Source organism: Spermophilus citellus (assembly GCF_964194105.1).
Source record: "Spermophilus citellus genome assembly, chromosome: 16".
In the NCBI taxonomy this organism is placed as follows: domain Eukaryota; kingdom Metazoa; phylum Chordata; class Mammalia; order Rodentia; family Sciuridae; genus Spermophilus; species Spermophilus citellus.
In genome coordinates this window covers 70792669-70936847 of record NC_138196.1, presented here as the reverse complement: position 1 = coordinate 70936847, position 144179 = coordinate 70792669, and the positions used below count along the sequence as shown (strand labels likewise).

The 144179-nt window shown below is 36.5% G+C and overlaps 1 long non-coding RNA gene across 1 annotated transcript; it reads right to left on the bottom strand.

The window, feature by feature from the left end:
* Nucleotides 1-47813: 47813 nt before the first annotated feature.
* LOC308635375 lies at nt 47814-129283 on the bottom strand. The gene is made up of 3 exons (XR_014019179.1): nt 129109-129283; nt 128344-128419; nt 47814-48534 (listed from the first exon to the last, which is right to left on the bottom strand). It is a non-coding gene; the product is annotated as an uncharacterized lncRNA (long non-coding RNA).
* Between the last annotated feature and the right edge of the window lie 14896 nt (nt 129284-144179).

Genomic DNA, 144179 nt, shown 5'->3' with positions numbered 1-144179 from the left:
AATTAACACTGTCTTACAAAGACATGTATGTCAGCACTTTACTATAAAGGATTATAGATTCCCTACACTCATTCGCTGAAATGAAAGTGTTCACAGCATAGAATTGAAGCAGAATTCCTGGGAACATTTTTATACATGTGCATTTAAACACGCTACCACATGCATTTTGTATAATTATTACAACCATTTACTGAAATAACACCATACACAACTTAGCAAATGAGTATGACTTTCAGGAAATTCTTTAATAAATGTGTTTTTCAATAATTTAATACATGCTTTACAGTGTGGTCACTATATTCATTTGTGGAAATAACACTATTTTTGAAATGGTGAAAATGTTGCACTATTAGGAACATCCTTAGTATATGTGTTTCGAACACTTTACTACGTGCTCTGCAGCATGGCCACCAAATCCATTCTCTGAAATAGTCCTGTTCTCTTATACTTCAGTTGAAGTATCTTAAGAAACATCACTAGACACGTGTGTTTATACACTTCATTGTATGCCTTAGAGTATGGTTGCCACGCACACTCACGGAATCAACTTTTTCAATTAGTGTATAAGGAGCATTCTTAAGAATAATACAAAACCCTTATAATTTCATTATGTGCTTTAGTGAAGTCACCACACCAATACACTGAAGTAACATTTGTTTTCAACATAGTGAATAATCAGTGACATAGGAGATGTGGGTCTTAAAAATTCATAACCAGCATTAGAGTTTGTAACCACATCAATTCACCGTAATAACACTCCTCTCAACCTGGTGTGAAAGGAGTGCCCTAAGAGACCCCATGGGAAGTCTCGCCATTAAGCATGTCACTACGTTCATTTCGGTTTGGTCACCGTGTTCTGGCTCTGGAATATCATGTTCTCGGTACAGTCAGGAGGTAGCATTCTGAGAAACGTTTTAAAACATACATCATCAAGCACTTTACTACATGTAGTACACATGCTAACTACGCCAATTATTTGAAATAATGCTTCTCAGTGTGTTGGATTATCAAACCAACTTTTTATATATGTTTTTAGCACTTCACCACATAATTATAGTGGTTACCTAATCCATTACCTGAAATTACGATTTCGTCAGCATAGTGTATAAGTAGCATTATAAAAAAAAAATCTTAAAATTCAGGGTTGTTAGTGCTTGCTTGTAGAGTGTGGCCAGTACATCTATCCACTGAAATAACAACTTTTATCTAAAGAGCATATCACGAGTATTTAAAGAAATATTTAAAAACCCCATTTCTTACAAGCTGAGCACAGGGGTGCATACCTGTAATCCCAGTCAGGAGAATTTCAGGTTTGAAGCTAGTCTCAGCAACTTAACAAGACCCTAAGTAACTTTGTGAGAACCTCTCTTAAAAAAAAAAAGGGGGGCTGGGGATGTGGCTTAGTGTAGTGGTAAAGTGCCTCTGGGTTCAATCACTAGCACCAAAACAAAACCAAAACTAAAAAAGCTTTCTAATTAATATTTCATTATTTTTACTAGAGATTGATCATCACACCTGTTTGCTGAGATAAGTGTTCTCTATGTAGTGTCTAAGGTAAATTCGAAGAAATATCTGTTTTTTTCTAACTGACAAATAATAATTGAATATATTTATGCAATAGAATCTGCTATCTGGTAAGTGTATAAATTATGGGCTATATTTATTTATAGACTTTATAAACCTTTACATTGGTGATTTTTTTTTTGCAGTATCATGCTGTTTTAGTGTAGTTTTATAATACATTTTAAAATTAGGCACTATGATGTCTTCATCTTTATTCCTTGTATGCAAGATCGCCTATTTGGGGTTTTTTAGTACCATGCAGATTTTAGGATTTTTAATAACTACATAAAAAAGTGATATTAAAATTTCAATAGATATTGCATCAACTCTACAGATCACACTGATAGTGTAGACATGTTAACAATATTAAGTTTTCCAATCCATGAGTATGAGATATCTTTCTATTTATACGTATTTTTTTCAGTTTCTCTTAACAATGTTTTCTAGTATTTTGTGTATAGCTCTTTCTCCTCTAAGGTTAAATTTACTTCTAATGATACTAATATTTTGATGTGATTTTAACTGGTATTATTTTCTTTATTTCTGACTTAAATAGTTGATTGTTAGTGTTTGGAAATGATACTGATTTTGCATGTTGATTTTGTATCCTATAACTTTGGCTGAATTTATATATCAGTTTTGATGGGTTTTGGTGGAATATTTAGTGTTCCTATGTATATGATCAGGTTGTCAATAGAAATAATTTTAATTCTTTCTTTTCTCAGTGGATTAATCCACTGATTAGGTTAAGTCTCTTGCAACCTAATCGTTTCATTTCTGAAAATTCTTGCACTGTCTAACCCATGAGCTTTTGGGGGATACCTTATATTTAAACCACAACATTCCATCCTCAGTCCCAAAAAGTTCATGCCCATCTCCCAATGTAAAATACATTTAGTCTATTTCCACGAGTCCACACAGTTTTAACAGTTCCAGCATTACTCACAAGTCCAAAGTCTCCCTTGAGACTTAATGCCAACTTGCAGCATGAGTCCTATAAAAATTAAAAGCAAGTTACATATATCTGATATAGAATGACACTTCCATTCCACAAGGGAGAAAACCATTCAAACCGTTTTGAGCATTGTGCACATGGGCTCTTTAGAAGTGGTATACTGTGCTTCTGACTATGACAGAGTCGCATGTGGCCAAATGATCCTTCCATGAAAGTCAAGGAGAAAAGGTAGACAAAAGTGCTAACTTATGTATCTACTTATTTGTTTGTGTTTGTTGTTTAGAGGCAGCAGAGTCCTGCAGAGATAATGATGTAAAAGGGCTACTGCAGAGAGTGGGCAGAGATGTTCCAACTACCCTCTCTTTAGGATACTTCTATTTCTAGGTGTATAGAATGGAGCCAGAGCTGTGGACAAAGGGTCTGAAGAGAGAGCCACAGTTGAGAATCAGAGAACAGTTTTTTTTATGCAGCTTAAGATATGAAATTTGGAGGTAGGAATAACTGAGGTTCTGATAAAAAGGAGAGACATAGAAATGGACCATAAATACAGAAGATTTTTCTCTCAGGACATTTTCAAAATTATGCAGCTGTGTAGATAAGAGGCTCAGGCGAGCCAGAACTTTTCTGAAAAGCAGAGCAGACAGAGAAAACCATTGTCTCACTATGCAGAACAGACAAAAGTTATAAAGCTTAGAATTCACTGGGGGACCAATCTTAGTGAATACCACAGGCTTCTAGGTTGGAGTCATTGGGGGACATGCCTGAGAAGTGGGTATAGAAAGACAGTTTTAGATGTATTATTTTTGCCATGTTAGCCCATTCCAAACTCACTGTTCTGAACAGATTAGTTTCCTTTGCTGTCCTCCTAGCAAAGGGAGAGAGAAACTCTTTAATGGAAGTCAAATTTCTGTCCTTTTCCAAGAATATGATATTTGATAAAATTAGTAAGTTTGTCACCAGACAGGATCAAATGACCAAAAAAGAAGATAAAATGTAGAAAATAGAAGTATATTCCTAGGCAATCTAAATATTGGAGTTAGCAGATAAGAATGTAAGAATATGTTATGTTAATACTTTTTTGGGGAAGTAGAGGAAAAGATAAAAAATATCAGGGGACAACAGAGAATTGGAATCGCTAAAGTTAGATGTAAAACAGAATGTCTCAGAACAGTTTCATCTAACATTAAAAATTTTTATGATCATAAGCTCAAATCATGCTGATGCTATAATATGGGTAAATGGGAGTTTTACAATATACCTTTTCCCTTTTCAATTGAGAATTTGGAGAAATTTGGGAATGTATTAAATGATGTTAGAATGTTTTTAGAAGAAAAATTTGACTCAACAAATGTATAAAGTAAAACAACGATCCTCATGGGTGATGGATTTTCCCTTAGTCTGATGTTGTGCTGTAAAAATAAAAAAGCATTAAGATAAACTCTTGCTCTCTGTTTTCTGTGTATCCACTGCTCAAAGGAAAGGGTGAATTTTATGGTTGGTATAAAGGATTCTAAGACGACCTCCAAGGAATCTTACCCTTGTTTTAAACACACGTGCCTCCCCTGATTGTGGGCAGAAACTATGAAGGAAATGGCAGTCACTCCCAGGATGACATTACCTGATGTGGCAAAAGTGAAGGTATGTAAGTAAAGTCCCTAATCCGTTTGACTTGCAGTTAATTACATGGGAGGTATCCTGGGTGGGCCCAACCTTGATAGGTGAGCCCTTAAAAGATCCTTTAAGCTTTCATTGAGATCAGGGAGATAGCCCATGTGGTCTTGAAAAAGCAAGTGGCTACGTGTTCTATAGCTGCAAGAAAATCAACTCTGCTAATTGTCACATGGCCTTGGACGAGGACTCTGGGCCTCAGGCCTGGCCAGCGTCCCCATGCTGAGCACAGACTCAGAGAAGTCATGGCTGGACTTGTGACCTATGTGAGAGAGCATAGATGGGTTCAGTTGAGTTCAGCTGCTAAACTAAGTTTGGGAAACTATTGCTCAGTCTTTTGTTAATGGGGGAGACTGCTGTTCCTACTCCTTAGGGAAAGCCTGTGATGTTCTTCTACCTGTATCACTAAGTAAATTAGGAAGTTCAAATCATGGAGTAAATAGTAGCAAGTTCTCATATACTTAAAAATCGCATTCCCCAATCAGATCTATTAATTATAAAGATAAACTTTAGACCTTAATGTAAATCCAGAATCTGTCTGTCATATAGTTCTGAGTTAATTTGGAAAAAAAGAAGTATTTTTATGGGATGTTTACAAACCCAAAAGTCTACAGTAGTTTTCTTGTACAATAACAATGTCTTACCAATAGTTTGCATCATAACTGTTAACCAAGACAATTGAACAAGAAATGAAGCTACCAAAAAACAACAACAACAAAAAATCAAGTACATCATGGGGGAAGTGGCATTTCTTCATCAAAATCTCTAACAACTTCAATGTTATCATCAAAACAATCACCCCCGAGTTTCATTATCTTCTTCCTGGTATTAAATAGGTTGAAAATATAACTTTTCTTTTTTAAATGCACAATTACAAAAATGGTCACAGTAGAAGAAAATCATTACAAACATAGTGTCCTTGAATGAGTTAGGGTTGTTGTTTGGAATGAATTTGCATAACTGGCAGCTTTGAGCTTCCTAAATCTCCCTGGCAGAAATAGTGTCCCAATTGTTTTTCCAGAACCAGGATGACAATGTTCTTAAATAAAATTGTCACTAAATTTCCTTTCAAATTCTGACTGCATGATTGAATAAATATTGTCTATTGAAACTGGCTGCGAAGATAAGTATTTCATGACAGATAATATATTTCATATGCAAATGTTTTGGCCTCTTTTTATATTGGAAGCAAGGAAGGAAAAGTTTGTTATCTCTTTAATTTAGAATGTACTATCAAGTCAGATGCATAAGTCCCTGAAATTAAATAGCTATTTTATAGTATCATATTATTGAAAAGGCACATTTTGTACTGAAGATAATTCAGTGATAATATGCTGATTTCAGTGTGCATGAAGTACTACCAGAAAAATGTGCTTTATTAAATATGAATTATTCAAGTCAAATCTGTAGTCATTTTAAATATGCACAGATACACACACACACACATATATATATGCAACTTGAACTGACACTCCTGCTTCCAAATTTTCATCTGAATTTCTTCCCTTATGAAAAATTAGATCATCATATATTTTGTCTTGAATATCCTTAAATTCCTCAAAACATTAGAAAAATATACATTGCTTTTATCTTACATAAAATACCTCTGCTTGCTTTTTAAAAAATTATTATTTTAATTGCACAAGTTTCTGGAGTATCATGAAATAATTAGATACCTTTATTCAGTGTGCAGTTATCAAATCAAGGTAGTCAACATTTCCATCACCTTAAGCATTTACATTTTAAATTAACATGTATTTGTCCATATTTATTGAATATAGTATATTTCAATACATATATATATATATATATATATATATATATTATGTACTGATCAACTAAGAGTATCATTTTAGATTATTTGAAATAGAATCTCATCTGTTTTCTGTGTATATACTTTGCCTAATATCATTCAAATTGATCTCTTCAATCTAAAAAAATATTAAGAATCTCTACTTCTTAAAAAATTCATAAGATTTATTTTTCCACATATGGTAAATTTAAGGCCTAATAAGCGTTTCAAATTAAAATTACACTATGAAAAATACACTAATTATAGTATTTTAGAATATGCAGATTATTTTTAATTCTATGGGAGTTTCATAGTTGTGAACTTAGAAATCTACTACCATTTGTTAAAATATCAACTTCCTTTCCTTTCTTCATAAACAAGTAGGGTGCTTTAATTGTATAAGTGTTTAAGACTAAACTGGATGAACCTACTCCAGATTATAATCTCCCCATTTGCCCTTTATCCCAAGAGCTAGGTGATTCTAACTAGGAATAAGAGCAGAAAATGTGCAATGAAATGGAGGCATGAAGGTCACAGTGACCAAGACTGTCCTGGTGTCAAATGTCCAATGTTACATTGGTGGCAAAGGTGAAGGGAGTTTAAAGCAGAATAGCTGTGTTACTCCAGCTTCTTCTTAGGATGCTGTTCAACTATACTCGGAAGTCATCAAAGAAGGCATGAACTGGCATCTGGCTTTAACTGCTTCTGGGTGGTCCATATTATCATCTGCCATGTGTACACCTCTAACAGCACAGGGACTTGTGGGAAAACAAAATAAGTAGTTAGTATGCAGACAAGGCAGAATTAACAGATGCAATAAACAACAATTTAAAATGAGCATTTTCTGTATCTGGAAAGGTAAGGGCAGATATTGGAGTGGGAAAAAGGTATAAGAAGCCATAAAATATATGTAAGACATTACTTATGAAAAGCAATAATTGAGATAAAGAACTCAACATATGGGCTGAGTACTAGAATGGAAACAAGAAAGGATGAAACATTGACCTGAAAGATTAGGTAGAGTAAATCCCCTAAAGACATTGGGAAGGGAAAGCCACGTACTTTCCCAGGGAAGGAGGCATCCTCAAAAAAAAAAAAAAAATCCTGAGAGGAACTAAAGTTTTATGTCAAGACAGCATAAGCAGAGAGTAGAGGCTAATGCAGAGTTGTGAATGATCTGGAGAGAGAGGTACTGAACCAACACAGTCAGTATATAAAGACTGGGAGAGATTCTCTTAGCTCGATGGGCTTAGTATTAATTCATGTTGTGTAATCCATAATTCATTTCTTTTAAAAATATTTTTATTTGTGCATTATAGTTATACATAATAGTGGGGTTCATTTTGAATGCATGGAATTGAATCTGCTGCACTTCAATCTCTAGTGCTTCCTCTTGATCCTTCCTCTCCTCTCTTCCTCTGTTCCCTTCTTGTACTCTACTGGTCTTCCTTCTATTTATTTATTGTGTATTTAATTGGTGCTTTATATACATACACAAAGGTGGGATTCACTGTGGTATACTCGTGTAGCGACATAGCATCATTTGGTCAATTTCATTGCTTAGTTCCTCCCTTTTCCTGTCCCTCCTCCCTCCCACTCAGTCCCCTTCCTCCACTCCAATGATCTCCCTTCTATTTTCATGGGGACCCTACAATCTTTTCCCCTTATTTCGCTCTAGTTTTCGCATATGAGAGAAAAAAATTGACCCTTGAGTTTCTGAGTCTTGTTTATTTCATTTCTTAAGATGTTCTTCAGTTTCATCCATTTAGCAAGAAATGTCGTAATTTCCTTCTTCTTTATGGCTGAGTAAAATAAAACTCCATTGTGTATTCATACACCACATTATTCTTTACCCATGTTGATGGACACCTGGGCTGGTTCCATAGATTGGCTATTGTGAATTGTGCTGCTATAAACATTGATGTACCTATTTCACTATGGTGTGCTGAGTTTAGTTCTTTTAGATAAATACCAAGAAGTGGAAAGGTTGGGTAATATGGTGTTCCATGCCTAGTTTTTGGAGTAATCTCCATACTGCTTTCCAAAGTGCTTGTACTACTTTGCAGTCTTTTTCTCCTGACATCATTGCCAGCATTTATCATTATTTGTATTCTTGATGACTGGCATTCTATCTGGAGTGAGATGAACCCTCAGTATAATTTTGAATTGTCTTTCCCTGATTGCTAGGGATGTTGAACATTTTATCACATATTTGTTAGCCATTTGTATTTCTTCTTTTGAGAAATTTCTGTTAAAAGTAAATAAATGAGAGCATAAATAGACAGCCTACAGAAAGGGAGAAAAATCTTTGCCAGCTACTCCTCGAACAAGGATTAAAAACTAAATAACTAAATACCCCAAAACTAAATAAAATCAATCAATAAGTGGGGAGAAGCTGGCATTTCTCATTGAAGAGCATGCAATAATGTATGTACTGCAGTCTATAGAATAATTATTATTTTATTTAATATTTTATTTAATAATTATTACTGCTGTCTTTTTTATAACACAATATACAGAGTTTAAGTCTTGGTAAAGGAATACATGTTGACAACCAATACCCTGTAAACATAGAATATTTTCATCATCCCAGAAAACTCCTGTATGTCTCTTTTTAACCAACGTGGTCCTTTTTCATAGCAAAACACCATTCTGATTCCTGTTAGCTAGATTAGTTTCCTTTTCTCCATCTTCCTATAGGCCATGAGATGTGTTCTTTTCTGTGCCTGGCTTTCTTTTACTCAAAATAATATTTCTAGGATTCATTAATGTTGATTTTTTTCTTTCTTATTGTTATGTAGAATTTCATCCTATGAATTTTTCAGTTTGTTCATCCACTCAAATGTTGATGGGTATTTGGATTATTGGAGCTTTTTTTCCCTTTGTGAATAAAATAAATACCTGAAATTCTATGCAAATATTTTTTATGGATATAAGGTTTCATTTATTTGGGGGAAAACCTGGGAGTGGAATTTTAGGGTTGTATCTCCAAACTTATAAGGAACTATGACCAGAATTCCAAAATCATAGACATCATACTGACTTCTGGCCGTCAGACTTGCTGTGGTGCTACATGTGCTGAATTTGATTGCAGAACATAGCGGGGTACTGGCACCATGAAAGTGAATTTGCTCTGCATCTTAGAATCACAAAGCTATTCATAAGGTCTACATCTCTGGAAACACAAAAGAACAAAGAATTAGGGAAGAAATGTTTTCTTTTCACAGAAATATGCAAGAAATAAGCAATTGAAGCAAAATAGAAATTTTATTCAACTGTCAGTAAAAATATAAGGATAAGAAGCAATATGCTATGCAAATAAAATATGTATGAGAAGCTGAAAAGGAACTTTGATAGTATCAAAAGATATTTTAAAAACAAAAATATTTGCAATATGAAAGCTTAGTTCCAACTACTTGGTTAATATCTGATTTACATGTTTTTTTTTCATGTATTTTCCTCATCATGATCTTATATTTTAAGAATTAGAGATGATATTGGAGAGCAACATTTTATATAATTTTCTTTATGAGCTTGAAAAAAATTTATTAATGTTAGGAAAAACCTGAGCACAGCAAAATTGAATAATTGTCAAAAAGCATTTGGATTATTCAGGAGGTTTTAGAAATTAGAAATAATTTAATTAGAAATTGAAACAAATTTATTAAGAATAATATACATCTAGAGCCATTCACTGGTCTCTGCCTTATATAAAGCCATGTCACTCTGAAAATCTATACTCAGATCTGGCTTTTAAAACAAAGGAGGATATTAACTCATGATTCATTCTATTACTTAAATTATGCCTTATGTACATTTAATTCAGCTAAATTACTAACCACTGATTGTCTGGCCATATTTAGAAAATGTCCACTAAGAAGTATATAAACTTAATCATGTATATTTTGACATACTCCAAGTGATATAAACATTTCAGAAGATTGTATAGTAAATTAATACCTGCAAACAACAAAATAGATCTAAAATTCTGGCACTGTGTTTCTCAGTGTGGCAGCCTCTAGGCACTTGTGACTATTGAGAACTTGAAAAGATTCAGGTCCAAACTGAGATATGCTTTCAAAGGCATCCTGAATTTCCAAAGCTTAAGATGAGTAAAAGAGTGTTGAGTATCCCACTAGTATTTTTTACATTGATTGCATGTTGAAATGTTTTAGATAGGTTGGTTAAATAAAACACAAATTAATCTTATACATTCCTCTTCAATTTTTTAAAATCCAGTTACTAGTAAATTTTAAATTAGATATATGTCTTGCACTATGTTTTTATTTGGTATCACTACTGTATAGGAAAATGCCATGATAGATTTTTTTTATAGGTTAAACAGAGTTAAGAAAATTTATTTTGCATTCCAAAGTTCCAATAAAACCAACTTTGGCAAGCAGCTAGACTTATGTTTATGTACCTGACCTGACTAAATATTGATTGAATGTCCATTTCCTTCATAAAATGGAGAGTCAGGCTAGTATGATATATTTAACAAGCTAAATTCTGTTTGACTTAGGGTATTATTTTCCCTTCAGCTTTTTAATGATGTTTTTGTGAAATTTTCTCTACACTGCCATTCATAGTCTCAGGGGCAATCTTAAGAAACATGATAAAAATTATGGAAACCATCCATATGCTCAAAAAGCATTTTTAATGAGAACAAGAGGGAATTGTACCATTAGCTTCAGAAGCAAACTAAGATACCTTAGTTATTAAAATTGTCTCTTATTTCTGACATAAATAGAAAAAGAAAAGTGTTATTTTGATAAGCATCTGAGAGAGATTTCTTATCAATAGAAAAAGAAAAAAATCATATCAAACAATGTTGGGATAACTGGCTACAAATTTTGAATAAATAAAGTTAGATTGCTGTTCATCATTCTCAAAATCAAATCCAGATTAATTGAACAAACACATGTTAAAAAAAGCTAAATTATAAAAGTCTTATGTGAAAATGAGAGAATTTGCTTATGAGTTGAGATATAATGAAATGATGACAACAAAAATCCAAGCAGACATATGTTGAAAGATCTGACTACCAACTAATGAAAAATAATCGTAAGTTAGTTTTCAGATTTTTTTTTTTTTTTAAGATGAGGGTCTTGCTGTGTTGCCCAGGCTGGCCTCAAACTTGCAGTTATCCTACCTCAGGGTCCCAAGGAGCTGGGAGGACAGGCATGTACCAAAACACTCAGGCTTAATTCTAGATAAATTATAAATTTAAGTTATCAGTTGGAAAAAAATATTTAGAACATTATAACTGGAAAAATATCAGTATTTGGAAGCTTAATTTGGAAAAGAAAATCTTATGAATCAGTAAGAAAAAGACAAACTAAGATAACAGAATAATGGGCCACAAAGAGAAATTGCTAGAAGAGGAAATATAAATTTCCCAAAGATATTTGAAAATATACTTAGCTTCTCTAGAAATGGAAACATGAATTCAGTTAATAAAGAGAAATGTTCTTTCTCTTGTGAGCGTGAGTTTTAACTGGTTGACAAAACTGTGGGAAAGTTAACACTATTATTGGGATGGGCTGTTAATTAATAACTTTAAACCATTCAAAAGCCTACATAGTGATTTTAATAGTCACATTTTATAATAGAGAAAAATATCCAAATGAACTAACATCTAGTAATAAAACAAAAATATGATTATATAATTGAATACTATTAATTTAAAAATTGAAATAGAATGCTATATTCTGGCATGAAAAGTATCTATGTTAAGTGGAAAACCAAGTTGCATGATAATTTATAATATATAAATATATTTTAAAAGATAGCCTATTCAGGTATTTTATATACATATGTACATATATATGTGTGTATTGTGTGTTTGCTTTTAAAATTCTGGAAAAGATATAAAATACAATAGCTATACTTATCTTCTTTTTGTAAATGGGACAAAAAATTGATATATAGAGTGAATAACAAGAGGATGTGTTAAGAACCTTCACTTTATCTGTATTGTTTAAAAACTATATAATCACATTTTTATAGATAAATGGTGAAATTAGAAAAAAAGGAATTCAAAAAATACAAAAATATGTTTGCATAGGTATGTGTATGTAAGTTTGTATGCATGTTGGTGTAGACATCAGTATGACAAAGACCGCACTAGTATATACCAATGTGCTAATTATTATGGAGTTGCAGCTGATTATTTATGAAAAAAAACAGACATTGATTACTTTTAAAGTCATTAAAATATAAGCCAGAAATTATAAATATGATGGTTTTGGATGGTTATTGACTTTAGTTATGTTAATTTCTATTATTACTTTGCAGACTTTGGTAAGCTCTGAGGAGGTATTGTTATTTATATTATGCTTTAAATATGTTTTTCTTTGGCCATTTTCTCCTTAGCTCTGGAAAATGGCAGATATTTTAGGTTTTATAGTAATTCAGGTAGAATAAGGACAGTCCATTCCATGTGAAATTGTAGGTAATATAGTACTATAGTAAAGTAAATCAAACTACCAAGAATAATTTGTAGAAATGAGGAGATTATGTGTCTCTCTTAGGAATCCAAAGGAGACCAGATACACAAAGCATATTCGGAAATAAGGTATTGATCCTGGCTACCTTTCACATCTCTATAACTTTTCCATCTTAAGTGATGAATCATTTGTATTAGTTAGAATCAAATAACCTCTACATTAGCTATTGGGATCAAAAAAGGAGTTGATTTATTCTTCTCCGTCTAACATGCATATATAACCTGAGATGAGAAAACTTAATACCGGTCATTCAAAAAAAGTAGAAGGAGATCTTACATTCTGTTCAGTAGACACAGAAAGCAGAGGAGAACATTCCCTACGTTCTCTTTCTTCATTCCAGACTCAAGAGAGGTCAGAGCCCTGCTTTTCAGTAAAGATACGGCTTGTAAGTTAATGCCTCTTTCTACCCACCAGTTCACAGTGCTCATTTAAGTGAGTCATATTCAGAGAATAAAAGTTTAATGGCGAAGCACTGCTACCCATTTATCTCAGATGAATATCTATGTAGCAAATAAAACACTATCTTCTAAACTGAAGTATGTAGTCTATCTTTTTCTTTTTCACATTCAAAGAAAAAAAGTCACACTTCAGTAGTCTTTTAAGAAATTATACCTGCATAAGCTGACACTGTTCTTTTATCTCATTTCTCAAAATGAAATCATCACAAATTAAATGTAAAAAAATTCTTATGCCTTGTTGAATGCAAACTAGTGTATGTGAAAATGAAAAGCCAACATCAACCATAAAAAGCCAATATTAATAAAAGTAAATACAGATAAATTCTCTATAAAAATAAAGGCAATAGGGATATATTTACTAGATGTAAATGAAATAATCCTACATGACTCTACATACAAAATAGGTTTAAAACTAAAAATTTCAACACATCACAGGAAAATAGAAAACTCTATTCAAAAACGACTCCTGAAATTGATTAAGAAAAACAGGAAGAAAGAAAAGAAGGAAGAATGGAAGGTAGGAAGAGCAAAGAAAAGGGCAAAGAAACCAAGTAGCATACTCGATTAATTCCCAATAGTACTGGAAACCGAGGTAGCAATTCAAAGACTGGAAGAGATGCTCAATTTTCCTAATTATTAGAAAATGACAACTTAAGAAATAGATTAACCCATTGCAGAAAAGCAATGAAGTTACTATTTTGTGTGTAAGGGTAAGGAGAAACCTTCAATGGTGGGAGCCAATATTGTTAGAGACACTTTTACAGCCAATTTTTCAGTGTCTCACAGAATTAATTAGGCATTCATCTTTTGATCTAGCATTTTCCTTTCTAAATATTCACAGGGCAAAAATAATATGATTACAAGAGTGTTTATTGCAGTACTTTGTGTGATAGAAAAATGATAGAAACAGCGTAAACATTTGTCAGTAAGTACAGCAGACACCCTGGGGTTCTGAGAGCCCAAGTACTAAAAGCCACCTAATCCACCAGATGTAAATTAATTATGCCATATCAAAAATTAAAATTCCAAGCAGCATATAATAAAACAGACAGCTGCATGTAATGACTCCAAGGTATACCTTTGATGAAAATGCAAATCTCTCAGTTTTTTTCTGCTTTTATTAAAAAAAATCAAATTGATGATTACTTATCTATTGCATATTTTTCTCTCCTGGTTCTGCACAGGCAAGAAAATTCAGGTTAATTCTTTTGAACAGAGCCACTAGTAAATGAAATGAAAATGAAAATAATAGTAAATTCTTAGTCCTAGAAGACTTGGGGCCACCTGATCTTCCAGTTATTCCAGGCTATTCTCCATAGTCCAGATAAGAACAGAGGACAGGAGCAGAAATACAGGCAGTCCCTTTCTGCTTGGTTTGGAAGAAGGAGATTTAAAGGAAATGATGTAGAGAAAACCAAGAGCATCATGATGTGTGTGAAGAAATGAATGAGAGAGGAAAAACTGTAAGAGAGACCGTGTTGAGGGTACGTTGAGTCTTTTCAGGGAGCATTTTAAAGATATATTGATATGGTCTAATATTCTCTTGCAAAGGACTTTAAAAATAAAATTAGTAATAATAAATAGTTTTGATACACCTCTTTTGGTTAATGCAAAATTAAAAAAAAATAATTTTTTCAATGCAAATATCTTCCAGGACTTGTTGTTATTCAAGAGGTTATTTTACAAAGATAAACCAGAAATATGTTTCAAACTAAATTAAATAATCCCATTCTGTCATCACCACTGCTACTGCCTTATTTTCAGCGCCCATGATTTCTCACCTTCTTTACATCAAGAATCTCTTTTCTGATCCATCTGCCTTAATTCTTATTCCCAGCCCATTAAATTTTCCACACTCCTGACAGAGAGGTATTTCTGAAATTCAAATTGCATCATGTCACTTTCTTCTTTAAGATCAGGGATTTCCTGTGAAGCTTATGATTTCATTCTAAACAAAATAGACCACTATGAAACAAACAATGGTTGAGAGCAATTTTTAAAAATGTACCAAGATTGTCAGTGTGGTTTGATCTTTCCAGTGACAAAGCACAGCAACTTAGTTATGGAGTCATCCTTGGAAATTCTCCCTTCCATCAAGGTCGACTTATTTCCTAGGACGTGAATGATCCAAGATGATAACTAAGGATTTTCTTCAAGTATGATCCTAATAATGCTTGTAAAATGAATATGTAAGATGTTATTGTCTGGGAAGAAGGGAGAAGAGGGGAGAAGAGAAAGTAGAAAGAGAGAAAGAGGAAAAGGGAAAGGGAAGGAAGGAAGGAAACATAGTTTTGAAAGAAAGAATGTCAATTTCACTCCACCTGCCTCTTCAAATGTAGAAAATGTTGGATGGAATTTAAGAAGACAATGATGGTGCCATAATTATCAACTGATTTCTCTTTGTGAATGAGTAATGACTAGAAAATGTCTGTTGGTGAAATTTCCAAACTACGTGATTGAAAATATATTTGATAGACCAATAACACACAAGAAGTCACTAGAAAAATGGCTATCTTAATGGAATTTCTACAATTGCCAACTCTTATTGAAATAGTGAATCTTGTAAAGAAAATAACTACACACTTTTTTTTTAAACCATAATAGGTAAGGTCAGTCTTAGTCTCATCTTCCCAAAGAAGTTGGTTGATTTCTAGAATTGCAACTTGAGATTGCTTTTTTTTTTTTAACTCTCCAATGGCCTTTAAAAACCTATACATATATTTTTCCCTTATTCAGTTTTTTTTTGGGGGGGTTGGGGTAGGGGTGAGATCTCTTTCTATCTCTTTTTGGGAAGTGAAAAATTATCCAATAAAAGTTTAACCTACTTAAGTAATTACCCAATACATAAGACCTTAGAAAATTTATCCTGAGTTAATATTTTCTACATGGAGTGAGATGTTATATGTTCTCTGTGGTTCATAGGAATAGAGAGTTCATTCACTGATGATAAACAAGAAAATTAGCACTTTCTCTTTGCTCTGATGCAAAATGACATAATTTGTAGTTTTCCACCAAAATGTCTTTCTTCTTCTAAGAGTGCTTTCTACCCTGTGGCTTTTTGATTGGTTTACTTTGTGGAAAAGTGATTTTTATCAAGGCTACCTTTCACTCTGCAAAGCATTTATCTAATGAAACAATTGTAAGTAATCCCGTTTTGTAACCTCTGGAGATGCCTTCAAGCTCACGAGAGTGTGTATAGAAAATCAATCTTTATTCTTTCTGGTAGGTGAGCTTAGAGTCATAAATGTTCCATCCACTAATATAATTAAAATTATATTGTTTTCCCTCAGTTTCTGGAAAGTCTGCCATATCTGATCACTTACATTAATAGCTTGACTTTAAATTTCAAAAATCATTTGTGGTATAGAATTACACTCACAGAATCAATGTTGATATGGCATTGTACTTTTAAATCAAATCTTTTTGCTCTTGAGGGTAGGAGAAAGTTCTATTGGCTTGGTTTCAGTAGGCCATGGGTCTTCAGAAATCATTTTAACAACACTCCAAGCGATGGACTTCATTGTATATTAGATAATATATTTTCAAAAGAGTATGATTTTCAAGAGTATGACTCAAAGTGTCACAGATGGGTGCTGTGTACACAGTTTGTGTCATAGCTGGGCACTCCCAGATTGCAAACCACTGCATCTGATAAGGGAGCTGCAGGCAAATTCTCCAGACCTTTGCCGTGGAAGGAAGCATTTTATTTACATTATATTTATTATGCTGGTGGGGATGCTATGGTGTCCTCTGCTTGGAAAGGAAGAGCTATTTGTAGAAATTAATGTGCGATAGAAATCATCCTTGAAACTGTCATCCAGTACAGAAGGTGTTGATGCCCCTTTGTTACAAGGTGGGCAGAATGTTCAGAGAGTCATGGAAAACTTCTTCTCAATGTATGTGTGGGTTGTGTGCATGTGTGTATTAGTTTGCATCCTTGTTTTTTTTTAACATGGATTCTTTTTTTAGTAAATTGCTTCTAGTTGATTCTGTAAACACAAGCTGAAATGTTTGGTTTTCTTTGGATGGCTAACATAATTATTTGAGTCTAGATATTTAACACGTACCTTTCATTTTTGGGAAAAATGAGAGAGATGGAGATGTCCTCATGAACCTGCACCTTTATCACAGGCTATCATTTTCTGCATCAAGCAGATGTTAACACTGATCCCTCTTCTTATTTTCCAGGTATTTAGGCACAACCTTTACATTCTGGTTCTCTGAGGAGGGGTCAAAATTATGACTCAAAAACACTAAAAGTGAAAGAAGGTTTACTCATGAAAGGTCCTCTCTAAGACACATTATAGTCAAACTAGGTCCAGGACAAAGAGCTTATTCTTTGACAATGACAACAACAAAAACAATAACAACAAAACATGAGAATTATACCAAGCAACACTTAAGGAAACCTTCACTGGAACAGCAGCAAATTTCATAGCAGAAACTCTTCAGGCCAGAATGATTTTTGCCATGTTTATTGTAGCAGTTTTCACAATAGCTAAGCTATGGAATCAGCTGTGGTGTCCACCTACAGATGAATGGTAAAGGAAATGTGGCGTATATACACAATGGAATATTTCATCCACAAAGCAATACAGTTCTGACATTGGTGGCAATATGGTTGGAAATGGAGGGCACCATGCTAAGTAAAATAAGTCAGGCAAAGCAAGACAAATTTTACATGTTCTCACTCATATGTGGGAACTAATAAAGTTAATCTTATAGAATTGAAGAGTAAAACAATGATCACTAGAGGTTCAAAAGGGGGGAGAGGATGGAAGGAGGTTGATAACAGGAACCAAAATACTGTTATATAGGAGGAATAAGTTCTAGTGTTGTGAATACTGTTTTAAACAATTTATTACATGCTTCATAAAATCTAGGAGAGAAGACTTCATGTACTACAAACGCAAAGAAATGATAAGTGTTCAAAGGGATAGAAATGCTAATTATTCTGATTTGATAATTTCATACCATATCCATGTATCAGATTACCATGATATCCCTAGATACGTAGATAATAATTATGTGTCAGTTACAATGCTTGTTAAATAAATAAAATGGAATGGAAAATTGTGTTGAAGGGGACAGACGAGGCAAAGCACCAAAGATGGCAGGAAACAGTTTTATTTGGCTGCAGCCAGGTTCAGAGGGCACAGCTTTCACTGTAATCGATTAATCCCCTGAACCCCGAGTTCAGGTAGTTTCAGAATTTTATACTCAGCATGTAAGGGGAGGGGCTCAGAAATTCACAGTGCACAGAAGTTCACAGTCCACAGAAGTTCACATAAAAGCAGCTGTTTGTTTCACTGTTCTGGGCAAGTTAACCTTTAAAGGATAACAACTGAGAAGGGGGGAGCTTCTTCTCCCCTTTCTCTCCTCCCCCTGCCAATTGTTACCACGGAGCCCAGTTGGTAAATTATCTTAGAAATGTAGACATCTCTTGAAGCCCAGCTCAAGGCTGAAGGCCTTGCTAAAGGATCTCTTTTTTTTTTTTAAATCACATTTTGCATTTCCAAAAACACATCTAAAAACTACTATACTGGATAAATGTCTGTGAAAAACTAGTAAGGGGGCATTCAGCACCTGGAGGGCTGACTTCTTCCAGGCCAGTGGCCAAGTAATAGAGGAACAGGAAAATGGGAAGTTTACCTACATTGAACTCTTTTGTAGAGACTCTTTTGCTGATAGTCCTAAAATCAATTATGGCGAAGATTTCTGGAGAAGCTTAGTTAAGATTTTCTGTGGAAGAGGGGGTGCCACTACAGTTGGACTACTGAATTGTCTTTGCATGTTGTGAAAAATAAAATTTAAGTGATATTAAGTCTACTCAGTCATAATTTCGATTTACAACATAAAATAGAAAAAAATCTGTCATTTCTTTCATTTAAGCCTATATATTTATATTTTATAATCAAGCATAATTTTGAAAAAAATAGAAATTACATAATTACATAAGCATTTAGAATATTGTAAGAATATTAAAATGGCTTTTAAAATATTTTACTACAGAGTAAACTTCTATTAAATTGGATATTTGATAAATCATAACAGAGATGTCTAGCATGATGGATGTATTTTGATATTAGAAAATAAAAATTGGTCAAGAGGTGCAAAGTTTTAGTCAAGCTAAATGACCAGGTTCTGAAGGTCATAGTGCTTCACTGTACACATGGAAATCTGCTAAGAACGTGGATTCTAAATGTTCTCACCTCAAACAGACGAATGGTAGCAGTGTGAGGTGATGAGGATGTGAACTGACTTGACAGAGGTGATTATTTTGTGTTGTATACATATGTGATGTCATGAAATTAAATTCCTTAAATATATGCAATAAAACAACCACAAAAAATAAGAAAGAATACAAAGTGAAAAGGAATGCGTGAATATTGTTTATTTAACCCTGTTTAACAGACATTTTAAAATATTCACTCTCTACCTTCTTGGTACTCTTCCTTGCTGGTAATGCCATCTTCAAGGGTCTCAGAGTTGAGAGAGAAGGGAGTCAACAGTAAAGGGTCAAGTTGGGTGTGCTATGTGAACATAGAGTGTGGGTCATTAATCAAAAATGATTTATAAAAGTGTTTCACCACTACAAATGGAGATTATTACTGGATATTTTTCTGATAATTTTAAATAGTTTAATGATTAAATTCTATTTTCCAGAAGTTGATTCTTTGTGCAAAAAATAAGGCATGAAAATGAAGAAAACAAAATGGCGCCTGTTTTTGTAGGTGGAGCATACATAGCATATTTTTATTTTTATTTTTTTATTTTTTTTATTGGTTGTTCAAAACATTTCATAGTTCTTGATATATCATATTTCACACTTTGACTCAAGTGGGTTATGAACTCCCATTTTTACCCCGTATACAGATTGCAGAATCACATCAGTTACACTTCCACTGATTTACATATTGACATACTCATGTCTGTTGTATTCTGCTGCCTTTCCTATCCTCTACTATCCCCCCTCCCCTCCCCTCCCCTCCCCTCTTCTCTCTCTACCCCCTCTACTGTAATTCATTTCTCCCCCTTGTATTATTTTTCCCTTTCCCCTCACTTCCTCTTGTATGTAATTTTGTATAACCCTAAGGGTCTCCTTCCATTTCTAAGCAATTTCCCTTCTCTCTCCCTTTCCCTCCCACCTCTCATCCCTGTTTAATGTTAGTCATCTTCTCATGCTCTTCTTCCCTACTCTGTTCTTAGTTACTCTCCTTATATTGAAGAAGACATATGGCATTTGTTTTTTAGGGATTGGCTAGCTTCACTTAGCATAATCTGCTCTAATGCCATCCATTTCCCTCCAAATTCTATAATTTTGTCATTTTTTAATGCAGAGTAATACTCCATTGTGTATAAATGCCACATTTTTTTTTTATCCATTCGTCTATTGAAGGGCATCTAGGTTGCTTCCACAGTCTTGCTATTGTGAATTGTACTGCTATAAACATTGATGTAGCAGTGTCCCTGTAGCATGCTGTTTTTAGGTCTTTAGGGAATAGACCCAGAAGGGGAATAGCTGGATCAAATGGTGGTTCCATTCCCAGCTTTCCAAGAAATCTCCATACTGCTTTCCAAATTGGTTGCACCAATTTGCAGTCCCACCAGCAATGTACAAGTGTACCCTTTTCTCCACATCCTCGCCAGCACTTGTTGTTGTTTGACTTCATAGTGGCTGCCAGTCTTACTGGAGTGAGATGGTATCTTAGGGTGGTTTTGATTTGCATTTCTCTGACTGCTAGCGATGGTGAGCATTTTTTCATGTACTTGTTGATTGATTGTATGTCCTCCTCTGAGAAGTGTCTGCTCAGGTCCTTGGCCCATTTGTGATTGGGTTATTTGTTATCTTATTGTCTAATTTTTTGAGTTCTTTGTATACTCTGGATATTAGGGCTCTATCTGAAGTGTGAGGAGTAAAGATTTGTTCCCATGATGTAGGCTCCCTATTTACCTCTCTTATTGTTTCTTTTGCTGAGAAAAAACTTTTTAGTTTGAGCAAGTCCCATTTGTTGATTCTAGATATTAATTCTTGTGCTATGGGTATCCTATTGAGGAATTTGGAGCCCGACCCCACAGTATGTAGGTTGTAGCCAACTTTTTCTTCTATCAGATGCCTTGTCTCTGGTTTGATATCAAGCTCCTTGATCCATTTTGAGTTAACTTTTGTGCATGGCGAGAGAAAGGGATTCAGTTTCACTTTGTTGCATATGGATTTCCAGTTTTCCCAGCACCATTTGTTGAAGAGGCTATCCTTCCTTCATTGCATGCTTTTAGCCCCTTTATCAAATATAAGATAGTTGTAACTTTGTGGATTAGTCTCTGTGTCCTCTATTCTATACCATTGGTCCACCCGCCTGTTTTGGTACCAGTACCATGCTGTTTTTGTCACTATTGCTCTATAATATAGTTTGAAATCTGGTATCGCTATACCGCCTGATTCACACTTCCTGCTTAGAATTGCTTTTGCTATTCTGGGTCTTTTATTTTTCCATATGAATTTCATGATTGCTTTATCTATTTCTACAAGAAATGCCATTGGGATTTTGATTGGCATTGCATTAAACCTATAGAGAACTGTTGGTAATATCGCCATTTTGATGTTGTTAGTTCTGCCTATCCATGAACAGGGTATATTTTTCCATCTTCTAAGATCTTCTTCTACTTCTCTCTTTAGGGTTCTGTCGTTTTCATTGTATAAATCTTTCACCTCTTTTGTTAGGTTGATTCCCAAGTATTCTATTATTTTTGAGGATATTGTGAATGGAGTGCTTGTCCTCATTTCCATTTCAGAGGGTTTGTCGCTGATATACAGGAATGCCTTTGATTTATGCGTGTTGATTTTATATCCTGCCACTTTGCTGAATTCATTTATTAGCTCTAATAGTTTCTTTGTAGACCCTTTTGGGTCTGCTAGGTATAGAATCATGTCATCTGCAAATAGTGATAATTTAAGTTCTTCTTTTCCTATTTTTATGCCTTTAATTTCTTTCGTCTGTCTAATTGCTCTGGCCAGTGTTTCGAGAACTATGTTGAACAGAAGTGGTGAGAGAGGGCATCCCTCTCTTGTTCCAGATTTTAGAGGGAATGCCTTCAATTTTTCTCCATTCAGAATGATGCTAGCCTGGGGCTTAGCGTAGATTGCTTTTACAATGTTGAGGTAAGTTCCTGTTATCCCTAGTTTTTCTAATGTTTTGAACATAAAGGGATGCTGTACTTTGTCGAATGCTTTTTCCGCATCTATCGAGATGATCATATGGTTCTTATTTTTAAGTCTATTGATGTGGTGAATAACATTTATTGATTTCCGTATATTGAACCAGCCTTGCATCCCAGGGATGAATCCTACTTGATCATGGTGCACAATTTTTTTGATATGATTTTGTATCCGATTCGCCAGAATTTTATTGAGGATTTTTGCGTCTAGGTTCATTAGAGATATAGGTCTGTAGTTTTCTTTCTTTGAAGTGTCTTTGTCTGGTTTAGGAATCAGGGTGATGTTGGCCTCGTAAAATGAATTTGGAAGTTCTCCCTCTTTTTCTATTTCCTGAAATAACTTGAAAAGTATTGGTATTAGTTCCTCTTTAAAGGTTTTGTAAAACTCTGCTGTATACCCATCCGGTCCTGGGCTTTTCTTAGTTGGTAATCTTTTGATGGTTTCTTCTATTTCCTCAATTGATATTGGTCTGTTTAGGTTGTCTATATCCTCCTGTCTCAATCTGGGCAGATCATATGACTTAAGAAATTTATCGATGCCTTCACTATCTTCTATTTTATTGGAGTATAAGGATTCAAAATAATTTCTGATTATCTTCTGTATTTCTGAAGTGTCTGTTGTGATATTGCCTTTTTCATCCTGTATGCTAGTAATTTGAGTTCTCTCTCTTCTTCTCTTCGTTAGCATGACTAAGGGTCTGTCGATCTTGTTTATTTTTCCAAAGAACCAACTTTTAGTTTTATCAATTTTTTCAATTGTTTCTTTTGTTTCGATTTCATTAATTTCAGCTCTGATTTTAATTATTTCTTGCCTTCTACTTCTTTTGCTGTTGTTTTGCTCTTCTCTTCCTAGGATTTTGAGATGAAGTATGAGATCATTTATTTGTTGGTTTTTTTCTTTTTTTAAGGAATGAACTCCATGCAATGAATTTTCCTCTTAGAACTGCTTTCAATGTGTCCCATAGATTCCGATATGTTGTGTCTGTGTTTTTATTTATCTCTAAGAATTTTTTAATTTCCTCCTTAATGTCTTCTATAACCCATTGATCATTCAGTAACCTATTGTTCATTCTCCAAGTGATGCATGATTTTTCCTTCCTTCTTTTATCGTTGATTTTCAGTTTCATTCCATTATGGTCAGATAAGATGCATGGTATTATCTCTACTCCTTTATATTGTCTAAGAGTTGCCCTGTGACATAATATATGATCTATTTTTGAGAAGGATCCATGTGCTGCTGAGAAAAAAGTGTAACTGCTTGATGTTGGGTGGTATATTCTATATATGTCAATTAAGTCTAGGTTGTTAATTGTGTTATTGAGTTCTATAGTTTCCTTATTCAACTTTTGGTTGGAAGATCTGTCCATTGGTGAGAGAGGTGTGTTGAAGTCTCCCATGATTATTGTATGGTGGTCTATTAGACTCTTGAACTTGAGAAGAGTTTGCTTGACGAACATAGCTGCACCATTGTTTGGGGCATATATATTTATTTATTTATTTATTTTTTTATTTTTTTTTAAAGAGAGAGTGAGAGAGGAGAGAGAGAGAGAGAGATAGAGAGAGAATTTTTAATATTTATTTTTTAGTTCTCGGCGGACACAACATCTTCGTTGGTATGTGGTGCTGAGGATCGAACCCGGGCCGCACGCATGCCAGGCGAGCGCACTACCGCTTGAGCCACATCCCCAGCCCGGGCATATATATTTATGATTGTTATGTCTTGTTGGTGTATGGTTCCCTTGAGCAGTATGTAGTGTCCCTCTTTATCCCTTTTGATTAACTTTGGCTTGAAATCTGTTTTATTAGATATGAGTATGGACATTCGTGCTTGTTTCCACAGTCCATATGAGTGGTATGATTTTCCCAACCTTTCACCTTCAGTCTATGTATGTCTTTTCCTATCAAATGCGTCTCCTGTAGGCAGCATATTGTTGGGTATTGTTTTGTGATCCATTCAACTAGCCTGTGTCTCTTAATTGGTGAGTTTAAGCCATTAACATTTAGGGTTATTATTGAGATATGGTTTGTTCTTCCAGCCATATTTGTTTATTAATGTTACTAAACCTGATTTGTTTTCCTCTTTGATTACTTTCCCCCCTTTACTGTCCTACCTCCCACTGTTGGTTTTCATTTTTATTTTCCATTTCCTCTTCCTGTAATGTTTTGCTGAGGATTTTTTGAAGAGATGGTTTTCTAGCTGCAAATTCTTTTAACTTTTGTTTATCGTGGAAGGTTTTAATTTCATCTTCCATCTTGAAGCTTAATTTTGCTGGATACACAATTCTTGGTTGGAACCCATTTTCTTTCAGTGTTTGAAATATGTTATTCCAGGGTCTTCTAGCTTTCAAAGTCTGTGTTGAGAGATCAGCTGTTATCCTGATTGGTTTACCCCTAAATGTAATCTGCTTCCTTTCTCTTGTAGCTTTTAAAATTCTCTCCTTATTCTGTATGTTGGGCATCTTCATTATAATGCGTCTAGGTGTGGATCTCTTATGATTATGCACATTCGGCATCCTGTAGGCTTCTAGGATTTGGGATTCTGTCTCGTTCTTCAAGTCTGGGAAGTTTTCTCGAATTATTTCATTGAATAGATTGCTCATTCCTTTGGTTTGGAGCTCTGTGCCTTCCTGTATCCCAATGACTCTTAAGTTTGGTCTTTTAATGTTATCCCATATTTCTTGGATGTTCTGCTCATGGTTTCTTAACAGTCTTGCTGAGTTGTCTATGTTCCTCTCAGTTACTGTAACCCTATCCTTCTCTCCACTGAAAATCCATGTGTTAACTGATCTTTCTTTAAAGATTCAGATGTCCTGTGATCCCAGTGGCTTGGGAGGCTGAGACAGGAGGGTCTCAAGTTCAAAGCTATCTTCAGCAAAAGCAAGGAGGTGCTAAGCAACTCAGTGAGATCTTCTTTCTAAATAAAATACAAAAAAGGTCTGGGGATGTAGCTTAGTGGTTGAATGCCCCTGAGTTAAATCCCTGGTACCCCCTCACCCTACACACACAAAAAAACTCAGGTGTCCTGGAACAATGTATTGTTTAGTTTGACAACTAAACAAAAACTTTACATTAAGTGAGTCATACTACTATGTATTTTTCTGGGATCTGTCAACATTATTTTGGAATCATACTATGGAAACCTAGGTGAATTTATTCATATTTGGGTTGTGTTATGAATATGTATCTATTAGAACTATATATCTACTCTATTTTGATACTAGAGTTGCTTCAAGTTTTGTATCATTCCCAACAGTGCTACTATGAATATTTCTGTTCATATCTCTTGGTGCACAGATGCAGTAGTTCTATAGGACAAGTTTGGAAACTTTCTGTAAAAGGCCAGATGGTAAATGTTTTACAGTTGTTTTGAAAATGTTTTCTGCCGCAATTATTCAACTCTGCCACTGTAGGACCCAGGTAGCCCTAGACAACCCATAAATAAATGTACCAATAATTTTTTTTTTAGAAGGAGCAGATGTTGGTAACATCTAGCTGTATTCTCACATTAAAGGCGAGAGAAGATCCCCTAGGATCTCTCTCTCTCACTTTGTGTGTGTGTGTGTGTGTGGTGCTGAGGGTTGAACCCAGGGCCTTTTAGTGTAATACTGGCCCTGTGGGGTTTATTTTTTAAAAATTGATGCTGTAAGAAATTAAATTATTGTTACAGCAAATGAGAAAATGTCAGTGTCAGGAAAGAATTTAATTGCATTGGAATTGTAAATTATATAAAAGTGTTCAAGAATTTAAAAAAACCCACTAATTAATTCTAAATTGAAAAATAATGTATTCAAGTGTCATTAAAAAATTGCAACCAAATTAGTGGGTTTCCAACTAAGAACTGAAATTTACTACATTCAGTTTTAGCTAAAGATCCAAGTTAAGAAGGTCAATAAACCTTAATAAATGAGTTTTAAACTCATTTAAAACCAGGCTGCATTAAATGTAAGCAGCATGCCATCCAGTGACTTCATTAATTAGCTCAATTGAATTATTCATTAATTGATGTAGCATCTCAAGCTTTGGTGATAGTTCTTACTTATTTTGAGATTTTTAAACATTTTGGTTCATTTTATTTAGTTACAATAATGCCTGCTAATTAATGGGTGTTTGAGATCCTAGTCTAGATTTAAAAGAGAGCTCATATTGTGATCTGAGTCACTTGATACAAATGAAAGAATGCTAATATCTCAAAGGAATGTGTTCCCTGTGGAATCCTCTCTGAAATCTGACACAAAAAGGATGCCAACTCATCATTAGTAGAGGGAAAGAGAGACGGTTCTGGCAAAATAAGGAAGGTGTGGGCTCTTTCCTGTAAGTACCATCTATTGGCTGCCATTTGCCTGTTAAGTTATTAGCAGTTTCCTTTCTCTGTGGATTTCTAAGCACAGTGGGAAACTTCTTCCATATACAGTTACAAAGATTATTGGAATTCACTGCTTCATCATTTCGTTTCAAAGTATTTTGTGGAAAGTACGTTGACATTTACAGGGTGGGGTGCAGGAATCTCAGAGAATACTGTCAAAAGTCAAAAGCCATTTCTGTAATGCATACATGTTTAACTAGTGGCTGCTAAGGGTGTGTTTAGATGTGAAAAGCCATTTAAATGCTTGTGAACTTCTACCTGTAACAATAAATTTAGCCTTTGTGGAGTTAATTTGTAGTGTTCCTTTACACCACAATTGGTTAGAGTTACTGAAGATTCTTACACAGAAAATTAAAACCCGCCACTCTTTCCAAAATAGGTGCCACTGCTGTCTACAATCAGATCTATTTTGTGGCATTCCAACAGAGTCCTGCGTTCAAATCGTGTCAATCAACACGGGACCAAGTGAATGTAGACTAGGGGCTGATTCGTCCCTGAATTTTCATTGGAATTAATATTTGCATTCTCAGAAGGAAATCAAAGACAAAACAACAACCACACCACACACTACCTCTGCACCCTCTAGAATGAAAGGGAATAAGCCTTTAAAACATGGAATTTTCACAATTTTGAGGCAGCTAAGAAAGGGATGGCTTGACTATCTGAACCTTTATGTCTTTTTTTATGATGATGGATTAGAGGAATCTGTCTACTTTCACTTCCGTGGACATGGCTTTTGTTTAAACAGTTTTTGGGGTGTGAATCCTGCAAATAGAACTATTTAGGCATTTTAATTTGGCTCATGGAATGTTCTTTCCCCCAGCTCTCACTAGATGACACTGTTCTGCCACCAAAAGTGCTTTTGGTTGTAAGTATGAAAATCACTCTTTTTGGTGCTTTCCCTCCCTTCCTATTAAATGAGCTATATTTTTAAGGATTTCATTTTTGTATGTTTTAAGTTGTATCAAACCTTAAATGAAAAATGTTAGTCTTTCACAATTGGAGAGACTCTTTTTGGACTATGAAGTCCAGTGTATTTGTTTTTTTTTTTTGGCAAAGTATGGAAAATGTTGGGCCTGTTCTCACATTCTTAAAATTAATATTCTAAGCAGTATGCAGTAATAATTGCTAACAGACAACCATTTATTATGCATCAGGTATTGTCCTAAGCACTTTGCATATATTAAGCAATGTAATCCTCAGAAGCTTAAAGGTCAAACGAATTTACCCTTTTTATTATTTAAAAATAAGAAAAGGAGCACAGAAAGGTTCAGAAAGTAATGCAACATCATATGTCTATTGAGTGACAAGCTGGTATAATCGAGGAGCTGCTTGACCAGGGCTATCAGCTACCTCCCCAATTTAAGAACTAGTAATAGATCAGCATAACTGATTCCAGTAGATTTTCTCTAAATTCAATAATACACTTGCTTCATTTTTTGGTTTTAGCATAATAATTCTTAGGTTGAGTTCCACATCAGTGACATATAGCTGGTTGGGGGTGGAGTCAGACTCTGGGATTAAAATCCTAGCTCTTTTCTTTACTTGGGTAAGCTGCTTAACCTTCTTCAGCATTGAAACAAGATTTTACTGACTACTTACAAGTAGTTAATGAAACAATTGTCACAAAAATCTAGCTAGTAGGATGCACTTCTTCTGGGTGCCCTTCCAGATCCACTGCAAGGATGTAGTATGAGTATAGAATGAGCTAATTTGATGCTGGAGGTATATTAATGACAGCCATTTAAATATTTGTGACCTCTATGTATAATGATAAATTTAGCTTTAGTGGAGGTAATTTGTAGTTTTATTTTATACCGTAATGGGTTGGATTTATTGAAGTTTCTTATACAGAAAATTAAATCATTCTATTTGCACACAATTATCTAAGAAATGGGCCCACATAGACCTCCAAGATATGGTGAGAATGATGCTATCTGAATGATCTACTTTATTCTCTAGATGTTAATTTTTCATTAAAATCCCTTGCTCTTCACCTCTCTCAACAACCTTTTTCTATTACATTTTTAAAATTTTTTCTTCATTATGAGCAAACTCTGTGACACTTCTGATGATAAATACTCTACCTTCTGACCTTAGTAAGACTCTAAAATGACTATTTTCATGTATCCTCTTAAAGCTGAAGCTATTTTTTTAAAAATTTCTTACGTATCTTGGAATCAGGTTGTGGATTAATGTCTTCCTGTTCAGATAATTTCCCCATTCTTTTTATATTTAAAAACAAAATATACTTATTTTGAAGCCCAGGTCATTCTCCTTTACACTGCCATTAAAAATAAGTGCAGACTTCCTGTTAACTCTACCACATTCTCAGGTATGCACATGCCTGGATTAAACATCTATAACATCTGTTTTAATTCTAGGTTATTTCAAAAATTTTGTAGCACCCGGGTTTTCTTTTTTGGCCTAAGCTCCAGTGACCTCTCTCTTTGTCCCACCTCAACCTTTCTCTCATCCTTCACATCCCAGTGCTCATTAGAAATTGTCCCAATAACCAAATAACTAAGAAGTCCTGATACCCATCAACAACTTCCTCTTCTAATACCTTATATTTTTAGCGTTTTCATTATTATACAAAAATATTCTTCTATGACATTTTGTTCCACTGATTTCTCTTCTCCTTTCTACTTTTTTCGACCATTTCCTCCATTTCCTCATTTTTTTTTTTTTTTTGCAATTTGGATGTTTGATTTTTAGCATTAAAATCAGTACCTAATTTTCTCTATTTCCCACCTATTCCCACAGAGAAAGTGTCCCCTCCTCTATCCAAGAACATTCTACAAACACTCCCCATGCACATGGCCTCTCTGCTCCCAAGGCCCTCTCCTGGTTAGTCCACCTCCTCTTTCCACAGTATCATTTCTGTTGGCAAACAAAGAGTGAAGCATTTTAAAACCTTAGTATTTAGTGTACTTACGTGAAAGTAATATCCTATAGAGCATGACAGAAACTTGCCATGCATAAATAGGAGATAATAAAAATAGATAAGGAGGGAAAAATATGACCATCTATCTAGACAGGAAGACAGTAAAGACTGGAGATTAGCAAGCACCTGGGAAACATTATTAGACATAGGTTATCTTGTGGTAGCAGCATCTTACCCAAATTCTTCTGATCGAAATAGCTTTGGAAGGAAAGGTGTAGATCTATCTAAAGGAGAACGTGCATCTTCGCATGTACCCACAGCGTACAGAGGCAATGAGTGATACACCAAAGCCTTTGTTAATTGCCTTTGAAGGGAACTGGGGGATTGGGACAACAGTATTGTGAGGAAGAGGTTTTTTTTCCCCTCTTATTTATCCTTCAGTTCTACTAGAATTTAATCATTTGGAGGTAGAGAGGGAAGATGGGAGGGGAGGGGAGGGGAGGGGGGATAGTAGGGGATAGGAAAGGTAGCAGAATACAACAGTCACTAATATGGCATTATGTAAAAATGTGAATATGTAACAGATGTGATTCTGTAATCTGTATTTGGGGTGAAAATGGGAGTTCAAAACACAATTTGAGTCAAATGTATGAAAGATGATATATCATGAGCTATGTAATGCTTTAAATAATCAATAAAAAAACAAAAAAAACAACAAAAAAAAAGAATTTAATCATTTGTAAATGTGTCATCAAACTGAGAAAAATAAAATATACCCACTTAAAAAATAGTACCTTTTATTATTGTTGAGGCTCTTCTTTGTTCTGATAGTGGAGAATATCTGTCTCCATCAGCATCGTCTCAGTCTTAAAATTTTGCTTTTGTTCCTTGCTGATGTTAGTCATTCCTTGAAATTCAGCAAACCCACAATAAAAAAATCTCAGAGACATGTTATATTTTTTCATTTTATCTGAGAATATTAATCATCATCAACAGCGGCGTAACTTCTTTATGATCTGAAATGAGTTCAGAGTTGCTGATTAAACTGGATAAACTCCTTTGATGAAAACAGAGAGGAAAGCCAGGTCCTCGGCGTGAAGTGCAAAAGGAGCTCCCATCCTAGCCTCCTTTCAACTTAAATTTGTCTCTTCAAAGCCCTGTTGGTTTTCTTTTCTCCTCACTGATTAACTAACTCTTGCTCTTTGTTCTGAAATGATCCACCGTTTCTTGTCCATGTTCCCTTGTTCCTTAATGTTCCTTTTATCTTTGGTGGATATATATTCCCCAAATCTGAAGATGTCTCTCTATTTTCTACCTTCCTTTTCTACTCTTTGACTTGGGTATTTCAACCCTAATATCTCTGATCTACTACTGTTTCAGTTGAGTAAATCATACTAATTATTTACCTTCTTGTTCACATTATGTTATAGGTGGACATAAGATTTTGTACTTTTGGATACAGTTTTGCTGTTCATTGATTTGTTTTTCCTTTTTAAGGGAAAACTATAACTGTAATTAAAAACAGGCAACTTTGAGCCTTTACAACCGCACTTGGATATTAAATATGGAAATTAATGAGATTGGCTATTACTTGGGACACTATCTTCTAATATAGTGATGATATGACATTTTCTAGTAAATGAAAAATATTGGTAGTACAAAAATTCTTTAAATCTATTCTTAACTTAGACTGAAACAAATTAATGTGCTGAAACCAAATTAACAGCTTGTGAAGAACACCAAATTTACCAAGCATCATTTCACAAGAAAAATGTGAGCATTTCACAATGTTCCATCAATTTCTCATTGTAAAGTTAAAATAGCTACAACATGGTAAGACTATTTAAGTTACCTAGTGGTTTGTGCTCACTCTATTCATCTTCAAATGTCCTGGCCCTAGTCCTACTTTTCTTTGCATTTTCTATTATGATAATAACCAAAAGAAATCTGTAGAACAAATATTTACTTAATTAATAGAATGTAACACTGTTTTTTGTAACACTGTTTTAATAAAGGCCACATAATAATTATAGTAACAATTGGAATCCATTTAGAAAAGGAATTTAATTATATTAAAACAATATTTAAAAAGACAGTTGTAAAAGCCTTGAAGATTTTTTAGTGCTTTTTTAAAACTTGCATTCTTCGTATTGCTTATTCATTTTATTTGAAACCATACAGTCAAATAAAGTCAGCAGACCATTAATGACAGCCAGTAAATAAATAATGAAGATAAGGTAGTAAGATTTACTCTACAGAGTTACAGTTAATATTCAATGTGCCTATGAAATGGTGCTTGGTGGGTGAGCAATGATATTGAAATTTTAGGTTAACATCATTAAAGAAAAGATGTCAGCTAGTTTGTGATTCTATATCAGGGTTTTTAAATTTGGAAAGCATCCATATCTCAAAGCAGAAGACAATACTGAATTCAAGTCAGCACTAAGGGTAGTAGAGAGGGATCCGAAGCTCTGAATGTGACCAGAGAGAAAGGGGTTAGATTCCTACAGGACACAGCAGAAAAAATAGCACATGGATATGGTGGCTTCATCTTCTAAATCAAAGATGGGAGGTGAGTTCTTACAAACTTTAGCTGACTAGTGCATGAGGAGTTCATGATATTTAAAATAAAGTCTCCAGTTAAGGGTCTACACATGAAAAATTCAACTAGTACTCACATCAATTCAGCATCAGTGTGATTTTCTTAATGACCTCTCTGCTTGGCCCAATGCATGCTCCTCATTAAGCTGCCTCCATTTCCTCCGTGCATGTTTCACTTCTGTATGATGTTAAGCTACACAAGGAGACTTGGTATATTCTGTTGTTGCTGTGCCAATGATTGACTTTTCAGTCTATAGCTAGCATTTTATTAAGGAACCATTATTGACCCTGTTTCAAAGATGGAGATGAAAGATCATTTGGTTCAAGAAACTTTATCAAAATTACTCACCAAGAGGAACCTCTATCTATGATTTTAAAAACTGTGCTCTCAGCCACATTAAACTTCCTGTGGTGTGTGTGTGTGTGTGTGTGTGTGTGTGCGTGTGTGTATGTGTGTGTGTGTGTGTGTAAGCATTCATAATAATGCTCCTTGGTACACAGTGAGAAACTGGGATGAGGCAGTGTCTTGGCGATGATAAACTTGTCCCTTAGAAAACATTTGATCTAACCTGGGCTAGATATAAAGATGAACAAGACTGGGTCCTACTCTAAAGAAAAGTGGAGTCCAAAAGCAGAGAAATACAAATGGATACTTTGATGGAGGAAGAGCCTCGTGTCCCTAAGAACATCCCTCATGCACTTCCAGCTACAGAGCACAGGATGAGAGTAATCCCTGGCTTCTGTGTTTTGCAGGCCAGCCCTGGGCTTGCCTGGTGCCCATTCTCCACAGTATGTGTCTAGCCAATAAGTGTGTTTGAGATTTTAAGGCAGATTCCTGCCAAATTTGGCTCCATGATTCTTCAAAGATCTGTGAACCCTTAGAAGACAGTCTGGAACGTTCTATCCAACCTTGACTCTCTCTTTTAAGGTCAGTTTGATTGCTTTTTCAGCCTCAATCAGCCCCTGCTTCAGTTTCTCTCCAGTGGACATTTCAATTAATGCAATCTTTTCCTGTTTAATCACATCTTGCTGCCTACTTCTTAGACATGAGATCTTGCTGTCTGCTTATCAGACTAACACAGTGTTTAATTGATGAAGTAACTTGAAGTGCTATTTTTGAGGGAGGTGTTGATGTTTATGAAATATTATAGCTACTCATAAATCACTCTTATGGAGGTGTCTCTTGGTTAGGTGGAGCTAGCTGGACAGCAGCACTGGCTTTTGATCAGGCTTTCTCTCCACGTAGTTGGACCTACAATTCCACAGTCAAAACTCACTTGAGTTGAAGTTTCTTTTCTTTTATTTGTGGGAGCTATTTATTAAGGTGAAAATGCTATAAAATATTTAGTGCTGTTAGTTTTTGAGGGAAAGAGAATGATTGGAACCTATAGTCAAGGGAGAAAGACATGCTGGGGGCATCAGGGCCAGGTAACAGGTCAAGGATAAAGGAAGTACCAAAGTCCAAAGTTTTCCTCCCCAAACTGAACATTGTTATAACAATTCTCAGGTATTGATTTAACCATAATTAATTCATATTTCAAACCTTGCCATTAAATATATGTTTGAATGGGTTATGTACATGCCCAGCTCCCTGGCTTTTGGCAATCAGTTTCTGTGCACCTACTCTCAGTTTAAGATCTGGCAATAATGGGTAACAGTTATTTGTTTTAATATTTATTCATTTTTGCATGCATTTAATGCACATGGAATAATTGTCTTACAAGAGCCAGGGACTATGCTAGAACTTGACGTTTCCACATTGAATAAAACAATCCTTGTTCTACCGAAGTATACATTCCAGTGAGAGGAAAGAGATACTAAATGAATAGATAAATGACTATGGAACATGTTTTATGGTGAATTCTGTGAAGAAAAATAAAGCAGGGTAAGGACAAGAGGAACTGGGAGTTGGGAGGAGTGCTAGTTGAGTAGGTTATGAAGGAAGCTGTAATAGAAGGATGACATTTGAGTAGAGACCCTAATAAACCAAAGGGAAGGAGCCATGAGGTCGTTTGAAAAAAGGAGAGGACCATATTAAAAAACAGGCAGAAGTGTGTTTTGAAAAGCCTGACTAACAGCCAGGGTGCTAGTGTGACTGGATTAGAGAGAGACGCATGACAGGCAAATGTGAGTTTGCACCTATGGACAGGTATGTACACTGTCAGGGGGTGTGGTCTGCTCAGTTAGGAAAAATAGAAGATCTAAATACAAAACGTATCCTGGCAGTTACTTGCCAGAAACTTGTTTGAATTACTGATATTTATTTATTTTTTATTTTTTATTGATTATTTAAAGCATTACATAGCTCATGATATATTAAATTATTACATTATTGATATTTAAAAGCTTCTGTAAAATATGTCTCTTTTCTAAATGACCATTTTAAATGAGACTACTTTTCAAAGATTGCATTTTTAATAAACCTGCCTAATCTTTACAATCTGACTCATTCAGCTGCACTGATGTGCAATCTAACAATCAGGTATGATTTAATCAAGAGATAAGCCTTCCAATAATATGTAACCCCGAGACAGTTTGTTATTTGAACAGTTTCAAATTAATATTATTATTGCTATTATTTTTGGTACTGGGGATTGAACCCAGGGGTACTTTACCACTAAGCTTCTTTCATTTTTTTTCTTTTGAGACAGGGTCTTGCTAAGTTGCTGAAGATCTTGCTAAATTACTGAGTCTAGCCTCAAATTTGTGATCCTCCTGTCTTAGCCTCTCAAATCACTAGGATTATAGGTGTGCACCCAGCTTCAAATTATTTTTTATTTTGTTATATCTAGTAAATAAATCAATGTGTTGAATGAAAGCAAGTGACTATCAAAACCAAAAGTTTTAATTTTCAAGGAAAATGCTATTTAGTAAAATAATGCATTTGGTGAATAGTGTTTTAATTTGAAGGTCATTGATGCCTCACCTGGTAGTTCATAAAATTGCTGATATATTGATGCACACATAAGAAAACTTATGAATAAAACTGTTTTTTAAGTTATTCCCATAAACAATTTCAAAATGGTTAACAAAAATATATATAAAACGTTTTTTATAAAAGAGTTTTTGATAAAAATCTTACATTGTCTAGAAAATTTTTGTTATTTAATATGCCATTTTAGACTGTTTCTTATTCTAAGAAAAGTTTAAGGCATTTTGACTGGAATTGGGAAAGTTAATACCCAGGAAAATATTAAATAAGAATTTAACCACATAATTGTGCCTTTAAAAAAAAAAAAAACAAAAGAACCATGGGCTATTAACCCCCAATCTTACCAAGGTTTGAACTCCAGTAGCCAAACTCCAGGAAAGTTCATCAAAATAGTATACTACATTTATCTTTTTCTTTTCCTCCAGGGCTTGTTGGGCACTTCCAGGTGAAGCATGATTAAATTTGCCAGTACAGTTTACATTCTTCTTCTCTTCTGGTTCATTAGGTAATTTGGGTTTAAAGTATATGGGTTTAATTCCTTTGATTATATATATAAAACTTTGTCCCCAACAGCATCAATATTAATGAAGATCCTAAAAGCTGTCCTTGATATCAGAGAGAAAGATTTTTATAATTACCCAGCAGGATATGGCTAAGGGTTTGAAAGAAAAGAAAAAAAAACATGCAGAATGTCAGATGGTAGGACATTCAATTTGAGAGTGTGCCTTTGCATTGAATGTGCTATAACTAACTAACTAACTAAAATTTTATTTACTTATGCATTTTGGTTTCAGAGAAATTTTTCAGGATGGTAAAGGACACTTTCAGAAAGGGAGAAATTAGTCATGTGTTTGTAGCTCTAATACAGTTTCTTATCTTTTTCCTATTGTGAAGGGGTATACTTCAGTCAGTCTATCTCTCTCTTTCTTTATTCATATTTTGAGACATGTTGATACATATAATAAGACAAGGAGAGAATGACAGATAAGGAGACTCAGTAATAGAAACATTGGTTTTCTCCTTGAAGGTGATTTTAAAATGTTCAGGAAAGAGCATATAAGGGGAGAAACAGTATATTTAGGGTAGGAGAAAAAAGTGATAAAACCCCCTATCATTTGTAGAAGGGTCCAAAAATATCCACAAAGCTGTTTCTCCGTCTATTAAAAAAATCCCCTTAATGATATATCAACTTAGTGACTTCTCAGAACTGGCAATATAAAATGCAGATGTTCTGTCCCTAAAAATCTCAAGGACACTGACAAGGAGTAAAGAAAACTGATTTAGAACTATAGTCTAAGAACTTCTGCTTTGGCCTAAGATAGATGAACAAGGACCAGATTTGTCTTTCTTTGTTTCTTTTTTTTTTTAAAGACAAAATATATAATATCGTAATTTTCATGATACTGGACCTTAGGCAATGGAAAGCAGCCATCTCTAAAAGTTGATAAACAAATAGTCAATCTCTGCAATCTGCAATCGCCCCAGGTTTCTGCCTGGATTCCAGACTGCAATTCAAGAAAAGGGAACCAAGTGGATCCAGACCGTCTGTGATTAGAGACATTGATCCAGAGGCCCAGGGAGCTGAACATAGAGATAACCGCAGAGACAGGAGCCCCTCCTGAGTATTTGGACCAGAACTTATCTGCACATGTGTGTGAATGGACAGAGCCATGCCAAAGAATTAATGAAATAGTACCCAAAATTCACATAAGCCAGATTGAGCAACCTCATAAAATAAGAGAACTAAAATGGTATGGACTCAGTAGTGGAGAGATTCATCTTAGATTAACTCCTGCTCTGTTTTATAGATTTTGTTATTTAAAGCAGTACAGCAGAAGGATTAAGCTGTTTCTAAGAAACTTATCAACTTCCATGACAAAGACATAGAATATTTTTATGACTACAAAAATGTCAAACACTCAACAAGGTAAATTTTGCAATATCTGGCACTCGAATAAAGATTGCCAACTACACAGAGAAACAGGAAAATACCACCCATAAAGAGAAAATTAGCCAAAATTGATCCAGAAATGATCTAGATAATAAAATCACTAGAGTAAAGATTAAAATAGTTGTTATATTTTCCAAGAAGCTAGATTACAGATAGACATGGAAGATATTAGAAAATTCAAACAGAAATTCTATACATTCAAAATTACAGTGTCTGAAATGTAAAGTATGCTGGGTGGAATTCTAAGTAGATTAGACCTTGAGAAGAAAAGGTTAGAATTGAAGGCAGTACCTTGTACTGTCTACAAAAACAAACAGAGAAAAACAAAAACAAAATAAAACTAGCAACCACACAGAAAAAAAATAGAGCATCTATTAGCTAGTGGTCTATTAGCTAAACCAAATCTTTGCTCATTGGAATTCCAGATGGGACAAGCAAAGGCAAATTATTTGAACAAGGACCAAAACTTACGGAAACTATCAAACCATAGATCTAAGATGTTCCACCTTCCCCAAGCACAAGAAATTTGAAGAAAAAGCAGCCAGGAAAAAATACATTATGTATAAAAGAATGAAGTTAAAGATACCAGCAAATCTTAATGTAACAATATCTAAAGCACTGAAAGAAAAAAAAACACAATAAAATGTCAAGCTGTCAACTTAGAATTTATTGCCCAGATCAAAAAAGGAGGTAAAAGACTTTTTTGGACATATAAAATTCAAAATTCACCAACAGACTCATGCTTCAAGAACGATCAGAAAAATCTTTCAGAAGAAGAAAATGATACCAGATGGAAATAAAAATTTATACAAAGGCATGAAGAACAACAGAAATGTAAAGGGTAAATTAAAATCATCTTTCTCTTAGCATTCAAGCATCATTAAAATGATATCACGGTGGCTTGTAGCTTGTTGGATGGTATGTAGCAATTTTCCTAGAAATGGAATGTTGCCTATATTCAAACAGTCAAGAAAGAGCAACTATCACTCAAAATCTTTCAGGATCCTCCCTTTAGCAAACTACTTAAAATAGATAGTGGCTGGGCGGATAGAGTGGTATAAATTAGAATGCCATCCCCAGGATCTAAAAACTGGAACATGTTCTCAGCATTAAATATCTTTTTTGTTGTTCACTATAGAAATTAAGAAAAATTTCCTTTGCTCTGGGATTGTCTTTTGATCATGTTTGTTTGCTCCAATCTTCTCCATTCTGGAGACTTTTCTGATTTTCTCTGCTACTTCCCCTCCTTCCTGCCCTCTCTCCCCACTTCCTTTCTCCCCCGCCCTCCCTTCCTTTGGATTGAACTCAGGACCTTGCACATGCTAAACAAGTGTTTCCCACGGAGCTACCTTCCCTGCCTTGTGTAGTTTTATTTATTACTCAATGAAAAATCAATTAAAAATTTTAATTTATGTATATGTTTTTCCAAAAACTATTAAGACACAGAAAGATTACATATAGCAATGGGCATATTTTAGGATGCCAAGGTTTCACTTCAGTTCCTCTGTTTCCATTCCCAATTTTGATTGTTTCTACATATCAACATAGTGGCTTTGTATAAAAGCAAACCACTTTTACTGGGAAGAAAGTCACATGAATGAACTTTTAGTCTAAAACCCCTTGGTGGCTATAAATTTTATCTGCCCAGACACTAGCATATAGAAAAGACTTGACATTTCATTTGTCTTTCATCAGCCAAAGTTTGTGTGTGTGTCAGGGCGGGGGGGAGTGGGTAGGGTGAGGGTGGGGGTTGGAGGGACCCAGAAAAGGGAAAGAATAGAGAATTTAAGTTTGTCTGTTATATTTATTCTCCAGGGAATGAAATTAGGAAGTACTTACTGAGTCATGTAAAAGGCTGTTGTTAGGCAGCACTTCTCAAACTTGCATGTGGACAGATTCAGACTCAGTGGTCTAATATGGGACCTGACATTCTGCATTTCCAGTCCCCAGACCATATGTGGAACAGCAGGGAACTAGAGGTGATGTCCCTAAACGGCTGTTGAGATTTTGAGAGTAGTTTGTTTTCCTGTATTAGGAAGATCTTGGACCATCCAATTCTTCCTTTTTCATGCATCCCCACATAAACACCCACTTCTTAACTACCTTAGGGTCTTAAACTAAAGCCTGGAGAGGAATATAATTAATAGCATGGAGATTATTTGTATGATTTTTTACTTTTATTTCCACAACATCTTGAAGGCTTCTGATTACACAGTAGAATTAACTTTTATTGATTCATTATAGATGAGAAATGTCTAAAAAAAAAAAAGCAGATTTCAGGGATGTTTTGTGAATTGGCAAAAATTATTTCCTAGCAATCAATTGTGCTTATTAAATTTTGATAACAGTCAGCACTGTGTCTAATTGGCACAATCTATGCTCTTGGCAAAGATAAATAGCCATGAACTTTATGATTCAAATGTTTTCCAGACCGTCCTTCAAATTTTAACTATCAAACGTACTATGAAATGGTCTCCCCATTCAGAGAACTGATGCCACCATATGTGGCATTTTCTAAGATATGTTTCCATAAACTCGGGGTGAATGCGGCTTTCATTTTTTATTCGTTGCTTGCTATTTTCATTGTAAATAAACACCCAAGATAGTCTAGCCCCAGGATGGTTGTCAAGGATGTCAGGCAGAAGAGTCCAAGGGACAACCTCTCCATTTTGCCCTTTGACATAATGCAGATGCCACACCTGGACATCAAGGAATTCATTCTTTCTGTAAAATGTAGCTGAGTTTTAATCAGATATGGCAAAGTGACGGAAATGGAGGTTTCCAACAGCCTTTGAAAGAGAAGTTTATTACTTACAGTTCCCGAGGGAAGGAGGCAAGGCACACCATTCAGGACTGCCCCCCAGGTGCCAAGGTTGGTGAGAGGACAGGAGTGAAGGAGACCTCACCCCAGAGTCTCCACTGTGTTTCTGTGGGGAGAAATGATTGTGGCTGGGTAGGCAAGACTGAGTGAGATTTGGATCGGGTTGCTCAAATGTTTTCTGGGGTTACAGGCTATCAGGGTGACCTCAGTATTTGGCCCTGGAGTGATTTAATGAGGGGGAATAAAGGGAATATTGGCTTGGTGTGCCCGTGATAAAGGAGGTAGTTGGCAGTATGGATTGTTATTTTTTTTTGTTTTGCATATGAAAGAAATGCTAGCAGGCAAGTTGTTCCCTCTTCTTAAGGCTAGCCTATTCTGAGGACCGGACTCTCTCCCAGGCCTGCCAGCAAGGCTCCCCAGAAGTCAAAACATAACATACTGTAAAAAGTAGAAAACAAAAAGAAACCCCAAAAGACTAACACAGTAAACTAAGCAGAAAGAACAAATTTTGTCCAATCTCAGCCAAGTTTTCTTAAGTATCAGTGAAATGGGTTGTGATCCCAGAAATTCTTTATCCACTGATGATTTTGCAACTGTCAGGGCCGTAATAAAACTTGGCTGAATTAAATTTGGTTATTTTATATCATAAGCAAGTAATTATTTTCTCAGGTAAAATCAAAATCACTATTAACTTTCTATGTACTTCTTTTCGTATTGCTTTAAAAAAATAGTAAATCACATTTTTTGGTTCACAGGAATCATTCTTCCATTTAATCATTCTGTCCTTGAATGAACTGAAGTTCAGAAGTTAGGAAGAAGAAGGAAAAAAATCAATTTTTTTTGTTTCATTCTATGGAGAAGATTATTTCATATTGAAGCAAACTTTTTTGGGGAGAAGACTAGGTTCTTTTTTCTTTCATTTTATTTTATTTTATTTTGGTTCAGGGGATTGAACCCAGGGGTTCTTAACCACTGAGCCACATTCTCAGTCCCCTTTTTAAAATTTTGAGGCAGTGTATCACTAAGTTGCTTAGGTAATCACTTAAGTTGCTGAGGCTGGCCTCAAACTTGTGATCCTCCTGCCTCAGCCTCCTGAGTCGCTGGGATTACAGAACTCTGCCACCGTGCCCAGCAGGACTTGGTGGGAAACAAAAGCTCTTTTTTCTTTTCTGTGTTAGCTCTTTGTTGCTGTGACCAAAATATTTAACAAGAACAACCCAGAGAAGAAAAAGTTAATTCTGGCTTCTGATTTCAGAGGTTGAGTCCATGGTGGGCTGACTCCATTGCTCTGGGCCTGAGGTGAGGGAGGACATCATGGTGGAAGGGCCTGGTGGAGGAGAGCTGCTACCTTCAAGGAGGCCAGGAAGCAGAAAAGGGAAGGGGAAGGGGTTGTAGGGAAGATGAATCCTCCCTGGAAGCCCCCCAGTGACTGGCCCACCTCCTCCAGCCATGCCTCGCCTACTTACAGTTGCCACCAGTTATTCTATTCAAACTCGGTGGACCGATGGGTCACAGCTCTCCCACCTCTATCATCTCACCTCTGAATATTCCACATTAACACAGGAGCTTTTAGGGGCACCTCACACCCAAACAGAACATTCTCTACTTGAGCTTCGAGAAAAACAGAAAAGACGCCTATTAGTATGACAAAATATGAATGTTGACAATGGACAGAATGATTGCTAATAAATTAATCACTAATACTTTATAATACTAATAATTACTACTAAGCTCAATCCAATGTGACATTGTGTTACTTGAAAAAAAAAAGTTCCTAGACATGATTTCAAAATTTTAAAAGACCCACTACAAAATGACATTTGTCTTTAGTCAAGTAAACTACACACACACACACACACACACACACACACACGTGTACACACAGTCTCAGATTTTATTAATCTTTTTCTAAATATTCCTCTATTTCTGAATACTTTTTCCTCCCATGAATACTTACCAGCCACAATTTTGTGATATATTCTTACAAATGCGTTTCTATGACTGTTAGACATTCAAGATCATTTAATACTCTGATTACCTTTCAAGCCTAAATTTGTTCGGCCTTCTTCATCAGTACTTGCAGGCCTGCAGCCTCTTCCTCTGGGTCCCTTCCCATTACCCTCTTGTCTCTGTTTTGTTACCACCACATCCTACTTTACTTAATTTTGAGATATTCTACTTGGCCTCAGCCTGTCATTCACTTTAGGGCATTTCAAACATGCCCATCATCTATACTTAAGCAACACCAATCAAGGAAAAGTAGACAGTATTAAAAGAATGACTAAAACCTCCATACCAAAACAGAAGATGACAACACCATGCCAGGTTCATGAAACAAAGTACAACAGGCTATGCAAAATACCATCTGGTATGTCAAAATAGTAAAAAATAAAGTGATCATAATCCAGTCATATCGATAATTACATTAAATGTTCATGGATGAAACACCTCACTAAGAGGTAGAAATTATTAGACTAGGTAGAAGTAGGATCAAATTGCATATTGTCTACACAGACACATTCTAATTATAGACTCGGATAAATAGAAAGGAAGCAATGGAAAAGGTCTAACTTAAAAACATCTAAGAAGAATAGAATGTTAATTTTTCCCCTAAATTTTTAGTTGTTGATGGACCTTTATTTTGTTCATTTATTTATATGTGGTGCTGAGAATCAAACCCAGGGCCTGACACATGCTAGGCAAGCATTCTACCACTGAACCAAAACCCCAGTCCCTAGAATGTTATTTTAATGTTACATGAAATTAACATTAAGACAAAGAATATTAGCTGGATGCAGTGGCCCATGCCTATAATCCTGGTGGCTGGGGAGGCTGAAGCAGGAGATTGCAAACTCGAGGACAGCTTCCACAAAAGTTAAGATCCTAAGCAACTTAGTGAGACCCTGATGTTTGCATGAATCTGTGAATATATTAAAATCTGCTGAATTATGTACCTTAAAATACTGAATTTTATGATGCAAGAATTTTGTTCAAAAATTTAAAAAGTATTGAGAATGTTTTTTAAAAAAGCAAAAAAGGAATATTTCATATAGATAAAAGGGCTAATTCATCAGGAATACATGACAACAAAAATATGTGTCTAATAACCTCAAAAACATACTACCCCAATTAAGAGAATTAAAGATGGATGTAATGTCCCGGTATGGACAATTGGACCTAGGGATGCATAACAACTGAGCCATATTCCCAGTCCTGTTTATTTATTTTATTTTATTTTATTTTATTTTGGTGGGGGGACCAGGGATTGAGCTCAGCGGCACTCAACCACTGAGCCACATCCCCAGTCCTTTAGTGCCTTGCTGTTGCTGAGGCTGGCTTCGAACTTGTGATCCTCCTTTCTCAACCTCCTGAGTCGCTGGGATTACAGGCATATGCCAACATGCAAGCTTTATTTTTTTTATTTTGAGTCAGGGTCTTGTTAAGTTGCTTAGGACCTCTGTAAGTTGCTGAGGCTGGCTTTGAACTTGCAGTCCTCCTGCCTCAGCCTCCTGAGCTACTGAAATTACAGGCGTGCATCACCATGCCCAGCTCAGTGTCTCAGATTTTTGTACCCCTCTTAATATTTGGTGGAACGATTAGATGAAGGATTCTGCACAGACACAGTGAATCTGAATAATAGTATCAAGCACTTCTTGCAAATTGATACTTTTATTACATGACATCCAAAAATTATAGGATACACATTGTAAGTGTACCTGGCTCACTCACCAATAAAGGCCACATGCCATTCTAAAATACATGTAAATACATTTAAAAACACTCTAATAAAATTCAGCATTCAGAGTGTGTTCTCTGGAAATGATAACATTTCTAGAGAACAATAAAAATAGACATCTCACAAAGATTTACACATGAATATCCACAGCATACTTATTCAAAATACCCAAAATTCTTAACAAGTCAATTTCCAAAAACAGATGAATGCATAAAATATTTTATTATATCCATAAAATATATCACTGGTCAATGATATAAAGCAATAAACTACTGGTAAATGCAATGACATAGGTGAACATCAAAATCATATTGTGGAGTGAAAGAAATCAGACATACGAGAATATACAATGAATGATTCTATTCATACTAAATACAAATCACAGGCTGTTACTCATGGATCCAAATACCAGATTGACACCTGTCACCCCAGTCTCTAGGCCAGCATCTAAGGCCCCCGTTTTTGTCTAGCCCTAGGCCAGTCCCTGTGCCCCCAGGATTCAGGCCAGCACACTCCAGGAGTCCAAGTCCTTGTCAGTAGATCCTAACTCTGGGGCAACCCCCATGGACTCAAAAAGTAGGTCTATGGCTGCTATAGATAGAGATGGATGGATAGAAGGCAAATCTGCAAAGGGCCACCAGGAGTCTTTTAAAGTGTCATGGAAGTATTCTGGGTCTTAACTGTGGCAGTGGTTTAGCCAAAATTCATTAAATGGATTTTAGTTTATTGTATTTAAATTATTTTAATCTAGTTAATTTTAAAGAGGCAATTGAAATTATATTCATAGGAGACTGTGGTGATTTGACCAAATGCAATGGCTGATGACAAGAAATGTGGAAAGATTAAGTGAAACCATCTCAAGATACAGTTTATAGGATTGTGATGGCAAAACCAGACCTGGTTGTAAAATGAAATTATAAGAATGTTACGGTGAGAAACCAAGAAAAGTTTCCTTCTCCCCCCTCTGTTAGCCTTTCTTAGAGAAACCTAATTAACTGTGGGTCCCTAACTTTTGGAATGCAAATAACCATCTCTAGGAGTTTGACCACTCCCTTTTGAAATGTAAATACCCCTGTGCAGGCTTTCAAGGATAAACGTTTGACAGATACCTGCATAAAGAGCCATTTCTTTCTTTTTTTTTTTTTTTGTTTCTGTAAATATGCTTTATGTTAGAGACTCCCCTGTAATTCCTCCCCAGCCCCGAAAAGGCCTTCAGTCAGGTAGATTAGGATTTTTTTAAAAGAGAAAAATAAATAAATAAATAAAATCTCAATGATGGGATGGGTCTACAGTGACACCAAATAACCTGTAAATGTGAGAAAGTGTGGCTCAGGGCTCAGAACTTGGAGTTCTCCTCTGGGTGCACTGGTGTAAAGTTTGGAGTTCTCCTTTTCTCTGAGTGCTGTGTGCTGCTTCTCAATCAGTCTGTTTCCTGCAACAGGACTAACTTAAAATACATTTATTTATTTATTTATTTATTTATTTATTTATTTATTTATTTATTTATTAACTCTTCAATCAATATGTAAATAGAAGGAGACAGTATATACATAGGGTTTCACATTATGCTGATTTTTCAAAGCTCTGTTTTGTATTTGCATAAAATATCCCTAGGAAAATACTATCTAAAATGGCAGTTATTTGGTGGGAAACTGAGTAGGCAAGGGAAAGCGTTTTAAGTTAACTTATTTTCCCTGTATAGGTTTTATAATTTGACAGAGCTATACTTTGTGAATTCATTATCAATACAGAAAGTCTTGACTGAATGAAGCAATACATTATTTAATATGTTGAAAAAGATATCTTCAAATGGAATTAGGGTCAATTATACCAAAAACCAAGTTTAAGAAGGAAGAAACTTGCCCTGGCTTATCTCCTTTAGTCCTCAGGTTAGTCGCCTTTGTGATGAATTACATTTTCCTCTGTCTTTTTTTTTTTTTACCCCTTATTTTAAATTAAGGCAGCTATAGGACACTTGGCCTTTGTGGTCTAATTTGTGATTAGCCAGTAGTTATATAATTAGAGAGGTTGTATAATTTTGCCTTATTTTTTAAGTGGGATTTTGTAATTGAGGCCCTCATCTTATTTTGCCTTATGAGACATTGTCCCTGGAGAGGATCTATATATATTGACCCTTACTAGTTGTGTGACACTGGCCGTCTTAATTTTCTTAATTGCAATATATGGAAAATGGTTCCTAACTCATTGGCTTATGGGAAAAATTGGAGTGATAACATATATAAGAGTTTAGTCTGGTGCCGGCACATACTACTCAATGAATACATGTTAACAATTCATTCTCCCAAGAAGACTTATCTTTCAGATAAAACGAATCCATCCATCAATGACAGTTGAATGTCTTAGTTTTGAGGCTCCTATAAACAGAAACAAGAAACATGGCTTTTCTAACCATCTTCATCCATTTGGGGTATTGTAATACTCTTAACTGGGTAGGTTATAAAAATCAGTTCCCATAGTTCTGGAGGTTGGGAAATCCAAGATCAAGACTCCAGCAAAAAATCAAAACTCCATTGAGATTCCATCTCACTCTAGTCAGATTGGCAGTTTTCAAGAATACAAACAATAATAAATGCTGGAAAAGATGTGGAGAAAAAGGAACACTTTTACATTGTTGGTGGGATTGTAAATTACAACCACTACGGAAATCAGTATGGAGGCTTCTTTAAAGACTAGGCATGGAACCACCATATGACCCAGCTACACCACATTATATATTTATAGCTATACCATATGTATATATTTATCCTAAAGCATTAAAGTCATCATGTGACAACCATACATGCATACCTGTGTTTATAGTAAACAATTCAGAATAAATAAGCTATGGAATCAGCCTAGGTGTCCATCAGTGAATAAATGGATAAATAAAATGTGATACAAAATATAAAATGGAGTTGTACTCAGTCATAAAGAAAAATAAAATTATGTAATTTGCTGGCAAATGGATGGAACTTGAGATCATTATGTTAATGAAATAAGCCAAACTTAGAAAGTCAAGGGTCACATGTTTTCTCTCATATGTGAAAGCTAGAGAGGAAAAAGGGAAATAAAGATGGGGGTAGATCTCATAGAAATCAAAGGGAGATCAGTAGAGGAAAGGGACCAAGGGGTGGGAGGTGGAGAGGGACGGGGAAAGTGTGATACTGACTAAATTATATTGTTATATTTTATGCATGTATGAATTTCTAACAATAAAAGTACATATATGTACAACTCTAATGCACCAATAAAAGATATGGAAAAAATGTAACTGAAAAAAAAAAAGATTCCAGCCGAGTCAGTGTCTGGTGAGGGCTCACTTGCTTTATGGATGAGCATCTCACTGAATCCTCACCTGGTGGGAGGGTGGATGAGCTCCCTTGGATTTCTTTTAAGGGCATTACACTAATCCCATTCATAAAGGTGGAGCCCTCAGGACCTAGTCACTTCTCCAAAGTCCCCATTTCATTTTACTATCACTCCAGAGATTAGTTCTTCAATGTATGAATGTGGTGGAGAGTGGGGACCATAAACATTCAGATACTATTTCTTCCTCAGGTAAAATTTGTTATGTATATGTAATAAAACCTCCTCACTTTATGTTTATAACTCATACGGTCTGTGAGCATGCATAAATTTGGGTTCACAAAAAGTTACACAATGTACTTGAAGAAAAAAAGAAAATCAAAATTCACTGTCAGAATTATGAGTCACCTTCAGGTTATTCTTTCTCAGTTTATGTTCATTCTTTTTACAGGGAATATGTGTGTGTGTGTGTGTGCCTGTGTGTGTGTGTGTGTGTGTATTCATCTTATTTTTGTACATTTTATATAAAATATCGTAAAGATCAGAAGGAATGAATTTATAAGGACATTGACCAATTCTGTTAATCAAGGCAAAGCACCCAGGACCTAATAACCTCCCCAATCACCAGACAGAATAAATTTCTTTTGCTCTTTATAGTATACTATATAGAACTTATACATGATAAGTTGAATATTTATATGTATATACATTTGTTTTCAGAGAAAGTGGGCATAAACTGAGAACTTGCTGAAGCATTATGAGTATATTTCTTCTGTTTTTCAGAGTTTTGTATACAAATTATTATAGTCAAGGGTAAAAAGAAATTACGTATTTCATAGGAGAAGACATTTAATTTATAATAACACCTTGGACAAAATAATGGCTGAGTGGATATTATTAGAATCAATAAATTTTAATTGCCTGGAAGGAAATGGCTATTTTATGAACATATGCTTATTTTTTTATAGAAGTTTATGATTATCATGATTATATTAACTGGAAATAGTATTTAATTAATTTGACAACTATTTCCTTTCAGTGTAGTGCCATTTTGGTACAGTTTTAGGAGGTATGTTAGTAATTTTATTTGCCTGATAGCATTACTATATTTATCTTCCCATGGGGAGAGATCAGTGAAATGGAGGTCTATCTACCATTAACTTTAAAATCCTAAAAAATTGTCTACAGAGAGGACTATTAGTAGATAAGTATTATTTTATCCCGGTTACATCTAAGGCTGAAACATTTCTGGTAAAATGAGAATAGGAATAAATTGTAACATAAACTGACCACATTTTATAAACATTAAAACCACTCAAATACTAGCTATAGTTGAACCAAGTCTTAAAAGATAAATGTATGTATAATTTCACTCTTGTAATCTATATAATAGTATGGCGGATGAATTTGCTCCCTGAAATCACCTAAAATTATGGTATAAAACCCCACCAAACTATTTTCTATATCATTTGAAGTTTATTTTCCATAACTCTTCAGAAGTAGATGAAAGACTATCCTCCAAGGATGCAGGAGCTTGATTCTTTCTCTTGAGAGATGTCTCTAGAAATTAGACTGTTTATAGCTATCATACTATAAGACTTCTGCAAGAGATAATCAGTCAGATAGCTTTTTGATTCCCAAGCAGATCTGAAGTTCATTCATCAATCCTGCTGCATTTCTGGGGTGAGGGCTCATATTACACTGCAGAACATGGGTGTTCCTGCTGGAGACCTCAATGAACTGACAGCCTGCTGATCTTACTTCAGAGTTTCCTTCCTAGAGATGAGAAAGAAGAATCCATGTTAAGTTTTCAAAAGTTGGAGCCTTAGTTCTTTGTTTTCTAAAGTTATTTATAAGCTCAAATGTCCTTCCATTTCATCTACTTAAAAACACTCAGATAACACCCAAGATCATATTGTACATTAGTTTAGTGAGTCTAACATGTTATTGCTGGCATACATGATTTCCAACACTATTCTGGTAGTGTTTAATTCACCAGATAGAATCCTAGAGGTATCCATCATGACATGGCAACTGGCTGATTGGTTCCATTTGTTTTTCACTTTTACTACATCACAGTGGAAAATAGTTGACTACCACCATCACACACTATAGATTACTTATACTTTCTTTTAACTTATTTTTAGAGGAAATATGTTAAATGTAGAATAGTAGAAAGCAAAAAAAAAATATTCTATGGCTCCCAGTACCCTATATATAATGAAAAGCTGTTTATTCCAGTTAGAAATTAAAAGCAAAGACAAAATCCAGTATGTGATTAAGAATTAAGTTCTCGTATAACCTGGATAAAGGCTTCTGGGTACATCTTGGTGGCCTAGTTTACTAGGTGACATACGCAAACCCATGAGAAGGCACATATACACTGGACAGGGAACCATTGTTAGGGCAGGCTTTAAATCTAGATTATTGGAGGAAAAGAGAAAACAGAAAGAGACAGATAAAGAGCATGACAGAGAAAGAGGGTGGGGGAGGTGGGACGAATGGAGGTGGCCAGAGCTTTGCTAGAATAACGCATGTCCAATAAGGAATAAATATGGAGAGTGTCTTTCCACTCCAAGAGAGTCAGACACATCTGTGTGTAAAATGTGGAAATTTTAGGGCAGCGCTATAGCTATCTGGTTCCATTTTAAGGGAATTTTGGAAAACTAGGCACTTTCCTTAGAGACCTAAAAATATCTTCCCAATAGGTGACTGAGCTTCTAAAACTCTTGTAGATCAGCATCATTCTATGGGAGGTCCACAGATCACTGTCTGTCCACATAGTAGACCTAAACCATAACAAAGTAATTGTAGTAATGAGGGCCAACGTTTAAAGCAGGTGTGTGCACACTAAAGGTGATGAACCAGTCCACAGACCTTTAACAATAAAATTTTGCGGGACACAGCCACACCCAGTCATTTACATTGTCTAAAACTATTGGTGAAATCCATGGCAGGATTTGTAGTTGTAAGAGAAACTGCGCAACCCACTAAACCTAAGCTATTTACTATCCAGTCCTTTACAGAAAAAGTTGTCTACCTCATTCCCATTTGGAAACATTTACAGCAATTTGATGTCACTGTGACATCTCAGCATGTGATCGTTTTTTCCAGTAATTGTTTTTTTTTTTTTTTTTTACATATTCAATGGTAAAATGAGGGGAGTGCAAGGCTTTCCATACAGGGATTTTGGTATTTTAAGAAGTGCTCTTCTGAATCAGATATATCCTACAAGAGGATGACTTTGTTCCTAAAATCTGCTTTATTTTGATCCCACTGTGCTGATGTTAATTGCCTGGCATTAAATCAGGTTCAGGGATGAGTCAAGATTGTCCTCTGACTGGACTTAGACTTTCAGTCATGGTAACAGTTATTATTGTTAATTGCAGTTATAAAAGCAGATTTTTTACACCAAGATAATATTGCTGTACAATGAAATTTTCAATATATATTGGGTTTCATTAAGACTCTAAAAGGTGTCATTTCGGTGCAAATTTCCAAAAGCTGCAAATAAATTTTATTGTTTGTGAATTAACATTTCCCAGACTTGAATGAGATCAATGTGGAATCAATGGAAATTTATTAGCCTATTAAATTTATTTAGCCTATTAAGAATTCAGTGTATTTTTTCTTCTCATGAAAAGTTCCAAAAATTTATTTATAACCCTGCTCATTATGAAACAAAATCTGGGTATATTTTTAGCAGAAAATTGGGAGTTTCCTCCAATTTTAGGATTATAGCTGGCAATAGAATGTGTTTGCAATACAGCATGAAATAGTCTACTATGTTAATTGATGATGTGTTAATAGAGAATATAGTTTAAAAATGTATTATAGGATAAAACTTCTTAGAACTGTACATACACACGTACAAAATCTACATGTAAACAAGGAATCTGAATAAGCTTTATGGATTACATCCCTGTTGATTCTCTAGTTTTGATATTGTGCTATAGTTATATAATATATTCCCACTGGGGAAATCTTAGTTAAGAGTACATGGATCTCCTTTTACTTTAATTTTTTTTAATAAAGCCATAATTATGTCAAAATAGAAAGCTAAAAATATATAAAAATTATTAAGCTGTATTGTTTTAAATAAGGCTTAATTACGAGTAGCTTGTAATTATCTGAGAAGATATTTAGGTATAATTTGGGAGAGGAACATTATAAGTAACCTGTTTTTCCTTAGGAATGTTGTTGACTTGCATGCCTTTGTGTTATTATTACTGCTTCATGATTATATCATCTGGAAATAGTATTTAATTCATTTGACAACTATTAACTATAGTCAACACTACTGTTAACTATATTTAACACTGACCAGATCAAAAAGACTTTATAATGTAAACTTCAAGTTTTGATAACGAGTGACCCAGCCCCCCCACCCCAACTATGTCTTCTCAGAGACTTGGGCTTGATGTCTAAATCCACCAAGCTCCTAGTCTGATTCCAGAATTCCTCAGAAGGGAATGGTAAGAAAAATTCTAATCGCTGACTACCTACCCAATTAATGTTCTACCTAGATGATAATGAGCATCCCAGGTCCTCACTGAAAGTTAATCACCTCTTACTTACTTGAAGATAATCAAGAATTAATATTATTTTAGATTTAATTCATGTTATAACTTGGATCTAGAAACATCCCCTGAAAAGCTCATGATTTGGAAGCATGGTCCCCAACACAGGGAGGTGCAGAGGTGGGGCTGTTAGGCATCAGACTTAAGGATTTATCTGTCGGCTGGATTGATAATTTGAATGAATTTGTGGGTGGTGACTGTAGGCAATTGGGGTGCAGGTGGAGGAAGTAGGTCACAGGGGTGTGTCCTTGGGAATTATATTTGTCCTTGGCTATTCTTTTGCTCTCTGCCTGAGCTGGGACGATTTCTTCTGCCACACCTTCTGCCTCATCTCAGGTCCAGAGCAATGGAATCAACTGACCATGGACAGAACCTCTGAAAACGTGAGTCCAAAATAAGCTTTTCTTTCCCTACATTGTTGTTGTATTGTGGTCCCAGTGATACAAAGCAGACAAACATAATTATGATTTTAGAGAATTCGTGACCTAACAATATGATCCTGGTACATTCCCAAATTATTTATTGGGACAATTGCCTTTTTGGAGAGACAATGAAAAAGAGTCAAATTAGAAGAAAATTATACTTGGAAAGGATTATCAGTTTTAACTATGATTTTTAAAAAATATAAGTTATGTAAAGTAAGATCAAGAGTTTGCTTTGTGAAAGAAGAAAAGATTAACTCTTTAAGAAAGATTTAAGAAATCTTATAAATGAGAATTAGAAAAAAATTTTCTATCTTTAAAATGCCACATAAACAGTTGAACATGCCACCACCGAGAATGACACTTCTTGGACTACATGGCTATTTATAGAGATATTTAAATATAATCATAGCTCTATAGAGATGATACTAACCAACTGACAATTATGTAGCCATTGAAAAATAGATCATGGACCTTCATATCAAGCATGAAAAAGCAGATTTCCTAGAAATGGTACAAAAATTTAAGCCTACAGTGCTGAAAAATTACATTTCATTTGTCATTTTGGAGGTCTATTTAGTAGAAGTAAGGCATTGTCAAACTAATTCCAGAGAAGTCCCATACATTTAAAAATGAAGTAATCTCAGTGCACTATTTGTATTTTCTTGAACATTTGCAGTTTTTTCTTCTGAACTAAGTTAATGAAAAGTATCTAGAAATAAAAAAAGTGTTGGTGGATTTCTTGAATAGACCTGTGATTTTAGACATATAGCTTTGTAAAATAAATGTTAATAATTTAACATTCTAGTGGGGCTGGGGTTGTGGCTCAGCAGTAGAATGCTTGCCTAGCACATGTGAGGTGCTGGGTTTGAACCTTAGCACCACATAAAAAAATAAATAAAATAAAGATACTGTGTCCAATTACTACTAAAAATTAAAAATATATATAGAGAGAAGATGGGAGGGGAGGGGAGGGGGGATAGTAGGGGATACGAAAGGTAGCAGAATACAACAATTACTAATAGGGCATTATGTAAAATTGTGGATGTGTAACCGACGTGATTCTGCAATCTGCATTTGGGGTAAAATTGGGGGTTAATAACCTACTTCAATCTAATGTATGAAATATGATATGTCAAGAGCTTTGTAATGTTGTGAACAACCAATAAAAAAAAAGAAGAAAAAAAACATGGACACAAAGGGGGGGAGACGGTGATGAACTCCAACCAAGGTGCACACAAAATCTATTTTAGAGCAAAAATTTCAAAGTAAGCAATACCATCTGTTCTTTAATTATTTCTCCTTATAAAAAAAAGTCACTAAATTTATTTGGGTTACTTAGTTGGAAAGAAATGTCTTTAAGACACTCAGAGCTGGAGCTATTAAAGAAAAAAATATAAAAAAAACTAATTCAGCATTCTACAAACCTATGAAGGTGACTGTCAGTCTATTTCGTTTAGCTATAACAGAAAACCTGAGACTCTGTAATTTATAAGGAACAGAGGTTTATTTCTCACAGTTCTGGAAGCTGGGAAGTCCAAGATCAAGGGTCCCACATCAAGGGCCTTCATACTGCATTATCCCATGGTGGAAGGCAAAAAGCCAAGAAAGCACAAGGGAGTGACAGGGAGACAACAATTTTACAACAGGGGACACAATTTTACAACAATCACATAATGAACCTCTTCCCATGATAATAACATCAATCCATTCAGAACGGTAGAGTCCTCATGAAGTAATCACCCTTTAAAGGTCCTACCTTTTGACACCTTTGCATTGGTGATTAAATTTCTTTCTTTCTTTCTTTCTTTTCTTTCTTTCTTTCTTTCCTCCTCCTCCTCCTCCTCCTCCTCCTCCTCCTCCTCCTCCTCCTCCTCCTCCTCCTTCTTCTTCTTCATCATCCTCGGCCCTATTTTGTATTTTATTTAGAGACAGGGTCTCACTGAATTTCTTAGGACCTTGCTTTTTCTGAGGCTGGCTCTGAACTCTCAATCCTCCTGCCTCAGGCACTGGAGCCGCTGGGATTTCAGGGGTGAGCCACCATGGCCGGCTTGGTGATTAAAACATACAAATTTTGGGGGACACATTCAAACAGTGACAAAACATGTAATTTTATTTTGAAGATGCTTTATGAATTTGTCAGTTGAGACTTATAGACATAAAGATGAAACTTTAAAAAATGTGAGAGAGGGTAAAAACTCAGTTTTTCTACATCAGAGGATCAGAAACATTTCCATGTTAAACATTTTTTTTTTAATTTAAGAAAAGAGTAAAGCCTTTTTTTTTTTTGCAAAGGAAATAACTATCCAACCCTCCATCTATAGCTTTGCATTCATTTTAGAGCAGATGTGGACCACATAAAAACCATAATTGCCACCCTCTGTTCTAAGTACTATGTTAAGAATATGTAATAAATTCTACTTTCTTCTTAAAAAGAAAAAAAATGGTTCTCCATTTTCTCTTAAAATTAATGGCTGTAAATTTTCTCTTAAAAGCCACCTTACAGATGAAACATAAGTGATGGGATGTATAACAATATTTGATCAAGGCAAGAGTTTTTTTTTTATTCTCTCTCTCTCTCTCTCTCTCTCTCTCTCTCTCTCTCTCTCTTTCTCTCATTCTGGGGATTAAACTCAGAGGTGCTCCACCCCTGAGCCACATCCCCATCTCTTTTTTATTTGTTTTAATGTTAGACAGGGTCTCACGAAGTTGCCCAGGCTGATCTTGAACTTAAGATCCTTCTGCCTCAGCCTCCCAAGTCTCTGGGATTGCAAGCCGTGCCACTGCTCCTGAGAAGGAAAATTATTTTCTCCAAGGAGATGTCAAGAGCCTGATTTTCAGCCCTCCCACTGAGGCTACATCACATTGTATTGCATCTATATTCTCTACACTGCTACACTATTATTTCTGGCAGGTCTTTTTTATGCTGTACAGTTTTTGTTATTTGTTCATTTATTGAGGTCCCACTATTGATGAGATAAATTTTAGACTCTAGAAACAGGACAGAAGAAGACAGGCAGAAAACAATAAATGAAAATGAGAATTCCAGGTGCTTAAGGAAATTAAGCAGAAATACAGGAAAGGGAATAGCCAGAGAGTTTTCAGAAAAGGTACTGAGGAAAGACTTGTCTTGAAAGTGACATGTGAGTTGAGACAATTGATCAAAAGTGAGCAGAACATTTCAGGAAATGGGAACTACAACTGTGATGGTGGGATGAGTTAAAAGGTTCGGGCTATTATGATGGATTAATATGTTTTGTATGTGAGAAGGACATGGATTTTGAAGGGCTATGGGTGGAATGCTCTGGTTGGAATGTATGTGCTTTTAGTGTTCATATAAAAGAAGTTGAAGAAAGCAAGTTGAAGAAATTGAGGGATGTACGTTTTGCTTTTCCATCTCTTCCACCAGGTAAGGACATGGCAGTCAAGGTGACATCTTGCAAGCAGAGACCAGCTGCTCACCAGACACTGGACTTGCAGGTACCTTGATCTTGGACTTCTCTATCTCTATACCTCTGAGCAATAAATGTCCATTATCTATTAACTACACAATCTGTGGTATTTTTGTTTTAGTAGTGGGAATGAACTTAGAAAACCAGGCAGGTTCAGCTCACGTAGGACCTTCCAAAGAAGATATACCAAAGGCTACAGGTATACAAAAAGGTGTTCAAAGTTGCTAGTCAACAAGGAAATGCAAACCAAAACCATAATGAGATATCAACTCACAGCAAAAAGACAAGGGGTAGCAGACAACATTGGTGAGGGTGTGGGGAAAAGGAAATGAATGCACATGCAAGAAGAAAATACAGTTTGGTGCAGCCTTTATGGGCAGCAGTATGAAGGTTCCTTTCCTAGCAAACCTAATTCTGGGTATGTGTCTTATAGAAACAAAAGTTTCCATGAGGCCACAACCCCAGCCCCTCAATTAATTATTTTAAAATTAAAAAGAGAAAGGCAGAGTCAATGTAATGAAAAACACAGAAGTGTTTTAAAAACAGAAATGTGTGCCACATTTTGTAGGCTTTAAAAATATGAACTCCAACTTCTCTATAAATAATGGGTTGAGAGTAGAAAGAAAAAAAAAACCAGAAAGTAATTTATATTCCTAGTGCAAGCAGATGATGTTGCTGATCTGTGTTAGACTTGGTAACAGCAGAGATGCAGAGAATAGGATAGAAACAGACACATTTGGGAGATGGAAGTAGGGTCTCCAACCATTCTGACTGACTCAGAATTGAAATGTTTCTCAGGATGTCGAATGTTCATTATCAAATCTGGAAAAGACTTGAACAAAGTAGTAGAATTTTGTCACCCCAGATGGAAGTGTTTTTGCTAATGCATTACATGTAAAAATTAATAGCAAAAGGAGGAATAAAAAATGGGTCCAGGAACCACAGTATTAGCTTATGTAATTCAGTGTTACCATTTCTTGGGATAGAAATGGAAAAAAAAAGCAGGGATGAATATTAAGGGGATCATATTTCAGCACTTGCCAAATTTAATGTCAGATCCATATCAGATAATCAAGTAGGGAGGCAGGCATTGAACATTTAGATGCATAACTGTGTAACATAGCGAAGGAATCTGGGATGGAGATGAAAGTCATTGTCCCGTGGATAATGAATCCATAGGACCTGAGGTTTTTCTAGGGAATCAGGTAACAAAAGTATTGCTGCAAAATCACTTACAGAAAGAATGAAAGAAAATCAAATGGAGATTAAGAATTCAATCTGCAGGGTGCAATGGTGCACACCTGTAATCCCAGTGGTTTAGGAGGTTGAGGCAGGAGGGCCTCAGGTTCAAAGCTAGCCTCAGCAACTTAGTGAGGCCCTAAGCAACTTAGAGAGTCCCTGTCTCAAAATAAAAAAATAAAAATAAAAAGGGCTGGGGATGTGGCTCAGTGGTTAAGCACCCTGGGATTCAACTCTTGTTTTTTTTTTTTTAAATACAATCTGTTAGGAGTTTTCCTATGACGAGAGCAGATAAAGAGGCGAGAATTTGCAAAAGGATATAGTGGAAACCAAATTTGCAGCCAGTAGGGGTCAGAAGTGTGGGCAGTATGGGAACCTTTTAACTTTCAGCTGGTATTTGAATGACATGGGTCTTGTTTTGGACTCTGCCCTAACCTGTGGTGCCTACATTAACTCTGGGTGGTTGATATCAGAATAGCATTGCTATATTAAAACCAGTCAATATAAGGAAACCTGCTGTTTCTAAAGGTCAGGCTACTCCAGAATAGGAGTAGAAAATATGTGGTGAATTCCTCATTTCCTTTTTCACTCAAGATAGCCATTGCTTTAAATCAAAAATGTCATACTCACAAAGCCTAAGTAAGATGTCAGACTGTCTTAGAAGCCTCCTCCTAAAATAAATGACACAAAATCTTGGTTCGAATGAGAGGCTGTTCATCTAAATTCATTTGATATGCTCTTCTATATAAGCCAGACAAATCGAAGCCACCCTAAGAATGAGCCACATGAGTAAGTCATTTGTCAGCCTCACCCGAGGCCATGCATAACCAATCCCCAAGACAAATCAACTTTATGCTTCTCAATCAAATGAAAATCAGTAGTCAATAATGCTGTGTCTCTAATTAATTTCTTCAGTAGAGGACCAAGGGTTTGAAGAGCTACAAAACAGGAAGGATGAAGTTCTGGAATAGGGTCTGCTCTGGATTGGCTATGTCCTCTAAAGAGCGGATGTGGGAAGTAATTCCAATGTAAATTTTTAAGGTGAGGTCTACAAAAATGCAATTAGGCCCAAGGGTGAAATGAATGAATTAATATTATCACCAGAGTGGGTTCATTGTCTTGGGAGTGGGCTCACTCTAAAAGGGACTGCAGTCTCCTTCTTCTCTCTCTCCCTCTTCCTCTCCTTCCCTGTGGAGTGGTATAGTATGAAGGCCCTGGCCAGGTGCCAACTGCTTAACTTGGACTTCCTAGCCTCTGGGACCCAGAACCATGCACCGGAATTTCTGTTCATTATAAACCACCAAGTCTGTAGTATTCTGCTATAGCAAGCAGCAGATTAAGATAGGCTTTCAACTTTATTTTGTGTCATAATTTCGATGGTAAGACAAGTAATATTTCAGCAGTTATAAAATAAATATGTGTTCCTTTATAATTGGTTGTGTATGGGATAAATCTCCTATGAGTATTGCCTTAAGCAAATAAGTAATTTTAAAGTCCTAAGGATCAAGAGGCATAGCAAAAGGATATGGGAAAATTCCTTCAGGCAGAGGAACTAAAACCCCACAGGGTGAGAATCAAGGGAATAGTTCTCTTCATGCAGAAGAATGCTCACATTCCACTCTAGAGGAAGAGGTTACGCTTTGACATCATATTTAATATGGACATGCTTAGCTTATTCAGAATGGTCATGGCAAACATCTCTGGATAGTTATCATTATCACTCAAGCATCATTAATGTAAATATATTTTTCTTTTGCAGTAACAATTCACAGTTAAAAGATATTTTCATTGAATAAGATGTTATTCGTGAGTTTGTCTCTCTCAAAGCCTTCCCACTTAAAAAAGGAATCATTCGTTATTAAACTGTGTGAAGCACTGCTCTAAAGGATGGAGATAAATGAAAAATCAAGAGCCACAGTAATGAAGCAAAGGGAGAAACTCTTCTTTGAGAACATATTCTTCATTCATTAGCTACTCTCCCCTATGTATCATCTTTATTCATTGATAACGACTTTCAAACATAGATATCATGGTCTCCATTTTCACTAAACATTTACAAATCCAATGGGAGGCAATTTGACCAATGTTAGACAGCTAATAAGATATAAAGCAGGATTTAATCTAAATATTTCCTGTCTTCAAACCTCGGTTTTCCCCCTAGAACATAATCATTCCGAGTAAATATGCATTGCTCCAAACTATCTGAAATCATGCACCTTTTTTTTTTGCTTGTTTTTTCTTTTATTGGAAATATACATTTGTAAAATACAGAAACAAGGAAAGAAAATATCTTCATGCAATTTTGAACTGCAGAAAGAAAATATGCCCATAAATAGACCACACTAAGGCACATCATTGTGAAATGTCACAACATTAAAAGAACCGGCATGGGATGTCTCAAAAGCCACCCTGGGGGGAAAAAAGAAAAATAGGATCTCTGATGCCATTTTTAAAGAACTTTGTTATATCTTCCAAAGAACAATCTTTTCCTTCCTTCATTTCCTTCTCTATCACCTGACACATTTATTGCCTTACTTTCTCATTCTGGCCTAGGACACAAACCTATTGGTGTTATTCTTATTGTAACTCAAGCTTGAAGCTAAAGAATGTTTATTTCAAATACCAACATGTCTCCCAGGGGATTGCTGTACCACTAAGACTGTCAGTGTCTAGAAGATGCACTTTGATATATCAGTATTCCAATATGATCCAACTGGGATTTGTTTTAACATCATTCTGTTCAAAACAGGATGGTTGGGAGAATAAATAAGGTAATTATACTTCTTTCAGTCTTTTACATTTTCCCAAAGACTTTCATCTTTCTCTTTGTGGAGACTTTTTTTTCCCCTAAGTCATTATACTCATTCTACTAATTATATGAACGCTTTTGTCACAGACTAGCTATGCTTTTTGCATTTTTAAAATGCTTAATAGCACTTGATGAATGACTAATGGATAATGAATAATTCTCTGGGGAGCAATGTATTATTTCATGTCATTGCTCTGTCTTTTGTGTCTGAGAAAAAAAAGTTTAAAAAAATTTGAAGGGAAAATAAATTAATAAAATAGAAATTTTTGTTTGCCAAGTGACATGTCTTTGAGACATTTGCCTGAGAAGGCAAATACTGTCAGGACAACAGAGTCAAAAATGTGTTTTAAATTAAAATGAATATTAAATTGCAGGCAGTCTCTTTTAAGAATGTTTATTGAATATGCTCAAATATGTCTTTGGTCTCCATTTCAAAAAGTTTAATTTTTCTAAGTGTTTGAGAAGCTAAGAAATATTGATATGTATTTGATTGCTCAGAATAAGACCACAATGCCTTTGGATCAGAGAGCATCTATTGAAGACCACCATGATTTTTTTTTAATTGAAGAGCCTCAGCGGTTCCAATAACTTTACCAGGTATGTTTTAGAGTGATAACGGATTGATTTTTTTTTCTAATTTTTTGAATTTCTCCAAAATAAATAAATAAAAAAGAAGATAAGTGCAGGAAAGTAAGAAAAAGAGTAGACATTGGTAACTTTGAATATAAAAGTCAGTATGAAACCACAGAAGACCCCAAGTATGCAAATCAATGTTGAACAAGATCAACATTGGAAGGATCACATGGATCTCCAAAATATACTACCAAGCTACAGTCATCAAAATAGTATAGCACTGTGGACCAATGAAACAGAGAACCCAGAAACAAATCCACATATTTATAATCAGTTGGTCTTGAACAAAAGTGCTTAGAATGCATGTAAGGAAAGAACCACCTCGTTAGTAAATATAACAGAGAAAACTGGATATCCAAATGCAGGAGATTGGACCCATATCTCACACAATATAAAAAAAACCAACTCAAAATAGATTAAAGACTTAATCTTAAATGTAAGAACTGGAACTATAAAATTATCAGAAGAAAACAGGAGGGAAAGCCCCACAACATTGGTCTGGGCATTTTTTTTTTTTTTTTACATATGACTCCATTTTATTTAAAAAACAATTGGCATCACAAATCATTGAGGAAATGCAAATAAAAATTACAATGAGATGTTTAAGGGACTATAATGAAAAAAGGTGAAGATCTGGAAAGGGTGTGGGAAAAAAAGAGTTGTGGATTAAAGGGAGCCATTGCATCCCACGGTGGGAATGTAAATAGACCAATGTAGAAAATGTGTGAAAATTGCTCAGATAGTTCAAAATGGAAAAAGAGACTTCCCTGATGGTCCAGTGATCCCACATCTGGATACATATCCAAAGGAAATGAAATCAGTGTCTTGAAGGGATATCTGCACACCCGTGTTTATTACATCATTATTCACAAGAGTTGAGCAATCAACCTGAGTGTTCTGAACAGAGAAGTGGATGAAGACCAACAGAATCGATACGTACACACACACACACATGTGCACAATGGGATAGTATTTAACCTTAAGAAATATGGAAATCTTGTCATTGTCAATATGAGCAAAACTGGAGAACATTATGTTAAATTAAATAAGCCAGGTACAGAAAGAAAAATCCTACATGGTCTCATTCATATGTGGAATCTAAAAGGTTGAACTCACAGAAGCAGAGTGGAATAGAGGTTGTCAGGGGCTGAAAGTGGGCAAAATCAAGAGCTTTTGGTCAAAAGGTACAAAGTTTCAGTTATACAGGATAAAAAGTCCTGGGGATCTATGTACAATGTGGTGATGACAGTTAATATTACTGTATTCTATACTAGAAATGCACTCTGAAGTATTCTCAAAACACATGCATACAGACACAAGGTAACTGTGAGATAAAGGATATATTGATTATTGATTAGCTTGATTGTGGCAATCATTTTACAGTGTGTATGTGTGGGTGTTCATATATATCAAAACAACATGTTGTACACATTAAACTATACAATTTTTAAAATTATAATCCCCAAAAAGCTGAGATAAAAAGAGCTAGTAAATATTTCATGAAGTCTCAGTGAGTAACCACCACCCTCCACGGAAGCTGCATAAACAATCCACTGTAATGAAAAACTCCAATAAAACCAGCCAACCAGTCAACCAACAAAGAGAAGAAAAAATGAATGAATTACTAAGATCAATATCTACTATGGGGTTTAGTAGTACTCAGAAATGGTTTATTCATTTTTGCACATAAAACACAGAGAGGATTAGTGTGCCAGTTATTGTTACTTAAGAAAAATAATAAAGAAAGAGAGAGAGAGAGAGAGAGAGAGAGAGAAAGAAGAAGAAGAAGAAGAAGAAGAAGAAGAGGAGGAGGAGGAGGAGGAGGAGGAGGAGGAGGAGGAGGAGGAGGAGGGAGAATAAGAAAGCGAATGACTTTCTCTTTTCTTGTGGTGGGAATGTGGACTAATTAGATAACTATAACTCATCCTCCATATTTTAATTCTTTCAGTTTAATCCCAAAGAGAATATTCTTCCAGTCATTTGATTTTCCCTGTGTTCCCTGTCCCCATTCTCACAGGACAACTGTAGCTCTCCGTGGACAAAATAATTTTTTTAAAAAATAATCATGGCTAGATTGCTTTGGTATTTTTAGCAGATATTAAAACAGTGTTACTCAATGCCATTTTAACCCCCCACAAACCATATTTACTGGATGCTGAAATCTGTACAACAAAATACTACATTATCCAAATAACCTCAGAGGGAGTTTCACTGGTTAACTTTCACTTAGCAAACATGCCCATAGTAGATTTTGGAAGGCAAGAGTATGCCCTTTGACTTAGAGACCACTATTTCAGCTGCCTAGCTTGGCAGTGGATATGTTCCCCTGTCCCCTCCCAGCAACGGAAGCAAGAGACCCAGTGTCATAGTCTTAAGTGTTCATGTAAAGAGAGAGATGCAGGTCACACAGCATGTGGGCTGCAAGAGTTGAGCTGTGGGTTCTTCAGGTCCAGATCACAATAGAAGTGGATTTTAAGAACTCAGGTTCGGAAGAATGGAAAGCAGACGAACTGTTTTCAAGAGGTAAAAATATTAACCCAAGTATTGCCTGCAGTACATGGGAAGGAAGAAAACATGATAACTGAGGGCACTGCGTGTGATAGGAAGTAGCCGAAAAATTATTATTTTGGTGATTTTCTATTTTTCATTTTTAGCACAATTCTAGGACAGAAAAGACAGAGGGACCCAGGGTCCCTCAGATTGCTTACTCCCTGAGAAGTCAGATCCTTGCAATTTCTGACAAGTGTTGCCTGATTATTGCTATGAACTAATCCTTGGTGACTTTATTCTGTCATCCTCATTTTCTGACTTACTGTAGGCTTTATGTGCTGCAGAATAATAAGCCACATTCGAGCTGGTTGAACTAGTCATCTCAACACCCAAGAGATCTTCAACACTGGGCTGGAGAAAGTAGCTGAACAGAATTATGAGGTTGATTCTAAGATCATAGCTATAAAGTTCCTTTAGGCAACGTTGTATAATGAAGCTGCTCTTTTCTGCCCTAAAAACCATTCTCTCATGGTTGCTTCATATTATACCCCTGCTCTTTAGCAGGGTACTGGCCACTGTGAATACATATATTTTCCAGCCTGTCTTGAGCTAGCTGTGGCATGTAATAAATTTGCTCAATGATAGAAGAAAAAGCATTGTGTGTAAAATTTGGGAATATCCTCAGAGGAGGTCATACCCTTCTTTGACTCTTTTTCCTTCTTGATTGTTGCATTAATATGTCATAGTTGGGTGACATCAGCAAAAAATGATATAGTAAGAACCTCTGAAAATTTGCCCTTCAGTAAAAGCATTGGAGAATAAAACTGTAAAGTAATGTCAGAGCAAACTTTTTCAGAACTCCGGAAATTAACCAAAAATTTGCAGCAACCTGGGAAACACTTATGCCAGAAAAATGGCAAGACTCAGTAATAACCATGAGCTTTATGGCATTGTAACTTACCTTGGTTCCATTTCTTGCTTCCTAGCTTAGTGGTGGTAATAAAAATAATGGCCCGCATTCCCAGCAGGCAGAGTGGATTTAATTCACATTACTTTACGTGTCTCATGGCTCTTTGGCTGAGCTGTGCAAAAGGTTTGTCCTTATAAGATATCTAAGTTTGCCCACCATTAAAAGACTCTCAGCATAAAAGACAGAAAACATATCTTTTCAAATTGAACTTTTTTTTCCTGTCTGGTTTAAAAAAGTACAGAGCAAGGCAATATAAATCAGTTGACTGGAACAAAATGTATATGGATGAAATTTGTGATAATAACAGCATAAAGGCGTGAGAAGGAATGGAGCAAAGCTTTTGAATACTGGTAAAATTAAGTTGGCAATCAGCTGAGGATCCCATGGCACATGATGTGAGGGGGTAAGGCCAGGGTGATGGAACAGGGCAACAGAGCCCTGGGGTCCATGATAATGGACACCAGTACTCACCAACCTTGATTGTTTGCCTTGGATTCCTTTCCATTAGAAGAATCTTTCTAAAGCCATTTTATTTTCTCTTTTTATGTTTCTTATAGTGAACCTTAACATTAAAAGTCCTTATCAATTTTCCCATACAGGAAACATCAAAGACATCTGGTTGTTAACCTGCCCTATACACAGAAATCCTGGCCAAGTTATGCTTTGTCTTATTGAGGGCAACAGTGTTGTGAGAATTATCCTAAAAAATATCTTTAAATTAGAATATGTTTGTGCCCAATTTATACTTGATTGGAACAAAGTTGCAACTCTCAATTTCTGGGCAGTACTTAGGGGTTTAAAAATACAATGACATCATTTTTTTTTCTCATTTGTACATGTCTGTAGTATCAGTCATACAACTTTTAAGAAATCCCTTCAACAGGATAGAAAAATTGAGCCCTCAAAAACATCATTACTTTTTCTTTCCCAATATGGTATGAGAAGAGAAGAGCACAGTGCGTTTCTTTTTCCAAGACAAATTTTGTTGTTAAGATATTTAACTTGATGAATGGTATTATACTGTTGGAGATCTCCATGAAGGAGATAACTTAAATTGAATGGAGAAAAGGGATGTGGAATGAATGGCTCAGGTAGAAAAGTTCACAGACACCTGAGATCAGTTGGCCCATCAACATTCCCGACATATTTGGACTGATTTCTTCGAAAGTGGGTGAAAGTTTAATTTAGGATTTTCATGTTAAAAATCCTGTAATACAGAGGAGAAACAGCATGCTCTTTTGAACAATTGATATTTTTCTCTTCCTTCTCTTAGAGATACTCACTAGACTAAACATACTTTAACTTTTCTTTTGGGTTCTTGGAAATGTCTGAGTCTTACTTTATGCTTTTTCACTGGCTTAATTTCTGGAGAAGTTAAGAACATTCTGCTTAATTTAAACCAAATGAATTTCATATTAGAAAATAGTACATAATTTACTAGACAGAGATAAGTCAAACCTTCCAAAAACCATGAAGAAATTTGAAGTTGCATGCAGCCTTAATACTCCCACACAGCAATCTCTGAAAACTCTTATACTTAATACATTTTCACAATTTTACTTCAGAAGGAAAAAGATTGATACAACTTATTAGAGCAACTATGGAGAAAAAGAAACCTGTCACTTCTACCTGTAATATATTAAATAATGTAAATACTGCAATGGACAGGAACACTTGCAATTTTTCACTTTTCTTTTATCTGTTTCTTGGCATTCCATGACATATGATTTATTTAAACTATTTGGGCAATTGTTATATTTTTCTCAATTCATTTATTTTCAAATGATAATCTGTAATGATAACTCTTTGTTATTTTTAGTATATCCTGAGAGTTAAAAAGAAATTTAGAATAAGGGGCCACACCATATGGCCCCTTTGAAAAGACTGACTTTTCATTAAAATCATAAAATATACACATTTCTGAAATTTTATTTATTTTTTAAAAAGGTAAAAGCCTCTTTTTTTTTTTTTTTTTTTTTTTTTTACAATTTTTTCTCCTTGTATTTGTGGAGGAGTGGATTTTTCTTTTTCTTTTTTTTTTATTGGTTGTTCACAACATTACAAAGCTCTTGACATATCATATTTCATACATTAGATTGAAGTGGGTTATGAACCCCCAATTTTACCCCAAATGCAGATTGCAGAATCACGTCGGTTACACATCCACAATTTTACATAATGCCCTATTAGTAATTGTTGTATTCTGCTACCTTTCCTATCCCCTACTTAAAAGCCTCTTTTTAAATTTGACAGGTCATTTAGTGTGCTCTCTCACAATGAAATGAGAAAAATTATTATTTAAAAAGTAGCGTAAGTAATATCTTTGATTCTTGAATATAAATTTGCATATAGGGTGCTCTTTTATCATGTAATATCAAAGTCATCAGGTGAAAATCTGCAACACATATAGAATCATTCACAGTGAATAGATTGTTTTGAAAAAATCATTTATTCCATTTTCAGAATTTTGATTGTGCAGCACAAACTCCAATCACATCCTTCATGGAAACAACATATTCTAATCAGAATTATTGAACAGAGCTTTAAAATAATAGTGGTCAGTTTTGAGCCTAAGTAATAAGTAATAATTTTATATACATTATATTTGAGCCTAAGTAATAGTGGTCAGTTTTGAACCTAGTAATAAGTAGTTTGTAAATATTAATTAACAGTCTTAAAATGTATTTCCAAATTAGATATTATGGTCTCCATCAGACAGACACAAAGATTCAAAGATTTAAAACAGAATATGCTGGTTTTCTGAACCAGATATAGGCATTTACAGGAAACCCACAGCTGGCATATGACTTAAATACAAACTTTTCCCCTTAGTTCAGAAAGAAGACAAGAGTGTATACTCTTGAAATATCTGCTGAATAATGTATGAAGTTTTCAGATAGGAAAATTATGGAAGAAAAATAAATAAAAGGAATGAAAATTAAAAAATAAGTAAAATTATCTCTATTTGCAGAAGTCATGTATCATATATAGAAAACCAGAAAGTATGTCCAAAAAATTCTTGGAGCTAATAGATGAGTTTAGCAAAGTTACATACTACAAGATCAATATATAAATAACAGTTGTATTTAGATACATTAGTAATGAATCATATGAAAAGGAATTATCAAAATCCCTTTTAGAATGAATCAAAGCAAAAGAAGAGTAACTAATCAAAGAAGTACAAGTACAAATGGAATATTCGGTAAGATAGGACATATATTAAGTATAAATTTTCATAGCATTGGCTTAAGCAAAGCTTTCCTATAAATAACACAAAAAGCATAAGTAACCACAAACAAACAAACAACAGTGAACATAAAATGGCAAATTGGACTTTATCAAAATTAAAAGCTTTTGTATATCAAAGGGCATTATCAACACTGCCTATATAATGGGAGAAAAAATTCTCAAGTGACATATCCAACAAGCGATTGTATCAGAATATATAAAGAAGACTTCCAACTCAACAACCAAAGGGCAATAACCCAATTTCAAAATGACTATATGATCTCAATAGATATTTCTTAAAAGAATTATTAAAAGCTATATTAAGTCTATCAAAAGAAGCCCAGAATCATTAATCTTTAGGGAAATACACATCAAAATCAACAATGACATACCATTTCTTACCCAATAGAATAATTGTATCAAAATTACAGATAAGATCAAGCACTAACAAAAATGTGAAGCGTTTGGAACATTCATCCATCTGCCATAGGAATTAAACATGATGCAGTCACCCTGGTAGCTCCCAAAATGTTAAACATGCAGTTATCACATGATCAAGAAATTCTTCACTTTATGCCCAAAATAAATGAAATGTGCATCTTCCCCAAGGCTGGCACACAAATGTTCACAGTTTCATTTCATAATAGCCAAAAAGCTAAAAAAGCACAGAAGACCATCCACTGGTGAAAAATTATTACAAAGTGTGATACACAAGGGCATGTTAGGGAACATTAAAAACGAATGGAGTTTTGACACATGTCATGACAGGGATCAACCTTGAAAACATTATGTTAAGGGAAAGAAGCTAGCCAAAAAGAACACCTACTGCACAATCCCTTTCATAGGAAATGTCCAAAACTGTTAAATGTACAGAGAAAGAAATTACGTTAGTTGCTGTCTAGGCTGAGGGCATGGAGGGTGTGGTGAGGGACAGGAGAGAATGGAAAGGGACTGTAGTTGGTCTAGGGTTTCCTTTAGCAGGATGGAAATGCTCTAAAATTGATCATGGTAGTGATCTCACAATGCTGAGTACTGAAACCAAAGATGCTTCCCTGAACGCACATGAACTACTTCTCAATAGAACTACTGAATTCAATCTAATTTCAGAAAAAAACACCAAATGATCATGTATATAAGGATCCAGAAAAGCCTTTGATAAAATCCAACTGCAATTTATTTAAAAAACAAAACAAGCAAAAAATCATAGGGAACTAAACATGAAAATGACTTTGGAAAGCCAGTAAGACCTCATAATTTATTACAAAATGTAGAATTTTTCCTTAATTTTGGAAATGAACTAAAGATATTCCCTTTATCAATTTTTTGAACAGTATGTTGAAGTTTTTAAATATATGTAACAGAGCCAGAAATGGAGGTAAAAGATGTAAGGAGAGCTAAAGAAGTAATAAAATTGTAACTGCTTGCAGGCAACATAATTGTGTTTTAGAAAAATGAAAAGACTTTGTGGGAAAAACCATTAGAATTACTAAGTAAATTCAGCAAGATCTCTGGATACAAAGTTAATAAGTAATTAAATGAAACAAAAGAATCTATACATTCTAGCAACAAAGACACAAGAAAATTTATAAAACTACCACTTAGTAGCATCAAAAATATTGAATGTATAGTAATAAATAATGAAAAATTTGAAGACTATTGAAAACTGCTAAGCATTGCTCAGAAGATTTAAATTCATGAAGAGATTGTATAATAGTCTTCCCTTCTCCATGGGGAATACATTCCGGGACTCCCAGTGGATGCCTGAAACCATGGGTACTACCAAACCATATAAAGATGGTTATACATATGACTCTAATAATCTATTTTTCCTACAGATACATACATAACATAAAGTTGAACTTATAAATAAGATAGAGTAAGAGATGAACAACAACTAATAGAATAATTATAACATATCCTGTAATAGAAGGTGTATGAATGTGTTATCTCTCAAAATATGTTATTGTACTATACTCAACTTCTTTTGTGGTGATGTGAGACAATGAAATGGCTATGTAAGCAGATGAAGTGAAGCCAGTGGTGTGGACATTGTGACCTAGTTTTAGGCTACTCCATATGGGTTACTTGAACACAGGCACTGGGATACTACAGCATTCAATCTGATAACCCAAAAGGCTACTAAGAGCTAACAGGTGGGTAGCATGTGCAGTGTGTACATGCTGGACAAACAATGATTCATATATCAATGGGACAGAGTGGATGTCATATTTCATCATATTAACCAAAACAGTGCCCAGTTTCAAACTTATGAATGGTTATTTCTGTGATTTTTAATTTAATATCTTCAGAACATTGTTGACCATGAACAACTGTGTTGTAGTTAGCTTTCTGTACTGTGACAAAACACCTGAGGTAAACACCCTAAAAGGAGGAAATGTTTTGTTTTGGCTTATGGTTCTAGAGGCTTCTGTCCATGGTCACTTGAAATTCTTATTGCTTTTGAGCCTGTGGTAAGGCAATAAAACATGGAAGAAGTGTGTGTCAGAGGAAGGAAGCAAAGAGAGAAAAGAAGGGGCTAGGGTCCTAAGATAGCCTTCAAGGGCATGCCCCCAGGACTTACTTCCTCAAACCAGGCCCTATCTCCTAAAGTCTCCAACACCTCTCAATAGGGCCATCTGCTGGGGATCAATTCTTCAGCACAGCTTTGGGGGACATTTAAGATCTAAGCCATAAGCAAACTGAAACCGTGGGAGGTAAAACAGCAGATAAGGGAGGGCTGCTGCACTTGTTTCATGAACAGGAATAGGCATTTTCATGGATAACTCTTCCCCCCAATTTTCTGTGGTTTAAATGCAAAACATATAAAGATCTCATATGAATCACTAAGTAAAAGGCATGATACTATGAAAGAAATGGACAAGAGACTTGCAAAAGGTCTTTATAATAATTCACACATAAAGGGACAGTAAAAAAAAATTGCAAAGTTGCTCACCTTTACTAGAGTTCAGAGAAATGAAAAAATAAAACCTGAAATAATTATTACATAGACTCTCCAAAATGGCTAATTAAAAAAAAAATCGTGGTTTACCACATTGTTTGCCAGGATTGTAAATATTTTAATTCTCATACGTGCCACCACTTTGGTCAGCTGTTATTAATACCTAATAAAGGGTAACAAGTACACATTATTACCCAGCGATTCCATTTCCAGGTGAATGGCTGACATGCGTATTCATGTTAACCAGATAGACATGTGCTAAAGTCAAATATTTATATCAAATTACCACTAGTGGTGCCAAATATTAAATGTCTCAAAATGTCCAACAACAAAAATAGGTACAGAAACTGTGATAATATTCACATATTAGAGTGTGTTACGGCAAGGAAAACTTTAAAACTCTAACTTCCTACATTAATATGGATAAGCCTCACAATTGAAAGAGATCATACTGCATCAATATAAAGTTTAAAAATAGCTGAAATCATTCTTTGGTGAAGTCCTGATTGCAATGACTGGGGAAAAAAGAAACTGGAAGGGGGTCTTTCTAAGGTGATGGTAACATTGTTATTCTAGTTGTGCTTCATGAATATGTGGAATTTTAAAAACCAACTCAGCTGTAGAATCTATTTCTAAAAATTTTCACTTTGCATTCAACATCCATGGGTTGAATCTCCTAAGATTCAACCAACTTTGGAGCAAATATATTTTTTTTAATTGCATTTTTGTTTTCCTGATCAAGTACAGACATTTTTGCCTTGTCACTATTCCCCAACCAATCCTTTAAAACGATGACTCATATAGCATTTACATTGTACTAGATTTTACAAGTAATCTAGAAATGATTTAAATGTGTGCAGGAGCATGTATGTGATCATATGCAAACACGACACAATTTTATGTAAGGACTTGAGGATCCATGGACTTTGACATGCGTGAGGATTCTGGAACCAATCACCCAGCATCCTCAGGGACAATGGAAGTTATTCTTTACCAAACAGGCATGACAATATGAATAAATGTGTATTTGGGCTTTAGGAAATAAAAAATATTGTGTGCCTGGAAGGGAGGAAAAATATTATGAAGAGACTATATAAGCACAACACTCTTCGTAACCCAAACTAGAAGAATTTGACCAAAAAAAGTAGCAAGACACATTATGTCACTAAATTGATCTTACACCAAATTCACTTGTCTGTACAGTCAAAAATCCAACCCATAATGTTACTTTAAAAAAATCTAGAGTTTCCTGTGTTTTAGAACCTCTTTTCTTTTTTCATGATATCTTAAGGATGCGGAACAGTGGCTGAGTAATATCTATAAATTATTCCAATGCCATGTAATGCAAATTGAACAAGCCTAGGTGAATTAATTTTAAAAAACCCTGTGTGCTCTTTCCTAATGACGCATCACAATTCGAAGAGCAGTTCTTTCTTTGAATTCTTTGTATTACATTTTCAAATTTGAAGACAAACTCTCTTATGTATAGAAGATGGAAACAAAATGAGTTTTTTTTTTCTTTGAATCTACAACCTTGTTCCAATCCAATGGATTGACTTGTTCTTAGTTGTTTGTTCTACTTTACGTTTAACATTAGAGACATTGTTTTTAAAGGAAAACATCTGCTCATTTTCTTTGTGCTCATTTTATTATTTAAGAATTTTTATGGTGACAGGATTCTTAATTTTATGTCACTTTTTTATTTGTAGTTTTTAATTGTTCTTTTAGATGGTCTTAATGTAATTTAGCTTCTTGAAGGCAGCCTTTTAAGCTATGTAATGCTTTAAATAATCAATAAAAAAAAGAATATGGCACATATATAGTAAGTTTAACTTGCAAGTAAAAAAAAAAGGCAGCCTTTTAAATTTTCATTTGAAAGAAAAACATTAGATTTTAGTATAATGGCTAGAACATAACAAAAGCATTTATGAAACTTAGAAATGAAAATTATTTTAAGAAAGACATTAATGAATGCAGCTAATGAAAAGAGGAGAGCCTCTATAGGGCACTAGGTAAAGAGTAGAATTTGGGTTTGAAATCAGATGATTTGCTAAAGGACAAAAAGAATCCTATGCACTAGTTTAGGGCACTCATAAAAATGTACTCTCACTCTTTCTCTCTCCATATATATAAATTATTGCTTTTAAATTCCCACATTTCAATCCTATTGCTGATGCATTGCTTAATGAGTACTGATTATATTGTAATACGAAGGCGCTCAGAGCCTGTTCTTCCTGTGCCAAACACTTTAAATACTTCTGTTATCCTGTCCTGTTTTTGAATTTCAAAGATTGATTACCATTGACCACCACATTAATAGCATTAGCAGAATATCTAATAAACTGCGCAAATTTATTCTCAACTTCAATATATATCATCCTACTAAACTAATGAGCTTATGATATCCAAATTACTTTAGTAATCCATATTGGTCTCACTAGAATAGCCTCACATAGTATATCCAGGGAATATATATTCTGAATTTCTTCCTTTAAGATCAGAATAAATATTCATTTCTTGGAAAAAAAACAGAATAGTTGATTGCACTTTATCTTCTTTTTTAAATACATGAGTGTACTCTGTCTTAATTGCGCTCTATTTGGTCTCTATTATCACATTAAGTACACTGACATTACTTCTTATTTTTCTGTGCTTTCTCCCTCATGTTTTTTTTCTCTATTTGAGCCCAGACCTCATCTGTTTATTCTTACACAGATTTCTGTTCTCTCATACAATATCCTCCTTTATGCCTGATGCATTTCATAGAAATCCATCTCCTGTTTGAAGAATGACTATGATTCTTAGTCTATAAGTGGTGAATGATAAGATACCAGTAGAAATGTCTGTTTTGTATTAATCTGCCTTCAATTATCATAACAAAATACCTGAGATAATCATCTTAAAAAGAAAAAAAGGTTTACTGTGGCTCACAGGTTTTGAGGTTTGGGTCCATGGTCAGTTTGTTTTTGGACTTGGAGTGAAGCAGTCATCACTACCTTGTAGTAGAGAAAGACTGATTAACTTATGGCTAGGAAGAAAAATAAATAAATGTAGAAACCTGAGTACTACAGGCCCTTTGAGGGTACTTCCTTCTACTGATTAGGACCCACCTTTTATGGGTTCTACCACCTCCTAAGAGTGCCACAGGTTGGAGACAAAGTCTTTAACACATGAGCCTTTGGGGAACAGTTATCTAAGCCCTAGCATGCCACCCCAGGGCTCCACAGTGTTGTTCAAAAGTCAACGTTCAATATTTCCTCTAAGACTCAAGGAAAACAGCCATGAGCCCCTGAGGAAATAAAAAGAAAATTGCATGTGTCCAAGATACAAGTAACCATTCCCATTGCAAAGTGAGGAACAGGAAGTTAGCAAGGAGGGAGTGGACCAAAGCAAGACCAAAATCCAGCCGGAAAAACATTAAATCCTAGGTCTGCATGTCCAGAACCCAGAGCACTGTAAGGCAGGCTGTGGGCTCACAGGACTGGGATAGCTCAGTCTGTACTGTCTTGCTGGCTGCTGTCCACTGGCCATTGTCTCGGGATGATTTTGCAAGCTGAATGCTCTTCCTTGCTGGCATAGCTGGCTTCTTGGGATCTCCACTGCAGCTGCAGATTTACTACCTCACAGTTCCGCTCATCCCCCTATCAAGGGCTGCTTGCAAGACTCTGAAACTGCTACGCAGTTCCTGGCCTCCCAGGCTTTTTTTTCTTTTCTTTTCTTTTTTTTTTTATTTCTTTGAATGTTGGTGGAAAGCTTCATGACCCCATAGTTCTTGCCTTCTGCCCAACTAGCATCACATGGATAATGCCATACCCTGTTGCCAGCATGAGATGGAACTTAGGTCTGCTTGAACCACAGTTGCAGCAGCTTCTGACTGCCTTGCTAGATTGGGCCATCCGGGATGATCAGAGCACCCTGGACACTCTTCTGGAAAGTCTTTGAAATGAATTTGCACTTTAACACCTTTGAGTCTATGATAGGTGGGTCTCGCCAGTTTCTGAAATAATATCAATTCATCTTTCCCCTTGTCTTGGTGCAAAGTGCTCAGCTTCTGTATACTTTCTTCTTAGTTGCAACTTTACCAACCTCAGTTTTTGGCCAGGCTGCCAAATTTTCAAATCCTTTTGCTCTAAATTTTGCTCTTGAATTTCAATGTGAGTTTGGCTAAAAGCAGCCAGCGGTCTTCATGCTGTTGCCTGAATGCTGGGCTACCTTGCAGTCTCTCCCATCAGATAAACTAACCCATCACCTTTAAACTTGACTCCTGTAACTGTACTCAATTTAGTTCCCTGCTGCCTGATAGGATCAAGAGACAGAATGATAGAGAAAGAAAGAGCTTTATTACCAATAAGCTGATGTTGAAAGAGGGTTGACTCTTGCCTTTCAGTGAGCAACATGACCTTTGCCCTTAGGTAAATCCTATGAGTTTCCAAGGGGAGACATGTGAGTCCCAGACAGGTTGTCCCTCAGTGGCCTGGTGTTTTGAAAAGTAGCCTCTTCAGGAGTGTGGGCTGTATACATCTTCTCTCATTCACCTAGGTCAGGAAGAATGGCTGTTTAGTGGATCTAAAGAAGACACCGATGATTAAAGTTTCTGTGTCGATTGGAGTGGCTTGTGTTTGGATTTGTTGTGGTCAGTGTTTCTGGAAAGCATCCATTCAGAGGTGACCTTCTTGGGACTACAGAGCATTTGGGGGAGGGTTTCATGCATTTCTAGCTAGCTTTAATATAAAGATAATCTATGAGTTATGGATGGCAGAAGCAAAGAGGAACCTCTGAGAATCCGGTCTCTGCAGAGGGAAAGGGGCAGGTGTGGATATGTGTCCATTCACTCCTGCAATGTCTCAAGGCATGGAGAAAAGGAAGCCAAATTCCTTGCCATGTCCAAAGGATGGCCATTAGTCCAGTTCCTAATAGAGGCTTCATTTCCCTCTGAAGCTCATGAGTGTAACCTTTATTGTTCTCATTTCTGTCAGCAATCTGGTCTTCTGACCCCTCACTGGAATTGGCCTAATATTAGAGTAGTCAAGGCTTTCTTTAGCCTGTTTCTCCAAATTTTTCTACACTTCTCCCATAAGCTGATCCTGAAGTCTCTTCCATGTTGTCTGTTATGGCAATAGTCCCTCTCCTGATAGCAATTTTCCATTAGTCGGCTTTCTATTACTCTAACAAAATATCTGAGATAATCAAAGAGGAAAGGCTTATTTTGGCTCACAGTTTTGGAAGTTTCAGTCCAAGGGCAGGTTGGCCCTTGTTGCTTCTGGGCTTATGGTAAGGCATTATGTCATGGTAGAAGCTTATGGCAGAGAAAGCTTATTCACCTCACGTCTGGAGAAAGAGAGAGAGAGAGGAGAAACTGTAGTCCCACTGTCACCCTCAAGGGCACAACCTTAATGACTTATCTTGCTCCCACTAGTCCTCACCTCTTAAAACTTCCACCACCTCCCAAAAGAGCTAAGGACTGGGAAGTAAGCCTGTAACCCACAGGTCTCCGGGGGAAATTTAAGATCCAGACTCTAGAAGTTTTCTCTCTCCCATTTAATAACCAAATGTTGGAATGGATCTAGCCATCAAGTTTTACAAGGTTCCTCTTGTGACAAACACATGAAGCCATAAGTTAGCTAAGTGAACTCCGTGATGGTGAATTAGACTAATGCAATTAGCCTTTGTCTGATGGCCTATTTTGTGTTTTCCTATATTGCTATTCCATTCTCAGGAAAAAACGACCAACGTGCTGTCATTCTCCCCCTCTGAACAACCTTATTTCAGAAATCAAATCGACTTTTGTACATTTAGGATTGCAGCAAGAGACACAAAAATGAAACATCAGCCAATAAAGCATTATGCACACTGTATTCTAATTACCCCCTCTTATTCTAAAGGGTTGGTGTACCTTAAAAGCACTTAATTTAAACATATCTTTTGTTAAGAAAAGGACCTTGAAATATGCTGCGTTTTTGTTTATGACAGTGCTGTCATGTACTTTCCCTAACAGCTCTATTAATATATGTGCACTCAAATAAATTAGTATGTATTTTTATTCTCATTAGGACAGCAAATTCATAATGTGAATGAATGGAATACTACACAAAGTGAGCAAATGCAAGTGTGGAGGCAAAGGGTCACTGAGAATATTCTTGCTCTTGAATTTACAAATTACATATATTGTTTGAACTCCAGCCTCAGTCTTCCACATATAGATTCATACATTTATCAAGATGCAAATATTGATACTTCATTTTCACTTGAAAGTTTACTGAAGTCAATTAAACTATGAAATAAAAAACCAGATTCACAGACATGGTTGCCTTTCTCAAACTTGAAATGGCTGTTATCACAGATGCAAAGCGAAACAAGATAATGCTAACTAAAGACTTCAAGCAAGGTTCTCTATTAACCTTGACCTTTATTTTCTTTTTTTTTTCCCCAGTATTAGAGATGGTCTTCAAAACCTAGCAAAATACCTATTTGGCTGTTTAGCTTACAGTTATTATTTTAAAGGAGACTGAGGCACTGAGAAAACTATGCAAACATTTCTAGTATCTTCACAGTATATTTTGCTTAAAGGGGAAAGTTCAGCAAAATATCCTCTAGCACTGAGTGTGGTGGTGCATGCCTGTAATCCCAGTGGCTCGGGAGGTTGAGACAAAACATGGCATTTACAAAGCCAGCCTAGCAACTTAACGAGGCCCTAAGCAACTTAGTGAGACCCTGTCTCGAAATTGAAAAATAAAAAGGGCTGAGGATGTGGCTCAGTGGTTAATGCCCCTGGGGTTGAATCCCCATATCAAAACTAAACAAACAAAAAAATGTCTTCTTGCCTGTCACATAAAATTCCTGATAAAGTTATTAAGAATTTCATAAATGAAAGAATTAGGCTTATTTCAGGTTGTATCCTCAAGATCCACTTTATTAGAATAGATAGTCCTTGTATTAGTTAATAAGCAGATGCTCAGCTCTGAAAAGGCAAAACCTATTCTAAATGTTTTGGGTGATGTTTTCAGTTTATTCAAATCTTCTTTTTTGTGACATATAAGTTATTTCACAGAAATTGGAGACATACTGTTTAAGATGGAGGTACCTAAACTGTTATAATTGCTTACAACTAAAATTTACTAAAGTATTGCCAGGTATTTTTGTACCAAAGAAGATGTATATGTTAGCTAAAACATTCATGCAGACATTTTTCTAGCATACAAGCTAACATGAAATCCAATTAAAATGAAATATTCTCAAATTTAAAGCTTTGAGATGCAAATTCACAGACCCTTGCTTGCATGTTAGTGAATTTTATAATATTGTTCCAACTATGAGGACTGAAATAGGTCAATGTAATTGAAATTGGCCCAAAGAATCTGAATGACCATTTGCTCTAACAGCAGTCAACTATTTTGTTTTCTTTCATAGTTAAAGCCAGCCAATTTTAGGCTCTCTTAAAATAAAATGTTTAAGTAGGTCACAGTTTTTTGATACTTCCTGTTGCTAGAGTTATGATTTGTATGGAATATTCCTTACAGGGCATACTCTTCAAGTCAACTATTTTCTGAGTATTTTTCTTGAATAATGCAATCTTCATAAAGCCCTTTATTGGAGCCATTGCTATCCAAGGTGACCATGAGAATGTCTTGTCTTTCCTCATCAGGGCGAAGCAGTTTATGATAAGCTCATGACTGTCCTCTCTTTGCCGAATGTCCCAAGAATAGAAAAGCCTCTATTGTCATTAAGTTCTTTATGAACTAAACACATATAATACATTTTCTGATCATAGGGAAAAAAAATCTTTGTAATAGTCTTTTATCAATAAAATAGATTTTTAAAGAGAGAAGAGAAGATAAAAGATAAAATTTCAATAGAGCTGATTGCATCATCTCTTTAAATTACTCGATAATGAGAATAAGTTGAGGCTTTTGTTTAAAAAATGCAGCTTTGCAAACCACTCCAACCTTCAGAAATTCTGGAAAATGTTTTGGAAATTTTTCATTTTTAATAAATATCTTTAGGTCATCTAATCATCAGAGGTATTATGGAAATGCTGTATGAAGAAGCAAATAAGTTTCAAAACCTTGGCTGAAAACTAAGTTGAAGCCCTGGTACAACTCAGGTAATTTCATCATTACCCACAGTCTTTGGAGAACAGAGTGCTGTAAGACAAGGCTCCCAGGCAGAAGTCCTGGGGTGAGAGGAAGGGCATCTCTGTTTGTTTGGGCAGCTCTAGCGAAAGGTCACAACTGGCTGGCTTGATAGCCTTCAGAAATTTATTTCTCATAGTTCTGGAGGCTAAGAAGTTCATGATGGAGGAGGAGGCAGGTTCAGTGTGTGGCTCCTTTCCCATGGGTGCTGTCTTCTCACTCTAACCTCGCAGGGTGACCAGGCTTCCCTGGATCCTCCCATATAAGGACACTAACACTACTCAGGAGGGCTCTGTTCTCAGGACCTGGTCACCTCCCAAGGCTCCTAATGCCACCCCTTTGGGGTTTAGGATTTCCACATATGGATTTTGGGGGTGTCCCAACATACAAACCACAGCCAGGGGCACCTTGTGTCTCCACACACCTTTTCCACTTGCTTTCTTAAAGCAGTGGTTCTCAACCTAGTAGCATTATGGAACTAAGGGAGAGCTTTTCAAATCCTGATTTCCAGGCCCAACTAGACCAATTAGATTAGAATCTCAGGGAGTGTCACCAAGGTACCAGAAAAACCAAAAGTTCCCCAGGTAATTCCAGTGTGCAGCCCATGTGGAAAACCCGATGTAAAGGTTCCGCTTCCTCATCTGACCTCATGCAGGTCACTCTTACTAAGCTCCAAGCAGTGAGACCCATCTCTGGGCTCCAACCTCAGTTCTGCTTTTGACTAGATTGCCTCAACCACACCCATTTACAACCTGAGATTAAAAAGAGGTGTGCATTAAAACTGTTTCAAACTCTGCTATCCATTTACATACAGTACCCAATATTTTTGTAAAAAGTATGACCCATCAAAACACACGAGAAAATGACCCATTGTCAAGAGAAAAAGCAACCTGCAGACTCCTGTGTGGTCCAGATGATAGACTGTCAGTGGCTTTTAAATAACTATGATTAATATGTGATGGTTTAGGTCGGTAGAAAATAATTACTTCAAGGGACTTTTAAACACAGCAATATACTCAACATCTATAGTAGAATGTATCTTTTGTGGGTGTGTGTGTTTTTGGAGGGGAAGGGTGCCGCAGTCCGGCTGCAGCAAAATAAGCAGGGGGTGATGAACAACTTGTGTACATTGATACAGCAGGAGAGGGAGCCGTTTATTGTAGGACAGGAGGGGTATTTATACATTCCACACAGCTTATCTTAATTAGCATAAACTAATTAATGTTAGAGTCTGTAAACAAGTCAGGATGGCACCTGGCAAATGTTAGAGTCTGTAAACAAGTCTGGATGGCGCCTGGCAAAATGCCAGAGGGAGTGGTTTGTGAAGTAACTCCAGCGAGCCATTAAGTATGGAGATTCCTTATTGGTTGACTGCTGTATCAAGTTTATGCTAATTAAGATAAGCTGTGTGGAATGTATAAATACCTCTCCTGTCCTACAATAAAGGGCTCCCACTCCTGCTGTATCAACGTACACAAGTTGTTCGTCACCCCCCCCCCCCCCCCCCCCCCGTTATTTTGCTGCAGCCGGACTGTGGCAAAGGGTATCAGGGATTGAACCCAGGGTTACTTAACCACCAAATCACACCTCCAGCCCTTTGAGTTTTTTATTTTGAGACAGGGTCTCCCTAAATTGCTGAGGGCCTTGCTAAGTTGCCAAGGCTGGCTTTGAACTCATGATCCTCCTGCCTCAGCTTCCTGAACCTCTGGGATTATAGGCATGCACCACCATGTCCAGTTTAGAATGTATCTTAAGTTTATAAAAGAGCAAATGTTATGCTGTTTTCAATAATAGTAATGTAATAATATTGAAATTACTGTTTTCATATTTTACATATTATACATGATATTTACATGCAAAACTATAAAATGTAATTTTCAAGAATAATATGATGGAGGGGATCCAACATGGCCACCGGCGAGGAAGCAGCGATTCCAATGTCTCCACATTAACGGGATCAGAAAGACCCATTGGAACAGCTGCAGTCTACCTACTGAGGAACTTCTAGCAAAATTCCGTTAAGAGGGGACCTGCCGGGAATTGGTAGGTTTATTAGAAGTGTCAGTTTGTCCCAGACAAGTGGATCTTCGCCGGCCACGCGGGCGCAGAGATCCAGTCCTGCAGCCACCAGCTGCTTCTGCAAGCGGCTGGGGCGCGCCCGCCCGAACCCGCAGAGGGCACCCGCCATCCCGCCGTCCCGGGGAGGCCCTGCTCTCGCTCTGCGAACGGCCACCCCGCCTGCCAGGCTCTTAGCCACGCAGCCGCAGCTGCCCGGCTCTACAGGTGGCCCCCCGGCGGGTGCAGAGGTCCAATCTCGCGGCCACCAGCCGCTTCTGCAAGTGGCCGGCGGCCCGCCCGAACCGGCAGATGGCACACGCCAGCCCGGCCCTCCCGGGAGGCCCTGCTCTCGCTCAGCGAACGGCCACCCCGCCCGCCCGGATCTTAGCCACGCGGCAGCAGCTGCCCGGCTCTACAGGAAGCCCCCGGCGGCCCGACGCAGCGAGAAGTGTCCCTGCCTGACCCAGCAGACAGCCCGTGCCCTCCAGGCTCTACTAACAGCCCCGCCCACCCGGTGAACGGCTCCCCCCCCCAGAAAGCGTGAAGGGAATCTAACCAACCCAAAGTTACAACTATCTTGTATTTGATAAAGGGGCTAAAAGCATGCAATGGAGGAAGGATAGCATCTTCAACAAATGGTGCTGGGAAAACTGGAAATCCATATGCAACAAAATGAAACTGAATCCCTTTCTCTCGCCATGCACAAAAGTTAACTCAAAATGGATCAAGGAGCTTGATATCAAACCAGAGACAAGGCATCTGATAGAAGAAAAAGTTGGCTACCACCTACATACTGTGGGGTCGGGCTCCAAATTCCTCAATAGGACACCCATAGCACAAGAATTAACATCTAGAATCAACAATGCTCAAACTAAAAAGTTTTTTCTCAGCAAAAGAAACAATAAGAGAGGTAAATAGGGAGCCTACATCATGGGAACAAATCTTTACTCCTCACACTTCAGATAGAGCCCTAATATCCAGAGTATATAAAGAACTCAAAAAATTAGACAATAAGATAACAAATAACCCAATCAACAAATGGGCCAAGGACCTAAACAGACACTTCTCAGAGGAGGACATACAATCAATCAACAAGTACATGAAAAAATGTTCACCATCTCTAGCAGTCAGAGAAATGCAAATCAAAACCACCCTAAGATACCATCTCACTCCAGTAAGATTGGCAGCCACTATGAAGTCAAACAACAACAAGTGCTGTCGAGGATGTGGGTAAAAGGGTACACTTGCTCATTGTTGGTGGGACTGCAAATTGGTGCAACCAATTTGGAAAGCAGTATGGATATTTCTTGGAAAGCTGGGAATGGAACCACCATTTGACCCAGCTATTCCCCTTCTCGGTCTATTCCCTAAAGACCTAAAAACAGCATGCTACAGGGACACTGCTACATCGATGTTCATAGCAGTACAATTCACAATAGCAAGACTGTGGAAGCAACCTAGATGCCCTTCAATAGACGAATGGATAAAAAAATGTGGCATTTATACACAATGGAGTATTACTCTGCATTAAAAAATGACAAAATTATAGAATTTGGAGGGAAATGGATGGCATTAGAGCAGATTATGCTAAGTGAAGCTAGCCAATCCGTAAAAAACAAATGCCAAATATCTTCTTTGATATAAGGAGAGTAACTAAGAACAGAGTAGGGAAGAAGAGCATGAGAAGATGACTAACATTGAACAGGGATGAGAGGTGGGAGGGACAGGGAGAGAGAAGGGAAATTGCTTGGAAATGGAAGGAGACCCTTAGGGTTATACAAAATTACATACAAGAGGAAGTGAGTGGAAAGGGAAAAATAATACAAGGGGGAGAAATGAATTACAGTAGAGGGGGTAGAGAGAGAAGAGGGGAGGGGAGGGGAGGGGAGGGGGGATAGTAGAGGATAGGAAAGGCAGCAGAATACAACAGACATGAGTATGTCAATATGTAAATCAGTGGAAGTGTAACTGATGTGATTCTGCAATCTGTATACGGGGTAAAAATGGGAGTTCATAACCCACTTGAGTCAAAGTGTGAAATATGATATATCAAGAACTATGAAATGTTTTGAACAACCAATAAAAAAATATCAACAAATGATAGCAAAATCCTGAAAAAAAAGAATAATATGATGTATTGTATTTGATATCTGAGATAAAATGATATATGGATAAATAAGCAAGCATATGTGTTGAAATAGTCATGAACCACAAATGTAGGTGTAGGAAGAACAGGCAAGAACTTAGTAAAAATACTGTAATCTTACATTTGAATCATCAATGCCAATAAACAATGTACTTTCTTCGAATAGGCCTAGAAAATTTGACCGTCAATAGTTATAAATATTCTTAAGTATAGTAATTATGTCCCGTGAATGTCATTTTTCACAAAAAGGGCAGCCAACAGAAGAAATATCAAATTTCAGATCTGGGATAAGAAATATGAAAAGCAATTCTGTAATATTTTGTTGAACATGAAGACAAAACAAAGACATGGAATCATATCAAAAGAATGCATGAGCCACATCAGATTCTTCTACTACCAAAATATGGGCCACTTTGAAAACATTAAAGAATAAAGACTACAGTAGAATAAAAGGTAACAAATATGTTAAAATCTGTGACTTATTAATAATAGAAAATTTTTAAAAAGTCTCAAAACTGTTCACATTTGGATTTGTTTGAAAAACAACCTCATTGTTGGGAAAACTACTAAACAAAGAGAAAGCAATATTTATTTAGCCTTTGTTACTTAATTTACAAGTTGTAGTAACCTAATAGTTAATGAAAAATTGTTATTCTTTAGAGACAGTTGTCATAAAATAAATGCAGGAAGACGAATACAATTAGAAAATCATCAGTATATAACTCCTAATGAAATAGGGACCTTCAATGGATGCTAATAATTTTGTGTGAAAGACTACTGGGAAAAATTGCATTGGAAGAAAAAGCCAATAACACCTGAGTCCTGAATGATCTGAGTTTTTAATCACTGTTTTTGCTGTTTTCTCAGCTTTTAGCAAATCCTGTGCCTGTGCTACATAGGTCCAATATAACCCCAGAGGTCAACAGATGTTGTTTTTACTTCATTCGAAATTCATGCCTGGGAACAGATGGAATTGTCCAGTTCTGTCCATCACAGTCTTAAAGAGGCCATATGTGCTGTTGTCTCAAGAAAATGGCTTTTTCCAGCATTTCTTATGCTTCTCTCATGGCCGCTGAGTTCCACTGTGAGAAGAGGGGTATTTTGGGAAGAGAACTTGGGTTGGAGAAAGTTTCCTATCTCTCCCCTTAGCTGCAGCAGATCTCTATTATATACCAGTGCCTAGTCCTTGGTAACCTTCCCACATAAGTGCTGTTTTGATTTCATACTTTGTGTTTTAAACATTTGATACATTGATCCTATTGTGTATTCTGGGGTCCAAATGTCATGTATGTTGTTTTGTTTACACTCTTCCATGGGCTTCTTAATTTTTATAGGGAGTTGACATTTGGTTGAACATAATCTGTGAGAATCCTGAATATATAAATTGTGGATATGTTCACTCATAAAGCATTTCTCTTTGCTTCTGGTGGGGAGTCAGTTGTACCATAGATACAGAATGATTTAACCCCTTTAAAGAGCCCATATTCATACTAGGAAAGGCAAATACAGCTTCCCATACATCTATGGGCCATTATATGCCCCTAAAATAACGGGGCAAATCCAAATTTTAAGTTGGCTTAAAACTCATTGCTTTGTATCTATTTAGTAAGTTTTAGTTTATCTTGTTATCTACAATTTCCTTACAGTTTCATGTTATCAAAAAATACCATGAGAAGTAACTGTTTTGCAGTTCACCCAGTTGACAGGTGTATTTTTACATGTGCTAGTTTTTTAGTAACTCTGAAAGAATCATTTTTAACTCTTTTCAATATAAACAAAAGTAAAATCCGAGGGCCTAAATAGGTAACTGATGTGAAGTTATAGAGAAAACATGAGTTGACATCAAACCCTGTTCTTTTCTTCCCAACTTCAGTGCTTTAATTTAGTGAGTTTAATCTTCTTCTTTCCCTTCAGCATCTTTCCCCTAAAAATACTGTTTCTCTAGCCTGATTATGAAGGATAGCTACATTCTAAAATGCTGATACGCCTGACAAGATGATGTATTATAATATAATTGCATTCAAATAGAATTAGGACATATTAGGAGAAAGACATCGTGTGCCTAATTTGTGAATACTTGTGCTATGTCTATTTCAAGCTAGGCTAATGAGGGAATCTTCACTGACTTGCTAAAATTTTTGACTTCAGATCTCTGTAATAATTTCTCTGTATCTGATACTTCCATTAAAAATATATTTTTAAAACTTTTATGAACACAAATACATATATCACATGGCCTAAGAATAAAAGCAATGGAAGAGAAATAGGGAATTACTGCTGAACTTTACTTCACATTTATAGATGCATAAAAAATTCTGTTTATATCTCACAGAACACTATGAGGGCCTAATAAAATAAAATAGGTATTTACCATACTGTTAATAGTTACTCATATGCATGAGATAATAGTACCATCATTGTTCAGTGCCAAGTAGCCAAGTAGTAATATGTTCCAGAATTATAGTGGCTTAACTAATATGGAAGTTTCTTTCCCCAGTAGGAGAAGCCAGAGCTCACCAGTGCAGGGCGCCATTATGTGAGTGTCTTGGGCTTTTCTTTTTATGGTTCCTCCATCCTAATGTGTGCTTTTAATTTTCAAGGTCACTGAACTATGCTAATGGCTGCTGGAGCACTGGTATCATGTCTTCATTTTCCAGCAGCTGAGACAGAGAGGGAAGGAAGAAGAGAGGGACGATTCAAATACACTAGCAGTCTTTCAAGAGGTTGCCTGAAACCCTGACAACTTCCCACATGGCTACCTCTAGCTGCAATGGGATCTGAGAAATGTAGTGTTAACTCCACGCAGTTAAAATAGAAAATGATATTATTAGGGGAAAAAGACAAAAATGAACAATGGGGTGGTCAACTAACACTCTGCAGGACACTTAAAAACATGGCACACGGATCAAGGAGGTTGGTCAAGAGGCTAAAGTGTTTCTGAGAAAATGGGTGGTTTATAAGAAACTCCTAAGTGTGCATAGCTGAAGGGGTGGGGTGACCAAACAGGAACGAAAAGTACCTTTTCTAAAAAGGAAACTGAAAGAAAAGATTGAAGAGTATTAAAGACCCTCTTTGTGTGTCTCAGCAGGGCATTCTCCGCTGCTGGACTGCCTGGTGTGACCGGTGGCCACCTCTGCAGTTTGTCCCACAGCTTGGTGTTGTCTCCACTGCTGGAGTCCTCTGACCCCGCTGGCTAGCTCTGAACCTCAATCCTAGAAGATGGCAGACGGGCCCAACGGGGAGCCCTGTGCCTCTCCACTGGACCTGTTCAATAGCATAGCTGCTCAAGGCGAGCTTGTGAGGACCCTCAAAGCTGAAACGGCATCAAAATCCATGGACACACACTAGCAAGATCAGAGGCTACACCCTGAAACAAATAAAACCATGAAAAATTCAGAAGTCAGTTTGTATCAGACCTTGAAATGTGTTTATAGTAGAAGCACCTGGTGTCTTAAAAATTGACTTCTAGCGAACTTTTCAAGCCACATTGAGAGTAACAGTACTCAAGGATTGTGGTGCTTCAGGTTCTTTGTCATAAAACCTGTGTCAGCAACAACTCACTAAGGCAGGAATGTCCTAAGAAACAGATGAGTCAGAACCTGGGAGCTTTGAGGGGAGACAGTGGCAGGGGGTGTGTACAGTTTCAAAGGGCTAAAGAAATTACTTTGGGGGCTGGGGATGTGGCTCAAGCGGTAGCACGCTCGCCTGGCATGCGTGCGGCCCGGGTTCGATCCTCAGCACCACATACAAACAAAGATGTTGTGTCCGCCAAGAACTTAAAAAAAATAAATAAATATTAAAAATTCAAAAAAAAAAAAAAAACATGGCGCACGATAACTTCATTTCATGTCAGTTTACAAAGATCTTTCAGATAACTGAAACTTTTAACAACTCTGGGCACCCGAAAGATAATTCTCTAGTTCTAGTTTTGTTTGGAATACACATGACAAAACTCAGTCTCACAAATTCTATGTGATATCTAAGATCATACAGCTCTTAAGGGCAGGATGGCATAATCTTTCACTTGGGATCGCTGGAGAGAGCACTAAATTAAATTTCACAAATCTGATGTTTTTCTGAAATTTTTTCCCTTGTAATAGTTTCATGAACTTCTGTGCCTCTGTGAGTCTTAATATTTGCAGCTAAAAATAAGCTCTGTAATTCTTAGTTATGAATTGCAAATGAGAAAATGCCAGAAAAATGCTGTGGCAGCTGGGGAGTACTGAGAAATAATTTGCAATAATTTAGGAGAATATATTCCTTGGTTGTAAATCATTAAAATGAACAGCGTATGTGAACTACTGTACACATATTGCCCAGGAAAATTAGAAATTGATAAATATCGCTTAAAAATCAAAAGTATAAATATGTGTAATACATATAATGTTTTATGTTCATGAATGCTTTTTTATCTTTGCATTTTTCATGAGTACGATTTAGTTAGCGTTGGGTATCTACTTGCCTGAGTGTTGTGGGCTAGTAGGGAAATACCATTTGCTAAGATATGTGGAAGGCAAAGAAAAAGAAAGCTAAAATTCAGCTTCTAAGAAAACTACAAATAGTAGTGCAGAAATGCCAGGATTTCTTTAGAAAGAAAGAAACCTGTGAATTTCTTTCTCTCCCATTTCACATAGTGACAGCTAAACTAACTACTAGACCATAGAGAGTTTCTCCCCTGGTTGAGTTAGGTTAGCATTTCCTCTAAAGTCCATGAGCCAGTGAAACACATAATGATAAGATAGAAGGGATCCTGTGTAGAGAAAGTAGAAAACCCTCCCCCTGCCCCTTGGTTTGATAGGGGCATGTCCAGATATATATCTCAGATGGTGACACCATATGACACTGTTCTGGTCCAGTCCAGGGCAGTGGATCTCAATGCATAGTCCCTGCACTGGTAGCATCTCATCACCTACAGCTATAAAGATTAGCAGAATATCCTAATAAACAGAGACACAAATATGAGCTGATAACAGTTTGAGTCAACTGCCAGGAGTGGTCGCTTCCATGGGGAAAGTGCCTGTAGTTGAGGACCCAGGGCTGTGGGCATGGCAATCAGGTTTCAAGGATTGAGCAGAACTAGCAAGAATCACACCAAGACCTTGTACTGGGTTGAATAGTGTCTTCAAAAAAATTTATGTCCACACTGCATCTCAGAAGGTGACTTTACGTGGAAATTGGAGATAACTGCATGTTATTAAGCAAATATCTTATTAGATTATTTTTTACTAAATTGGATTCTCTAGATCCAACAACTGTTGTCAACATACCAATGCCATGTGAAGACACAGAGAGACATACAGAGAACTGATTCCAAGGAACAAGTTATTTGGTGTAGGAAAATTCCCTGATAGAGATGGTATTGGGGAAATTGCAAAACCCTCCAACTTCCCTCCTCCCCATTCTATCTGAAACTCCATGTCATTACACCTAATCTGCCTCAAAAGATAAAAGGAAATAGTTATATATAAACACAATATATTTATCAAGTATACTGTTTAATCCGTTGAAGAACCCAAAAAACTCAACACCAAAAAAACCAAATAACCCAATCAATAAATGGGCTAAGGAACTGAACAGACACTTCACAGAAGAAGAAATACAACCGATCAACAAATATATGAAAAAGTGTTCAGCATCTCTAGCAATTAGAGAAATGCAAACCAAAACTACTCTGAGATTTTATCTCACTCCTGTCAGAATGGCAATCACCTGACAGGCAACAATAAATGTTAGCAAGGATGTGGAGGAAAAGGTACACTCATACATTGCTGGTGGGACTGAAAATTTGTGCAACCCTATGGAAAACAGTATGGAGATTCCTCAGAAAACTTGGAATGGAACCACCATTTGACCCAGCTATCCTACTCCTGGGTTTATACCCAAAGGACTTAAAATCAGAAACCTACACAGTAATGCAGCCACATCAATGTTTATAGCAGCTGAATTCACAATAGATAAACTATAAAACCAACCTAGGTGTCCTTCAACAGATGAGTGGATAAAGAAAATGTGGTATATATACTTAATATAATATTACTCAGCTTTAAAGAAGAATGAAATTATGGCATTTTCCAGTAAATGGATGCAGTTAGAGAACATGATGCTAAGCAAAATAAGCCAATCCCCCAAATCAAAGGCTGAATGTTTTCTCTAATATGGGGATGCTAATTCACAATAGGGGGGCACTAGAGAAGAACAGCATTACCTTAGATTAGGTAGAGGGAAGTGATGGGAGGGAAGTGGAGGGATATGGGGATAGGAAAGACAGAATGAAGCAGACATTATATATATGACTGCATGACCAATATGATTCTACAACATGTACACTCAGAAAAATGAGAAATTATATCCTATCTAGATATATCAAAGTGCATAAATGCATTCTACTGTCATATATAACTAATTAAAACAAATTTTAAAAATTAATAAAAAAGATTTAAAAAAACAGGGTTTTTGAAGTAAAATCATAGCTCACTCTCACCTTTTCCAAAACTGTTTTCCTTCCCAGAGCAGCTTTGCTTTCTTTACGTATTTGTGCTCTTAATTCTTCTTTTAGCTCATTTTGTATCCCCAGTAATTTACTTACACTTCTATCTTGAGTTTTCAATCTTAATTATTTAAAATTGTTTATTGTCAATTGTCAAAACCGACTTTTCAATAGTTGGCTTATTGATTTGTCATAGAAAAGGCATGTACATTTATAACCATTCTCTCATCTTTTTTGAAATCTCCATATAGTTAAATCAATATTTTTAGTTTATTTATCTCTTAAACAGTATACTTTGAATTAAACACATGTCACTGTTGTAAAAGTTAATCACAATAAGAAACCTTTATTGATGGTCATTAGTTGTGTAGAAAATAGCCATTCACCCCACATCCCTCATACACAACCCCTGGCCTAGTATCATGAATTATCCCCACCAAAAAAGCTACTTTTCCTGCATATTTTGCCAGAGAGGTAGCTTATGTAATCTGAGTAGAAATAGGTTGGTGGGGTTTGTAGAGAAGCTCTTTAAGGAAGCTAACTCAGCCTTTTGCTTCTTCTCTGAACTTGGGCATGTTGGTGAGAGCTCACTGTCATTAATGGCTTCCTGCTGAGGCTGGAAACAACATGCTAAGCAAGATGGCAGAACAGAAAAGGAAAAGTTTGGAATCTCAGTGGCCTGTGGAACTGCCATGCTAACACCCAGTCATCTATTTCCAGAGTTCTCCTAAAAGAGATAGTACTAAACCTCTATTTTATTTTAAACAATGATATTCAAGTTTTAATCATACTATCCAACCTATTGTTAATTGATGTGTTGGGGAAATAGTGTATATTTACAGAAAATATTTGAACTTAATTTCAGAGAAATGAATGAATGAAAGAGTGAAATTAGTGTATTATAAAATTGGAATACAAAGTTGAAAGCAGAATTGCAGAATTAATGGCTTTTTTTCTTGTTCTTTCTTTTTTTCTTTTCTTTCTTTTTTTTTTTTTTTTTTTTTTGATAGTGGAGATTGAACCCAAGTTTGCTTTAGTACTGAACTCCATCTCAAGAATTTTTATTTATTTATGTAAGTTGACCAGGCTGGCCTCAAACATGTGATCTTCCTGCCTCAGTTTCCTGAGTCACTATGATTACACGTGTGCACCAACATGCCAGGCAGAATTAATGGCTTGATATGCAATCCACCTAGATTAAACACAGGAGTTATGGAGAATAATACATAGTTATACTAAGGAATATCATTCCAGCTCTATCTGTCATTGATTGAGATGATAAAGAAGGAAGGATTGAAGCCAAAACAAACTACTTAATCTTTGTATGATTCATGTTAATAAAATGACAATTACTTTCCAAAGTTTCAAGGAAGCTAAATCTAGTTCTGACCTACAGAGATCTAGCAGAGCTTGATGGATTAGAATATGTGATAGAGAAAGCTATCTTATGAGTAATAAATCTTTTAAAAAGAATTCTACACAGCATGTGGTTTGTTTTATAGCTAAAATAACAGTAAGAACAACAATAATAAACATCTATAATATTTTGTTTTCTTTAATAACCTTTCTGAAAATCAATTAACCACCCTTTCCCAAACTATTACTCTATTTTTTTGTATGTTCTTTTATTAGTACATCTATCACACTGGAGGAAACTGTCTTTTTACAGATTGGCCTCCAAAGAACACTATCAACTCTTTGAGGACTGAACATAAGATGCTAGAAAAATTTAAATTAATGCTGGCCTGTAGAAGTCATGCATGCCTCTCTAAGTGCACAACTACCTACTTTCACTTGGTGTACCTTCCAGCTCTGCACTCCTTCTGTCTATTGCACCTTGAGACCTGCACAATGTTTTCACCAATGCACTTTGGTCCTCTCATCTCTTAAAATCAGTTCCTAAAATATTTTTATCTTTGCTTTTGTAAATTCCACAAATGAAGTTAACAGTGTTCTTGAGGTTGCTGCTTTCTCTTTCTCAAGCTGCTACAAGTTTTTCTTGTATACTAAATTCCCTATATGGGCTAGGTTAAATTTTGTCCCTTAATCATCAGCCTCTCTCATCTCATCTGAATTCTTTCTCCATTTCCTAGAGAAATGCTCCCAAAAACCATCCCAATAGGCTGACAGGAATGGCAAGGGACTTGAGACTGGTCATAAAGGTGACTGATTTGTAAAAATCCAAGATTAAAGACATTATTTTATATAGATTTAAAAAGAATAGAAGAGTAGACAGCTAAATTACTGGTTGAATATAATCTGAGAATTACTGGTTGTTTTAATATTTCTACTTTAATAAAATCAGGTATTATAAGTATTTGCTTCTGGTAATCTCATGCTACCCAGAATTACATGACTCTCAAGAAAGTCATAAAATTCAGTGACAAGTATTTGCCAGAAATTTGAAATGAAAGTTTAGAAATAAAGAAGGCTTACGTTTCCACAAAATGAGTTTATAATATATCCTGATGGATGTTAACTATATGGTTAAAAGTATGGATCAAGGGACTGGGGTTGTGGCTCAACAGTAAAGCGTTTGCCTAGCATGTGGGAGGCCGTGGGTTCGATCCTCAGCACCACAGAAAAATAAATAAAATAAAGGTATTGTGCCCAAGTACAACTAAAAAAAAAAAAAAAAAAGGTATGGATCAAAACAAGGCTCATCTGTATTTGTGCACTTTAGAGAAAATGGAAGAATGCTTAGCTTAAGGAAGAATGGATGGGAGAGAAGAGAGGAAGGGGAGGGAAAAAATGGAAGACAATGGCATGGAATCTGGGTGAGTAGAGCCCTCTCAAAGGAATCCAAATCTTCTTTCTCTGTGGTTCTATTACTGCTTTGCATATCACTCCTTTCTAATGATTAATGTAGAGCTCCTGTAGCTACAGAATTAACTGGGGAAAAAACCACCATAGACAACAGTAGGATGCATGGTGCCTTTCATAGCATTGTACAAAACAGGGCTACACCCCAAGCTTTAGGCGTGAGTCCCTGACCTTTGATGTTACAATTTGGATCTGAAATGTCCCCCAAAGACTCCTGTACATAAGGACTTGGTCCCTAGTGCACCAATGTCCAGAGGTAGGGCTTCTAGAAAGTGATCATGTGATCTCTGACCTCAATAGTGGATTAATCCATTAAATGAATTAATAGTTTGAATGGATTCTTGGGGAGAAGGTAGAAACTGTAGACCAATGGTTGGAGAAAGTAAGACTATTGGGCTTTTAAACTGAAAAACTATTAGAAATAGCACATCTTTCTCTGCCACAAAAGCAATATGATATGGAATAAAAGGTCTTTGATTTCGCCCTATCCTTCCAATTTAGTTTTTAATGTTTGTTGAGAACAATAGCTGCACACTAGACCTATCACAAGCCTGTATGTAAGGGGTTAAGTCATAGCTCAATGGCAGGGAAGTCAGTGACAGCATCTTTCCCATCTCTCTCTGTGACGAAGCACCAGTCTCCATCTCTGGTGTGATAGGTCTTCAATCCAAATGTTGCCATGGCCTGGGATTGATTTTCTGATCAGTCCTGAAGCACTGGGCCATAGCTAGATTTTATGATGGTTTTCACAATCAGTCCCAAACAGGTTAAACCCTTCCCTCCCACTGCTGTTTATCTGTTTTGGTCTTAGGGGGAAATAGCACTGTCTCCTTCACTATGGGCTACTCTCCCCTCCCCTCCCAATCCCTTTCAAAGGTAATAGTGAGTTTCTTTTGCATTGGCACACATGGGGTCACCTTGAATTCACTGATATATTTTATTGCTCTGATTTATATGAAATAGCATAAACTTCTTAAAGAATTTCAAGTGTAAGAATGCATGCTGGATAGTATTTTTTTTTTTTCTGTTTGACTACCTCAGATAAAATCAATTAAGATTTATTTTATTAATATTCTTCAGATAATCAGATTTTCATTTTAAAACATCAAGTCCTCTGCTGTATGTTTTAAAATTTCTTTTATATTATGCATTTATTTTTCTCCTTTCTCTAATTATATTTTTGTCTTCTAGTTTTTTAATTTATTCAGGCTATAATTATAATTTTAAATAAAAATATTATTTTTATAGTCAATAGTGAAAAATGAATATCCTTTATAACTTATCTTGACACTGTTCAGAGTTCTACAAAACCTCATTTTGGGTTAAAGTTTGTCTTTTGAACAGTGCCCAAAGATCATATTCTGTTCGTGTTCAATGTCTGAAATGACTGAATTTCATCATCAATCTTCAATGGCTTTTTAAAAATAAATTCTTGGTATAGAATTCTAAGTGGAAAATAATGGAATATTAGAAATTAAAGATGTTCCTCCATTACTTCCAGCATTTATTGCTACTGATAAAAATTTTGCTGCTAGTGTTACTTGTTTTCCTTTGTAGATAATCTCTTCCTGGAAGCTTTTAGTTTTTCACCCCCCTTGTTGGTGCTAAATGTTACCATAATCTATTTCAGCATACATGTATTTTGTTTACTCTGCTCTACGTGCAGCCTAATAACTTCATCTTACTCAATCCTGAAATAGTTTTGACCATTTGTTTTTTTAATGTTTGAGTTGATGTTTTCTTTTTCTTTTTTTTTTCTCCCTGTACTCTTCTCATCTCTGAATTTTGTGCTTTTACTTCAGTTGTTGCTATTCATATAATAATTTTGTAAGATAAAAGTAATTTTCTTATAATACCAAGTAATTGTTCAGCATTTTCTCTCATTTGGGAAGTGGCTTCTTAAATTATCCTTATTTTAAATTACTTTACATGCTATATTTACGTGCTTGTCTTATTTCAATACATTTCATAAGTAGCTCTAACTTTTTTTTTTATCAGGTTAGATGATTATGAATCAAATAACTCTGGCCTGGTTTTCTATTTACCCTGAAAATCATGTGAATGAAGTCTACTTGGGTATTTTCCATGTTTATTTGGGAAACATTCTGCTTTTCTTCCTACAGTATAATTACGATGGCCAGAAGGTATAATTTAATATTTAGTCTCAGTAAACCGATGGAGATGTTAAAACTGTGTGTATTTCTGTCAGGGGTTCTGATCTCTGCATAATTGTTGTTTTCTGATCAAACAACACCTCAACTGTATATGGCCATATAATATGGCAAAGTTTTGAGAGCTCTCTTTCTGTATGTAGCAGGATCCCATTTTGATTCTGAGTGACCCTCGTGGTTGGGGAATAACTGGCCACATTAGGGAAAAGGCTTAGAAAACAAAAGTTTTGTTTGAATTTGGTGTAGCTCCATGTATTTTCTTTGATAAAACCTGTATGGAAATCTCTTTGAGTGTTGATTTCTGCCACTTCTATGGTTAAAACTTACAAATTTCTATCTTGTGGTCAATCATATCTGACAACTTTTTTTTTTCCTTACAGGCTTGTTTTTAAACGACTACAGATTATGCTCCATGGTGGTGTATAAACGCAACTTCCAACATGTCATATCCAGTATACAGCACAATTTCAGATACATCCTTTATAGTTAAATGATGTACATATGAGTTGGCAACATTTCTTACTCTCAAATCTCAAAGATACTCTACCATTATCTCTAGAAGGCAATTATGTGTTAAATCTTGATGACTTCTTTCAGTTTTCTCTGAATTTTATGTAAATGGCACAAATCACTTGCTACTTCTACAAAGTGGTTGGCATCACACTGTAAAGTTACCTGAGTCTTTTCTTTCAAGATAAGTAGCATTTTAAGACTTTCCAATTTTGTATGAATGAGTCTGAAGTTGTGATAAAATCTGGAATATCACCCATCATTTTATCAAAAAGATACTTTATGTTCCAAAGTTTTCCCTTTACGGCTTTTTTTCTGAGCTTACTTAAGGACGTGAACAATTGTTTATTTATCTAGTTCTGCACCTGTCAACTGCTAGAGAACTGGAACTCACTTTCTGTTGTATTGTCTATGATAATCGTGTTAAGTTGCTTGTTATTTTCATTATTACGCATCATGCTATTCAAGCAATAAGTTATTTGCAGAAAGCTAATTACTAGACAAAACATGCATTTTCCTTTGAAACTATATACTTATTAGCTGTTTTTCAAATAAAAAGCAAAATCCTATTTACATTTTATAACTATACAGATTTTATTTGTTGCCTTCATTTAATCCTGAAAAAATACAATTCCTAATTTGTTTACTCAAACGCCCTAATTAATGGATCATTTCCTGATAATATTGATCTATTTATATTTTTTCTCTCTGTACAAATACACACACATACCCATGTAAATCTCAGTTGCCTTATTCACTAAATTGTCAAGAAAAAAATCCAGATGTTTACTACCATTTCCAGCATGCTAGACTGAGCAGTCTGCCTCTGTAGTGGGATTTTTATTAGAGAAAAGTGTATTCAGTTTGATCTCTGGCAAACATAAGTTAATTTCAAGAGGCACAGATGTTTTTGTAAGTGAGTCTCTGCTCATGTAATGTCTAACCACATAAGTCCCATAATGGGGAAAACGGCATGGTCCCAATTGTCACAACTTTTTGTGGCAGTATGTTTTCCAACACAGTGTGTCATTTTTTCTGAGCACTGAGTTGTTGGATTATGATGGATTTTGAGGTCAGCACTTTCTTCCAGTTTTGGTGAGAGGAAAATATTCTGGATCTGATTTATCTGATCTTAATAAATTTCCTTCTTGGATACCCCTTTTATCTGTTCTTGCAATAAAAGCTCAGTAAAGAGCGTCTTGTGAAGGTAAAGACTGGATCATTGCATCTCTGGATGCGGGGACAGGAGTGGTATTCATCTTGTGTACTTGCTCTTTTCCTCCCCCCTCTAGTGGCTGGGGTCTGCCATTACACTACGTTCTGTACCCCCTGCTCTAAGTGCGCAGTGTGGTACTCTCTAGGTCCTCACTGGGTTCTGGATGAGTACACATTCTCCAACGGATGGATGCCCCTCTTGCCCTTGGGGCCATTATGAATTTAAGTAGATACATGGGAAGTACAGTGCTAACTGGGGAGATGAAATACACCTATAAACCATCTCAAAGATATTTTAACTTGCTTATGTTCTTGTTTGGGGGCAATTCAGTCAATTTCAGAAAGAAAACAAGAAGGAACCCCGAGGAAGTCTCTGCTCTGTTCCCATGCCACTTTCTTTTCAGAGAACCCCTATTTTCTCTGAAGTTATCCTTGACGACTCGGACTTCTATAACTATAGGTATTGGTTTTATTTTTAATATTTCAACTCCTTCTAAAGATATTATGTTCTATTTTTCCCAGGGGGCATCCTGATCTCAGTTGCCTCATCCACTAAACTGTCAAGAAAAAAAATCCAGATGTCCACTACCATCTCCACATGCTAGACCTAGCATGCTTCTCCTTCTCCACAACTCTGAATACACACACCTGGATATGCCCCAAATACATCAATCACATCTCAAACTAGATTCATTATATTTTCTTTCAAATACATTTCCCATTTCCTATTTCAGCAAATAACGCCCTGCGCCATCCCGTTCTAAGCAAGAAGGCCTTTCTAAACATTCACCATCATTGTGAATATTCTTTAGACTCAAGGATGAAAGACTATTCGTTTATACTATTTTTCAGGAGCTGCACTAGACTCTGAAGATTCAACATCAAATAAGACATGGGTCCTGAATTTATTGAAATACGTTAGTAAATAAATGACAAAAATACTATTGTTGACTGCTATGATACATCTGTGCATAGAGGTAACATTTAAATCTGATTAGACATAAAGAAAAGCCTTTAAATGAGAAGAGTTTTGAAGGAAATATAGAAGTTAGCTACAAGAGAAAAGGTTAAGTTACATAATCATGAGCCCTGGTGTGTTGGAGCCTCTAACCCCATTCTATAGGACATGTGGTGAATTAATAACCTTGGCTTTCACTCATTCCAACTCTCCTCTGTGCTTCATACTCACCATCCATTTCATAAAACAATCCCTAGGTTTCTTGCTTATTATAAGCATAGAAAATCATTAAGCATGATGCAGTATTTCTTTTAATTACCTAAAACAAAATAGCAGTTATCTTTCTCTGCCAGGTTGCTAACTAAATGTTTTTAGATTGGCTACACCACTTAATATTCAAATTGTATTTAATACTGCCAAATGTCTAGACTGGCTATACCTTTTAATACCTTTAATTGTCTTTAATACTGGTATACTAAAAAGAGCAAACAAATATAAAACTGAATTATAAAATAATTCTTTTTGAACTATAACTTTTCAGGAGTCAATAAAAGATAATGTATTTCTTAGAACAAGTAAAAATCATTTTAAAATGATCAGAAAATTTGGAATAAGTTATAAGACTGTTGAAATTTAGTTTTATATTTTACTAATGTCTGCTCATTTAATCCTGAATGATTTATAGTAGGGGCTGATTGATCCTGAAATAAACATCAGATGCATTCACTGTGCTATTGTAAAGTGGTTTAGTATGATTGATGGTGACTCATATCAGGCAATATTATTTATGCTAAGTAATTCATGAGAACCAGTCAATCCCATCAAATCCATCTTTTTTTCTATTGAAACTCAAAGTTCACTGTTTTTCTCTCCTTGGGAGGTTCAGAATATTTCAAAAGCAAATTCATTCCAATTATACTAGTTACAAATTGTTTAGAATGCATTTCGAAAGTCAGTATTTAGGACATTTCTCAAAAGGAGACATGAATGACCAAAAGACATATGAAAAAATGCTTAGTGTCACTAATCATCAGGGCAGTGCCAATTAAAGCCACAATGAGAGATCCCCTCACATCTACTAGAATGGCTCTTATTAAAAAGACAGATGATAATGATGGCAAGGATGTGCAGAAAAGGGAAACTTTGCCTACTGTTGGTGTCAAAGTAATTTAGTATAGACATTTTAGAAAACAATACGAGTTTCCTCCAAAAACTAAAAATAGAATTACCATGGGATCTAGCAATTCCTCTTCTGAGTATATATTCAAAGGGATTAAAAATCAGTGTATAAAGAGATGTGTGTTCATGACAGCAAACATATGGAAAAAGTGATCATCAAGTATTGTATGGTTAAAGTAAACATATGCAATGGAATATTATCTAGCCTTAAAAAGAATGAAATCCTGTCATTTTTGACATCAAGGATTAATCTAAAGGAAATTATGCTAAATAAAACATGCCAGGCACAAAAAGTCAGGTATCCCATCATCTCACTTACGTGCAGAATCTAAGAGAAGCTGAATCATAAAGTAAAAAATGGTGGTTTCCAAAGGATAGGGATATAAATAAGGGGAAAATGCTAGTCAGATGTACAAAGTTCCAGTAAGACAGGAGGAATAAGCTCAAGTGATTTGTTTCACAGCAAGGTAGCTAAAGTTAATAATAGTGCTTATTTCAAAATTGCTAAGAGTAGGTTTTTTTCTTTTTTCTTTTGGATACAGGGGATTGAACTCAGGGATACTAGACCACTGAGCCACATTCCCAGCCCAATTTTGTATTTTATTTATGGACAGGGTCTCATTGAGTTAATTAGCGCCTCACTAAATTGCTGAGGCTGTTTTTGAACTCGTGATCCTCCTGCCATGGCCTCCTGAGCCGCTGGGATTACAGGCGTGTGCCACTGAGCCTGACAAGAGTGGGTTTTAAATGTTTTCACCACAAAGAAATAAGTTTGTGAAGTGGTGGACATGTTAATAAGCCTGCTTTGGTCATTTCACAATGTATATATGTTTCACAACATCACATTTTATTCCTCAAATATATAATTGTTACTTGTCAATTAATAACAATTTGAAAAAAAATTACTATTCAATTGAGCTTAACTTAATTCATGTAACTCAACAAAGAGCCATTTGATAGTCTCTTATTCTAAAAAAAAAAAAAAAAAAAAAAAACATTAGTTTCTCCAAATGTTTACAAATGCTCTGAGTTGCAAGAGTTTAAGGCAAGGTTCAGAGGATGTCAGAGTGGAGAGGATTCGTTGCCATATCAACCAGTCGGTAGCCCTTGGCTACTGGCAAAGGAGGCCAGACCAGGCCATTTTCTTCATAAACAGAAACAAATTCAATTGAGAGAGTGTATTAATTATATTTTGTATTAAGTTTTAAATTGGTTTAACAGATATTTTTGTGTGACACTGAAATTATATTAAAAATTTTGCATTAAATTTATCAGATACTGAATATTCCATAGTATCAGAAAATTCCTTACAATTTGAATCGTGATTCATTTTTTTATTATTATTATTTTCCAGTCTTGTAGGGACAGATGTTTTAAAACTTCAGTTTAAAAACTGAAGGCAAAATAGAGTCAAAGCAATGGAGAGAAATGTTGATTCTACGCTGCTACAAATAATGCCACGCTGGCTAAAATATTATAATATGAAAGTGATCTGGAATAAAAAGCACATAAATGTCTACTGGTTTTCATATTGTTCATTGAAACCTGTTTCATCATTTCTCTTAATAACTTAAAATATTTATAAATTTGTGATTCTTTGCTATGGATAAAATATATTTACAAAAAATGTTTCATGTTTTGCCTTCTTTTCAAACATCTATTTTTCTGGCACATCAGAAGGTGTGAAACATTTCCTGTGATTTCAGCTCTTCTGTGCAATTAATGCTTTCACATTTTTTTTAACATATAAACTGAATTTGCATTAAGACAGACAAAATCAATCTCAGTATTACTATTTCTTTTTTATTCGTGCAATCTTATTAAGACTGTATTTTGCCACTTAATGATAGTGCCTCAGTGGACTTTTATCACCAAATCACATACTTGCTCATACAGTTAGAGCTTTTGGTTATAATGCCGATAAAATTATTAAAGGTCCCATGATGTCAAATTACATATATAACTGTTTAAGCAAATATTTATCTGAGCAGGGAGTTGGGGTTCAATTGCTTTTGGACAGAGCTCAATTTTCTTTTCCTCCAAATTTGCTATTAAAATAAGTGCATTCAGATTTGTCCCTGCTCCTACACTGCTAAGATAAACACAATGACTGCCCGCCCAATTGCCTTCCTCCTGCCTTGGGAAGAAGGTGCTTGAGTACCCCTGACAGTTGTTTTTAAAATAGGGTTAACGATTACTCAGTTATCACTATGGCGTGCATTGCACTAAATATTTAAAAGTGTTGTTTCATTTACTCTTCACCTTGTGTGTGCATTACAGCATCCACATTTTAGGGGAGAATAGGCTGAATCAGATGCCTAGGTAATAGCCATGCAGGGCCAGAATTAAAAGACCTTTATAGCAAGTAATCAGAGGATAGAACCTGATAAAGGAAGAAGGAAAATTGGAGCCAGAGGTTGTCCATCTGGATGATAATGATATGAAAGGGAAGAGAGAGAGGAAGAGAACATATTCTCTGGAGTTCCAAAAAGAGGAATGAAGGGAGTAAAGTCTCAGGCTCTGGAGAGAGGGGGGATGATTGCAGACTGCAGGAGAAAAGTGGGGGAATGTGTGGGTTGAGAATATTCGGAATGTTCTCCTCTCAAAGGATATTAGAGAAATGTACTGTCATGTTAAAAAATATATTCCCATTTATATCATTTGAAAATTAGGCAAATTTCTTTTCAATTTTGGTATGCTTAGACATTGCTCATTATACACATACATACCCTCTGTACCCAGTAAGCTATTGCGGAAGAGTTGGTGATTTTGCTTTTTTTTTGTGTGTGTGTGATGCTGGGGATTGAACCCAGAGCCTTGTGTATGTGAGGCAAGCACTCTACCAACTGAGTTCCCCAACCTGGTACTTTTGCATTTTTTGACTTGGAAATTACTGGATAAAGCTGGATTATAAATCTACATGGAGTGCTGGGTCTTGTTATGTAGAAAATAATCTAGAGCTCCCCCTTCTTTGCCTTTCTCACCCATGGATTTATATTAAAAGAAATTGAAAAGAAAGAGAAGAAAGAGGAGGAGGAGGAGGAAGATGAGGAGGAGGAAGAAGAGGAGGAGGAAGAGGAGGAGGAAAGGAGGGAGGAAAGGAGGACTTGAGGTGGCCCACCAAGGCCAGAGTGCTACACAAGACACGTGACACTGTTGGGAAAGCTGATCATTCACACAGTGGAACTGAACAAGTGACACTTGGATTCAGACCCAAACCTAGGGAGGCAAAAAGGGCTTTGATCTCTATCTTCAAAAGGAGCTAATAGAAGACCTTCCACCAAACCTGCCACAGGTGATGGGTAGCATCTGGCTAAGTTCATTCAAAGGGCTTAGACTTTGCTCATTATACACATACATGACATATCATATCATGACAGACAGGGGTGACAGTCTTGTACTGTGAAATACTAGCTCCCTTCACATTATTTATTTTGAGGGAAGGAAGTAGGTCCAAGTTTTTGGAAAAGTCGATGATGGCTGTTTTGATTAGATGGAATTACATTCCTCTTATGACATAGAAGGACAGCATTCTTTGTTTTGAGGATAATTAGGAACATTACTAATTGTGGGTGTGTTCAATTTCAAAATTACTTTTCCCATTTTTTTATGAGAAGATAACAAATGCAGTTATCATTTCTATGCTAAGGCTGTTCCTTGAAGAGAACTTCTAATTCCCTGTGTACGTAATTATCACAGATTTTTACTGATAGAATTTGTAGTCTTATTAAATACTGAAGTTCTTGGGAAAAAAAAAAACTGTTCAAATACACAGACGTCTAAATTGCCCTTAAGAGAATATCATGTTATTTTTAAAAATGCCATCCTGTGAGAAATCCAACATTTCACATTGAATTTTTAAAGTCTAAAACGTTCCTTGAGTTTAAATTATATACAAAAATCATCTGATGAGCTATGTCAATTGATTACTTACTGTCATAGACTCTCTCTCCCTTTTTTCTAGAGTCTTCGTAGCATAGTAAAAATTTTGGAAATTATTGGAAGTAGTAGAAGGATCAAATATAGTATAGATAAGTAAGGAGGAGTTCAAAAATGAGAAGAAAAAAAGATTAGATTTAGGCTATAAAAGGTCTGAGAAATTTTTGATTGCCTGACTTAATATTCAAGCTCAAGTGACTTATTTTGTAAAATGGTAGTCAAATTTCACAACTTTGTAAAAGCTGCTTTTGTTTTTAATATTGAAAGTGGTTATTACCTATTAATATATATTAATTATTATTATTATTATTTTACCTCAAGGAGTTATGATGTTATTCTGTCTATGGTGTTCCTTTTCAGCTTCATTTCTTGTCTCTTGCTTTTAGATCCAATAATTAGGAGCCCCCTGGGTTCTGGTTTTGGACACACTGTGGGAACACTTCATCTGTGGGCATGCTATTCCTCTGTCTAGAAGGGAACAACCCCATCACTAGTCTGTGGAATAAACTTAGTTTATTCTTCTAAACCTTCTAAACACCCAATTCCTGCTCTTACCGCTAGCCCTACCCTATAAAACAGTTAATACCTTACCCTTTAACAGCTAAGTGCTTCCGTCACCAGATTGTATGGATCCCACTATCTTCATTTATTTGTTGCACATTTGTCTCTCTTACCCTAAAATATAGTACAGTCAATCATGGATTAACCACAGGAATACATCTGAGAGATGCATTGTTAGGAAATGTAATCATTGTGCAAACACTACAGAGTATATTCCACAAACTAGTTGGTACACACACACATACACACACCAACACACACACGTAGTTAATAATTATTTTTATAAAGAGCATAATTATTTTTATAAACCTGTTACAAAATTTAAAAAGAAGTGATCATGAAAAATTATTATTTTTTTTAAAAATCTGCCTTTGCCTTTTATTTTGTTAAGTGCAGAATTTGTTTTTTCTTGTTATTAAGACAAACTTTTCTTTATAGTTGGTGACAATTACTAGTATTTCCTGATCTCATTAAATTTCAGGCACAAACATGGCTCCATTATGTTCTCAATTATTTCTCACCATACACTTACAGAATTATTAATTCTTAGGAAATCAAAATGTGATTTAACAAGTGTGATTCACACAATGCAATGTTGTGATTAATTTAAATATTATTTATAGATTCCAACAGTCAGAGGGTCACATGAACACCCCCGTATTTACTCACTCACAGCATTTCTTACACCCATGATCCTTGCCTGACGTTGTCTTAACTAAGCTTAATGGAATCAGCTGCCAAGTGGTGACGATGAGAAGGAAGCAGAAGGAGAAAAGGAGGGTGGAGAGCCAACAGGCACAACCCTCTCCCTTTACCAAGTGATTTCACATGCAGTTTCCATGCAACTTCATAACAGCTCAAGAGGTCGACATTATTCTTCTCGCTTCTGAGTTAAGACATCATTTCACCTTCTAGAGCACAAAGTGTTTCATGCACATCTTGAATCCAGGTCATTTATCATTTGTAAGTTTTTTCCTCCAAACCACATATTTCTTATTACCTCTGAGTTAAAAAATAAATGACTGGGGCTGGGGATATAGCTCAGTTGGTAGAGTGCTTGCCTTGCATGCCCACGGTCCTGGGTTCAATCACCACCACCACAAAAAAACAAAACAAATAAAGGACTGTATCCTGCTATGTCAGATGAGAATGAGGATGTTCTTCCATTCTTCCTCATCACAAAATTATACATATATATATATAAGATAAATTATATATAATAAATTATATATATATATAATTTACACTAATATGACACCATTACTTAACACAGAGTTTGAATTAAGATTTCACTAACTGTCCAGTTAATATTCCTCATAGCTTCATTTTCGGAAATCTAGGATACAATGAGGATCCCGCATAACCTAAAGAAATGATCTCTCTTTGGTCTCCACTCATTCAGAACAGTAGTTCAGATGTATTTGATTTTCATAGCATCCAGCCAACCTATTATGTAATATTGTTTTCTTTATTTTCTCTGATGCTGTTTATTTTTCATTAGTAATTAGGGAATAAAAATAATTTATCTTTAACTTCCCTCTTCCACCCACAGAAAGGGGGGGGCATGAAAGAAGCATAAGCCACACAATAAACTTCAAAACGAGTATCTGAGAGAATGAGTCCATGGTACAGGTATAGGATTTGCTTCTGATTCTACACCATCCTAAGAAATGTACAAAAAAAAAAAAAAAAGCTACAATCTCCTATGATGTTTTTAAATGTATGCTCAATTTGAAGATAAAAAGATTGAGGATTATTTAGACAGTTTAGAAAAAAATGAGATAATTTTAAAACAGCTGAATTAGCCTATTTTTAAGACATTTAAATGGACTGTTACTCTTCATCTAAAGCCATCTACATAATTTTTTTAAAAAAATTAGAAGCATGTAATAATATATTAAGTTATAAACATGAAAAATAAATAATTGGAAAAGTTTTCTTTGCTAGAGCCCTTTGAAAGATACAAAAGGACTTAAATTTGTAACCGTCTTTACTGTGATTCTGTCAAATTCCATCCTTCCTGGGAACTTTTTCCCAGTGGGGCCTTATGCAGAAAATTTTTCCACTCAAATCCCTTCCTTTTCTACTAATACAGCTTTCTTTTTGCCAAATGTGTTTTGTTGTTTTCAACTCCAGAACTTCTACACATGTTGGGGTGACTGTGACGGTAGGTTGGGAGCTGCTGTGGTGATGGACAGAGGAGAAGCTAACTCTTTGCCACTACCAGGCCACCCACTGCAAACGACTGCTGGTCACAGAGACAGGGTTTGGTACCCCGACACTAGCAAGGATCATTTTAATGTTTTACATGAGCACTAACTGTACACTGTTACACAATCTCTAACAGAGGAAGCTCAGAGGGCAGAGAGGTCAGCATTTCCTTTTCCTAGGTGATTAACTCTCTTTAAGCTAAAACTTAAAGTGTGTGTAGGAATCAGCTAAAAATACAGATAGGAAAAGTCATTCCTGAAATTAGAATCTGACAATAGGAAACATGGCTGGCCCATAGGAGAGAAAACAATGGGGTATGGGTAAGGTGTGTGATGTTGAGAGGGGGCTGGAGGCATGAGTAGTCACCAGTGTTAGGGGACAGACAGATGCGGATGGTGGAAACATGAGGTTAAGAGAATAATTCTATGAACTGGGTCCACTGTGCTGACCCCCACATGCTTTCTTTTCCAAGAAGCAACTGACCTGCAGCTCTGCCTGGCCTCAGCGGACAGGATATGTCACGTTCCTCAGCAAACTACTTGTTAACCGCAGGAGAAATGCAGGTCCAAAATAATGTTGAGAAGAGGAACCCAAGTTACCCTGAAGGAACAGACTTCTGAAGTCTCGGATCCTGAAACTCTGGGAGATAAGGGTAATTTCTCTTTGTAACCATAAAATCTTTTAAGAATTTATGGTTAAGAATCCAATTATAAGCTGACAGCGTGGGCCAAGGTGACTGACCTAGAGTTGTAATGGCAGTGGGGATGTGAAAGTTTGATGTCATTCTGTTGACAGGCAAAGGTCAAGAGGTGGATGTGGGTGGAACTCTCTGGAAACATCTCTGGGATCCCCAATAAAACTGGAGTGCAGGAGGGGCACGCTGTCTCTCTCCTCTCTGAGAGGCCCCATTCTCTCCCTTGAGAGCATCCCCTCTCCCTTTCCTTATCCCTTCAATAAACTCATTCCTGTATCTCTGAGCAACATGTCTGAAATCTTTCTGGCTTGATCTGTAGAATCAAGTTTGAAGATGAGTCTTTGTTTGTGGTGAGCCATTTTGCTGCACTGCCTTGTGTGGGTGTTGGCTTAGTTCTTAGACAATAACTCAGTGCTTTGTGGTCGGCCAGTTCCGGAGCGAGCCGATATGATAATGTGCTGAGTGTTCTAAGAACCGGTAAAAACTGGTAAGAACCAGTTGACCTGTACTTCCTGGCTCTGGGCGCCAGTGCTGAATTCCTTGCCTTATTGGCTGCTGCTGTGTTGCTATGCGCTTTTGTCCAATCGCGTGAGACTTAGGCCGCGGCTCTAGTATATTAGGGGTGGTCTTTTCGGGCTCAGGGTCCTTTCTCTCAACGAACCATAATGGAAGCTCCCAATAAAGCGTGCTAGAGAAGAATCCTGTTTGTTGTCGTCATTCCTGCCGGCGGGTAGACGCGACAAGTGGTGCCGAAATCCCGGGAATTGTCATCTGTCGGCTACGAGGGGACCCCCGACATTTTGCGGGAGGATTCAGAACTTTACACGCGGAGCGGTGGCGCTGGTAAGTAATCCCCTGATCCGGTGGCTCTGGCTTAGTATAGTGCTCTATCATGGGTCAATATCAGTCTGTTTTCCTGAAACCACTAAAAAGGGGACAGGAGATTTTGATGGAGCATCAGGATAGTAGGTCAGAGTCAGAGGAATCTAAGCAAGAAAGACATGAAACAAAACAAAAAAGGGGATCTAATGCAAAGTTAAGTGAAAGTGCACTCAAGGAACAAAAGGACGTGACTCCAGCGTTAGGAGCACGCCCGAAACTCTATCCAGATTTATCTGCCTTCCGTAAAGTGAAGATAGTTGATTCAGATGAGTCTGAATCGGAAGGCGAGTCAGAAGGCTTTACCCCAGAAGAAGAACAAAGCTTAGAGAAAATGGCGGCTGAATATGAGCATGGCCGCTATGACGCGGCAATGGCCGCCGCCCTTCTTCCTCCGAAGCCTCCGGCGTATCCTGTAGCCAAACAACTGTTGCCACGTAATGGGTCTTTACCCACTGCTCCAGGCGGATCTTGTGGCTTCATAAAACGCAGTACTTGGAGGAAGCTGGAAGAGGAGGGTGCATATCCTGTTGGTGCATATCCTGTTTTTGAGGATGCACAGGGACAGAGATATTTTGAGCCCATTCCTTATAAATTAGTTAAAGATATAGCTGAATCTGTGAGGACAAATGGTGTTACAGCATCTTTTACAATTGCATTGCTTGAACGCTTACATCTTAGTGCTATGGCACCAATGGATTGGTATCATTTAGCAAAGGCCTGTCTCTCCATGGGACAATATCTTGATTTTAAGGCATTATACTTAGATGCCGCTACACAACAGGCTCATGCGAATGCAGCTGATGGTCAACAAGCCTGGGATGTGGAGATGCTGACCGGGACAGGTCAGTGGGCCGAAAATCAAAATGTTTATCCATTATTAGTATATCAACAGATTAATATTTTGGCCTTACGTGCCTGGAAGGCCCTCCCTAATAGAGGTGAAACAACGGGGAATCTTACAAAAATTATACAAGGCCCTGCTGAGCCGTTTTCAGATTTTGTTGCTCATATGCTTGAGGCAGCCTCCAAGATTTTTGGGGACATAAACCAGACAATGCCATTAGTACAACAATTGGTGTATGAACAGTGTACCTCGGAATGTAGAAGGATTATAACACCAATAAAAGAGAAAGGGTTGGATGCCTGGATAAAAGCCTGCCGAGAGATTGGAGGTCCTTTGACAAATGCAGGGTTGGCTGCGGCAGTGGTTGCGGCAACCAAGGGGAGCCGAGGTTCTTCTTCTTCTTCTTGTTTTAATTGTGGTCGTAAAGGACATTTAAGAAAAACTTGTCCTTTCAAAGAACAACCAAAAATGTCATCTCCTCACATTCCAGGGTTATGTCCAAAATGTAAAAAGGGAAGACATTGGGCTAATGAGTGCAGATCTGTTAAAGACATACAGGGAAACCCACTTAATCCTGTGACCGAGTCAAAAAAACGGGCGTCGGGGCCCCCGACCTCAGGGCCCTCAAATATATGGGGCGCTGCAAGAGAATGCACAGTATCAACCATCTTTTCGCCCGACAGAACCCCGAGGAGAGCAACACAAGGGTCTGCAGGGTTGGACATCTGTGCCACCACCAGACTCGTATTAACACCAAGTATGGGAATTCAGCCAATTCCTTCTGACCTTAAAGGTCCATTGCCCAAGAATTCAGTGGGACTGTTGCTTGGTAGGTCATCATCAGCATTAAAGCGATTGGTCGTTACCCCTGGGGTGATTGATCCTGACTTTGACGGTCAGATAAAGATTCTATGTTCTGCACCCAGAAATATGATAGTCATATCCCCAGGAGATAGGATTGCTCAACTTCTTGTGTTGCCTAGTCTTCATGATTATTTCCCTTCTCAGAAGGATGTGAGGGGGGATAAAGGGTTGGGCTCTACAGGAGTACAATTAATAAACTTGTCTTTACAACTAGAAGAGAGGCCAATGTTGGAATTAATCATTGAGGGCAAACAATTTCCAGGTCTCCTCGATACAGGAGCAGATAGAAGCGTTATCAGTGCAAGATTCTGGCCACAGTCTTGGCCACTGCAGTCATCTTCCCATACATTACAAGGATTAGGTTATGCTAATGCCCCTCTGATCAGTACCAAGTCGCTCAATTGGACAACGTCCGAGGGACAAAAGGGTACAGTGATACCGTATGTTATAGATGTACCTGTTACATTATGGGGACGAGATATTTTGTCTCAGATGAAATTAGTATTGACCAATGAATTTTCTCCACAAAGCCAACAGATTATGAAAAATATGGGACATATTCCAGGTAAAGGATTGGGAAAAGGGTTACAGGGACAAACAAAACCATTAATGCCTAGTGGAAACAATGGGACCCGGGGACTGGGTTTTTCGTAGGGGCCACTGGGGAAGCAATTCCCATACCTTGGATCACTGATAATCCGGTTTGGATCCCCCAGTGGCCCCTATCCTTAGAAAAACTATGCAGCCAAACATTTGGTAGATGAACAATTGCAGTTAGGACATTTAGAATCCTCTTGTTCTCCTTGGAATACTCCTATCTTTGTTATCAGAAAGAAATCAGGTAAATGGAGATTGTTACATGATTTGAGAGTGGTAAACGCTCAAATGCAGTTGATGGGTTCTATTCAAAGGGGCCTGCCTTTGTTATCTAGCCTGCCAAGGGAATGGCCTATAATTATAATTGACATCAAAGACTGTTTCTTTTCTATTCCTTTATGCAAACAAGATTGTCAAAGATTTGCATTCACTTTGCCTAACATTAACCATGAAAAGCCTGATGAAAGGTATCAATGGAAGGTTTTACCTCAGGGCATGGCAAATAGTCCCACTATGTGTCAACTTTTTGTGGGAGCTGCCATACAACCTATCAGAGACAAATTTCCTAAACTGAGAATATGTCACTATATGGATGATATTTTGCTTGCAGCACCTAATGATGCTCTATTAGAGGAAGCTTTTGCCTCTATGATTAAATATTTGGAAGGAGCTGGCCTTCATGTAGCACCCGATAAAATCCAGCAAGGTGCTGTTGGACATTTTCTAGGAGCTACAATAGACTCCAAAGTTATTAGACCTCAAAAGATCACTATACATACTGATCACCTACAAACTCTTAATGATTTTCAAAAATTGCTTGGAGATATAAATTGGGTAAGACCTTATTTGAAAATATCTACACATGAATTACAACCTCTTTTTGCCTTGTTAGAAGGTGATTCACAGCTTTCCTCTCCGCGAGAGCTGACGCCTGAGGCTCGAAAGGCTCTACACCTTGTTGAGCAAGCTCTTCGCTCTGCACAATTACTCCGAGCAGTGCCCAACCAGCACATTCAACTATTAGTTTTGCCATCAAAAAATGCTCCTACTGGAGTTTTGTGGCAGGATGGGCCACTGCTCTGGATTCATCATTCTTCTACTGCTCATAAGACTATAGCTCATTATCCAACCATGGTGGCTAGTATTGCTTTACAAGGAATCAAATTGTGTGTTACTCCTTTACGTTATAATATGACTGCTTCTGTGGAACAAAGTAACAGATTGTCTAGATTTTTACAGGGAAACTGGACTCAGGAAGGAGAACGACTCACTCAAGAATTGCTGTCTCAGATTGCTAACTTGAATGGAACACGTGTGGAGCCTCTTTCTGTTGCAGACTTTGCCTCTTGGGCTTCTTCTATATTTTCCTACTTTAAAGAGTGGGTAGGAGTTGGGTTATTCGGTATTATGCTTCTTTTTGGCCTTGTCTTATGCCTTTGGATGATTTGTCGTATGCGGCGCACGCAGCAAAGTGATAGGGTCAAGGTGGTTCAGGCACTCGCTGCATTGGAAGCTGGGGCCTCCCCACAAATTTGGCTCGCCAGCTTGGCAAAATCCTAAAACCCCTGTGTTGATGTGGATGGCCTTTGCACACCAAGTGACCTTGTTGTCATTGCACCTTGGAAGGCTTCCATATCTAAGGAAGACAGCCTTTGCACTCTGAAGGGTAAATGTTGCCCATTGCACTCAGAAAGGTGACTTCCTCGTTTGGCCTTTGAATGCCACCCTTGATCGGAGGGGTCATCATGAGGACACTTCCTAGATCGGGTGAATTTTAAATGGTTCAAACAAAATATAAAAGGGGGAACTGTGGTGAGCCATTTTGCTGCACTGCCTTGTGTGGGTGTTGGCTTAGTTCTTAGACAATAACTCAGTGCTTTGTGGTCGGCCAGTTCCGGAGCGAGCCGATATGATAATGTGCTGAGTGTTCTAAGAACCGGTAAAAACTGGTAAGAACCAGTTGACCTGTACTTCCTGGCTCTGGGCGCCAGTGCTGAATTCCTTGCCTTATTGGCTGCTGCTGTGTTGCTATGCGCTTTTGTCCAATCGCGTGAGACTTAGGCCGCGGCTCTAGTATATTAGGGGTGGTCTTTTCGGGCTCAGGGTCCTTTCTCTCAACGAACCATAATGGAAGCTCCCAATAAAGCGTGCTAGAGAAGAATCCTGTTTGTTGTCGTCATTCCTGCCGGCGGGTAGACGCGACATTTGTTCTGCCTCAGTTTCCCAGACGGCCCCCAGCTTTGTAACACCAGGAGCTAAAGAAACTTCTATGCTTGGTTGAAGGATTTAACCTTTATTCTGAACCCAGGGGAACATTCCTTACTGCCAAATGGTAACATCAGTGAACTGTACAGTTCGGTCTGTACCTTGGCTGCTGTCTCCACTGAATATATTTATATCATTATCAGGAGAATAACAAAACTTCCATGTTGCATTGCCTGAATTTACCCAGCCTGAGATTACGGTACAGCAAATATTGTTTCTGACTGCATGCATTACAATGAAAAAGTATAGCATGTTGAGTTTTTTCTGAAAAACTTGCTTCTATCTTGCCAATTTTCTTTAAAATAAACATGCTTATTTGAAATTTATTTTCCTAAATAAATGCTGAAAATAAATTCTTCAAATTGCTGAGAATCTCTAAGAAGCAAACTCAGTTTGTTTCTGATGATAATCCCCATTTCTCCTAGCAAGCCTCCCACAACCACTGTTACTCAGGTGTATATTTTTTGCATACATGTAATTAATTAATTTATTTTTTTTGTAATTTTAAATAATGTACCTTGTTGTGTCCATTAAGGAATATTATACTCTCTGGGGAAAGGTTCGCTTTTCCCTTTTCCTAGAGAAAGAAATTATTTCCAGTTTAAATCATGTGTAAGCCAGAGGCCCTTAGATAGGCCCCGTGTTATGGTAGTCAGGTAACCCACTCCTAGTTCATCCTTATATTATTTTTGGATCTCAGCTTCCAGGAGCATAAATGTCACTGTGGGTTGAAGAACACATAAGATGTCTTAGGGTTCTCTAGAAACCTAAGGATGGATTAGAGTGTTAATTCTTTGTTTGAGAATTGCAAACCAAGAGTAGTGAAGGTGAGGAAGAAAAGGAGTGCGTCCAAGAACAGATACAAATCAGAAGAACTGGCTCAAGGTTGCACAATGAGTTGCAAATGAGATGCAGTTTAGGAAAATCAGCATTTGAATACACTGAGGCCTCTGGCTTCCATTGAAGGGAGGTAAAGAATTTGCATACTCCAGAGGAGAAAGGAGAGGTGATTTCTCATTAATCAAAACACAACCCCTGGAGTATAACTTTTCCCCTGTTCATCATAGTAACCACTCCAGAAATGGTCCCCAAACCTGCAGTGCAAGTCTGACATTACAAATGTGATTCCACAAGGGATTGATGTCATCAAAAGGAAAGAAACCGGGTGATAGAAAGAACCTGAAAGGATTTACTGAACTTTGTTTCCTATAGAGGTGAGATCCGACATCTGGAAGGGACCAAGTAGGAAGACCTTCATGTCACACTGTTGTGTGACAAGATAATTTTTTCTATGCATTTATTTCCCACAGTTACCCCATGAGTGTTTTTCTGCCCTAACACTTTTCAAAGCAAAAACAAAGATTCAGAGGTAAACATTGAAAGCAATTTTCATCCAAATGTCAGGAAAAGAAACATTGGATGGATGCAAGCTGGTGAGGCTTTTTTTTTTTCCTTTCTTTCTTTCCCTTATTCTTTTTACCGAAACTGCCAAATCAGGAACTGTGCAACCTAACAATAAGTTAGTCCAGCATGTGACATAAATGTCATGTTCTTCTCAGTCCCCACCCAAAAAGTCCAATCGGGCAATGCAGAGCAGCCTGGGTAGATGCTGTACTTTCAGTGGGTTTCTGTTACAGCTGAGGAAAACCCCCAACCTACAAGGAAATTCCTAACAAATCTAACCAGACTTTGCCCACAGAAGACATTGTGTTTATTATCTTGGCCAGAAAACAGATCTTCCCTCTGCCCAGAAAAGAGATGCCATCTGTCTTGCAAAGCTCTTCGCTATGCCAATATCCTTGAAAACAAAAACAAAAACACCCCAGGACAATGCAAAGCTGTCAAGCACTTGCTCAGAAGTTGTGGGAAAATGTGAGAGACCCACGGAGAATTATCTTCCCAAGTAGGGTAGGAAGGGGAAGAAGACAAAAATAAAACAAGAAAAAAAGAAAGAGGAAGAAAAGGAAAAGGAGAAACAAGAAGAAAAAAGGGAAATCTTTTGGCTTCTCTAGAAAGTGCACTGCTAGTTAGCTTTTCCTTGCTGTGACCCAAGTACCTGACAAGGCCAAGTTGAGGAAAAGTTGATTTGGGGTTCACAGTTTCAGAGGTTCAGTCCATGGTTGGCGACTCCAAGGCTTGGGATCTCAGGTGAGGCAGATCATCGTGGAGGAAGAGTGTGACGGAGGAAAGCTGCTCTGCGTATGGTGACCAGAAATAGAGAGGGGAAAGACTGTAGAGAAGATGAACCTTTCCAGAGAATGCTGGCCAGAGACCCACCTCCCCCAGCCCTGGCCCACGTGTCTACAGTTATTACCCAGGGTGTCCATTCAAACTAGATGGGACTGATTAGGTTACTATTCTCATAATCTAACCATTCACCTCTGAATATTCCTGCATTAGCAATAATTTTGGGGGACACCTTACATCTAAACCATAACATGTTCCATGTAGACACCATGTCACTTGTCTACTTCTATCACCAGTCTAGTCCTACAAGAGCCTGTGTTTCTGTGTTCATATTAGAGGATCCATTAAATCAGTTTTCAGATCCCTTGCTAATAATATAAACAATCACCTGACAGAAATGATAAGCACCAGAATGTTTCTGTTATATTAATGTGTACTAAGTGCTATGTTTCTGTTATATTAATGTGTACTAAGTTTGACTGAAGAATGATTGGATAAAATCATGAATAATGAAATCCTTATCAAACTGAAAGCCATTATTTCAGTACTTGGTGGCAAAAGTCCCCTTCTGGATTTTTCACTCTTACTTTTTTTTGAAGAACATTCATTATTTAGCTGCATTTGGTACAGAAGGGAAGGTTGTTCTACAAGCCAACAGCTAAAAAGTCCCAGAAAGAATGTAAAATTGTTTTGCAAATAAATAATTTGTTGTGCTATTCATATCTTTTCTATCACATTTATCTCCTAAAAATTTCACAAAACATATTTCTGAAATAAAATATGTACCTACCGAGAAGCTCTTAGAATGTGTCAATATTGTAGAGTTTTTAGGAAAAAAAGTATTAAACCAATTTTTGATTAATAGAATGAAGCAATTTTAAGAATTCCAATATTGGAAGCTTATACAATCCTTCACGGCCCCTCAATTAAGAGTTAAGGCAGTGGAAGAGCAATTTTTATGTAAATTCAGAATTAGCTATATTGTATAACTAGAAACCAAATCTCCAGTACTTTCATCCACAGAAGTAATGAGGTCTGGGCATTATTAGCCTCTGCACCAAAACAACCAAGGGACTTATGTGATGATAATTATTCACTCTAACCATTCCTGAATTCTTTCTTTGTTCTTTGCCTTCTTAACGCTTGTACAAATACATAATGTGGCCAAACTATGTGCAAGTGCTATGCCAGGAGCCACAACTCAGCATCTCCTCAAGAACTACATTCAATAATCTCCTTTTTTAATAGTCTTACTCATATATGTTCGGGGATGTAAGCCTAACTCACAAACAGTAAATAAAAATGACACTTTTATTCATTCATTTTATCTCTCAAAAAAGACTGTACTGAGTACAGTCATCCACCTAGTGAGAAACTGATGTGACCCCATTTGTGAGAAACCAGCCTCTACCTCAGAGCAAAGCCTGTCCAAGGAAGGGGGTGTGGTCCTTGTCCGTGGAAAAAACTCACAGAGCACTCCTAGGCACATACCCACCCTGCTGAGTTATTTGTCTGCAAATAACAGAAGAGATCTCTGGTGCCAAGTGTCCCTGACTCAGGCTAGGTTAAGACCCATGGCAACCCCGTAGCAGCCACCAATCAGCATGAGACAGGGAAATACCTGGGATGCCAGATGACCCTCCCAGTAGTTTAAGGTGGTTGATAACGTGTTGGGAAACCATGTAGTTCAGCAGTACTCCCCTCGTGGCTTAAACCAATCAGTTCAAAGGAATCCCCCTCTTGTACTAACCAATCACCCTTACCCAACTTGTTCCCGCCAGTGAATGTGCTAATGTGTTTTAGAGTAGTTTTATGATTTTCCCGTGGTATGTGATGATTTGCTAAGAGATGCTATGATGTATGTGGGGGTCCCCGCCTTCCCCAAAGAGTGTATAAAACTGCTGCAAACCCTGGGCTCGGGGCCTCTCAGCGTCACCAGTTGCTGTGTGTGCAGAGGACTGCACTAGCTCGCAATAAACACCTCTTTGCTGCTTACATCGATCTTGGTCTCTGGTGGTCTTTGGGGGGTCCCAAACTCGAGCATATCACTAGAACTGTGCAACACATAATATTTCTATCACTTTGTGCCTCACGAGGGACGTGGACATGAAACCAATACTTACCCAAAGGACTCAGTAGTTACAAGACATAAGGACTGCAAAGAAAAATAATTGTTAAGAAGGTGAATTGTTAATAAGAAATAGGCAGAAGGAAGCACACAGGATCCTCTTTGGTAAATGGCATTCAAACTCATGAACTGAGACTATAAAAATGCACATGGTGTGCCGCAGTCTTGGCTGGGCACAGAATCACGAGCCACCACACACCTTGTAGATTCAAACAGCAATCTTTATTCCTGAACTCACACCGGCCTCTACACACGTTCTGGGGAAATCCCAGTTCTGCCGCCCAATTCACCTACTCCACGAGGCTTTTTTCCAAATACTTTCTGAATCTCACGAGAACTCAACCGGAACTCAAGGATCAGGCGTGCCTGAGGCAGCAGGATACGCCCTATTCCCCCGCAGGGTACACCTTAAACCTGGAACTTCCCTAAACCCAAGGACGGGATACTCCCTAAAACCTGATCAGCTCTAAACCCAGATCCGCCCTGGTCCTTGAGCAAGGTCACCTTACTAAAGCATACATGCAATGTCCCAGAGAATGTCCTCTAAGCAACATGGGGTACGCTGGCAAGGAAATTTTGATGCGTCATTCCTACTTGGCAATGGCCCTCAGCAATGGTGGGCAGATTGAGGGATGGGACAGAAGGAAGCATCAGAGATGGAGGAAACAACACACATGAAGTCTAAGAGGTGGGCAGAGCAAGATGGGGACTCAAAGCCTTTCTCTGGCTTGGGGTTGAGCCGCTCTTGCTAAGAGGGATGACCAGATCAATCATAGGGCTTCTTCTCAGGGGTCTTTGCTGTCTCCACTTCTGTGTCCCCTCTTTCTCCGCTTCCTTTACTTCCTTCCCATATAAACCTTTGTTTCAGGTTTTGCTTAGAAAACCTAGATTTCAAAGCCATCTCACCAAAAACAATTCCAATACAGTCTTGAAAAGCATTTTCACAGGGGACACACATTTAGCATAGGGAATTTCCAAGTATTTACATTAAAAAATGCATAGTTTTTAAAATTTTTATAATAATTTCATATAATTTATATAATAATTTTATATAATTTTTATCATAATGAGTTTTTTTAGTATCCAAGTCATTAGTAGAAAAAATGACCAGAATAATAAAAATACATGGGGAATCTTAATATTGAGATAAAACTTTGAGGAACTTGAAGAGATTAAGGTAGTAATGACAATACCACCTGTATTACCTAGAAATAATTCAAACTAACAATGTCTACATAGGCCAGTAAAGCATAAATAGACCAATATTTTAAATTCAGAAAATCCAAAATAGATGACACCTGCTATTCTCGCCAATATTGGTAGGTGTTTGAAGAGAATTCTGCCTTATAATGCTCCAGTATTATTAGACTTCTTTTATATTCTTTAGTAATGTCCTTAAGCTTTGCAATATCCATTAGTAGAAAAAAAATACAGTTTTAAAATTATATGCTTAGACATGTCCACACACTAGAGATGATGGTACAAAATAGGTTTTTATTCATTCTCTCTTCACACCTTTCATTAGGAAGATCTTTTCTGCCTTTCCCTTTCTCCCTCCCAGCCTCTTCCCAATACTGTTTTCCTAGACTTTACACCCATAGTTCCACCAAAATAATGACAATGTCACTGTACTGCTCTAAGCCAGATTGTGTCTGTTTTCCTCTGGATGAAGATTGGCACCATTACCTCTTATTGGACCTGCACATAAAAGAAGCAAATGAGAAAAATGGCTTGCCTTGCTTAGCTTTGAAATGACAGCTATAAAATACAAACATAAATTTCCCTCTGTATTGTCATCTTATTGTGAAATCCCTTCTATCATTCTAGCTTGCAAAGACTGTTTTAGCAGACTATAAATGAATAAGTGTCCATCTCATGGAAGAGAAGGGGAGGAAGAAAATGTAGTCCTTATATAATTGTTCCCAAGTAGACTCCTTTGGATATCCACAATAAAATAAACAAAAACCCATTAATTTCCTTAATCTGTAGGAGGCCTTGCAGATTACCTGTGATGTATCCGAATTGCCTTTGTAGGGTACATCGTGCTTATCAAGTGTGGATGAGATATGGGCTGAGTCTCCCCATGCTCTCAGGAATTGGCATTTCCTCTTCATTTTATAATTCAAAATTTACCTTCTACCCTTATAACTCACACTTTACCTCTGCCATTTTCCTTATGTTCAGCCTGGACATTTCACACAGGAAAGGGGGCTCCTCTGTGTGCAATAGAGATGTTCACCACCACCCAAAACTCAAGGTTTGAAGCTCTAGACTTCTGCCTCAGAGCAGTTCACTCTGCCTCTTATTTACTCTATTTCAGTTCTAGAAGAGAAAGGGAGTGCTCTCTTATGCCCTTCCTGGAGCCCCATGAGATAATATAGTGTGGACTGTGTCTTGTAGATGGAAACTCCAGTGTCTACAGATATCCAAAGTCAAGTCACTGAGAGCTTGGCTTAGACTTAAAACAAACAACAATAACAAACAACAATAAAACAGAAAAAAACACCTTCATAAGAAAGGGCCTGATTTCCCAAAGATAGTAAAACTGGTGAAACAAGGCCGATGGTAAGAAATCTTTTCTAAAGTTTTTCATTATATCCCTTCAAGAACAAGGAGAACAGGAGAGGAGATGTGGAGGAGAGTAATCAAGTAAGAATCATGGAGACAGGTGCCACCTGTGAGGAGACTGTAGATTTTACTGAACCCAGGATCTGGAAACTCCTCCCACAGAAGAACCAATGACCAAGCAACAAGTGTTAGGGAGAAAGAAAAGCTTCATTCAGTGGCAAAGGCATGGGGAAGCAGCAGTTTTGCTTGCAAATCAACTTCTCAAATCCAGGGGAGTGAGTGGTTTTGAATAGGATAGGAATAACGAAGGAGAGGGTAGGCTACAGAGGGGAGGAATATTCATGTCTTTTCTGAGAATAGTGTGAGATCTTGCAGGAACTTGCATGCCACCTCTTTTTTCTCCTTTCGGGATCTGTTGTTTCCTGTCATGGAGACTGGTAAGTGTCATTAACTTTAAAGGGGGGAGGAGGCAGGTTAGACAAGTCTGGGTTAAGTTAATCCTGCATTATAGTTCTGAACACATTTTCCAAATGATCAACATGTCTGCATGCAGAGCTGAATAGAATCTGGCTCAAAGATTAAGCAGTAAAGGAGACAGACAATATGAGGGTGGAAATGTTATGAATTTTTTTCCCAGTCACCCGCTGGACATCCGCAGGCCAAAGTGAAGAGCCCGTTTTGTTGTTTTTTTTTTTTTTCAGCAAATGCAGCCTTCAAGTCCCGGAAGAGTAACCAAGGCAACGGTTATCATCAAAATCCACACATCAGAGGTGTTATCTACAGCAAAGCTAATGGGAGACTAACAATGTGTTATCCAGCTGTGTGGCTTCCAAAATTAGTGATTTTGAAGTCAACTAAGAGCAAGTGAAGCTACAGGGTTTATTTAAGTTTTTTTCCCAGTAAGAGTTTCTCTCTCTTTGCTTTTCCTGAAGAATACTGAAGAGATTCAGGATATGGAGGTAGCATTTGTTAGCATGTCCCAGAGAGCAGAGAGTGGGAGTCAGGCTCAGTGTGACATATGGAAGAGGGTGTAGGCTGAAAGTCTATAAGGATTCATTGACCCTCTATCCCACTCACTTTGTAAAAAATGAAGATATTAATTATCTAATCTCATGAGCAAGAGTCTTTCTGTGGTTAAAATATCTTAAGAAAATAAAATATAGGGACTCAGAGCTTTCAGTCAGTGGAAATAAAAATGATAAAAATGATACAGGATTTAAAATGTGAAATAATTAGTAATCTACATAAAGAAAGAATAGCCAAATCTTAAGCCCCCTATCACTATGCTAACAAAAAAAAAATCTAAAAGTAGATATGTTCAGGGACCAGCCTTTCTCTACTTCAGACAATATAGTTTAAAAAGATAGCAAACCAAAACCAAAACTCAAATCCAAAAAATAGGGCATAGGAGTTGTGGCTTTGTTGCTGTGGATAGGACAATATCCTTGTTTGTTGCTCAAGATGCATCTTGCACAATTAACCATCTTCCATAATTTTCTGTAGGTCAATTTCCCTTGGCTGAATCACTTTGACTTTGCCATTCATTGCAATAATTGCTTGCACAGTTAAATGCTGCAGCCGGGCATCTATCAGGGTGTGTGTGTGTGTGTGTGTGTGTGTGTGTGTGTGTGTGTGTGTGTATGTGTGTGTTCTATCAACCTTGCTATTTATAAGCCTAGGCTTTCAATAGCATCATCTTTTGTTAGCGTGGCCCAGAGAGCAGAGCCACCCACTGAACTCAGTGCCCTTCTCAAGGCTAACTTTTCTGTATTTTGGAATGATGTATCCTGATGGATATGTAATGAAGCATAGATGTCGGGGTTGTTTCCAACCTTACATAATAAATGCATTCTGAAACATACATACATGCTGCCCTGTTTTTTAATCTCTACTCTTAGAGTCTGTCACATTAAATGTGACATTTTGATGTTACTTAGCATGAACCATGAACTTACCCCAATTCTATAAGCTGTTCTAGCAATGTGTTTGCAAATTTTTTTCTGGGTCTTTGCTGGAGTGTTAAATCCTGCACTTGGATAGAATACTCTCAGTAAATTACCTTTGATCTAAACTGAAGTTAAATCCCAGTAATTTCACAATTTGGTCCTTACTAAGAGCTCCAGTGAGGCAATCAGTTAGCATGTGGTCCTTGTAAGGATTTGATCCCATCCTTCCTCTCGTAGCTCCTGCCCGTATCTACTATCTAGGACCAGCACTTCCTCCTCCTGCAGGTGCAGCATACCTCCAGCTGTATTGCACTGACTTAACCCTAGTATTGTATGGTGTTGGTGTTGTGGGAGTGCATGTTATCTTGAAGGGTGAGGGAGATCTACCTCATCCTCAGTTAAAGTGCATCACCAGCCTACTGTGCAGGAAAGTCTGCTACTTCTGTAGGTCAGGATAATCTGTAGATTTAAGAATCTGGATGCATCAAAGAATGTGTCAGTTTCCTGTTCTTTCACAAGCATGGCCCTGACCTTCACATAGCAAGTATACGTTGGTTGACAGCATAACCTTTGTGGGAGCTCTCTCTCCTCTTCTGCTGCGGGAGGTGAGTGTCATTTTTAGGTGCTACCAAAGAGGTTGTTAACCTTGACACTTGACTATTAGACAACAATTATTCTCCAATTTTATTTACTTTTTTTTTAATCAAAGCATCAATTGAGCAGAGTAATAACCACCAAATTCTATTGTCTTCATAGTTACCCTTTCCCTCATATTTCTAAACCCTTGGCTGTATCCTTTCTGGAGTCCAATTGTCTGCAGTGGAAAGTTCACTTAAAGCAACTGGCCAACCATCATGCCCAGGAAAGCATACAAACACCACCCTCCCCTGTACCTGGCTCCCTCCATCTTAATCCTTTTTCCTTTTTTGTTCAGAGACACAGACAAAAGTTTATTTAAGAAAGTATAGACACATTCAAGGGACAAGGTTGGCTACTTTGAAAGCGAGAGGCTTTTAGGGTGAAACAAGGAATATACATTCAAGACACAAAGTTCCCCAGGGGAGAGAGAGCCCTTCGTCTTTCTTAGATCTCTCGTGAATGCCAGTTCCTCAATGACATGTGCTAGATGTCATCTGGTTCTGTCCCCACAGCATCATATGTCCTTTACCATGGCACCAATGCACTCCATTACAGCTGCCATTTACCCTTCTTTATCCACACTCTAAAACCAGTGGCTGAAGTCAGGCTCCATGTCCGCCTTGCTCATTGTTATAATTCTAGCATGTAGCCTAGTGTTGGAATCCTAACAGAAAATCAACAAAGTTGTGTTTAAAGAGTAAATAAGTTAATATAGTTTGCTATCTGTTATACATGTCCCTTAATTCAGTTAAAAAATAATAATTCATTAGATTTTTTTGAAAAAAAAAATCTAAGTATTTGTCGCACGACTAATAACATCCTCTAAAATTACTTTATTAGAGCTATATATAAAAATATAAATGTCATCTGTCATCATATTTATTATCTTTGCAGACTTTTAATTTAGAATCTGCTAGCTTTGTCATCATTGTTTAAAAATGTACCATTCTTTGCATTATCTAAAATGGCACTATGATAAACTGGCTTCCTTACTAATTCTCTCTGACTGTCCGATGACTCATATAATATTTCCTGTCAAAATCTTTTGTTTCACTTTTACCAGCTAAATGCATAAACATCTTTTAGGTCTTCTAGATATAGGATCATATCATTGATGATATTACTTATGGAAATGGAAAGATATGGAAAGTGAGTTGAAACTTAGCAGAAACCTAGTTCATATTCTAAGGTATATACTATAGAGGATCAAGTATCCACAGTACAATGTCAATTGGAAGAATGATTTAATCCACTTATTTCATATAGCCATGTGCTGTCTTGCTTCCCACACCCACACTCTGTGTGTGTGCATCTCTATGTGTCTCTGTGTATATGTATTGCATGCATGCATGCACACACATGCATAGGCATAGTATAGGTAGAATTAAAGTAATATTTTCTTCCTTTAATATCCACTGTGAAAGCTTATTAACTGCTTTCTGTTATACTGCTATCTTGTAACTTGTGATGAGAGTGTGTATTCTTTTTCTTTCTTTCTTTCTTTTGTTCGTTCTTTTTTTTTTTTTTTTTTTTTTTGGTGCTGGGGATTGAAAGGGCCTTGTGCATTCTAGGCAGGTTCTCTACCAACTGAGCTATATCCCCAGCCCAGAGAGTGTATATTCTTGTCTTGCTTTTTGTAATGAAGCTTCTTCTCTTTCTTTTAGGTCAATTCACCCTGTAAGATTGGATTCTGGAAATTATTTTCCTTTGTTTTTTCTGTATATGTCCTGTGGAGAATTTCAAAGTTTATCACACGTGAAACATCACAATTGTTTTGAGGCATTATATAGCTACAGAACAGCTAGCCACAGATCACAATTCAGGTATGCTGGTAATAAAACTGCTCAAGAAACTGGGACTGAATATAATGTCAAAAGCAATCTAAATGCATTAGACACAAAATCTTCATTTACCCTGCAGATCACCAATTTGTTCTAGCAATTGAAGCCACATCACCACAACAATTTGCTATGCCCTAAAGGGCATGTCAACCTATGTGATTTGATTTTCTATTATGTCAATTAAAACTTCTTTGACCAATATTTAACAAAGCCCTCTTCAGGCATAAAAATACACAATTTATCTTTTATTTTTCCTTGAAATGTAACTACAAATTTAGATTAGATTAGTTTAGTTGGCTTGTTCTTCAAGTTGACCAATGAAGTCATCCAAAAAAGTAATTTTCTGTTGGTTAAAAAAAAAAGCTGTCTTTTCTCCAAAATATATTTCTGGCACCTTTGTCAAATATCAGGTGGCTGTAGGTATATGGATTTGTCTCAGTGTCTTCTGTTCCATTGGTCTTCATGTCTATTTTGATAACAATAACATACCTTCTTTTGTTACTACAGCTCTGTAGTATAATTTCAGATCAGGTATTGTGATGCTTCCTGCTTTTCTTTTCTTTTTTTTTATTGGTTGTTCACAACATTACAAAGCTCTTGACATATCATATTTCATACATTAGAATCAAGTGGGTTATGAACTCCCATTTTTACCCCAAATACAGATTGCAGAATCACATCGGTTGCACATCACATTTTTACATACTGCCATGTTAGTGACTGTTGTATTCTGCTACCTTTCCTAACCTCTACTATCCCCCTTCCCCTCCCCTCCCATCTTCTCTCTCTACCCCATCTACTGTAATTCATTTCCCTCCATGTTTGTTATCCCATTCCCCCCATAACTTCTTATATGTAATTTTGTATAACAATGAGGGGCTCCCTCCATTTCCATGTGATTTCCCTTTTCTTGCTTAATTTTGCTTTGACTATTCTGGGTCTCTTATTCTTCCAAATGAATTTAAGAATTTTTCTAATTCTTTGACAAATGTCATTGGTATTTTGATGGGGATTGCATTGAATCTGTATATTGCTTTTGATAGTATAGCCATGTTGACAACATTAATTCTGACTATTCAAGAATGTGGGATATCTTTCCATCTTCTATGGTCTTTTTCAATTTCTTTCCTCACTGTTCTATAATTTTCAATGTAAAGCTCTTTTACCTCTATGGTTAGATTAGTTCCTAAGCATTCTATTTATTTTTTTTATTTCAATTTTTGAGGTTCTTGTGAATGGAATGGTTTTCCTGATTTCTTCCTTAGTTGAATCACTACTGGAGCATAGGAAAGCCATTGATTTATGGGTGTTGATCTTGTATCCTGATACTTTGGTGAACTCATTTATAAGCTCTAGAAGTGGAGTTTTTTGGGTCTTCTAGATATAGGACCATATCATTGATGAACAGAGTTAGTTTGACTTCTTCTTTTCCTGTGTGTATCCCTTTGATTTTATTTTGGCTCCTGATGGCTCTGGCTAATGTTTTGAGGGCTTTATTGAATAGGAGTGGTAGAATGGACAGCCTAATCTTGGCCCTGATTTTAGAGGAATGCTTTTAGTTTTTCTCCATTTAGTATGATGTTGGCTTTGGGTTTGTCATAAGTAGCCTTTATGATTTTAAGGTAAGTTCCTTTGATCTCTAACTTCTCCAGTATTTTTAAATACGAATAGGTGCTGTATTTTATCAAAGGTCTTTTCTGTGTCTGTTGAGATGATCACAAAATTCTTTTCATTGATTCTATTTAAGTTGTAAATTAATTTGATTTACATATGTCAAATCAACCTTGCATTCCTGGAACAAAATCCATTTGATCAAGTGCATTTTTTTGTGTGTGTGCGTGTTCTTGAATGCATTTTGCTAATATTTTATTAGGAATTTTTGCATCTACCAATATCAGATATATTGGTCTGTAGTTTTCTTTCTTTGAGGCATCTTTGGTTTTGTTATCAGAGTTATACTGGCTTTGTAGAATATATTTTGGAAAGTTCCCTCCATTTCAATTTCATGGAGTAATTTGAAAAGAACTGGTGTTAATTCTTCTATAAAGGTCTGGTAGAACTCAGGTGAGAGTTCCATCAGGTCCTGGGTTTTTATTTTTTGGAAGGCTTTTAATTGTTGTTTCAATTTCATTACATGATATTAGTCTTTTTGATTGTATTTTCCTTATTAAATTTGGGGTGTTCGTATGTGTCTAGACATTTATCAATGTCTTCCAGATTTCCCATTTTATTAGGGTATTAAATTTTCAAAATACATTCTGATAATCCTCTGGATTCCAGAAGGGTCTATGGTGTTATCTTTTGTCAACCTTCATCTTGTTGATTTGCATCTTCCCCCTCTTTCATTTGGCTACCTTGGCTAAAGGTTTGTCAATCTTACTTAATTTTCAAAGACCCAACTCTTCATTGCATTGATCTTCTGTATTTTCATATTCTCAATTTCATTCATTTTAGCTCTGATCTTAATTATTTTCTGTCTTCTATGGTTTTGGAGTTAGTATATTCTTATTTTTCTAAAGCCTTGAGGCATAACATAAGCTTATATATTTGGAATCCTTGAATTTTTTAATGTAGGCACTCAATGCTATAAATTTGCTTCTTAAAACTACTTTAATTCTGTCCCAGAGATTTTGATATGTTGTATATATATTCTCATTTGTTTCTAAGAATTTCTTGGTGTCTATTCTCAATTCTTTTTTATCCATTCTTTATTTATGAGAGCATTACTCAATATCTATGTGTTTAACTTTGGCTTGAAATCTATTTTATTTGATATGAGTATGGACACTCCTGCTTGTTTCCGAAGTCCATATGAGTGATATGATTTTTCCCAACCTTTCACCTTCAGTCTATGTATGTCTTTTCCTATCAAATGCGTCTCCTGTAGGCAGCATATTGTTGGGTCATGTTTTGTGATCCATTCTACTAGCCTGTGTCTCTTAATTGGTGAGTTTAAGCCATTAACATTTAGGGTTATTATTGAGATATGGGTTATCCTTCCAGCCATATTTGTTTATTTATGTTACTGAATATGGTTTGTTTTCCTCTTTGATTATTTTCCCCCCTTTACTGTCCTACCTCCCACTGTTGGTTTTCATTGTTATTTTCCATTTCCTCTTCCTGTAATGTTTTGCTGAGGATTTTTTGGAGAGATGGTTTTCTAGCTGCAAATTCTTTTAACTTTTGTTTATCGTGGAAGGTTTTAATTTCATCTTCCATCTTGAAGCTTAATTTTGCTGGATACACAATTCTTGGTTGGAATCCATTTTCTTTCAGTGTTTGAAATATGTTATTCCAGGATCTTCTAGCTTTCAAAGTCTGTGTTGAGAGATCAGCTGTTATCCTGATTGGTTTACCCCTAAATGTGATCTGCTTCCTTTCTCTTGTAGCTTTTAAGATTTTCTCCTTATTCTGTATGTTGGGCATCTTCATTATAGACAAATGGATAAAAAAAAATGTGGCATTTATACACAATGGAGTATTACTCTGCATTAAAAAATGATAAAATTATAGAATTTGGAGGGAAATGGATGGCATTAGAGCAGATTATGCTAAGTGAAGCTAGCCAATCCCTAAAAAACAAATGCCAAATGTCTTCTTTGATATAAGGAAAGTAACTAAGAACAGAGTAGGGAAGAAGAGCATGAGAAGATTACTAACATTGAACAGGGATGAGAGGTGGGAGGGATAGGGAGAGAGAAGGGAAATTGCTTGGAAATGGAAGGAGACCCTTAGGGTTATACAAAATTACATACAAGAGGAAGTGAGTGGAAAGGAAAAAATAATATAAGGGGGAGAAATGAATTACAGTAGAGGGGGTAGAGAGAGAAGAGGGGAGGGGAGGGGAGGGGAGGGGGGATAGTAGAGGATAGGAAAGGCAGCAAAATACAACAGACATGAGTATGTCAATATGTAAATCAGTGGAAGTGTAACTGATGTGACTCTGCAATCTGTATACGGGGTAAAAATGGGAGTTTATAACCCACTTGAATCAAAGTGTGAAATATGATATATCAAGAACTATGTAATGTTTTGAACAACCAATAAAAAAAAATCTATGTGTTTACGTGGTTTCTATTATTTTTCTTGCTGTTGATTTCTACCTTCATTCCATTATGATCTCATAATGGAATATGATATGATATGATACACTGGATTTTATTCTTTTGTATTTATTAAGATTTGCTTTGTGTCATGACCTCTATTCTTGAGCTGGCATACAGGGCCAAGGCTTTAGTCTTCCTGGACCTTTTATCTAAAGTACTTACCAAGCTGCAGAGGAATGAAGCAGTCAAAAGTAAAAAGATTTTTCCTTCCCTGTTAGCCAACTTGTGATACAGTACTCAAATATGACCTATAAGCTCTTAAAATGTAACATGTTTATTTAGATTATAGTGGTTAGACAAGATAACTGGATGCAGCTGCCAGCTCCCTGTCGACCCCCTGTCCCCAGCACCTCTCCTTACCTCTTCTTAATATCAGCATACAGATAGTTGAATATTTAAGTGATGGCTCAGTGGCAACAAATGGCTGAACTCCAGTTTCTTTGTCAGTCATTGTTAGAAAACCCCGACTCTGCAACTGCTTTGTCCTTTATATTTCCTCACAAAGGACAATAAAAATGTATTTCACCCATGGCCCCTTAACATGCATTATGGCTGTTTACCATTGGCTATTGGGCAGGATTTTTAATCTAATACACATAGTCTGGCCCAAAACAGTAAGGCATAAATAATGCATTTATGTCAAATTATCAACACTAACAACAGTGTAGAAAACATCTTATATGGCCCAATTAACAAATTTCATTATAAGCAAAGGATTATCCATTATTTGGAAGATAAACCTGTCAAATGGTGAATATTATAAATCCCTTTCTGTAGCTTACCTGTCCACTATGTTATTATGATTTTATTGAACACTAAGTTAAAAACAAAAGCTTAAATTTTTCTTTATATTTAGCATACAAATAGAATTTAGCCATTTAGATAGACTTAGATTTATACAGTTATATTTAATGTAGAAAGTTTATATTTAAATATATCAAGCTGAGTAAATAAATACTTCATTTTTTAGAAATGTAATCAAGTCTCTTAAAGGTGCCAGCAACATATCCATATCTATGAGCTGTGCAATTCCCAAAGTTAATTACTTTGGTATATTTATCTTAAAAATTAATCATAAAGCCAGCTGTGGAGTCACATGCCTGTAATCCAGAGTCTCAGGAGACTGCTCAGGAGGATCACAAGTCCAATGCTAGCCTCAGCAACTTGGGGGGATACTGTCTCAAAATAAATAAAAAAACAGTGTAAAAGACTAGGGATGGAGCTCAGTGATAAGACACCCCTGGTTTAATCCCCATTTAAAAAGAAAAAAACTCAAAAAATATAATCATAGAAAACAATACAGTATACTTTGAAAGGTGTTAGGAATACAAACTATGTGAACTTGCCAACTAACAAATAATAAATATATTTTAATATTCTTACAGATTTCTTTAAAGTTTAACAATTCTTCAGAGCTCTTTGAGTTAAATACTCCTTATAAATAATTAAGTATCTGTATTTCAGAATGAGCTTGCATACCTCTACCTTAGGTCATGCCCATCTGAAAGTCAACTTGACTTGAGAAGTGTCCTCTATACAAGATGGAGACACATCAGTGTTTACGGCATGTCAAAAACTTCATAGCATTTTAAAAGCAATTTCATGCAGGTGTTTTCAACTTGGTTTTTGTTTGGACAGTGGAGGGATAAAAAAGACTTTGAAATTTTGTTATGAGAGAACAGCTTTAGAGATAAGAACTAACATTCATAAACTTTGGCACAGAAAAAAAAATTAAGACCAGAGATTTATTAACCAGATTTTTTTTGTAGTACATGTCAAATTGAGTTTTTAATTGTCATATCAAAATGCACAGCTTCAGTCTTGGCCCAGAACAACCCTCAAAATGAAAATACAGCTTCATTCAGTTAAGATTTCTATTAAATATGGGGCAAAGAATTTTATAATTCACATAAATATGGATGTCAAATTTCATGCATTTAAATAACTTTCACGTTGCAACTAGATTTGACTTCCAGTTTTTTAAAAAGTGAAATGAGCTAAAAATTTACATTCAAATTAAATATAGACTGCCATTGAAGGTGATGGAAAAAAAATAGTTGATGAGAAGTAAGAAATATCTTTTCAGGAGCTAAATGGTACAACAGAAAATTGCCACTTCCAATGATGACCTTCAATCTCAGCTAAAACTCAGGGACTGGCCAATATCTCCAAGTCCCTCTGTGTTCTCTGTATCTACATACGTAGCTGGACAGCTGATATCCTGTGTCTTCTGTCCGTCTTTCACCTGTGTTAAATATACTGTATCCTCTGACTCATGTTTTCCTTTCAATTTACTCCTTAAAATTTTGGTGGGTCACATGTTCTAGCAATTTCCCCTCTATTCTTTTTGTTGTAGGTTTACAACTGTTTCATTTCTCTAGTTAGTAGAAGAAAAGAAATGGATATGGGATCAATTCCTATTTTTAACTCTTTTCCTTTTATAAATACTGTTTTCAAAAGGAATGTGAAAAGCAGGCCCAAGTAGTAAGACTAATATACCCAAGGACAGTTGCCTTTATCCTCAGTTTAACAATATAGAGAATCGTACAAATTTAAAACTAATTTATTCATTATTAAACATCTTTTCAATGTAAGAATCAAAATTACTTAGAGGCTAATATTTGAGGTAACAGGGAATTTGAGAGTCTCCCTAAGGAGAATGAATGAAAGCAGTCTATTGATCATCGACAAAGGGATGTGCATTTTAATTTTAACTATTGTAAGGACTATTCGAGCTGAATAGTTTCTACTTTCGCGGTAAGGCCAGAACTGTGCAGAAATATGAATTTTAGGAAACTGGAAATGTTATATCATTTACATCTCAGCTTTAATATTTTCATGCTCAATTTTCTTACTTTGATTAGTAGCAGCATTTTTTCATTCCTTGATCAGTTGTTTAATAGATATGTTCACATTCATGAAAAATACTTTCTAGATGAATAGAGATTGAAATAAAAGGGCTCATATTGCTGAGAAAATTGGCATTTTAAAACAGTTCTTAGCTGACTTTATTGAATACCTCGATAAGATAATAAGAACAATAATACTTTTCACAAGCTATTCAAATCATCATGGATAAAGGTATTTTAAAAATGAGGCCCTGTCTGTTTTGCTCACTTTTGCAGGCTCTGAATTCGCCTGGGTGCCTGGCATATAAAAGGAAGTCAATAAGTATTTGTGACTGAATGAATACTCTTTTTATTCGCTTTCAAAATCTTTGCTCTCATCTGTGGATTCTACATTATATTATCTAATTTTCTCTCAAGTTTCCTTTTTTGTTTCTTTACAATCAGTTTTTTCCCCACTAATCTTAAAATTTTAATCTTGTCCAAAACTGAGGATTACTTCCTAACACATATAAATAGTACTGCTATTACTTATAAAATTCTTAGTAAGACTATTTCTGTTAGCAATTGATTTGACAACCCACGGCTGGCTTTATTGTTGTTACTGTGATATTAAGGAAGGAAATTCCTGCTACTAACAATGGTGACAATGACTGTGATAATAGTAAAGATGGTGGCCAACATTACATCTTTCTTAAGCCAGGTCCATCTTGCACTCTTAGGTACTTTTATCAAAGACTTGTTGCACCTTCAATAAAGGCAAAGTCTACTCACCGTCTACTTTGTATTGTTTTATATCAACCATTATATATTATTTTCATTTCTTCATTGCTTCCTATTCAAAAACCTCTATCTCTGTTGCTCACACTCTTTTCTTCTATTTCCCAATGGATCTGTGATCACAGTTTTCATTCACTCCTTTGTTGAATGGCAGGCTACATGCTTTGGATTTTCCTTTAGTTGAGATCCCAAAAGGAAAGAGATGGCAAAATGATCTACAATTCAGATCATTTGAACAGTGAATATTTACAAAGAGACCACCCACAAATAAGCAAGGTATAAAGAAAATACAAAAAAGTAGAGAAGGAAATAGAGGGTAATAGTCATAGAGCTAGAACCATCTCTAAGAATTAAGGAACAGCTGCAGAAAGAAGAAAGAGAAGCAGGTAGCACCTTGGAGAATCAGAGAACTCAGCTGAGGGAGGCCAGAAGGCCAAGGCAAAACTCCCAGGAGAGAAACCAGAGAAATAGACATTCACAGTCTCACTAAGTGAAAGGAGTCTGTCTCAGAATAAAACATAAAAAAGGAGGACTTGGATGAAACTCAGTCAATAAACACCCTGGTTCAATCTTTACGAGAGAGAGAGAGAGAGAGAGAGAGAGAGAGAGAGAGAGAGAGAGATATTATCTGACATGTACTATGTTATTGACCCTCCAAACTTCACTATTATCAGGTTTCTGAATTTCTCCAAGGTTTTTATTTCAACCTATAGTACATGTCTTCTTAAGACATAGAAGGTGCATGCTCCTTCTTGATCACTAGCTCCTATTAGCACAAATCCATCAATATAATGAGTCAAGGTGATGTTTTATTGATCACATTGTTGATCAGGTTGCTCAAGGCCCTCTTGACGATTTCATAAGAGCACAAAAGAATAGCATAGTTCTGGTGCAAGACATGAAATATGCAGTATTATCAGTAGTGTGCACATCCAAACTATATCTCTGATTTTTGCTTATCGATTGAAGTAGAGAGAATACACTTGACAAATCAATTGCTAAATATTAGGGCTTGTGCTTGACTGGGCCAGTAAGCATAACATATTCATAACTATAACTGTAAATTACCTCATTATTTGGTTTTGTTTATGATAAGCCTACTGAAATTTTTCAAAAGTGTGTATCTTTGTGAGTTCTGTTTGTTTTGCTGACCAAACAGAAATGTTCAGAATTTATGAGTGATCACCATCCCAGGATCTTTAGTCTTTGATAGTGTTTCTAATCTCTAATCTCTGTTGTTATTTCAAAAATATGGTATTACTTTAACTTTTGCTACACTACCTCTGAAGGTGAGGGTCTGGATGATTTAACATGGCTTAAATTTGAACTATATTAACCTCTATTTTATTGGTCAGTTGACATTCTGCTGGTTACTAAGAACAGCCATTCCCATCACATCCTGGGATTGTGGAAATTGCACGATTGACTTATGGTTTAACTCACACAAACTAGAAACATTTCCATATTCCCAATTCTCTGAGTTTTCAGATTTCTTTCTTTCATTATTCCGACATGAGTGGCATATCAATTTCACTGAATGTGGGCTATTGCTGAGTTGGCTGTACTGTTTGGGCATATTTTTATTATCAATTCTGAGTGCGGAAAGCTATCTGTGAAATATATGAGAATCTTCTCTCGGCATGGAAGCCAGGAGATAGGCCTGGCATTGGGAACTGTCCGTGGCTCTCCCATGGCAATAGTTGGCCCAATGTGCATGACCTTTCCCTCTGCTCTGCTAGGAAGTCCCTCATAGCAGCTCCAGAGATGGGCATAACCTATTAGGAACTGAACAATCCAACTTTAACCTTTTTTGGAGAAGATCATTCTATGGAAGGCCTTTGATGTCTCCTGATATAAATAAAGTAGGTGTGGGTGCCATTTTGCTAGAAGCTTGATTGGTCTGATCAGCTTGCCCATCCTGCCCCTGCTCTTGAAACTACAGTATTTTTGCCATTTTATTTCTCAGCCAGCCCGTTCCGTGGAGGGGAACCTTATCCCTACTGCCAGGCGGGATGTGGATGGGACCTGGGTACTTGAGCCAACACATTATGTCTTGAGTCCTGATTGGGTTCACTGTGGTCAACAAATCTGAGTTACTTGAAGCTGACATTACTTCTCCTTTTGTTAGTACCCTCTAGCCTCCAGCCATACATGTTCTTTCTAATCCTGCAGATAAAGATGGGGGTGGTGAAGATTGTCTTATAGTTCTCTTAATGTAGAGGCTATCTCTTCCTGAATCTCTTTGGTCACTGTAGATCATGTGGGATTGGCTCAAGTGCAACTGTGTAGAGAAAGAAATGTGATGAGGGTGAGTATGATCAACTGGTCAGCTTTGGAAGTTATTGATAAGGAGGGTTTTACTGCAGAGGTGGGCTGGGATTCCTCAGATCAGGGATAGTTTGCTACCTATAGCAAATATAGGAAATCTGGATGTTCAAGTTTCTCAGTCTAAACCCTGTCCAAATCTTCCTTACCACTTATCTTAGAGCTTATTCTTTCCCCATTACTTTAGTTCAAGAGGTTTTTTTGGATTCAGGTATAACCTGTTCTACTACATTGAGACCTTTCAATTCTAAGCTTGATTCTCAGGTATATCTACTTGTGACTGAGAAATTAGAGATTTCAAAATTGCTATGGAGAACGTTTGGCTCTCCATACATGCTCTTAATTTTATAGACATAGTTTTCAATTTCTCTTTGTTTTTCTGTATATTCTGTCTAGGTAGTTAAGAAATGGTCAGGTGATTCCACAATTATAAGCTATTTTGTTTTTCACCATGTTTGTTGGAGAGGCCTAAGACCCCCCCTTGACTCAATAATTTACTAGGAGGACTATAGGGCACACATATGGTTGCATTCATGTTATGAATGTGAAGCAAAATAAGGCAAGGGAAAGGCACAATGGGAAGAGTCAGAAGAAACCTGCACAAGCTTTCAAGAGTATTTGCCAGAGGAGTCATGCAGGACCCACTTAATTTTTCCAGCCACAAGTTGCAACAACACATGTAAAATGTCTACCAGGGGAGCTTATTAGAGACTCAGTTCCCAGTGTTTTTCCTGGGGACTGGTATATAGGTACTTGCCTAGGTAAAAAAAAAAAAAAAATTCAGACTACCAAGGAAGGTAGGAGTTAACATAACATATTTGTACCAAGACTTTAAGCACAGTGAGTCACTCTTCGTAATCCTGGGATTAAAGAGAATGCACCTCAAATTCAACTTACTGGACCCTGGTAGAAGCCGGCCTTGTAAGCAGGCCTGACAAGGATGGGAATCTCACACCTGTTGTGTCCATCTTTTCCTGTACCATATAGTGACTAATTACTGTAACTAGTTGTTCTTCTTGTTTTCTGCATTTATTTTATTCCATGATTTTCTGGTGATATTTTGAATAATTCTGATATTTTTTTACTTGCCACAAATTATCTGTGTTTCATTTTTCCCCAGCATGGAAGCCATCCCTCTGCTCCTGAAATACATGACACACAGCACTCCAGAATCCCATTTTAAATACCTGCATTTTGAGGTCACTTCCAGCAACAATGACAGTGTCACTCAGGCCTAACAAGAAATGTATGAAATCATTGAAATGGAGACGTATCAAGGGGGAGGCATTCACAACGGGTAAAATCACAAACGTCAGAGTAGGGAAACTGTTAGAAAGGTTTTTCCAGAAACAAAGGAATAATAGTAGCAGAAATATAAACATTGTAGGGTACAGAAACAACCACAAGAGAGGTTTTCTGGACCCAGAAAGTAAAAACATCATGCTGACCAGGCAATTTTAAGAAGAGCAGTGGCTTTATGCTGAAGGCTGCAACCAGCCACAGATGACCTTAGGGAGAGAAAAGTAGAAAATAACCCCTCTGAGCTCTCTATCCTCTGTCCTAAATCTCTAGCAGAACTCCCCATTAGTCTAACCCAGTCAGAAGCCAGAGTGTATGGATTGCTTTGATGTAATCAATGTAGGTCAGTCTTCCAGGGCAGAGGAAAATTTGGAAAACATGAAAGAATGTGACCTGGAAGGGCAAATAGAATATATTTGGCACCATTGATAAACCTTTTCCCATTTGTCAAGAATTCAGTATCTGTTGATTCAAATATTTTCTGACATCTCACCACCTCAAAGAACAACTCTAAAAATGAATTACATATAATGAATTCCCTTTCTCTTTCCTATCCAAATAGTCAACTCTTATCACCCACCATGTTTCCCAGAATGACATAAATGTTTCTTCTATACTTTTTAAATTTTGTGTTTTTAATTTCTTAGTGCCACTTTTTCTCATGCTTTTAAATTTTTCACAGTATCTGAATGCCCTTCATATCTATTCACATAACGTTGTATAAAATACATTATATATTTTTAGAGGTCTTCTTTGGCAAATTTTGGTATATTTTGCTAAATCAGTGAATGGAAAGTATGGCTTAGCATTCTTTACATGAAAAAAATAATATTTATGAATTTTATTTCATTGCTAAAAATATTCCTCCATTGACTATATGAAATACTTTTGAGAGGATGTAGAAGTTTTACACCAGTTACTTACTATACAGAGTATAGGTGTTCCTCTGATTCAGGTTGCCCAGAATCAGATAATGTGATAATTTTGTGTTAGAATTATAAGCTGAACATATGCCTGAATTAGCCTTTCCTTGTGATTTCAGTAAAATGATTTATTGGGTTACCATCTTAATGGTAAAACTGTTCAATTGTCTGGAATTTACTTTGTCAATTTTCATACAGTTTACTTTTAATTGCATCTAAGATATGCATTAACAGTGTCAGGCTATTAACCCTCAATTGCATATCAACATACAAATTTCAATGTTTTCAAGAGGCTCTTTGTCTCTTTTAGCTGCATAAGAGTTAGCTGCTTCTTCTGAATGAAATGGAAGTAGGATTATTTCTTTCCTACTTTTATAGTTTAAAGATTTTGCTACCTACAGAATGGGCTAAGCCACATAATCCATCAAAGCCCACATGTGGTTGTATGTGAGGAAAAAAAAAAAAGAGAGTAGAAAGACTGAGATTTATCAAAACTCAGACTAGAAAGTGAGACGTTCCATGAAAGAAAGAACTCCCCATCCCTTCCTAGGAGAGAAGAATAGCAATCAGGAATGTAAAATTCCACTACTTGATTTGTAGAAGCAGCATCACTCTTTTCCCCAATCATAAAAAAATTAAAGTACTTCATTGTCCTATCATTTATTCTTTAATGTGCAACAGATACACATTCATGCATGGGTGTACACACATGTAGGTACAACAAATCCAAAATTGTAAAATATTTGGTGAAATTTTAAAAGTGTAAGTCAGTCTGAGGGTATTAGCTGCCACTAAATTCCAGTATCTCAGGCACTTCAAGTAAACAGTTATATTAATCTCTAAAGCAATTACCCGGTAAAAAAGGCAGTAATCGCTTAGCCAAACAATTATTTTGTAGCTACTCACTTCATGTCACATACTGGCTAAGTGCTAGAGGCATAACAGTTAACACATAAAATAAATCAAAATCAGAAAAATCACAGGCATGAATATGAGGAATACAGAGGATTTTTAGGTCAGTGAAATTTCTTTGCATGATAATACAATGGTGTATACACATCGTTATGCATTTGCAGAAGCTCATAGAATGTACACCACTACCTGGACATGGTGGCCTTTGCCTATGATCTCAGCAGCTCAGGAGGCTGAGGCAGGAGAATTGCAAGTTCAAAGCCAGCCTCAGCCATTTAGTGAGGCTCTAAGCAATTTAGAAAGCCTCTGTCTCAAAATAAAAAATAAAAAGGACTAAGGATGTGGCTCAGTGGTTAAGTGGCCCTGGCTTCAAGCCCTACCTGGTACCAAAAACAAAAAACAAACAACAACAATAACAACAAAAAGTGTACAACACCAAGAATGAACCCTAGGAAATAATGATGTACCGGTGAGGGTCACCATGGTAGCAAAGATGCCACTCCGGGGGTAACATCAATAATGGGGCAGGTTATACAAGTGGAAGGCAAGAAAGGTATGGAAAATCTCCATACTGTTTTCTCATTTTCGCTAATGAAACTGTAAATGCACATGGGCTCAGTTATCATGGTGCATCTATCTACTTAGTGAAAATGAACCTTTAACATAAATAATTGGGTTAATCATTAGGAGTTGGAGTGTATAAATATATCAAGAAGGGCCCAACTTCATCTTGGAAACAAGATAAAAATATTCTGAGAAGTGACATTAAGGCTAGATTTAAAGAATAGATAGCCATCAGCCTGGTAGAGAGAATCATAGGCTGAGAAACCAGCAAGTGGGGAAGACTTATGGATTCCAGGGTCATAGCTGGGGAGGGAGGCCAGGAGGAACATCCCCAGAGAAGCCGGAGAGGTGAGGCCTGGGAGCCATGTTCAAAATGCAGTTTTACTCTGAAGGAAGTAGGATTTATTAAAAGATTTGAACAAATAATATTATGGCTCTGTCATGCTTTTACTGATGCAAACACCAGTCTGCCCTCCCCATACAGAGAGGCTGGCTGTTGCTTGATTTTGAATTAGTGAAAATTTACCTAAGACCATGTCTCTCAAACTGTTCTAAGCACTTGAAAAACATTAACGATCATAAAGCCTTTGAGGACCACAGTCACACTCACACAACAGGAGAGGATATAGAAGCCCAGAAAGTTAACGGACACGTCCGGAGTCATATAATTAGCAAATGGTAAAGCTGAGACTCAACCTAGTCTGAGAAAGAGAGGGGGGAGCCAACAGTGAGATGGGAGAGGAGTGGGGGAGAGGGAGAGAGACAGACAGACAGACAGACAGTTGTGATAGAGAAGAATCCAATTGCATTTATAGCTAGAGTAAACATTGAATAAATAGAAGCATGGCAAAAGAAACAAGCACAAATAAAGACTATGAGAGAAAACCAGAAGTGGATTGTTTGGGCTGTGGGAACCCCGTGGTGAAGCATGTTCTTGGAAGCCCTGGGTTCAACCCGCAGTGGGAGAAAAGAAGTGGAAGGTGGATTCAGGAGAGTAAGCTTGTAGTAGGGGTAAGAGTGAAAGGAGGTCAAGTCGCAGAAAAGTCGCTAAGAAAACACGAGGATTAAAGCTCTATAGATTATGTTTCAATAGTCTTTTGCAGAAACCAAAAGCTCAAAACATATAGGTTTGTGCTGTGACCTGAAACAGGCTTTGGAGGTGCTTAGTGTGGCTGGGGGCCCCCTGTTCATAAACAGGGATGTGGCCTTGTGGTCTAGCCAGCAGAGGTTGGCTGCTAGGCCTCAGTTGGGATGATGGTCACTTTCACCCCCCTCCATTGTAGTGTGTCTGTGTTAGCGCTTGTATTCCGATCTAGGTGGGTCGTACAGTTTTATTATTTTCATCACATTAAAATGATTGAATTCTATTGCCTTCTCTGACTCAGACTTCTGTAAGTTTGATGGAAGGGACTGACAGACAATTGTTCGATAAAGTTCTTAAGAACCTTAATAAGAGAAAGCCTCAAGCTGTTGTGGTGACTAATGGAACACAGGAGATGAGTGGCATCACTGTAGGTACGCTCTGTGCCAGGCCGATGCTTTGTGAGAATTTTAATTTTTCATGAAGAAGAATCTAGATTTCCCACTGCTGATCTCACACCCGGATGATTTACTTTTAATAAAGGAGTGAAAGTCACTAGGAGAAGAGAAACATCAAGAGTGAAAACTTTAATAAAAGAGAAAGAACTAAAGCAAACCTTAAGTTAGAAAATAAAAGACTTTGGAAATCATCTACTCAGAAGAACACAGAGACACAATATATGCCCCTTCTCACAGAAGACATTGAGGAACAATTCTAGTATTGATTTCTGCTGAACAGAAATCTGGCCCCCCAGACTAAATACACTGGTTCTGAGGAGCTAGCATTTATTGTGATACATTATGATGTTACTTTGCCACCTTTATGAAGTTGAAACTCTTCACTTATAGTGAAAAGGAAACTGAGACTGACTGCAGAAGTTCAGGTTTTTGAGAAAGTCAGGCTAGAACTCACATTCGCTGATGGTCCCATCTTGAGTTCCACAGAGTCCCTAACCTCATTTGATGAAATGGCTGACTTATTTTGCAGGAGGAAGATAGATGTGCCTCTTACATATAAATTTTCCTAATGAGAGAAAGAAATGAAATATTTCCTACCAATTGAGTCATCTTCACTCCTTGTTAATTTATTGAACCAGACCCATGCACAGGGCTGGGACTGTTTTACTCATTTATGGAGGGGGAAAGCACAGGTGGCAGAGTCTGGTGCTCTCTTGATTGACTAAGGCTTGTCAGTTTGCTTTTAGAGCTTTGGAAAAAGTAGGTTTCTAGACTGACTCAACAGGAATGGTCTGTCTCATGAACCTACATTCTCTCATGAAAAGAGGAAAAAAAAACACTACAAAGAAAAGAAAATCAAAATTAAAAAGCATTAAAAATGTTTGCTTCATCATTTTGCTACACTCTGCTTTCACCAAGTCCCGTGTTTTCCCCATGAACAAATGTACGTCACAGAATCTCTTTTGGGATTGGGATTGTGGATCTCACAACTGAAAGTGACTCTCGTTTTATGTCAGCATATTGTGAAATTGGGATTGTGGAAAATTATAATTTATTTAGTATTCGTCTCATCTTAGGTCAATCTCATTTTATTTTAACTTACCTTACAGTACTGTTGTCCCTTTTGTTGAGATTTTTTTTCTCTCTTACCTCTCATTATCACTCTCAAATCGTACATTCCATAAACCTTCGGAAAAGGATCCTGTTTTTGCTGCCTTTGACATTTTTCTTTGTTTTGGATAATGAAAGTGTTCCCATATGCCTTTAGAAAATCCAGAGGTAATAAATTATTCAAAACTTGCAAATAGACCTCCTCAGATTTTTTTTTCTAGGCTAACTTTCTTATGTTCCTATTTGCTTTTTAATATTTTGTTAAATGTATTATGATTGCAAAACATCTCAAATCATTGGGAATTTGAAGGTGATGGACATAAATGCTTTCTTTCTAAAAGATTCTTGTCAATCTTCAGCATTTTCAGAACAACAATATCTAATATTAACAAATACTTAATATTAATTGAAAGATAGTAAAATAATTTAAAAATTACCTATATTTATTTGTAAGTTTTGAAATTTAAAAATAATTTTAAACATAATGAGGATTTTAATAAATTAAATCCTATTAAATAGAAATGATATAAAGCTTGAATATACAGGGTAAATTTTTGAACAGTGCCATCAGTGCTCAGTGTTTTCCTGGCAAACAGCTCATATTTCTAATATGTGTTTGTTCTTAAGCACTAGTGGTCTTTTTTTTTCTCAAATTTTAATTTTTTTTTAAACCTAGAGTTCAGAATAAAAGGAAAATGACCACAGAGTGTCACAGAGTAGATAAACCTTTTAAAGTTTTCCACTAAAATTTCTTTCATCTTCTCTAATTGTGAGAAAAATTGCTCTCAGTGCATCAGGTTTCAATTGTCTTTCAAAATTCTATGACTTTGCCATAAGTATTCCATTGATTGGCTCTAAAGCTGTTTTGGTCCTTTTTCAGCAAGCATTTCATGGGGCCACTAACTACATGTCTTACGTTTTGTACAAACTGCTTGTCCACTCACAGATCATCAGGCCATCGCTTCAACCCGAGAGGAACCTCCGTCCACTGTGGGGAAAAGGAGAAGGCAGACTGTTCATCTCAGAATTTCTGATAAGGCTCTCTCTCTCTCCTGCTAGCCCTGAGTAATCCTTGCTGCCCTGCTGGGCGGTTAGAGGAGGGAACCAGAGAGGGGAGCCGTCTCGGACCTGGCAATATAAATAAGGCTCACTAGGCAATGCTGAGCTGACGTGGATCTGGGGCAAACAGTCTGGGCCTCTCAGAACACACACTGAGCCAGGATCGACTGAATTCAAGCTCCCGTTCGCCTGCTTCCCGCAGACAAACAGCTGTGACTCAGCACTAATCCATCCGGCTGAAACAACTGGTCAGACCTTCTGATTCTACGGAGGTAAATGCCAACCGAGCCTTCATAGGTAGTGGCCACAGGTTTGAAACGGGGCTTGGGAGAGACAGTAAGGACCCACCCATTGCATTGGTCGCCCGGCAAAGGGAAACGAACTGTCGCCATTTGCAAGAGATACCACCATGGCAGAGAACTGACGTCACCAGACTGCGGCAGAGGAGATAACTTCATTGAAACCTGCGGCTACAGGTGTGTAATTCCCTAGCCTTCCCTCTCCACACATCGGGGAAACCTTAAGGGCCCCTCCAGGCTCTCCCATAAGGGCCCCTCCCAGCTCTCCCGTGAGTGCGATAGCCAGACCCAGGGAATCAGGAGTGGCGTGGGACCCGCAGCGCGGAACTCCCGGCTACCGCTCCCACCAGTGCTCACAACTGAGGTCTCTTGCACCAGCTACCGGGGGCGTGGCTACCGGAGGGCAAGTAAAATTCGCTGAGGATTCTCAGCCCCAAGCTCTACAAACTTAGGGTCTGAGGGAATGGCAAACAGGGAGAGTGTGCCCAGTCATTCATGAAAACAGGGCTCCCGGGAGCAGCAGACCTGGCGTGTAGCCAGTATTGTGGTGAGCAGCACCCGTGAGAGGGGCCTGGCTAGAGGAAAAGTGGGGAAGTGACTAGACACAAGAGGAGGCCCTAGGCACTCAGGATTGGAGACTCGCCCAGTCTGGGAGGAGCTGCTGCACAGTGATTGGTTCCTGCGTATTGACAGGAGGAACTTGGCCTGGTGGGCACAGCGCCACCTACTGGAAGAGAAGTTAATCAAACTCTAAGACTGCATTTATTAGTTTTTTTTTTTCACTTTTTTTTGATTTGGGTTTTTTCTTTCATTTTCATTTTTATTTCTTGTTGTTTTCTATTTTTTTTTCATTTTTTAAAATTTTTTTCTTTTAATGTTAATTTTAATTATTTATTATTATTATTATTTTTATTTTTTTTATTTCCTATTTTTTTCTTCTTTTGTCTTTTCATTTCTTTTCAATTTTCTTATTCCCCCTTCCTTGAATTCTACCTGCTTACTCTCATTCTCTTTAGTGACTTCTTCCCTTCCCTTCTAATACCTTTCCTCCCAAGCATCAAATAAATTTATAGGACTAAACAGTAACTCAGCAGTCAAACAGAACAAGAAGTAACATTAGCATCTTGAAAAAGCAAGGAAGAAAAGGAGTACAAACAATGCAGGACAGCCTAAATATTCAGGAGGACCTAGAGTCATCAGAAAAATGGTCATAAAAAGAACTCAAGGAACACCTTAGACAGATGGAATGGAACCTTAAAGAGGATACGAGACAGAAAATTCAAGCTGCGAAAGAATACATTGAGAATGAATTACATAAACAGATAAAAGAAGAAGTTAAGCATCTTTATCAGGAGATAGAGATTATAAAAAATAATCAAACAATAATTCTAGAAATGAAGGAAACAATAAACCAAATTAAAAACTCAATTGAGAGTATCACTAACAGAGTGGAGCAAGTAGAAGCCAGAATATCAGATAATGAAGACAAAATATATTATCTTGAAAAGAGTCTAGCCAACTCAGAAAGGCTGGTAAAAAATCACGAGAAAAACATCCAAGAGTTATGGGATAACATGAAAAAACCAAACTTACGAGTCATTGGGATAGAAGAAGGTACAGAGATTCAAACCAAGGGAATGAGTAACCTGCTGAATGAAATAATTACAGAAAACTTTCCAGAAATAAAAAAGGAAACAGATATACAAATTGAAGATGCATACAGGACACCGAGCACACAAAATCACAGTAGACCAACGCCAAGACACATTGTTATGAAGATATCCAATATACAGAACAAAGAGAAAATATTAAAAGCTACAAGAGAAAGGAGGCAGATTACATTCAGGGGTAAACCAATAAGGCTAACAAAGGATTTTTCATCACAGACGCTGAAAGCAAGAAGGTCGTGGAACAATGTATTTCAAACACTGAAAGACAATGGATGCCAACCAAGAATTCTGTATCCAGCAAAATTAAGCTTGAGGTATGACAACGAAATAAAAATCTTTCATGATAAACAAAAGTTAAAAGAATTTGCAGCCAGAAAACCAGCATTGCAAAGCATTTTGAGCAAAACACTACACGAGGAAGAAATGAAAAACAATAACCAAAACCATCAGTGAGAAGTGCATCGGTAAAGACAGAGGGCGAGGGGAAAGATAATCATGGAGAAACAAACTAAATTTTTTTTTAAAAAAGGATAAATAATTAAACATGGCTGAAAGTACAAACCATATATCAATAGTAACTCTGAATGTTAATGGCTTAAACTCTCCAATAAAGGAACATAGGCTGGTATCATGGATTAAAAAAACAAATCCAACAATATGCTGCCTCCAGGAGACACATCTGATTGGAAAAGACATACACAGGCTGAAGGTGAAAGGATGGGAAAAAATATTCCACGTACACGGTCCTCGTAAGCAAGCAGGGGTGGCCATCCTCATATCGAATAAAATCGACTTCAAGACTAAGTTAATCAAAAGGGATAAGGAAGGACATTATATACTGTTAAAAGGAACCATTCACCAACAAGACATAACAATCATCAATATTTATGCACCAAATAATGGTGCTGCGACATTCATAAAACAAATTCTCCTCAAGTTCAAGAATCAAATAGACCACAACACAATAATTATGGGTGACTTCAACACACCTCTCTCACCATTGGACAGATCCTCCAAACAAAAGTTGAATAAAGAAACTATAGAACTCAATACCACAATCAATAACCTAGACTTAACTGACATATATAGAGTATATCAACCATCATCAAATGGATATACTTTTTTCTCAGCAGCACATGGATCCTTCTCAAAAATAGACCATATATTATGCCATAGGGCAACCCTCAGTAAATATAAAGGGGTGGAGATAATACCATGCATTTTATCTGATCATAATGGAATGAAACTGGAAATCAATGATAAACGAAGGAAGGAAAAATCCTACATCACATGGAAAATTAACAATATGTTACTGAATGATCAATGGGTTACAGAAGACATAAAGGAGGAAATCAAAAAATTCTTAGAGATAAATGAAAATACAGACACAACATATCAGAATCTATGGGACACAATGAAAGCTGTTTTAAGAGGGAAATTCATCGCCTGGTGGTCATTCCTCAAAAAAAGAAAAAACCAACAAATAAATGAGCTCACACTTCATCTCAAAGCCCTAGAAAAGGAAGAGCATAACAACAGCAAATGTAGCAGAAGGCAAGAAATAATTAAAATCAGAGCGGAAATCAATGAAATTGAAAAAAAAGAAACTATTGAAAAAATTAACAAAACTAAAAGTTGGTTCTTCGAAAAAATAAATAACATTGACAGAACTTTAGCCATGCTAACGAAGAGAAGAAGAGAGAGAACTCAAATTACTAACATACAGGATGAAAAAGGCAATATCATAACAGATGCTACAGAAATATAGAAGACAATTAGAAATTATTTTGAAAACCTATATTCCAATAAAATAGAAGATAGTGAAGACATCGATAAATTTTTAAGTCATATGATTTGCCCAGACTGTGTCAGGAGGATACACACAATTTGAACAGACCAATATCAATGGAAGAAATTGAAGAAGCAATCAAAAGACTACCAACCAAGAAAAGCCCAGGACCGGATGGGTATACAGCGGAGTTTTACAAAACCTTTAAAGAAGAATTAATACCAATACTTTTCAAGTTATTTCAGGAAATAGAAAAAGAGGGGAGCTCTTCCAAATTCATTCTATAAGGCCAAAATCACCCTGATTCCAAAACCAGAGAAAGACACCTCAAAGAAAGAAAACTACAGACCAACATCTCTAATGAACCTAGATGCAAAAATCCTCAATAAAATTCTGGCGAATCGAATACAAAAACACATCAAAAAAATTGTGCACCATGATCAAGTAGGATTCATCCCTGGGATGCAAGGATGGTTCAATATACAGAAATCAATAAATGTTATTCACCACATCAATAGACTTAAAGATAAGAACCATATGATCATCTGGATAGATGCAGAGAAAGCATTTGACAAAGTACAGCATCCCTTTATGTTCAAAACATTAGAAAAACTAGGGATAACAGGAACTTACCTTGACATTGTAAAAGCTATCTATGCTAAGCCTCAGGCTAGCATCATTCTGAATGGAGAAAAGTTGAAGGCATTCCCTCTAAAATCTGGAACAAGACAGGGATGCCCTCTCTCACCACTTCTGTTCAACATAGTTCTCGAAACACTGGCCAGAGCAATTAGACAGACAAAAGAAATTAAAGGCATAAAAATAGGAAAAGAAGAACTTAAATTATCACTATTTGCAGACGACATGATTCTATACCTAGAAGACCCAAAAGGATCTACAAAGAAACTACTAGAACTAATAAATGAATTTAGCAAAGTGGCAGGATATAAAATCAACATGCATAAATCAAAGGCATTTCTGTATATCAGCGACAAAACTTCTGAAACGGAAATGAGGAAAAACACTCCATTCACAATGTCCTCAAAAAAAATAAAATACTTGGGAATCAACCTAACAAAAAAGGTGAAAGATTTATACAATGAAAACTACATAACCCCAAAGAGAGAAGTAGAAGAAGATCTTAGAAGATGGATAGGCAGAACTAACTTTATCAAAATGGCGATATTACCAAAAGTTCTCTATAGGTTTAATGCAATGCCAATCAAAATCCCAACGACATTTCTTGTAGAAATAGATAAAGCAATCATGAAATTCATATGGAAAAACAAAAGACCCAGAATAGCAAAAGCAATTCTAAGCAGGAAGTGTGAATCAGGCAGTATAGCGATACCAGATTTCAAACTATATTACAGAGCAATAGTGACAAAAACAGCATGGTACTGGTACCAAACAGGCGGGTGGACCAGTGGTATAGAATAGAGGACACAGAGACTAATCCACAAAGTTACAACTATCTTGTATTTGATCAAGGGGCTAAAAGCATGCAATGGAGGAAGGATAGCATCTTCAACAAATGGTGTTGGGAAAACTGGAAATCCATATGCAACAAAATGAA